The sequence below is a fragment of the Rhinatrema bivittatum genome, chromosome 3 (genome assembly GCF_901001135.1).
Source record: "Rhinatrema bivittatum chromosome 3, aRhiBiv1.1, whole genome shotgun sequence".
Lineage (NCBI taxonomy): Eukaryota > Metazoa > Chordata > Amphibia > Gymnophiona > Rhinatrematidae > Rhinatrema > Rhinatrema bivittatum.
Genome location: NC_042617.1, coordinates 269,685,566 through 269,815,020, shown reverse-complemented (window position 1 = coordinate 269,815,020; position 129,455 = coordinate 269,685,566). Strand labels below are relative to the sequence as shown.

Below are 129,455 nucleotides of genomic sequence, written 5' to 3'. Positions count from 1 at the left end.
TAAATGGGTAAGAGTATTGTATAAGTCTCTATCGATATTGGGGTATTGTACTCCTTACCCGGGTTATATATGTCACATGTATGCCTTGAATGTTTGACCATTCAATAAAACATTTTGAACATAAAACAGAGGATGTCATATTGCCTCTATATCACTCAATGGTTAGACCACACCTTGAATACTGTGTGCAATTTTAGTTCCAACATCTCAAAAAAGATATAGAGGCACTTGAGAAAGTACAGAGAAGAGCAACCAAAATGATAAAGGGGATGGAACAGCTCCCCTATGAGGAAATGCTAAAGGGGGATAGGGCTGTTCAGCTTGGAGAAGAGACGGCTGAAGGGGGGATATGATAGAGGTCTACAAAATCATTAAAGGACTTGAATGGGTAAATGTGAAATTGCGAGTTTATTTCCCGGTATTACCAGGGCTGGTTTTGGTGGAAAAGGGAGTGATGGCCAGCAAACCGGCATCAAAAGGGGACTCCTTGGCAAAGCAGAATTAATGTCACAGAGAAAGCATCAGGGTGCATAGCACCGGCCGAACTTACGCCTTAGCTCCTGCTCTGGACCCCGCTGGATCTAGCCCTAGCCTTGAGAACTGCAGAGTGAAAATGAAAGAAGTCTTACTGTAATATGAACACGTGTTCTTCCCCCCCCCAGCACCACACTGCAGTAGAGGTTTGTGAGGCATTCTTGTGTTTATTAACAGCAAGGATAGCTGGAATGCAGAGGCTGCAAGCACGCTGTCAAAGACAAAAATGGATTCTCTCCCCACCCGTCACTTTCTAAAACACTTAAAAAAAAACAACAGATAAATCTGACACATTTTCTGATCGGCTGTAGGCAGTTGGGGTGGTTAATCCACTGACATTTTAATAAGATTCATAGGGTTCACCTCTAGTCCAATCTAAAACCAACCAACCAACCCTCTTATAAAGGGGTCTCCGTTAGCTGTATACAAGCGTGAATGCTGCAGTCTTTGCGCCTGAACTCACTGCACCTGAATCATGGATATGAATGTGGGAAGAACTTGGAGATATTGCTATTTCTTTCAGATTTTCACACTTGCCGAGCTTGTGTCAGCACAAAGAGCAAAACTGCCCTCAGTGTGCGAATGTGTACGAGCGGGAAGAAAAGAAAGTAGGATTTGTACTCTAGCATCAAAAAAGGTCTTTTTTTTTTTCTAAATTCCCACTGGCTTAGATCTCTAAGTTGCCTCTCTGAGCTGGAAACATAGGATCTCTTCCTTCACAATCAGCCATGCTTATAGAGCACAAGGAATTCCTGTGACTTCCGGCACTTAAAAGTTGCTAGAGAAAAGCCATTAAATACCTATTCCTCTTCATCCAGTTAAACCGGTACAGATGAATGGGTTATGCTCACTGACCAGCAGATGGAGACAGATCAACAGATTCACCAACAACCCCTTACATGCATCCTCGCTGGCCTCAGCCTGCCCATAAATCTCACTCTCCAGCAAAGGGTAGGTAAAGATCCTATGCTGTGGTCGATGGCCTAGTTAGGCTATATGAATAGGAAAATAAGACAGCAGACAGTTCTTAAGGTGAAAGACATGCTCTCCATCCCTCAGTTGAGCATAGCCCTGGAATATCCTGATTACAGATAGCTCCTGAGGAGAAAGCTTAGACTCCCTTTCTCACTTCAGCAGAGTTTCGGCCTACTGCTAGGTTGCCCCATCCCCACCCCCTTTTGTGTCCCCTTCACTGGGGGGGGGGGGGGGGGGGAGAGAGAGAGAGAGAAATAAGTTCCCCGTTTGAACTGGCACTTAGCTTTATTTATTTGTGTTTTGTAACTTTTTACCAGCAAGAGGAAAGGACAGAGCCTCAGGAACGCTGAAGGAGTAGCTGACAGGGTCGGTCTGTCAGGGCCAGAGGGAAGCCCAGTTCAGGTGAAATATTTTTACATTGTCCTGGCCCCTGTGGGGGGGTCTCTACAATGGCAAGAAAAACATGGCCACTTCGGCCAGGGCTTCCCAAACCTGTCCTGGGTAGAACTGGAATGAGAGAGACATACCATGGAAAGCCATACTCTGCTGCCAGAGAATAGGTAAACTTTGGCTTGTTTGCCCTGAACAACATCTGCTCTCAAGTCAACTGAAGTTGCCAAGGGAGCCTGCCACTTAGAAAAATATTAACATCCTGCGCTCCTGAGTTGTTAGAATGCCAGGCAGAGATCCTAGGACCACACTCATAAATTTTCTGTTTTGGGCCCTTTCTGGCCCCTATGAATATGCTAAGTAGTAGCAAAAAAACATGGAATAGACCTTGGGAATAAACCTCTGCCTCAAATTTAGTACCTGATTCACTAAGGATTTTTCCCATAGACACAAAATGGAAGAAAGCCATTAGATTGCTGTGCATGCACTATGTAAATGCTTAGATATGAAGGTCATATCAAAGAAGAGGAACAGAGGAAATCTTTAAAACAGCTTCCGAACAGCCTGACACCCCAGTATCCTCGCGTTCTCAGTTTTACAGTTATGGATGTGGTTGAGGACAGAGGTGGTAAAAGGCCTAGCGCTGCAGCAAACTCTGGCTTTTGTAGTGTTACAGACCTGGATGTCCTTGGATGAGTGTTCCCAAAACTACAATTGGGTACTTCTGCATTGTGGGGGATAGCCTCAGATTTACCAGGAGAAATCAAGCTGAGACTCCTTGAGAGGGACCTTTCATGTTCAGTGAGCATGCAGCTTAAAATTCCCAGGAAAGGGACACAGCTCATAAGCAGGGGCAGAATAGGTTTGGATCAGGCTTAGAAGCAGTCTTGGCCGGCGCTAGTATGGTACTTCAGTTAGCAGCTTGCAACACTATTGTACAAAGGCTGGTTGGGACACTTTGAAATCATTACTGTATAAACTGGTAATTCAGTTTTTCGAATTGGTATCTTGGCTGCCACCAGCTCCTAGAACCAACATTTTCTTCGAGGCGAAGGCTGGTACTGCTGTGGTTCACCTTTTCCTTAAACAGGAGCTCGCTTTCTTGATTTTAAGTCCCTGTGCATATTGAATATTGACGAAATTAAGCAAGAGAAGGCTTTGAACTTGAAAAAAAAATTTTTTTTGGAAGGCAGCTCCTGCGGTGAAAGACCCGCTCTCCCTTCCTTGCTTGAGAAGGGCCATTACATTAAAAAAAGACAAAAAGATAGTCAGGCATGGGCATATTTTGAGGTATCTCATGTTTTGTTGTTTGGGATCTATATCCAGTACCAGAGATAGGCAGAGGCTATTGCAAAGTTTTATGGCAGAGTTGAGTTCAGATTGTATCGTATCTATGGAACTTTGCGATCATATGAGACATCTGCGTCTTAGAATTCTCCCGTCTGATTTTGGGGTGATATGTTTGCTTATTGTCGCTCCACCAAGAAGCAAAAGGCTGTCAGAATAACACTCTGATATCTCCTTTGCTTGAATACAGGAGTGCCAGTACTAAGGCCCAATAGGGGTGGGGCCAATATACCATTTTATTTAGTGATTTCCAAAAAAACCCCCACAAACAGGAAGGATCCTTCTCTCTCATTCTGGCCTTGATGCATGGTAAAGAGTTCATGTGAGTCTCAATTCTGTCTGGAAGCCTTGAAGTCTTTAAGGAAGGAAGGAAGGAAGGAAGGGAAAATTTCTGACTTCCTTAGAACGTATGAAGGCTTAGCTTCACATCCCGATAAGGAGGGTTTGTCAGCACTTTTCCTTTTCCAGTGCTGATGAGATTCTGGCCCTGCCCTTTGAGGATAGCCATTAGTTCAAGGAATTCTCAAAAGTGATACTAATTGTGGTGGTAGCACTACAAACAGAAGAGCTTAGTGCATCCTTATGTGGATTTTAGGCTGATAAGGGCAACTCAGTACAGGAAAGTGCAGAGGCCATCTGGTGGGCAGGCAATCTTTTTTGCAGATTATGTTGGATAGCCAGCTTCTCCAAGTGCAGTTTTAGCTTTTCAGATCCTGGAGCTTCTGGGATCCCTATTTGACACACATGCAGGCCATGGTTAGATGTCGGCACACAAGGTTCAGCCCTTTTGTTGTTGTTGGGCAGGAGTACTTCTGTGTGCAGTTATCTGCAGCTTGTTATGTTCATGGCAGCATTTAATCTGGACCTAGCACAGGGGTGCACTTGTGTCCCTCAAAAAGTTAGCTACCACATTTCAAAATTAGAGGGAACATTGATATGGGGTTAGTTCTTGAACTCCCTGTATGCATGTCATTGTTGGCAGCTGCCAGCCTGTTGGTCTGAAGAGCATATTGTCTGGAGTCAAGTAACTCAGGGTCGGTATTCAAGGTGGTCCAGCATTCATTTGGAGACCTGATCAATTCTGTTGGATCTTCTGTAATTTGCGCCTTGGCAAGAGTTCAGGCAGTCAGAACAACCACCTTCAATGCCTTAACAGGGGAGTGGGTGAGCTTGGGGAGGGGGGAGAACCAAAATACTCAGATGTTTCAAGGGGTAGTGTTGTTGCTCCACAGAGCAGGAAAGAATCTGAGACTAATCGCAGCCTTGTATCTAATGTGAGGCAATGTTTAAATGGACTTCTCAGCAAAAGGTTATTGAAGGTGGGGAAGGGGGGGGGGGGGGTCCTGCTCCTAGACAGCATTCAAATAATAGCTCCCCTAATGATGAGGGTAAGCATCAGGAATGCAAATGTTTAAAGCTTTTCAGCCAGAGAGGTGAAAAACATTCATCCAGTGATAGTACTCTGGTTCAGAGTTGGCTGTCAAGACAATTCTGTATGGTTTTTGTCCATAGTCCTGGCTAAGGTAAGTAACTCAGGGTTTGGGGAGATCCTGGCCTGGTGATTCTATTGGTTTGTCTACTTAACAAGGCCTTGGTATGTGGATCAAGTGCAGTTTAGCACAAAAACCTGTTAAGGATTCCTCATCATAAAGAGCTCTTCTCTCAGGTCCAGTTCTGCAGAAAGATTTGGCTCATTTTGTCTTGGGTCTGGCAAATAAAAATGGGAGGAGGTTATTTTTAAACAGTGTGATTCTCTTCTTGAAGACTAAGCAATCGTTTTCTTCCTCATTCTCATATGTGAGTTGCTTTTGTATTTTGTAGGAGAGTGATTTGCTGTTCCTGACATTTTCTTTTGAAGTGTTTTTCACTTCAATTTGAGCAGCAGAGGGAGGCCTCATTCATCTCCAAGATGTTAAAAGAGTTTGGCAGAGTCCCATCCTGTTCAGGAATAGCTTTGGTACATCCCATTAATCTGCACTGGTCGAACTAGATGAAGAGGAAGGAGAAATTAGTTCTTACCTGATATTTCCTTTCCTGAAGACCAGTTAGACCACTCCAGGACCCTCCTTATACTGCTAATCTGCATAAACTTGCATAACCTTGCCATTGAGTTGTGGGCCTAAGGATGGAATCTGTGATATTTCTCCTAAGCAAGCGAGTGCCTTACAGAGTATTAAATAGTAATCCTGCTTACTGGTTGTTGTAGTTTTCTTTTTAGAAGCCCTTAGGTTTAAAATAGAAAAGGAAAAAGAGAGGGAATTTGTGTTTCATGAAGTATGAAGGATTACAGTTTCAAAATTAAGAGTGGTAATAAAGGAGAAGATCAGACACCAAAATGTGGTAAGGACAGGCCAGACCCACCAAATATGGGAGAAGGAGCCTATCAATCCACAACCCCTCCAGCATGTATTATCTAAACATGGATACACTTTTCCAGTTGATAGCAGGCTGAATTAGCAATGCTTTCTGAGAGCGTCGATGTGACCGGAGTAGGCGGAGTTTCTCTCTAGTAGTGACAGAGTTTTTAACTCTGTGCATCTGCGTGGTCGTCTTCCCGCACGATTCCATTTTTTCTCCTCAGTCTCTTTTTTTCCGCGAGCCGATAGCACATAGCTCAATAAGAGAGAACGTTCACAAAAAATTGGCTGATATTCCTTGCATGGGAGACAACCAATCCCTGCATCTGACAGCATGGAGGTTGAACGGCAGGTATTAAGCCACTTGGGCCTCTCTTCAAATTTAGAAGACATACTGCTCGCGTCTAGGAAACCCTTGACTAGACATAACTATGCGGGGATATGGCATCGTTATACACAATGGTGCCAACCAAGGCACCTAGATCCTCTCTCATCTACTTCGACCCAGCTATTGGAATATTTTCATACGCTCTACCTCTCAGGTCTAGCATACTCTTCAGGTCATGTACATATTAGCACCATTGCAGCGTTTCACCACTATCACCAAGGTCTTCCAATTTCTAATCACCCACTAATCTTTAGATTCATGTGAGGCATACTTCACTTAAGGCCACCAATTACGAAGCCTCCTGTACCATAGAATCTAAACATTGTACTCTAACAACTCATGGCTTCTCCCTTTGAACTCAAGCCATGTAAAATACCTAACCTGGAAAACGGTTTTTCTGGTAGCTATTACATCAGCACAAAGGGTAAGTGAGCTACAAGCCTTAGTTCACTATTCTCCTTACTTGGAATTTTATCATGACAAAGTCATCCTCTGCACTCATCCTTCTTTCCTTCCGAAGGTGGTTACAGCGTTCCATCTCAATCAAACGATTACTCTACCAATCTTCAAACCCAAACCTCATCATACTGATCGTGATAAACTCCTACATTCCTTGGACTGTAAGAGAGCTTTAGCCTATTACAAACAGAGAATGTTTTCCCCGTCAAGACCATCTCAATTATTTTCCTTCAATCCAAACAATCCAGGGCAACCTGTTACAAAAAGAACCATTGCAAGCTGGTTAAGCCAATGCATAAAATTCTGTTACAACAAACACTCTTATCACGCTTAATAGCAAACCTAAGGCCCACCAAGTACGGGCCACCGCTACTTCAATTGCCCATCTACAGAAAGTTCCGCTACAAGACATCTGCAAAGTGGCAACTTGGTCTTCTCTGCATACCTTCACATCACACTACTGCATTGACAAGCAAGCTTCTTCCGATGCTACACTGGGCACAGCAGTCTTGTCCAATTTGCCTGACTCTTAGGACAGTCTACTCTACTTATGGGTTGTCATCCTGAACTTAAACAGCACACCTGTGCAGAGACAACCTGGGAGCTTGGGACTCCCAGAAAGCATGGCTAATTCAGCCTGCTATCAATGAGAAAAAGCAAGTTTGCTTACCGTAAACGGTGTTTCTGTAGATAGCAGGATGAATTAGACATGCGATCCCTCCCACCTCACTACAGTCCACTACTACTACTACTTCCTGACTTGTTTTGCTACGCATCTGCTTGGTTACAAAGAGACTGAGGAGAAAAAATAGAATCGCGGGGGAAGACGACCGCATTGATGCTCCCAGAAAGCATGGCTAATTCATCCTATCTACAGAAACACAGTTTACGGTAAGCAAACTTGCTTTTATGTAATCGTTCCGGTATCAAATACCACTGCAGCAAAACTTTATATCCATTTTTCAGAATTGCTGCCGAAATGGAACGCTTACCCACACCTAGAAAGGAAAGATCCCATTCCACTTCCAGCAAAACCTCACCTAAATCTTTTTCCCAACCTTTTCTATGCGATAGAGAAGTGTACAACTCTTTGTTCAATACATATACTTTCAAAATAGCCCCCTTTAATTTATCAGCAGAGGAACAATACAATTCAAAAAGCATCTTACCTTTCAATGAGTTTTTCTTTAGTCCTGTGATCTAAAAAAAATGACTGATACATAATAAAAGTGATCCCTACTATCCAAATGAAATTTCCTCATCAGAGCTTCAAAACCTCCCTTCCCATCCTGGAGATGCTCTGGGCAATTTACACTTTGAACGGACCATCTCTGATAATACCTCAAATCCAACCCAGATTTAAATGTAATGTTATAACAGAGCAATGAACTATACCACAACTCCTGCTGCCCCACTAAAAGAGTATGCTACTGTGTCCAAAATTCTCAAAGTATTCGACTTGGAGGGAGGAACACCGTAAGTGCTTTCCAGGGCTTCTTAGGCTGCCAGATCATAGCCAACAACGGCACAGATCCCACTAAAGACTGTTCCAGCGCTACTGAGGAGTGGGCCTGAACAGAAAACCAACATGGAGAAAGGAAAACGTGTCCCAGAATCCCCTGGTTTTCTTAGCCTGCCTTGGCTGTATGAACTCTAAGTGACTCATTGAGAAAGACTTGCAGAATTTCCAGAACAGGCAGTCAAGCTAAGGTGAGGCTTAATCATAGGGTCAAACAAAGCAGATACCAACGGCGGGAACTTAAAGGAGAAACCAATGGCGGGACATTCAGGCTATACGGACACTACAGAGGCACTCTCTCAATTTATAGAAACACAGCCACAGATGTGGTAATTACCCTGACCAGCAAGATTTTAACAGAACAAAGGACTACCTAAAGAGTAATGGTAAATGGGCCCCACCTCCTGGGAAAACTAATCAGGGCAGTTCAGTTCATGTCATGCTGTTGACATGACAACCTATGTAAATGATTCATTGAGCAGTCACGCAAATCTCTAGAATCTTCTACCCTTGTTCAATATTGAATGTTATCTATAAAAGAAGGATCACTTCCTGTATACAATGAGATGCTGGTGGACATTTTGTCAGAGGCATGGCATCAGCATCTCCCAAGAATACTTATATTGAATAATAAAAAATTAAGCTTTCAATAAAAATCTAAGTGTTCTTGTCTCCCTGGCCATAAGCGTCATAAAAAATGGCATGGCGCTTAACATTATGGCACCCCAGATGGGACTCCATAGCCAAGGCTATCCACTGGACAGTCTTACGTCTGACTCTGCTGTACTGGGTCAGATCTATTGCTGCTACTTGGACTTTAATTGGCTTTTGTCCGAAGTTTTGTTTATTGCATAGTAATTCCTAGGAACAGAAGATTTCTGATTTCTGGGTGACTGGTTATTGACAAAGTAGTACCCGGAAGACAGCAGTGAGTGCCCCCAACACGGGAAGACAGATCTGTGAGTATCTTATATAATTAATTTGTAAGTTTAATTTTCTAGTTACATAAGTAAAAGATTTTTTTTGGCCAATTGTAAATAACAGTGCACTATTTCTTTTGATCTACTTTGGGGATGACCATTTGTAGACTAACTTATTAAGAGTGATTTTGCTTTGTCTGTATATTTGTTAATAAATTTGTACTGAGAAAACAAAAACAATAGGAGGTTTAAAAAAAACAAACCCAGCACCAGTTAGGTTGTAAACCCTTGCCCTGCTTGCGAGGCTGAGAGATTATCAGAGGAACATAATAAAGGGAACGTTTTTGGGAAAGTATAGCTTGCAATCTGGTTTTTTATTTATGTCTGATATCTGCCATAGTGTAACGCATTGCAGTGAATGGGGTCTGCATTACAATTGTTATGGAAGTTTCAGAATTTGAAAGGGAACTGGGAGCTGGAGAGTTAACTGTGTTGGCAGGTAAAGCTCCATTATGTGCAGGAACACAGTGGGGGAGAACTGGTTTACCTGACTTGCTTTTGTTTGAAAGGTATAAGCAGACTGATGAGGAATTAAAGTTGTGGAGAAATGTTATAGTAAGTGAATTTAATTTAGTAGATTCTTTCAGAAAGTTTGGTTTCATCAGCTTTCTCGGGCTGGCTAACATTGAATTTGGGTAGAAGCAAATAAGATATTGGGTTTGCAAATAAAATAAAATCCAAATTATGTTGCTCCAGGTTATAAACCATTATAGTTAGACCCTCCGTCTTTAACTCCAATATCTGTTATTGCAGCTTCAGGGGAGGGAACTCCCAAACTACCTGAGTTAGTCAGAACTCAGGTGACTTCATTGCCAGCAGTATCTCCAGCAGTGGCACTTCCCCAAACTTTAAAACAGCTAAGAGGATTATTGGGTTTGCTAAATTTTTGCAGACTGTGGATACCAGCGTTTAGTACAAAAAGCAAATTACTTAGACGGCATCTTAAAGGCAGTCCTGTTAGTGAAGATAAATTGACATTAACTGCAGAAGACTCATAGTGCACATCCCATATACCACAATTTATCTCAAATTTGGGTTCCAAATTTACAGACACTTTGTTCACACTTTGTGATCAGGGCTGGAACATAAGCTGTGGCTAGAAATGTTTCATTATAGTGATTTGTGTACTAGCGAAAAGAGTAAAGGAGCTGAAGATTTAACTAAACTCCCAACTAAGTTATATTCTAGGCAGATGGAGGAATTAAATAAGCGAAAAGAGGGAAAAGTGTTTCCAGATAGAATAGCTCCTGAGAAAGTATCTGGGGTAAATGGGTTTCCGATGATGTGGAATATGGAATAAGTGGGGGTGATGCTTGATATTCCCAGATTCAATTAATAGGTGCAGTAATTATACCTAGAAGGAGGGTAAGCATTAGCAGGGGAATAAACGGCATAGGTGTTTGCTATCCCTTCCCAAGGAGCTGATTTTGATCCTGACAGGAGCACAGGTATTGAATGCTGGTATTGTGGGGAAATTTGGACCTTTTGCAAATGAATGTAGAGCAAATCCTGAAAGAAATCCCCCATATAATAGAATTAGTGGGAAAGGCAGTCCAGGAAGATTTCCCGAGATTCAGCGATATAGAGCAGGGAATGGTTATACACAATGATTGCTAGGAGTGGTGCAAATTACGGCAGGAGCAGAAGAACCCATGCTAAAACTAGTATACAGTTACAATGAAAAGAAGTAACAAGTCAGTTTTTGTATGCACCAGATTGTCCAGTAAATTTGTTAGGAAGGGATTTGTTACAAGCCCTGTAAATAGAGATTTCTTTTGCACCAATCTCCGTAGTGCATTCAGCCAGACAGGAACAGCTTCCATAGGTGCCTGTTTCAGTATGGGCAACTGAACAAGACTCTTATGGCAAAGTGCAGAATATAGATTCAGTGGAAATTCAATTAAAGCCAGGATGAATTATGACGTCAATATCCCTTAGCTAGAGAAGGACAAGAAGTTATTAAACCAGAAATTGCATCATTTCTTAAACATGATATAATAGAATCCAGTGGAACACCTTATAACACTCCCTTGTTCCCAGTTTTAAAACCTTCAGGGAAGTGGAGATTAGTGCAAGACTTACGTGCACTAAATGAACTGGTACTAGCAGAATACCCTAATGTTATACCCATTGTTTTATCTCTCCCCTCTTATTCCAATCAATAAACAGCACGCAAGTAAGAGGCCGCCTAGTACAAACAAAATTTGGCACTCACGGCCCGCCCCTCACCCAAATATGCTTTATTAGGGATAGTATTACCTCCAGTAAATCAAACAATGCAGCAATTATTGCAACAGATATTTATAGCAGCCAAGTGTGAAATAGCAGCTCATTGGAAGAAGCTAACAACTCCTATCCAATGTTTATGGGCAGCTGGATAGTGTTCGTAGGATTACTGCTAACCAGATGCATTCAATTTCTAAAATTGATCGTATCTGGGCTCCTTATCTGTTATGGAAGTCAACCCAGTGAGAGATTTTCAATTGACTAAGGCTGGTTGGATTTTGATTTGGTCTTGTTTATATTATTAGTATTTATGGTAAGATGATCTGCCTGGATATCCCAGGATAATCTTAATATACAAATTACATTGTAACAGTGTGAGCAAAGTCAATAAGTGATCTCTGTCAAGCTTGCTGTAAGAGGATGGGTTGGGGGGGACTGGAGTATGGGAGAATAAAGAAATCAAAAATGCTGGAATGTTTTATAAAAGTTATGTGGTTTTTCATGTTTGATAAATTGAAAAAAAAAAGTTTAAAAATTAGCTCATTACAGATAATAGTGGTAAGCTGAGGTACGGATGTATATAAGATGTGACATCAGCGAACTTGTTGCTCTCTGTCTCCAGCTGCTGGTCAGTGAGCATAACCCATTCAACTAGACTGACTGGAGGAAAGGAAATTATCAGATAAGAAATAATTTCTCCTTAATGGAATAGTAAAAAGTGCATTCAACATACACAGTCAGCATTATCTATACAATCAGGATCTGCTAGCTCCCCTGTAAGATTTTTGAGCTGCAATGTCCTGACAATTTAATACACAAAGAACATCTAGACCACAGGCAGAAGCAGTCCAACAGTTGGAGTCACAGCCACTAATGTATTGGATATTTCCCCAAGATTTACATTTCCAAAAAAAATAAAACAACATTTTAAATACAATTCATTTGGTCTCTCCCTAGCTCCTGGAGTTAAAACATGCCAGGAATCTGAGCCTACTGGCACAGGATAAATATGATTGCGTTGAGAGAGAGGGTCTGATTCATAGGTGTAAACATCTCTTATAAAAACCACCTTTTCAGGTCATCCTTAATTACCATTAAAGTGTTTCTTCATAAATTAAATTATTGCATGGTGGTTGGGTGGGTGGGAGAGGGGGGAGAAACTGCATCCCCCTCCCCTATGACAGAAACCAACCCTCCTTTTAGCCCCCAGACTCCTGCATGCTAAATTAACCCATGACTAATTATATACACTAGCACTTACTCTTCAAACTCTAATAGGGAAGTTGTATCTTCCTTTACAATTTTATTATAATATTTTTATTTACGGGAACAAAAATGAACAGAACTCCCAACATGGCTGGAAAACTGTGATGTCAGCCATGCCGCTCATTTAAAGATGTTTAAGATCGCCATTCTTTCGTTTGGTGTTTGCAAGTGCCAGGAAATAGTGGTTTCTCTAGTGCAGTGTTTCTTGATGTGGAAACACTATCCCTCGCTCCCGCCGCTTCATTTAGGCAGTTTTTTAATCCTGGAGTCAATGCTGACAAAGTTATCTTCTACAGCAGCCAAGTTCTCTTTCATGGTTTTCTGAACCTGGTGGAGTAAAATAGAGGTGGATGAGAAGGCTGCACCTCCCTGTGATCTTAGGGCCCAGTCTCTTTACCTCCCAGTGCTCCAATTCTAATCCCAGCTCTGCCACGGACCTTTGATAAAAATCACGTCATCATCCCGTGCTTCAGTCTACTCATTTCTAACTGGGAAAACAGTTCCTTCTCCCCCTTTGACATTTTTTACACTGCCTGGAAGGCGGAAAGAGCAGAGATGCTTACCTGTAACAGGTGTTCTCCTAGGACAGCAGGATGTAAGTCCTCACACATAGGTGACACCATCAGATGGAGCCCGGCACGAAAAACTTATGTCAAAGTTTCTGGACCTTTGACTAGGCACACTGAGCATGCCCAGCATGTTCTAATCCACGCATTCACGTGGGGACCCTTTTCAGTCTTGTAACAGGATTATGATAAAAATAAAATAATAAACCATAGGAAAAAGCCAACACTGCGGGGTGGCGGCCAGGTTTCGTGAGAACTTTTACAGGTAAACAACTCTGCTTTCTCCTAGGACAAGCAAGATGATAGTCCTCACACTAGCTACTGGCTGCTCCCCAACACAAAAAGGGGACCAACAAGCACCAGCCAGGTGCCAACAGGCACAACAACCACTGTGCTGTTGGTAATAGAGGGGGAGACAGCCTGAACCCAAACAGGCCCTAGCTAGGGAGAGTTGGGTTCTACACTTCAAATAGGTTCCAGAGGACAGATTGGCTGAACTTGCCGTCACGTTGGCCATCGCTATCCAGACAGTGTGATACAAATGTGTGGAGAGAACTCCATGTCGCAGCCTTGCAGATCTCCTCCACAGGAACTGCTCATAAGTGGGCCACCAATATTGTCATGGCTCTGACAGAATGAGCTTTGACATAATGCTCAAGATGCAGTCCCGCCTGGGCATAACACAAGGAGATGCTATCTGCTAGCCAACTGGATAGTGTCTGTTTGGCAACTGCAACTCCCATCCTATTCATATCAAAAGAAATAAAAAATTGGGTGGATTGTCTATGGGCTTCTATCTGCTCCAGGTAGAAGGCTAAGGCTCTCTTGCAATCCACACTGTGCAGTGCTCGTTCGTCTTGGTGCAAATGAGGCCTGGGAAAGAATGTTGGCTGGATGATTGACTTAGGCAGAAATTTAGGACGCGCATGTAAGACCATTCTGTCATGATAAAACTTGGTATAAGGTGGATAAGTCACTAAGGCCTGGAGCTCGCTGACCCTGAGCGCTAAAGTGACCGCTACCAAAAATATGACCTTCCAGGTCATGTACTTCAGGTTACAGGTGCGCAGCAGATTAAAAGGAGCTTTCATCAGCTGAGCTAATATGTTAAGGTCCCAAGATCAGTGGGAGGCTTCAACTGAAGCAGGCCCCGCATGAAGTGTACAACTATGGGTTGTACAGAGATGGGCATACCATCTACACCTTGGTGGTATGCTCCAACAGCACTCAGGTGAACCCTGACTGAGTTGGTTTTTAAGCCAGCCTCCAATAGGTGCAGAAAGTAATCAGTTTGTGTGTGGAGCAGGAGAAAGGATCTAGGGCCTTTCACTCACACCACATGGAAAACCTCTTCCACTTCAGTCCATAGGACTTCCTAATGGAAGGCTTTTGGGAAGCTACCAGGACCCGAGACATCTTTAGAAAGATCAAGTGGCTGCAGCATCAGCCTCTCAACATCCAAGCTGTGAGCGACAGGGCCTGGAGGTTGGGATACCGCAGCCTGCCCTGATCCTGAGTGAGGAGATCTGGGAAAGTCCTCAAGCTGATCGGTTCCCAGAAGGACAACTCCCAAAGGAGTGGAAACCAGACCTGTTTTGGCCAATTGGGGGGGGGGGCTATGAGGATCCTGGCCCCCGATCCTGTCAGAGCTTCAGGAGAGTCTTTGCGACCAGAAGGAGTGGAGGATATGCATACAGAAGATCCTTACCCCAAGGGTGGGCAAAGGTGTCCGAGGCTGGTTTGCCGACTGACCTGTACAGGGAGCAGAACTGAGTCATCTTCCTGTTGCAGGGGGCCGCGAACAAGTCCACATCTGAGTTTCCCCAAATGCGGAAGATCTGGTTTGCTATCGCCGGTTGAGTGACCACTCGTCAGGTCTGAAGGTGCGACTCAGTTTGTCCATTTTGCTGTTCTCCATTCCGGCCAGGTACATGGCCCGGAGCACCATCCCGTGGGACAGAGCCCAGGACCACATCTGTACCGCTTCCTGACACAGGAAGTATGACCCCGTGCCTCCCTGCTTGTTGATATACCACATGGCCACTTGGTTGTCTGTTTGGATCAGGACAATTTTGCTAGACAGACGATCCCTGAAAGCCCATAGAGTATACCTGATTGCCTGGCGCTCCAGGAAGTTGATCTGACACTATTTCTTGAGCGGACCACAGACCCTGGGTGCAGAGCCCCTCTACATGGGCACCCCACCTCAAAGTGGACGCATCCGTGGTAAGGACAATTTGAGTAGGGGGGGTTCTGGAAAGATATTCCCTGTTCCAAATTGAAAAGGATGCACCACCAGGACAAGGAGTCCCGGAGGGGCAGTGCAATGTAAATGCGGTCCTGAAGGTCCTGGGTGGCCTGGCACCATTGCGACCTTATGGTCCATTGGGCTCTGTGCATATGCAAACATGCCAAAGGAGTGACATGGATGGTTGTGGCCATATGGCCTACCAGCTTCAAACGTGCCAGACTGATTCAACAGAGGTGTTGAATCACCTCTGCTATGGACGCCAAGGTGACTGCCCTGGCGTGCGGCAGGAAGACCTTCACCTGAGCCATATCTAGCAGGACTCCTATAAACTCCAACTGAGGTGACGGCTGAGGTGAGACTTCAGGTAATTGATGACAAACCCTAGTGACTCCAGCACCCGGATGGCCAAGCGCAAGCATCGATCTGCCCCTGCCTGAGAGGCGCTCTTGACCAGCCAATCATCCAGATATGGAAAACATGCACTCCCAGTCTGCAGAGGTGTGCCCCACCACAGCCAGGCATTTGGTAAAGACACATGGGGCAGATGCTAGCCCAAACGGCAACACTCTGTACTGGAAATACCGTTTTTCCATCACAATTCTGAGATATTTCCTGTGACCCGGGAAGATCTCTATGTGAGTGTACGCGTCCTTTAAATCAAGAGAGCATAACCATTCCTCTTTTTGCAGAAGGGGAAATCAGGGTGCCCAGGGAAACCATCTTGAATTTTTCTTTTCTTAGAAACTTGTCCAAGGCCCTCAGGTCTAGGATGGGTCGGAGTCCCCCTGTTCTCTTTAGAACATAAGAAATGCCATCAAGCCCAGTATCCTGTTTCCAACAGTGGCCAATCCAAGTCACATGTACCTGGGCAAGTACCCAAACATTAGATAGATCACAATCTACTATTGCTTCTTAATTACCGTTATAGCAGTTTATGGATTTAAACCTCTAGGAACTTATCCAAACCTTTTTTTTAACCCAGTAACACTAACTGCTGAAACCACATCCCCTGGCAATGAATTCAAGAGTTTAACTATGTGCTGAGTGAAAAAGAATTTTCTTCGATTTGTTTTAAATGAGCTACTTGCTACCTTCATGGCGTGCACCCTGGTCCTTCTATTATCAGAGAGTAAATAACCGATTTTGCCCTGGTGGGACAGACTCAACCGCCCTGGCTATTAAGAGGGCAGAGAGCTCCCGAAGAAGTACCTCATGATGCACTACCGTCCCCAAAACGGGCAAGGCGGAAAATTTGGCAGGACACCCAATAGGTTCAATCGGTACCCTTGGTGGACGATGGTCAGAACCACTGGTCTGAGATTATTACTGGGCCACCGATTTGCAAAGATGCCCAGCATCTCGGGTATGGGGGATGGCTGATGCCCCTACGATCCAGTCAAAACCCCATCTTGGGATTTGACTGGGGCGCCAGCTAGGGCTTGGGAGCCTGCTGCTGCCTGGGACGGCCATGAGAACCCACCTTCTGGGAATGGGGAGAGGGGGCCTGAAGGATAGTAATTTCTCTGTCTGTAGAAAGACTTCCTCGAGCCATACCTTGCCCATCTCCTGGCTGAGGAGGGCAGGCCTGAAGTGCTAGCGAAGAATTGTTGGAAGGTCTCATGGTGATTCCGCAACTGGGCCACTGCATCCCTCACCTTAATTCTGAAGAGATTCGCCCTTGTGCATGTCAGATCAGCGAGTCTTTCGTGTACCTCCAGACGGAAAGTCGAGAATCGCAGCCATGCCATTTTGCAGGCGCCGAGTCCCGCTGTAGAGACTCTCGCTGCAGTCTTGAAAACATTGTGGGTACAGTGCACCAGCGCTCCAGGCCCTGACGCACCAGCAACAGGAAGGTGTTTTGCTATTGCTGAGGTAGCCGCTCGCCCGCCTCCTGCACATTTCCAGACTTGAGAGTATTGGCTCATTGTAGAGCTGGTAGGAGGCAATGTGGGCAATGTGCATAGCCCCCTGAAAAACTTTCCTCCCAAGGGCATCCAGCGCTCTGTGCTCTCTCCCAGAGTAATACAATTCCAGTAGAGAGTGCTCGATGCCCCACAGTGCCCTGTTGACCGCCAGCTGGACTCTGCACTCCAACTCCTCCTCAAAAGTTGCTGATGCCAAAACGGACTGGGAGGCAGGAGGTGTGGCCAGATCTTCCTCTGAATCTCAAGGTGGATCCACGATGGACACCTGGACCGGTGGAGATAGCCTTGGACCCCGGCATCAATGGAGGACAGGCATTCCTCACAGAGGGGTTGCGCTTCAGTGGTATCGCGGAAAGAGCCGGTGCCAACCCGCACATCAAGGACAATTGGTGCGGATGCTTCCTTGGCTTCCCTCGGTGCTCAGCCCGGTCTTTCCCCAGTGCCAAGGTCAAAGACGATGAACCAGATATCCTTGACCTGGAGAAGACCGACAGGGGCCGGGTCCCTGGTGCCCCTAGCTGCCGGTGGCATTGACGGAGTGGATGGCCCCACCAATGTCAATGGCTCAGTGTCCATCGGTGCACCTTCAGCATCAATGCCCCAGATGCTGACGTCAATGACTTGGACTTCTTCACCCCAAAGAGCTTCTCCATCTTGTCAAGGTGAGCACGACGTCCTTTAGAGGTTATCTGGTCGCACACGTGGCACCCCTGAATGTCATGTGATGCCCCTAGGCAGAGGATGCACACCTTGTGCAGGTTCATGATGGACATGGTCCTCGGGCAGAGGGCATTGATGAAACCCCGAAAAGGCCATGAGACGAACTGAAGAAGTAAAAACAGTGAAAGCGGCGGGCAATAGACACCTGTGGGCACCAAAGCATTGCCGCCATGAAAGGAATGGATCGAAAGAAAAAACTTACTGAACAGACAAAAACCTTGACTAGAAGTGAAGGGAAACAGAGAGGGATCCACAATTGGAAAAAAAAACACGATAGGCACCAAAAAAAAAAAATATCAGTGAAAATTTCCAAAACGTTAGTGTTAAGAGGTTTTATATGAGCTCAGAAACCATGATGCAATAGCTCCGCAGAAAAAAGAGAGAATGAAGAGGGACTCCGAGTGGATGCGTGGATTAGGGCATGCTGGGCATGCTCAGGGTGCCTAGTCAAAGTTCCAAAAATGTTGACATAAGTTTTCCTTGCCGGGCTCCATCCACTGATGCCACCCACGTGTGAGGGCTAACATCCTGCTGTCCTAGGAAAATATGTGCACACAATTTTAAATGGATGTATGTATGTGCGCGCAAATCCCACTTCTATCCTGTAAATGGGGGATTTTAAAAGTCACTTGCGTCGATGCCATAGCTAGCTTCCCCCTTTCCAAATGCCCCTACTTTAATAGCTTCCCTTCCCCCATTAGCCCAGACTCTTAAAACCCTGCTGACTAGCATAGACTTTATTTTATGAATTATACACCATCCATAGCAGTAGCAAAGTTATATGGCAGGGGATCCTGGCGCACAGCTGTACACAGAAGTATTTACATGCACATCTTGTGGCCAGGCCCCGACATACCCTGCCTACATCCCACCCCTTTTTCGAGACCTTTTGCTTGTGCATGCAGCGGAAGATACGCGCGGTCCTCAGGCTGCTTTTAAAATCCACTTGGCACATGCTGGCTTGACTTGTGCGTGTATCTCCCGGTTTTAGTGCTTGCTGGGCTTTTATAATTCACCTTTAAGCCTTTTCTCTGCACACACATTCTCTGGTTGTGCAGATTTAGCACCCAATGCATTAGCATATCATTAGCTTACTGGATCGAGAGTTAAAAAAAAAAAAAAAAATTTTAGCCTGTGCATTAAGAACAGTGGATTCACAGAGCCTCCTGTTGCAACAAATATTACATACCAGTGTTAATGCTGTCAAGTTGTCCTTCAGGGAGTTTGCTATCATCTGCTGTGTAGTGTCAAGGTGAGTCAGAAGCTGACCAAACTGCATTGCTGGAAGAAATAAGGAAAGTGTAAACCATGCTGGGATTATTCAGGCAATGAACAGAAAATTCAGTACGAGCCCAGAAAGACGTTAAGGTCAGCTTTGAACAACTTGCTTGGTAATGAATGCAAAATATTTTTATTTTACAAAATATTTGTAAGGTGTTTCTAACAGAAATTCTGAAACAAAGGGCCAGGGTACGAGGCTGGAAGGGGGATAGACTCAGGTGTGCCAAAAGGAAGTATTTCTTCATAAAAAGGGAAATGGATGCATGGAAAGTCTGCTTACCTGTGAACAGGGTTCTCCGTAAACTGCAGGATAAATCGGTCATAATATGTGGGCTATGTTATCCGATGGCACCAACAAGGACCCAGCTCAAAGAGTTCAGTATGTGAAGCCTCATAAGCCCCTCAATCTCTTCCAGAGCTTAAGTGTTAGCGAGTTAGTTGACTGTCTGGGGAAGAGGGCAGGTATCAAGCATGGCCGATTCATCCCATTGTCTATACAGAACCCTGTTTACAGATAAGAAAACTTCCTTTCTCCATTGCAAGCAGCCATGAATCAACCATAACACGAGTCCCCAAAGCAGCTAAGGGCTGTATTTGTGGAGCAATTACTTAAAAGATTAATGTGGAAAGTGGATGCCACTTTCAGAAGAAAAATGTTGAGTATGCAGAACAACCCTGTTGTGAAAACTGCAGATATGGAGAATATGAAAGCAGAGCCTGATTTTTGTAATTTGCCTACTCTTCGTGCCAAAGTAATAACAACAAGAAACATGTTCCGGGTGAGAAATTTCAAGTTAATTAAGAGGTTCAAAGAGAGATTTCAAGGCACATAGAATGTCACAGACCTTTCATGAACTTTGATACAGAGAGAAAGCTATCAGAGAACCTTTCATCTACTGGTGATAAGCTGCAGTGATAAGCTGCAGTGGCGCAGAGACGAACATTAATTGAAGAGTTATTAAAGCCTGAGAATGAAAGGAAGTACAGATATTGAAGCAAGTCCCTCAGACCACAGGAGAAGGTATCCAGCTGGCTGGGCCTGCACCAACTTAAAAACCTCTTGCACTTCGAACTGTAGGATATTCTGGTTGAAGGCTTTCTAGCTAAAATCAACAAGTCCTTCACCTCCTTAAAGAATAATGAAGAGACTACTACATATACAACATCCAGGCTGTGAAGAAGTCAGCGATGGTAGAGCCTTCTCTCTTCCTGTGTGATGAGAGATGGAGATATCCCCAATACGACTGAACTGACATGTTGAGGGATTGCAGGTGGCATGCTAACACAAGTAGTGGACATGGATACACCACTTGCCATGGCCAGGCTGATACTATGAGGATTACTCTCATCCTCTCCTGAAGGGTATTCTAGACAGTCTCAACAATGGGAGGACTGGCAGAAAACACAGAGAATACTGGCGCTCCATTCTAGCACAAAAACATCAGGAGCTAATCTGTGTTGTTCAGATGAATGGAACAGAATTTCTCAACCTTCCTGTTGTCTTCTGAGATGAAGAGATCACTCACCGGTATTCCCCCATGACTCAACTAGTCATCCATGACCTGTCGATTCAAGGACTACCCTTGCAGTTGGAGCACACTGCTGAGATTTTTGCCAATGCATTCTGGATTCCCTGCAAGTCAGTCATCTGGAGCTCTGTGTTGTGATCGGCCCATGATCAGATTTGGAGGACCTCTCCTCACAAAGGGCTTATGAGCCATGCCTCCTTGCTTGCACAGAACAATACCACCGGGTTGTCTGTCTAAATCAAGATTTTCTCAGCTGAGAGCAGATGAAAGAAAGCCCTTGGAGCATAAATGACTAGTAGCACCAGAAGGTTGATTTCCAGGTGACTTTCTGCTAGGGACCACATACCTTGGATTCAGGCAGCACCAGTGTGAGCTCTCCACCCCCTTGTGAAGGTGGCAGTAGATAGGGGCATTTAATATGCTGGGATACATAGTGAAAAACCCACCATTAGAACCTCTGGGTTCATCCACCATTGAAAGGACATTCGCATCTCAGGAATTATAGATGTATGGTAGGATAATGGCAGATAGAGCTGATCCCACTGGCTTTGGAAGACCCATTATCCATATAAGTCAGAGGAACCAGAAGTACTGCCATGGTCATGTGACCCAGAAAAACAAGGATCGACCTCACTGATGTCTGGTTCTTCTATAGAAGGTTCCCCACCAGGCACCTCAAAACTGACTTTTTCAACTGGAAGAAATTTTCTTGCATCTATCCAGTCTTCTATGAACTGAATCTTTTGGGACAAAACCAAGTTGAACTTTGAAGAAGTGACCAGGAATCCCAGGGTCTGGAGCAGCCAGATGTTTGTGCTAAAGGACTCTTCCACCAGACAAAGGCCCATTGCCAACAAATCATCCATGTGTAGTATCACGAGGACTCCCTGCCATGGAAGTTTTGCAGTTTCAACTACAAGAAATTTCATGCACATTCTTGGGGATTCCAAAATGTCAAATGGAAGAGCCTTTTACTGGATAGTGCATGTTCTTCAACATGAACTTGAACTTTTGATGAGCAGATTGGATCTGAAGACACTTATGTACACATTCCTGTTCAGAGTTCACATCCAATCCCTAAGCTGAATGACAGAATCTTCTGGATGGAGTTAATCTTTAACCTCTCTCAGACCAAAAATCCTTTCAGCGTTTGTAAATCCAGGATAGGTCTCAATTCCCTTTGTTCCACCTCAGGAACATGGGACAAATTTGATTACCTTCTGTTGAAGAAGAAAGCATAGGTGTTGGAACAGGGTCATTCCTGCCCACAGGCAGAAAGATTACTCCAGCTGCTGCGATAGCAGCACCGTCAAACGATGGCATGCCCCTGCTGTGTGCTCCCCACCCCCCATGGCGGAAAAAAGACCCTGTAGGGATAGTGACCCTCCCATGGGGTTCCCACTGTAAGGATACTTTGAGAGGGTTTTCTATGTAGTGGTGGGAAAGAAATTAAAAGATAATTGCAGCACAATAAGATTGCACTGATCAGACTTGTAAAAATAGCCAAGGCTGTTGAAATACTAAAATGTAAGCTAAAGGTTAACCAGTATGTTAAAGGTCAGCATTAAGTTTCATTTTTGCCAACTGGGCTCAATTTACAAGAAATTGTATGACTTGCAAAAATTCAATCTTATTAGCATATATGTGCTAAAATTATATTGCCAACCAGTTGGAAAATGTTATGCAAACAAACTAACCCATTGGCGTGTAAGTTTAGGGGCAGCAAAGTATTTAACTGAGTGCTAATGGCTCAGAAAATCTAAGCTGGTGGTTTGGTAAGCTGCACTGCTCCTATTATGCGATATATGAAACTTGGTTCCTGGACATACCCAGATCAGTCCAGACCAGTGGGCTATGCACTCCCATCAGCAGATGGAGGTAGAGAACAAAGCTTCGAGGCACTACTACATATCAAGTGTGCCACCTGCAGCTCCTCAGTATTTCTCTGTCTCCAGCAGATGGTGGTGGTGCATACCTGCAGCTTTGAGCTGAGTTCTGTGCTCCCCGAGGTGCCAGGTTCTGTTTTTGGGCCATCCCTCTGGTAGAGCCGGGCAAACGGGGGGATTGGATACCCCTGGCACTGTTAGCCAGAGGACCCCGAGACCACCAAAAGCCAGGGGACTGGCTCCCTCAGCGGTCTCGAAGCCTCCCTTGGAGTGTCTGCTGACCCAGGGAAGTAGCCCCTTTGGGGAAATTTTTTTTTTTTTTTTTAAAGTTGGGCAAGTTTTATTTAAAAAAAAAAAAAGGGATTGGTTTTTTCTCCTTGCTTTTTGTCAGCAGTTCTGCCTGGTGCCTCAATCTGCTTGGCAGAGCTGAGCCTGGCAGCCCCTCGAGCTTCAGAGGGCTCTGGGGGAGAGATCAGGCAGCGGGTTCAGGGTCGTGGGGTCTTGCCCTATCCCGGCGGGGAGTCAGGGCTGTGCTACTAGAAATCACTCAGCGGTGCCAAGCTAATTTTAGCCACGGCGGCCATCTTGTTTTTTTCTTTCAGGCTTCCTTTTCTGCCAGCTGCCTTCCTGTGCGTCTGCTCAGAGTGCATGGCTATTTTTGGCACGTGCGCCATTTTTGGGGGATCATGCTTCAGGCCCGACCCAGGGGGGCCCTTGGGGATCTGCGGCAAGCAAGAAATAGCTGAAAAACGTCTGATGGAGGCTGGTCGGCCTACCTGGATTCCCTCTCCCTATGCACTTCTTGTGCTGGGGGGGGGGGGAAGGGTCCTCCTCGAAGGGTCCAAGGACAAAAAAACCCCACTTCCTCAGTCAGGAAGGAGTCCCAGGAGGACCCCCCCTGCTGTCCCCCACGGTGCGTGAGCAGAGTTAGGAAGATTCCAGGGTCACAGATTCGGACTCCAGTGATGAGACGGGCCTCTCATGCACGAGGCTTTTTTAGCCAGGAAGTCGGCTAAGCACAAGTCACAGGACGGGGTGGGGGGGGGTCCTCGAAATGCCCCAAGTCACACCCCCAACTCTCAGGGTTCTCGAGACGCCAAGGTCCGAGGGGATTTTGACGGCTCGGATGACCCGCAGAGGGAGGACCCCCCCTCCCCCCAGGAGAACACCTCTGCGGTATCCAGATCTCTCTCCCAATCTGGATACGGGCGGGGATGACCAGACTCCGGGGGATCCCAGGACAGAAGGGGAGGATCCATGGGTGCTTCACCTCTTTAAGAAGGAAGAGTTGCGCCCCCTTATTCCTCTGGTGCTAGAGGAGTTAGGTCTGAAGTTGTCGCAGGAAGAGTCCGATAATGAAGGTGTTAACCCGGTCCTGGACGGGCTCCGGGGTCCACCCAGTGCCTTTCTGATACCGAAAAAGATCCAGAAGCTTATCATTCGGGAATGGATCTCTCTGGATGCAGGCCTCAAGGTCGGCCGGGCTATGACTAAATTGTACCCGGTTCTTGAAGACTCCAAAGGTGGATGCGGGGGTGTTGGAGGTCACTAGGAAGACTACCATTCTGGTGGTGGGTGCCGCGGCTCTGAAGAATGTTCAGGACTGCAAGCTGTAACTTCACCTTAAGTGCCTCTTTGAGGTCTCCTCCTTGAGCCTTCGAGCAGAGTTTGCGCTAGCATGATGCAGCTCGCTTGTCTCTGTTGAATCCAGAAACCGCAGGATCCAGCTTCCTCCGGAGTTTTGTCCCCATCCCAGGCGGCCCAGCTGGAGGTGGGCGTTGCTTATGTGGCAGATGCCTTGTATGATCTGGTGCGTACCTCGGCCCGGAGCATGGTCTCTTCAGTGGCGGCCAGACTTTTGCTGTGGCTCCGAAATTGGGCGGCAGACTCATCCTCCAATTCGCAGTTGTGTAACCTTCCTTTTCAGGGACAACTTCTTTTTGGGGAGGATCTGGACCAGCTTATGAAGTCCCTGGGTGACACCAAGGGGAACAAGCTACCTGAGGATAGGAAGCCGTTCAAGAAGTCCTTCGTTCCACGGGTCTGTTATCGAGACATGCGGCGATTCAGGTCGGGGAGGGGCGGCCCCTCCTCCTCCAGCTCTAGGCAGTTAATGGCTCGACAGCAGTCCTTTCGTGGATCCTACAGGCCGACACGAGGTGGCTCCAGCCAGGGAGCAGGAGCCGGAAAGCCTGACCAATGAAGTCAGGCCTGCTCACCCCTCATGTGTGGCAGTTGGGGGCAGACTGTCACAGTTTTTCAAGGAGTGGGCCTAAATCACCTCAGACCAGTAGGTTCTGGAGGTCATAAGAGTAGGCTACGCCTTAGAATTTTCTCGCTCACTCAAGGAGACCTTTCTGGAGTTGCGCTGCTTTTCCCGCAACAAGCGAGTGGTAGTAGAGGAGACGATTCAAAGATTGTTCAGTCTGGAAGCGATTGTTCCCGTTCTTCTGGACGAGCAAGGAAGAAGGCGGTACTCCATTTATTTTGTGGTCCCGAAGAAGGAGGGTACTTTCCATCCTATCCTGTATTTTCAGCAAGTGAACGTCAGCTTGAGGGTCCCTCACTTCCGGATGGAGACCTTCAGAACAGTCATCGCAGCAGTCCGCAAAGGGGAATTCCTTGCCTCCTTGGATCTCACAGAAGCCTACCTCCACATCCCGATTTGAAGCGATCATCATCAGTTGCTGCGTTTCAAGATTCTGGGACAACATTTTCAGTTCCGGGTGCTCCCTTTCGGCTTGGCGATGGCTCCACGAACCTTAACCAAAATGATGGTAGACGTAGCGGCGGCCCTCCGGATGGAGAGAATGTTAGTCCACCCTTACCTTGACGACTGGTAGATTTGCGCAAAGTCGGAGGAGGATTGCTTGCGAGTGATACGCCAGGTAACTCAGTTGCTTCAGTCGCTAGGCTAGGTGATCAATGGAACAAAAAGTCATCTGATCCCATTGCAGTCCCTAGAATATCTGGGAGCTTGCTTCGACACTCAGGATGGCAGGGTATTCCTCACAACGGACAGGATGTGCAAGTTGCAGCACAAGTTCTTCATATTCTGCATCTTCCGTTACCCAGAGTGTGGGACTATCTGCAGCTTCTGGGCTCCTTGGCATCGACGTTGGAGTTGGTGCTGTGAGCCTTTGCTTACATGAGGCCGTTGCAGAGGGCGCTACTGTCCCGGTGGAACCCGGTGTTGGAACAGCACCAACTGCCATTACTGTTGTCACAGCAGACAAGGACCAGCCTAGAGTGATGGTTAGAGACCAACTTGCAGAAGGGCATGCCCCTCGAAGTCCCGGATTGGATGGTTGTGTTGACTGACGCAAATCTCCAAGGTTGGGGAACGGTGTGCCTGGGTCATGCAGACCAGGGCTCGTGGTCCTGGTCCATCAATCGCCTCAAGACGAGGGCGGTTCGAAGGGCATTTGTGTCATTTCTACCTCAGTTACAAGGTTCCAGTCTTCTCGGACAATGCCACCATGGCTCGGGAGACTCATCTTCCTTTTGCTTGGGCCGAGATTATTCTGGAAGGAATCGCGGCTTCTCATGTAGCAGAGGTGGACAACGTGCAGGCAGACTTCCTCAGCTGTCATCAGCTGGATCCCGGGGAATAGGAACTTTCCCGGGAGGCCTGGAACCACATTTGTGCCAGATGGGGGGCTCCCCAGCTGGATCTCATGGCGATGCGATCCAACTCGAAGACAGTATAGTTCTTCAGTCAAAAGAAGGAAATTGGGTCAGTCGGTCTGGACACTCTGGTCGACCAGGATTCTGCACTATGCATTTCCCCCTTGGCCCCTCGTAGGGCACGTTCAACGTATAGAGCAACACCCAGGTTCAGTGGTCCTGGTGGCTCCGGAGTGGCCATGACATCCTTGGTTTGCAGACTTTGTTCAGCTAGCAGCGGGCGGTCCATTGCGTCTGGCCCACCTCCTGGATCTCCTCCGTCAAGGACCCATTTTTTCGGGTCAGGAGGATCGCTTCTCTCTCGCGGCCTGGTGTTTCAAAGGCAGCAGCTCTGCATGAAGGGCTATTCGGAACCGTGATTTCCACCCTCCTCCAGGCTGGATGTCTTTCCACTTCTATGGCATACATTCGGGTGTGGAAAGGGTTTGAGGGATGGTGTGATCAGCACGGCGTGATACCTCTTTCGGTGACCATTCCCCCCATTTTAGCTTTTCTGCAACAGGGCTTGTCTAAGGGCCTGGCCTACAGTTCCCTCTGGGTCCAGGTTTCAGCTCTAGGGTGCCTCAGGAGCCGGGTAGGGGGCAAGCCCCTGGTCATCCATCCTGATGTTGACTGTTTCTTAAAAGGGATAAAGCATCTTCGCCCTCCAGTTCATAAATTGTGTCCGGACTGGAACCTTAACCTGGTTTTATGGATGCTTTGTGCTTCGCCCTTTGAACCGTTGCATCGGGTCTCCCTCAAGGACCTTACTTTGAAAACGGTTTTCTTGGTGGCCATTTGCTCTGCTAGACGTATTTCTGAACTGCAGGCTCATTCCTGTTGGGATCCTTTCCTGCGCATTTCGGCAGATAAGGTGTCTTTGCATACGGTACCTTCCTTCCTACCCAAAGTGTTATCTGCCTTCCATGTGAATCAATCCGTGGAGTTGCCCTGGTTTCCAAATTGGGCTCGGGACTCGTCATCTGGTAGAGAACTTCTCCTGTTGGATGTGACGAGTACTGTGCCGGTATTTAGCGCTCAGAACTGATAATGGTGACCCAGTATCACAAAGCTCAGGAAGCCCTGGTGATCCTGATGGACTGGGATGTGAAGGTAGGCTTCGGAAAGGTCCAAGGAGGTTAGAAACTCTCCTGGTTGTACTGCCATTATTACAGAGCGAAGAGTTTCCATGCAGAAGTATAGAACCCACAGATGACGGTTGACGTTCTTGAGTTCCAAGAACTATTCCACCTATTTTATCGTTCCTCTTGGGAACGATAAAATAGATGGAATAGCGCCCTGTATTTTGTTGGGGTGTGGGAACCGGAGTTATTGCCTTCAGACTGAGTAGCCTTGCTAGAGTGGTTTCTTCTGCCAGTCTCTTGGAGTGGGAGTGGCAGGGTGACATCATAAATGTGTCTCGAGGGATGCTGTGGAACTCCAGAGAGTAACCTTCTCAAATGATGTTTAGAACCCATTTGTCTGACGTTATCTCGACCCATCTTTGGAAGAAGAGGGCAAGTCGACCCCCTATATCTTCTTCCTGTGGATGGGTCGGTCCATTCTCATTGTGGAGCACGGCTGGAGGCTGCCCCTGGGCCTGCTTCCCTCTTGGTCTGTGTTCCGAAAGGGCTGGGACCTTCCAGTGAGATGAGGTGCTGGAACTGCGAGTTCCTGTAGGGTCTAAAGCGCTCGATCCTTTGCCCTTGGTTCTTCTGGGGAACGGACGCTGAGATCTTTTACTCCTATCTTCCAGTAGCCAAAGCACTGGGGATTCGCCCCATTTGCTGGCTAACTTCTCCAATTCGCTTCCGAACAAGAGAGATCCTTTAAAAGGCATTCTTGTGAGATTCGCTTTAGATGTCGCATGCGCAGACCAATTCCGTAGCCATAGTTGTCTTCTGGCTGTCACTACCGAGGCAACGCCCCTGGCTGAGGTGCGCACCAGGTCTGAGCTTGCGACTGTGAGGAAGGCTGCTGCAGGTTCCATCGTCTCACCAGAATACATTCCGGAGTTATTTACCTCTCTCGAGAGGAGCACGCAGGAACATGCCACCAGTGCGCAGCAGGAAGCAATCCGCAGTGTCATTGCTGTTGTGTCGAAGGCCTGCTTAAGGATGGATTCCAATCATCTGTCCTGAGTGTCCTTCAAAGCAGCCCCTCCCTCAACAGGAATAGTTGTTCACTTTGAGACGGAACAGACCATAGCGTCCACTTAAGGAAAACGCAGGCGTTCCTTGGTTGCTGGTTCTAGAGGGTATAAGGCTTCCAAGGTCCGACCCCCTTTGAAGCTGGCCTCCAGGGCATCCCATTCCAGGTCAATCAGTTCCTGGATGGCTTCCATCATTGGAAAGTAACATGAGGCCTTACAAAGGGACACCAAGATGGGGTTCATCTTTGGATCCGCCATAGGGTCCATGCCAGGAATACCCACCGTCTTCAGAGTCTGGGAAACAAGGGCTGGTAATTAGTCCTTGTGGAAGAAGTGAAACATTGTTTGGTATGGCTCCATTCCTGGAGGGATTTCTCCTTCTTCCAGGGAGTCACTCATCATCTGAGGTGTCTGGGTCCCTGCTCGGGAAGTTCTTGGTTAGACGAGGCATATCTTGAGACATCAGAGCCAGGCCGGGAGGATCTTGTGCTTCCAGCAGGAGTTGAGCCTGGGGCTGATTGTGCCTGAACGAAGACTTACAGCCCTTGGAAAAATTCCAACCAGGAGAAGGTCCCTGGGTCCAATTTAACCCCAGAGGGAGTTGGAGTAGGGGCCCCAGAGGTGCCCCCCTGTGGGGAAGCCATCTCGAAGATGCATAGGTCTGGGGAGCTATCGTCAGTAGAACCATCTCCCGACAGTAAGGGGCCAGGCTTTGGTTCCCCCTGGGCTTCTTCGCAATGTTGACAGAGGCAGGACTCCAATTCAGCTGCGTGGCTCTTATGTGGCAGGCCTTCTTGGGTGCCACTGTCTCTATGTGTTTGCGCGCGTGCAGCTGTAAACGCTGCTGTGCCTGTAGATATGCGCCCGGGTGCGCTCAGTTGTGCGCGCGTTATCTATTGGACGGTCACAAGTTAGGCATATCTGCCATCCGGCCTACCCCACGCGTACTGCCGGATCAGAAGGGAAGATTGCGCCGACGCCCCCCGCGCGTAAGATGGCACCCCCGAGGGTCTCCACGTATGTGGACCCTTGCACCGGATCGGGGCCTAGCCCAACCAAAGCTGCTCAACCCGATCGGTGCTCCCTTCTAACCTCACCGGGGACGGATTCGGAATGGCAATCCGAGCTCTGGAGACCAGAGACCTGAATTTAAAGATTTTTTCTTACCTGGTCTTGGCACTTACCGATTGTGTGGCGGACGGTCTCCAGCTGCAGGGGGAGAGGGAATTTCCTTCACCGCCGCACTCATTTGTGCACCCGCTGCCTTTCAGCCACACTGGGGGCTAAGTCCACGCCAAGAACCGGCTACCGGACCAAGGCACACCTCTGAGGGATATCTGAGATCAACCTCAGGAATTCTCGACTGGGGGAGGGACCCTTAGGTATCACTGCAGGAGAGCAGGGCTCGATCTTCCTTAAGGTAAACTTTGTTTCTTCTTTGCTGTAATTCGTAACACTATTCTAGTGGGATAGTGTCTGTATCTGCTAGGAGACTGAGAGATACTGAAGAGCTGAGGTTACTGCAAGAGTATATCTAGAGTGATGTCCACTTTGAAATCTTGACTCCGTCTCCCATCTGCTAGCAGAAGAGCACAATACCCATTGGTTCTGAGTCCATCTGGCTACACACTAGGAAAACAGCATTTAAAGTGTGCTATTGCTTTATCACAGCTTTGTAAATCTAGGCCTGAGATTGTAAACTCTCTGGGAATAGAGAAATACCTCCACTACCTGAATGTAATGTGCTTTTAAGTATCACAAAAGACAAAACATTAAAAAAAAAATTATTCTGCTCTTTAAATCCAAATTACTGAATTTGTAATTACCAGGTACCAGTCTACCAATTATAAAAACTGGTACTGCTAAAATACCCTGTATGAAAGAAAGTATTTGCAAATAACCTGGAACAAGACAAGGAAGATGGGAAAGTTGAGATACCAGAGGAAAAACAGGTATAAAATGCTCACCAGCTGAACTCCAAACACCCAGCAAATCATAATGCAGCTCCCTGCACAAGCCTGCTAACTCAGCTGTGGCTGCTCCCCTCACCTTGTTCATGAAGCTGCTTCACAGACACCAGCCGCTGCACCAGCTGTGGTAGGGTTGTTGCCATGGAATCCCACTTCTGCACCACATCATAGAGCTGATGCACCTGTATGAGAGGAAAGGCTGTGAAGCACTGCAGGCTCAAATAGGGAAGCAAGGGAAGTAATACCAGGGCACCATCACCATACACGGACCAAACAGCTGAAAATAATACTTTGTGCAATGAGACTCCGCCCCTCCCAGAAGCTTGAATACTGACTCCTCAGCATTCCTAGTCCCATCTGACATGTGGAGCACAAGACCTGAGCTGGGAATCAAACCTAGGTCCCTACACATGGCAGTGCACAGCCCTGATCATCAGCCTTTATTCCAAAAACGAAATGTCCACACAAACTGCGATTATTTTGTAAGGGCAGTAACACTCCAGGGCATGTGCAAGGGATTTCAATTCATCTGAAACCCTAACAGTAAGGCTATACTTATCTGACTACAGCCCCCATTTGTTTTCAATAGTGCATCTAAAAGTGCTTTATCTCTGCTATGTGCATTCCTCTTTTCAGAAAGAAGCAGCTATACTGACCTTACTCTGCGTTTCTGCATCTTCGATAGTTGCCTTGTGCTTCGCAATTTCATTCACCTTCCCCAGGACACTCTAGAAATCAAAAAGTGAGAATCAAACACACACTCCAGTCTCTCCCTTAGCGGACCACCTCCCCTCTCCCCTGCTCTCTTTATCCACACATTAAGAAAAGCTCCTCACCGTATACAAAAAGCAATATCTAAAGGAAATATCTAAAGGAAAGCATGCCAGCCATCATGGTCTTGACATCCAGTGGGATGCCACAGTAACTTCTGTCAGTTTAACATCGAAAGGTGGATTAGACATGGTGCTGCTCGCCTTTAGAGAGTCATAAGCTTTCTCGGAAAAACCTTACCTGCAATCTTGCTTCCACCAGGTCCAGCGAAGCCATGTCCAGGGCACTCACTTTCGCCTGCAGGATCTCAACAGTCTCCTACCAAGCACAAAGATTCCCAAGTTTAATTGGGGCTGGCCCTGTAAGCTCAGTGGTACTGCCACACAGAGGAGCTGGATTTGAATCATGGGTCGGAGCTTGTGTTTCCCAGGTTGGCTAGGGATACTGCAGGGGCACTGTTCACAGACCCTGGAGGGTGGAAGTTTCCACCGTTACACAACAGTGACAATCAGTGGCCAGATTCAGGCTGCACAAGTACAGAGGTTCCAGAGGAAGCCATGGTGGTCTGTGGCCTCTGGCCAAGGACCATTAATGTGAGGGGATGGTTAAAAAAACAAAACAAAACACACACATTTGGGAAAAAAAAACCCAGGTTGTTGCATATGAAGGCTTATGGTGCAATAGAGACTGGTCCTGATTTAACTGGAAGCCCAAAGGAGGTGGAGTAAACTGTCCAGCTAAAAAGCAGAGTTGCTTACATGTAAAAGTGCTCTCTAAGGACAGCAGTCCTCACATACATCATCTGATTTAGCCCAGTCTGGAACTTTTACAAAGTTTCTAGAACTGAGTGGGCCTCACTGAGCATGCCCAGTATGCCTCTACTCCATGCGTCCATGCAGAGGCACCTTCAGCATTGTTCCTTTGCATTATAAGGAGAAGCAGTCAAATTTTATGAAAACTGAAATTCTGATGTCCTTGGAGTGTATCTGGTACAGACGAGCAACTCTGCTTTCTCAGAGGACAAGCAGGATGGCAGTCCTCACACATGGGGGATCCCTAGCTGCAGACTCACCTGAACGAAAAAAAGGGGAAAAAAATACAACTAAGTGCCAACTGTCACAAAAACTATTTTTGTTTGCAACAAGCCTTTTTTCCATTTTATATCTTAGCTACAAGGGGCAGCCTGGGACAAAAACAATGGGCCCTAGGAGGGAATTGAATTAGGTTCCACATCTCAAAACAGATTCTTCCAGACACTCTGGCCAAACTTACATTTGCATTGGGAGTTCCTATCCAAACAACAGTGAGATATGAATATTTGGAGAAAACTCCACCTCTCAGCCTTGCAGATCTCCTTCACAGAGACTGATCTCAGGAGAGGCCACCAATGTTGCCATGACTTTAACAGAGGTGAGCCTTACACCTATCAGAATCAGTCCCACATGGACAAAACATATGAACAGACAATCTGCTAGCCACTTGTTTGGCAATCGCAATCCCCAATTTGTTGATCTTTGAAGGATACTAGTACAGTAGACCCCAGCACCAATTGAGGGTGAAGGCATCTGAGGCTACTTTGCTCCCCATGCCAGTTTCCTAGAACCTTCCTGTTCTGAGGGGAAGCAAACAGATTCACCACAGGCATGCCCCACTCATGGAATATCTGGCTTGCTACCCCCAGGGACTATTTGTGGTGTTCCAGAGACCGACAATCTGTCTGCCAGAATATTTTCCACTCCTGCCAGATATGTGGCTTTGAAAACCATCCCTTGAGAGATGGCCCAGTCCCACAACTGGACAGTCTCCTGACAAAGAAGATATCATTAAGTGCCTCATTGCTTGTTGATTTAGAACATTGCTGCTTGGTTGTCTGTTTGGACTAGAGATGTTAATTCATTTGAAACATTTCCTATTTTGCTTGATTTAATTTGTTAAACTAAACAATAGAACCCCCCCCCCCCCAAAATTTAGTGGTTTTCCTATCTTTTTTGTGTGCACTGCTTGCAAATAGTGCACACTACACTCTGAGAAAAAAACAAAGCTGGTTTCTGGCATACCAGGCCGCGAGCAATTGCTGAACTTTTTAAATTGTTTTTTTTTTCCTGAGGGCTGAAGAATCCGTCAGCCTTAGATAGAAACTTGCAAGTTGATTCAATTGTGGGTGCTTCCCCATAATCTATTTATTTCGGATTTTTATATACCGGCATTCGAGACCGCAGTCACATCATGCTGGTTCACATAAAACAGGGGAGCAAATAAATATAAACTAGAACAATGGTGCGGAAAAGGCAGTTACATGTAACAGGGTGACTAGAACTTGGCGAAGAAGGAAGATAAAGGATAGGTTATTAATTAAAAAAGGCTAACGATAATGGAGATGGTTAACAATGGTGTAAATGGAGATGAGGGATGACATTGAGGTGTTATATTCATGAAAAGTTTCCAATCTGAGCTCACACATTCTGAGGACCAACGTATTCCTGTTGAGGAAGTCAGAGTGCTACCCTTGCAATGTGAACTTCTAAAATCCACAATACGTTCCTTCTATGCCCACCAGAACCACCTGCTTGTTTTCTGACCTATCAATCCCCGAGCATCCCCTTGCCCAGTCACGTAAACAACCATTAAGGACAGGAACTGCAATCAGGCCAGCCCAATAGTCTTGGTTTCCAACCAGTTTATAGACCACGTGCTGCTGCTTCTTGAGACCAAATCCCTTGGGCTATGCAGGGGCGGGGGAGGGGAGTTCACAGAGCACATCCCAATGCACTAGCCTTACATTTGACAGGCTCGAACAAAATCTGGGAGGATCCCGATTGATTCCTTTTGATAGCTCGAGGTAATTGCCATACAACTCAGGCAACCCCTGATGGAGTGGAAAAGGGGGATGCACTCAACAATGCTTTGACTGTAGGAACTAGCATGACAACAGGGACTTCTGAAGCCACAGGTGAGTCCTGGCACCAGGGAATAAGATCCAAGGAAGCCATCACAGAACCTTAAATATCACAAATCACTCCAGACAATTGGGGCTTTGCATCCCACCAGCAGATGGAGGCAGAGAAAAAATGTTCAGACACTGCTACATAACAGAGTGCCATCTGCAGTCTTTCGGTATTAACCTGTACCCAAGCTGAGATGGATCCTGCCAACTTGGAGTGGAAGAGTAGCCTAGTGTTTAGAGCAGTCGTCGTTGTCCTGCTGTCACTCCTTGTGACCTTGGGCAAGTCACTTTACCCTCCATTGCCTCAGGTACAAACTTAGATTGTAAGCCCTCTGGGGATAGGAAAATACCTACAGTACCTGAATGTAATCCACTTTGAAGTGCTGAAAAAAGTGCAAAAAGCGGAATACAAATCAAAAAATAAATAAACTTTAACTGTAAACTAACTCCCCTTCCAAGGCGAGCAGGGCAAACAAAGATTGGAACTCCTGAACTGAGCCCTCACCTCCAACAATGGAACCTGAAACCCTTCTTAAACCCTTCTGCCCTATTTACAACCATAGCAATCTAGGTCTTTCAAAATTAAAAACCGGGATGGGCCTCTGGACAGATCTGTGGTATTTCAGGAATGAAAATTAGCAGGTAAGAACCAATTTTCCTTTCCTGCATATACCCTAGATCAGTCCAGACAAATGGGATTTACCCAAGCCCTCCTACTCTGGACGGGATCCCAAAAGACCGGCTCGCAACACACCTTCACCAAATGAAGCCTCTTCTGGTGCCCGAACATCCAGACGCCAATGCTAGATAAAAGTATGAAGCAATGGCTACATCGTCACGTGACAAATTTCCTGCAGAGACAGTAACTTGTCACTCCGCCCAGGAAGCAGTTTGCGCCCTGAGAGAACGTGCATGTAGTCAACTTGCAATTGCCCTACCTTTACAGATTCAGGCCAAGCAGATAGCCTCTTTGAGCCAGCATGCTACCAAAGCCTTAGAAGTCTTTGAACCCTTCTTTCCCCACTAAACAAGACAAAGATGATCAGAGCACAAAAAAGTGTTAGTGACCTTAAGATAACATAACAGAATCCGAACATCTAATAAGTGCAACTCCCTTGCATGTGGCGTTTCTGCTGACAAGTCAAAAGGCAGGAAGCTCTACCACATGATTGAGGTGAAAGGAAGAGACTACCTTCAGCAAAAAAGGAAGGCACTGTATGGAACAAAACTCAATCATCTGTAATCCGCAGAAACAGATCTCTACATGACAAAGCCTGAAACTCTGAAATCCATCTAGCCAAACAAATAGCCACCAAGAAGACTGTTTAATGTAAGATCCTTCAAAGAATCCTGATGTAAGGGCTCAAAGGGAGGACCACACAGTCCCTGCTGACCGGAGGCCTCAAATGTTTCATCTCCTTCAAGAAACGAATGACGTCTGGGTGCAAGGCCAACATTCTTCCCCAAAGTTTTCCTCAAAGACACCCCAAGGCTACCACCTGAACACAAAGTGAAGTCTAAGCCAATCCTTTGGTCAAACCATTCTGCCTAAAAGCCATGATACGAGGAAATTCCACCTATTGAGGGTCGACATCTTCCTCCTCACACTAAGCTTCAAACACCCTCCATACTCGGACATAACCAGAGAGGTGGAAGGTCTTTTAGCTTGAAGCAAGTTAGCATTCACAGCTTCCAAATAGCCCTTCAGATGCATTCGCCTCCTCTCAAAGGCCAAGCGCTGAGACAAACATGATTTGCCCGATCCAAAAATATGGGCCCTTGACATAGATGTTCTTGCAGATGGCCGATATAGGATGGGCCCATCTACTGCTAGATAAATCAGATCGGCAAACCATGGGCGGCGAGGCCACTCCAGAAAGACAAGAACCATTCTTCACGAGTGCTGCTCTATTCAACACAAAACTTGAACCACCAGAGGCCATGGAGAAAACATACAGCAGAATATTTTAAGTCCAGACTGCAGGTTTTCACCTCTAACATCTGCTGGAGACAGTGAAGTACTGAAGGACTGCAGGTGGCACTCTCAGTTATGTAGTAGTGTCTGAAATGTTTTTCTCTGCCTTCATCTGCTGGTAGGGATGGAAAACCCCACTTGTCTGGACTGATCTGGGATATGTACAGTACTTCTACATCCTGGGGACCTCCATGGGATGTCTCACACCTGAGCTAACCATTTATTGATTGACCTGAGTCAGGAAGCCTCTACCTATCCTGATATCAAGGCATGGCTCCCAGCAAACTCAGACTGGGAAGGCATCAAGACTTACTGTGCAGCTCACCACTCAGCCCCCAAAGACTATGAATCCTAGGACCTGAATCTCCTGGTCAAGGTTGACAGGCATTCCTTAGCCTTCAAAGCCAAGGTATAGACTGAAATAAGGATGAAGCATATCCTAAATATGAAGTGAATGACTTTGCCCCAGAGCAAAGTCTGAATAATTGAAAGCAGAAATGCTTCCCTTGAATACAAACACAAAAGGGACAAAGAGAACATCTAGAGATCTTCCCAAATGGGAATTTAACAGAAACTTCTAAAAAGGTCCAAGAAAGAAAACTGTTTGTGCACCACTGATAGACTGATGGAGCAAGAGTTTCCACCAGAGCCCACTGACCTTTTTCTTTCGGAACCCCAAACAGGAGTAAAACATAGAAAACAGAGACAGCAGAAAAGGACCTAAAGGCCCCTCCAATCTGCCCAGCAAGCTCCCATAGTTATTAGTTTCCCATACTAGTCACTCAGACCGCCAAGGTCAGGGCTCTTGTTGGATACTGTTTGAGTCCAAGTTCCTTTCACTCCATGCCATTGAAGCAGAGTGTAATGTTGGAGTTGCATCAGAAGTGTAGTATAAGGCTTTTTGGTTAAGGGTAGTAACCGCCGCATCAAGCAAGTTATCCCATGCTTATTTGTTTTCCCAGACTGTACAGTTCAATGTCCTTGTTGGTTGTTGTCTGAATCCAATTCCTCTGTTCCCCCTGCTGTTGAAGCAGCGAGCAATGATGAAGCTGCATCAATAGTATGTAGGCTTATTGGTTAAGGGTAGTGTCCGCCACACCAGCAAATTACCCCCATGCCTCTTACTACATTCCCCTCCCCCTTGCCTTTAAGGATTCACAGTGTTTATCCCATGCCCCTTTGAAATCTTTCTCCATTTTTTATCTTCACCACCTCCTCTGGAAGGGCATTCCAGGCGTCCACCACCCTTTCCATGAAGAAATATTTCCTGTCATTGATTCTGAGTCGTCCTTCACGGAATCTCATTTCATGAGCCCTAGTTCTATTGGTTTCTTTCAAGTGGAAAAGATTTGTTGTGGATTGTGCAGCACTAAAACCTTTCAAGTATCTGAAGGTATGTATCATAACTCCTCTGCTCCTCCTCTTCTCCAGGGTATACAAATTTAGGTCCTTCAACCTCTCTTCATAAGTCATTTGATGGAGATCCCCACCATTATTGTCACCCTTCTCTGGACCACCTAAATCAAGTCACTGTCCCTTTTGAGATACGGTCTCCAGAACTGAACACCATACTCCAAGTGAGGCCTCACCAAGGACCTGTATAAGGGGATTATCACTTCCTTTTTCATTTCTAGATATTCCTCTCTATGCAGCCCCGCATTCTTCTAGCTCATGTTCTGTGCACAGTAGCGCTTCATCCCCCATCGCATTCAGTTCTTTCGGATTAATGCATCCCAGATGCATGATTCTACACTTTTTGGCATTAAATCCCATTTGCCATATCTTTGACCACTCTTCAAGCTTCCTTAAACCACATCTCATTCTCTTCACTCCTTCTGGCGTGTCCACTCTGTTGCAGATCTTAGTATCGCCTGCAAATAGACAAACTTTACCTTCTATCCCTTCCTCAATGTCGCTCATAAAGATGTTAAACAGAACCAGTCCCAACACTGATCCCTGCAGCACGCCACTTAATACCATTCTCTCTTCAAAGTAGGTTCCATTTACCATCACCTGCTATCTTCTATCCGTCAACCAGTTTGTAATCCACGTCACCACCTTGGTGTTCATTCCCAAGCTTCTCATTTTGTTCATGAGTCTTCTATGTGGGACCATATCAAAGGCTTTACTAAAATCCAAGTAAATCACATCGAGCTCTATTCCCTGATCCAATTCTCTAGTCACCCAATCAAAGAAATCAGATTAGTTTGACAGGACCTTCCCCTGGTGAATCTGTGCTCTCTTGGATCGAGTAACCCACCAGATTGTAGGTAGTTCACTATCCTTTCTTTCAGCAGAGTCTCCATTAATTTTCCCACCACTGAGGAGAGGCTAACCAGTCTGTAATTTCCAGCTCCTCTCTACTCCCACTCTTGTGAAGTGGGACCACCACCGCTCTTCTCCAGTCACTCGACACCACTCCCGTTTCCAGGGATCTATTGAACAGGTCATGCAGCGGACCCGCCAGCACATCTCTGAGCTCCCTCAGTATTCTAGGATGAAATCTCATCAGGCCCCATGGCTTTGTCCACTTTCAGTTTTCCCAGCTCTTCCCTTACATTCTCTTCCGTAAATGGGGTTTCATCAAATCCACCCCCCATCCACAGCCTTGTTAACCAGTGACTGTCCCTCTCCAGGGTCTTCCTTAGTGAACACCGAACTGAAGTATTTGTTTAATATTTCCGCCTTTTCGCCGTCTCTTTCCACACATTGATCCTTTTCACCTTTCAGTTTCACTATACCAATTTGGACCTTTCTCTGATGTACCTGAAAAAGGTTTTGTCACCTCTCTTTACCTTTTTGGCAATCTTTTCTTCTGCCAGATGTTTTTCTTTCCTGATTACTTTCTTTGTCTCTCTCAGTTTAACCAGATATTCTTCCCTGTGTTCCTCTTTTTGGGATCCTTTGTATTTCTTGAACGCTGTTCTTTTTATTTTATCAGCCACCTCCTTTGAGAACCAGATAGGTTTCTTATTTCTCTTGCTTTTGTTAACTTTTCTAATATAAAGATTAGTTGCCTTTGTAATGGCAACTTTTAGTTTGGCCCACAGTAGTTCCACCTCTCCCAGTCTTCAAGTTCCATATCCAGGAATTTTCCCATTTCAGCAAAGTCATATTTTTGAAGTTCAAAACTCAGGTCTTTGTGTGACTTCTCTGTACCCTATTTGCAATATCAAACCATACCGTTTGATGATCACGTATGCTAAGGTGGGACCCCACCCAGACATTTGAGATGCTATCCCCGTTTGAGAGTACTAAGTCAAGAATAACTCCCTCACTCATGGGTTCCATTACCATTTGTTTAAATAGAGCCCCTTGCAGGGCATCCACGCTCTCTTCTTCTGTTAGATTCTGCAGAAAGAATTCTCCAGTCTTCGTCCAGCAGATTAAAATCTCCAACAATCAATATTTCCCCCTTCTTTCCCACCTTTTGGATGTCTTCAATCAGCTCTCTGTCTAGTTCTTCTGTTTAAGTCGGAGGCCTGTAAACCACTCCAGTAAAAATGGATGCACCAGATCTAAACCATGAGCCTTGAATGGTACTGGAACACAACTATCAAACTCTGAAGCCTCTCCAGAGAAGCCTTTACTACTACTCATTCTTGAAAGCTGACACTCCATGAAACATCATGAAGGATTTGGAACCAAGCAATAACTTCTAGGGACCACCTGACCCATACCATGACCAGAAGCCATTGGCCTGATAAGAAGAGGAATCATAACCAGCTGCCTACAAGAATTGCTTTGGGAAGGAGCACTGCCAACCCTCCATGGGCTGGATGAATATCTGAAGAAATCCCTGTATCGATAATTCTTGTCTTCATCACCCTATGAATGGGCTGCTCACTATCTGGGCAGAGTTATCACCTCGCCAGGCTGATTCTGACATCACCAAGCCACCGGGACTCCAAACAGTCCCAAGACTGCTGGCACTATCCTCTGGGAGTCTGTAAATCACTAAAAGGGAATACTTGCTAAAACATGCCTCAAACTTTGACCTACTGCCCTGGTCTTGCGATCCACGACCAACACCATAGCATCAACCCAAAGGATAAGTGAGAACAAGCTTCTTTTTCTACAATAATCTGAAGATGGAGAAGCCCCCTTCAAAGGCAAACTCTCCATATTCCAGGTTTTCCAAGGAACTATCCTCCCTTCTGGCCATAAGAGAATCTGGTGGAGGAGGCCTCCTAGAAGACAAATGTTCACTAGCCAGTCTAAGGTAGAAGGGTGTTATACCCCTGTGTATTAGCGCTTGTTTTGTTTTTTTTTTTTTTGCCCACACAAAATGTTTTAAGACCCAACTGAGAAGTACCCCAACTTAAGGAGTCTGAGGGAGGAGCAAGCAGCAATTTTAACTTGCGATCCGGGAACTTTCCCACAAGCATACAAAGAATGCAAGAGTAAAACAGTCACTCCATGCATGACAAACTGCAGGCTTTCATAATGCCTTTAACATGATGCTCCCTGAAAATGAGCTCAATGCTGTCGCATGGGATTTCCCAAACTGGTGGCTGGTAATGCCAGTGCAGTCTGGCGACGTAGCAGGGCAGTCTGCTTTCCTCTGCCTTATGGCTTTTCCCATGCACAGGATAAACAAAGGAAAATTGCTAATTTTCATTCCTGTAATTGCATCCCTACCAGATGGCGGCAGACAACAAAACCTTTGAGGCTCTGCTACATATCCAAGAGTGCCACCTGCAGTCCCTCAGTATTGACCTGCACCCAAGCCAAACAGTAGATAGCATTCCCCCCTTCCAGGGCAACCAGAAACACAGGGTTGGAACCCCCTGAGCTGGAAGCTCACATACATCCAAAAAAGAAATACCCTGATAACCGCTTAACTCAAAAAACTCAACTTCTGAACAGATTGTAAAATTTCTGATATAAGGTGTACAAAATCAGCTGGAAATTTAGTCTTTTGGCAGCAAACTGGACGGGTCTCTGGACTGATCTATGGTATTACAGGAACGAAAATTAGTAGGTAAGAACCAATTTTCCTTTCCTGTTCATACCCAGATCAGTCCAGACAAGTGGGATGTACCCAAGCACCCCTACACTGGGCGGGAACCAGAAAGACCAGTTCTTTACACACTTTCAGTAAAGGTCACATCCTCCTGTGCCCAAAACAACCAACCGGTAATGTCTGCTACATTGATCACCCAACCGTCAACTCTGCCCAAGAGGCTGCATGTGCTCTAGTCAAATGTGCTTTGAGGCCAGTTGGAATTTCGTAACCCTTACAAATATAGGCCAAGCAAATTATCTCCTTCAGCCATCTAGAAATCGTAGCCTTAGAAGCTTTTTCTCCTTTTTCCGCTCCACCGAATACCACAAAGAGATGATCCAACCATCGAAAGCCATTAGTAACCTTCAAATAACACAACAGAGTGCGACGCATATCCAGAAGATGAAGATCTCTATCCTGCAGAGACTCTCTAGACCTCTCCGGAAATGCCAGAAGCTCAACTATCTGATTTACATGGAAAGACGACAACTTTTGGCAAAAAGGAAGGAACCATATGCAATGTCACCCTATCATCCGCAATATGAAAAAAGATCCTGACAAGGCAGCGTCTAAAGCTCGGAAATCTGCCTGGCTGAACATATGGCAACCAGAAAAACTGTCTTCAACATCAAGCCCTTCAAAGAAGCTAGTCTTAAAGGCTCAAAAGGTTGCTGGTGAAGCAGAGATCCAAATTCACATTGATCACTTTGGAACATAAGCTTATGGTTTCAGATCATGAATGTATTTTAAAAGATAAATTGGAATGGATAAACAGAATCGTAATTTGTGGTCGGCAAGAAGAGCATTGTAAAGGTGCCAGCAAATAATTTGGCTCGATTACAGAGAACAAGAGCTAGGGCCTTATTTTTTGTGGCTACTGTATTATGGAATTCTCTTCCTGTTCAACTGAGATCCTTAATGAATGTAAAGGACTTTCGAAGGCAGCTAAAATCAATTTTGTTCAGTGAAGCTTTTGAATGATAGCAGAACAGAAGCTTTTGCATAAATAAATGAATAAAAAATAAATAGTGTCAGTAAAAGCTTTTCTTCTTTGTCTCCATCTGTTGGTAGGGAAGCAAAACCCATGCATCTGGACTGATCTGGGATATGAACAGGATTATACATTGAAGCTGAAAATGTTATTTTACATCAGAATTCAATCTGAATAATTAAGCACTGAATCTTATGCTTTCGATCATGGACACCACTGAAATACAGGCCACCAAGATCACCACAGAACACGATTCAAAACTGGCAGCCTTCAAGAATATATTGATTAGTCAAGAGTTTAACATGTTAACATTTTGCGGATGATACTAAGATCTGCAACAGAGTGGACACGCCAGAAGGAGTGGAGAGAATGAGACAGGATTTAAGGAAGCTGGAAGAGTGATCGAAGATATGGCAGCTGAGATTCAATGCCAAGAAGTGCAGAGTCATGCACATGGGGTGTGGAAATCCAAAAGAACTGTATTTGATGGGGGGTGAAGGGCTGATGTGTATGGAGCAGGAGAAAGAGACCTTGGGATGATAGTGTCTAATGATCTAAAGTCGGCGAAACAAAGTGACAAGGCAATAGCTAAAGCCAGACGACCGCTGGGTTGCATAGAGAGAGGAATATTGAGTAAGAGAAAGGAAGTGATGATCCCCTTATACAGGGCCTTGGTGAGGTCTCACCTGGAGTACTATGTTCAGTTCTGGAGACCGGATCTCCAAAGGGACAGGATGGAGGCGGTCCAGAGAAGGGCACCAAAAAGGTGGATGGGCTTCATAAAATGACTTATGAGGAGAGATTGAAGAACCTAAATATGTATACCCCAGAAGAGAGGAGGAGCAAGGGTGATATGATATAAACTTTCAGATACTTGAAAGGTTTTAATGATCCATGGTCAACAACAAACCTTTTCCGTTGGAAAAAAATCAGTAGAACTAGGAGCCACGACTTGAAGCTCCAGGGAGGAAGACTCAGAACCAATGTCAGGAAGTATTTCTTCACGGAGAGGGTGGTGGATGCCTGGAATGCCCTTCCGGAGGAAGTGGTGAAGACTAAAACTGTGAAGGATTTCAAAGGGGCATGGGATAAACACTGTGGATCCATAAAGGCTAGAGGATGGGAATGTAGTGAAGAGCCATGGGGGTGGATTACTGGAGTGGAGGCTACTACATGGTGATTACTACTCTTACTCAATAAGCCTTCGCAAGGTTAATGCAACTCCAACATTGCTCTCTGCTTCAATGGCCGGGGGAAAGGGGGGGGGAAATGTGGAAACAGGATTTACATTCAGACAACATCCAACAGTCTGGGTAAACAAGCATCGGGGTAACTTGCTTGATGCGGCGGTTACTACCCTTAACCATTAAGCCTTATGCTCACCTTTGATGCAACTCCAACATTACACTCTCTACATCAATGGCAGAAAACAGTTACCAACAAGGGCCCTGAAATTGGTGGTTGGTGAAACAGATAAGTATGGGAAAATAAGTGTGGGAACTTGCTGGGCAGACGGGATGGGCCAATTGGTCTTGTTCTGCTGTCATTTCTATGTTTCTATATATGTTTTCTACAATACATAAGGACTTTGCTACTTCTGACTGCTAATGCACGCTTGCTTCAGTCAAAAGCAGTTTCAACCTCAATCTCTGCCAAGACAACTGAGCAATTATAACTGGATAATCATCCCCTTTAATGCACCACAATCCCTCTATAGCCCAGGCACTGCATAACCTAATTCCCTGTTTCAGACAAACAAATATTGCTATTCTTGCCTTTAGTGCTCCTGGTCGGCACAAATGTAGAAATGCAATTTGGAACCAATCAGCACTGAACAAACTCGTATGACACTTTTCTGACTCTCTGCCCTTTTTTCCCCAGCTTAAATCTTAAAGTCTGCCTGGAACTGAAACTCACCATTAAACTGGATCCTTGCAGTCCAACAATCAGAGGATTCTACAGAGGAAAAACATATAAAAAGTCATTAGCACAATATCAGCTTCTCCAGTCATGGACACAAACTCAAACAACTATGCAACTGCACCCAGACAGGGCCTTTAAGCTGCTGTTTCTGAATGTTTTGCAGTAACCACTTCTCAAAAACCACACATGCAACAAGATTCCTGACTGGAAAGCAAAGTGGCAGTAGCTGTATTTCAGGGCTGATACTCCCTGTCCTAAGTGTGCAGTCACTCAGTACATTAGCTTGTTGCCAGCAAGCCTTCAGCTTTGGGGCTGGAACACACACCAAACATACAAAGAGGAGCAGGGAAATACCAGTTAGCCTAGGTGTGGGGGGATGGGGGGTTCCACTCACCTGACTGTCCTGGTCACAGCACACAGCTCCTTCCAGTTCATTCACCCGTTTCTCCAGTTCCATCACCTAAGACGAGACAGAGAGAGATGATTACACAGCCCTTCACAAACTCCAAGATGAGCAAGGGCTCGACACCCGTTACCACCACAAATTTTAATTCTCAGATTTCTGAGTGCCAGAAGGTCAGCTCTCCCTGCTCAGCATGGATCGTTCTTCCTGCTAAACAGAACACCATGGCTCTGACACTGCCCAAATCCCAATGAATTTATAAACTATGTAGCCTTATTCAAAGAAATAAGCAAATACTAAACCATCCATTAAGGACTACACAGATAAAAAGGAAGCATGACCTGATGACACTGCAAACTATGGGCTAGTTGGGTGGTAACCAGCAGTTTACAACTCCCCAGAAGCTAATGGGGTTGAAGCTGGCAAGTTGGTGGTAGCAAGGTACAAACTAAATTGTAAGCCTTCTAGGAATAGAGAAATACCTACAGTACTCGAATGAAATCTACTTTGAAGTAACAAAAAGCAGAATATAAATAAATAGCTAAAAATAGTTAACTATCCAGTAAAGCCATAGTGACGTAGGCAGTCAAATGTTGGGGCAACAACCTTGCTAGTTTTAGTAACAGTTTAGATTATTACAACACTTGGTGGTAACAGATGAAGGGTCAGAGGAAAGCGCGTGGGAACTGGATAAGTATGAGAACTTGTATGTTTATCTATCCAAAATGGTAGAGAATCAGAGGGAAAACAACAAAAACTGATTTTAATAAAGGTGTGATCTCCTATAAGCATTCAAGCTTCTGCAGCTGGGATCTTTCCATAGCACCAAGGACTGGAATAATTGGGTAGACTAAGTGGGTCAACTGGTCTTTAATCAGCCATGATCTACCAATTACTACATATAATGTAACTATTATTGCATTTATATGGCACCACAACACTCGCTCTACAAGCTAAAGGACATGAGTGCAAGGATCCTGGGAGATCTATAACGTCAAATGGTGAAAGCTTGAACCTTAAAGCATTCATTAGACTAAAAGTGTCACCTCTACCCAACTTCTTATGTCAGTTTTTCTTTTAGTCAGATGGCAAACAGAGAAAAACAAGTACTGCTCTTTGGAAGAGTACTGGCTGGGTAAGAGCAAGGTCACCGTTTGGGCCACACAGAGCTGACGGGAGAAGGAAAAATTCCCCACCACTGCACCTCCAGAATGATCCAATGTCTGACAACCTCTGCCAAAGTAGCAGAGAAAAACTCAAAGAACTGCCAAATGAATAAGAAAGGGAGACATTGGTTGCCTAAGAACAAAGTTACCTAAAACCTGCTCACAAGTCAGCCACTTCGGAAAGCCCACCTCCCATCTCACCTTTGCAGCTTGAGAGAATTTGTTCTGCTCAGGTCGGCAGTGCAGCTCATAGGTCACCAGGTTACCAATTACAGCCTCCTTGGCAGGGCTTTTCTCACTTGCAACCTTCGAAGCCTTGGCAGCATCCAGCTGAGCAAGCAAACGCCTTCAAAAGAAACAAAATGGAAAAGAAAAAAAAAAAGCACGTTACAAGGCAAGAACGAACTCTTAACGGAGAATTTGGACAAAAGGTAAGGACTCATGAGCACTGATATATACCCTGCAAGTCCAGAAGCCACAGCTGAAGTTTGGAATCATGAATTCTACTTCTGCCACAAGCTACAATCCTCCTTGTCCCTCACCTCCTGCCACACTGCCCAATCTCAGTGCTGTGCATTACATAAGACTATAAGGAATGCCATATTAGGTCAAACCAAGGTCCACTGAACCCAGCATCTTGTCTCTGACAGTGGCCAATCCAGGTCACGAAGCACCTGGCAGATCCCACAGAGCAGACCTATTTCCTGTTACTCACTCCCAGGGATAGCAATAGCTTTCCTTAATCTATCTTGCTAATAACATGTTATGGACTTTGTCCAAGCCTATTTTGAACCTTGCTATGCTAGTCGCCTTGATCATGTCCTCTGGCAATAGCTTGTGTGCTGGGTGCACAAGAATGAAGAACTCCCATCTTATAGCAGCCACCTACCTTGGCTTACTCGGATATTGATGACACTATTGAACCTATAAATTAAATCAACTAAAAAAAAAAAACCCCTGAACTCTGGAAAAACATAGCAACAATATCACGACTAGTAAACTTGAACTACTGAAGGATTTCAATGGAAAGAATCAACAAACTTGTTTCATTTGATCTTTAATCTAGATATGGCTGACTTGCAGTGGAGAAGTGAAGACACCCAAAAATGCATTACAAGAGACATCTCATGGGTGCTTCTTAAATATAGTTTGAAGCCACATTCTTTGAAAAGTAATTAAAAGCATAAGCTATAACAAAACTAAGGAGACTGTGTACACACAAAGAGTGCAAAGCTATGTAAGTCATCTGCTTTGCAGAGGTTCAGCGCCCTTCCAATAGCATGACAGCTTAGCCCAGAGCTTCCAAACCTTTATCCAAATGTGACCCCATTTTAGTACTTGAAAATTCACATGACCCCAGACAATGACCAAAATAAATTAGCAGAGGTCTGTTCTCTCCAACAATCACTCCCTCTCACTCTCCCTGCACTCCAGCCATTTCCCTCTCTCAATCTCCAGCCCCTCCAAAGGAACCTCCTCTCTTTTCCTCTATTCCCTCCAGCAATCCCCCTTCTCTCAACCTCCAACTGATCCCCTTTCACATCATCCAGCTCATCCCCTCTTACACTCTCCAGTCCTTTTCGCATCCTCCCAGCTGTTTCTCTCTCTTCTTATAACCCCCCCCCAACTGATCCTTTGTTATTCCTTCCGCAATTTAATCCCCATCCCTTTTCTCACCTCTTCCAGCCCTCGTCACCCCCCCAGCTCATGTCTTATAATCCCCCCAGTCAACCCTGTGTCATTTCCCCCCCTCTCTCACCCTCCATAGCCAATCCCTTTCCACCTAACCCCACCCTCAAATTCCTCCTGCATCTTGTGCCTCCCTTCAAACATCTTCCTAGACCGGGTCAGTGGTAACATTTCCTTTGGGCCTTGGGCCAAAGGCATATGATGACGGTTAGGAAGAGAGGGAAAGGCTGACAACAGGGCAACATTTTTCTCTTGGGAAGGTTTAGTGGTGGGGCGAGAAGCGAGCAGCAGTAGCGATCTCCACCAGTTATCGCCCACACAGCCCTTCCCCCTCTGCTAATGGCTGGTCCCAAACCAGACTGTGATCCTCAGCAGCAACAACAGCCTTAGTAATGAAAGTCTGCATGGGGGCCCTACTTATTTAAATTCATTTCAAGCCCACGCCCTCCGTACATTCGGGGTAGGTAACACAGAATAAAAACTTTACAAAACAAAAGTAAAATAAAATTTGATACATTCTCATTACATGTTGCTGCAATATGCCTAGCGGTAATCAGGACAGTAGTCTGGTCGTTGATGGTTGTACTGTTGGGGAGTCTGACTGTTGGTTACAGTTGAGGCAAATGCTGATGAAAGTAAGTAAGTATGTTTAGAACTTTCCTAAATTTCTTCGTGTCGGTAAGTATCCTCAGTTGTGGGAGGCAGTTCCAGAGAGTAGGACCTGCTAACGAAAAAGCCCTTCCCCCCCCCCCCGAGTGCATGATAGCCTTGCTGCTTGGAGCAAAGGAATTTCTAAAAATGACTGGGAAGCAGAGCAAAGTAACTGTATAGAGAGATAAAATTTAAGGATACTACTGATCCATAAGAGATTTGATCTGGTGTAATAGGTTATGAGCTAAAAAGATGCCCGTTTTGGATGATTGGGGAGGGGGAGAGGAGGGGATATCTGTGATGTAGGTTTTATTGTTGATACATTGGAAAATCTAATAAGATAAAAAAAAAAAAAAAAAGATGCCAGTTTATTTTGAATGCGGAATTGAATGGGAAGACAGCCGTAGAGCTTGCAAGACTGGAGTGATATGTTCATGCTTTTTTGTACCTGTGAACGAGCTACTGCAAGCTCACAGGCCTTACCGTGGCCCTGATCCCTCCTCATCTTGTAGGGCTTCATGTTACCATAGAAATTTATGCGAGGGTGGGGCTAATGCCAGGCCTGTGAATGTGTGCTGGCTCAGCTGCCCCTTACTACTAAGGCTGCTGCTGCCTAAAGAGTGCTGTCATTTGAGACACTTGTGATTCCAGCTGAAGGTTTTGTGATCCTATTCGGAATCCAGACCCACAAGTCCGGGTAGCCCCTGGCTTAGCCACAGAGTCTGCAGAACGTACTTGGCAAGAGCTCCATCAGGGTCTGTCAGGTTGATGGTTGCATCTGGCCCCAGCAGCTTCTCCAAGTGGGTGGACACCAGCTGCTGCTTCAGGCCAGCCACTTGCCTGGCCAGGTCAACGGGGGTTAACTTCTCTTCTGCCACAGATTCCTTGACAGTGCTCTGGCAAAACGGACAAATGCAGTATTTAGACCTCCCACCATCTTCAATATCATCCCTCCCCCCCTTCATGTAAGTCCTGCAATCTGAAAAAAAAAGGGATGTTTGAGTCCTTTGTGTGGTCAGACATCACATGAGAAATGTCATTATTTTAACATGGACTATTTGGCAATGCATGTGTGCAGATTCTCTGTGGCTTCTGGCTCTTCTCTTTACTGATGACCATTTTTGAGTACTCTGCTACCACAGAGTGAAAATGGATTGTGATGTGCAGACTGTGCTCTTTCATGAGCCAATGTCACCTGATAGGAGGACAAGTTCATGACCCATCAAGTCTGCCCAGGAAACACCACCTCTTCAAATGTGTGTCCAATTTTACCATGTAGGAACAGTGTCAAAAAATATATAACAATAAAGTGATCTTAAGCAAGTGAAGTCAGCAGACAAACTAAGTCTCAGAGCAACTATAGGTATTACCTGAATGTGCCAGGTTTTACCCAGTGATTTCTTACTGGAGGGCAAATTTAACAGGCTTGCAAATGCCCAACCACCACCTCTTGATATGCCTTCCCTCTTAAGGCTTAACATAATCGGTTTGGGAAATATGTTGAAATTAGCAAACGATGCTTCATGTTGCCAACAGATTAACAATAATTACTAAATCACATTTTCAAATGTGGTGCGATTCAAGGAGCAGTAGGCAGGGCTGGAAATGAAACAAACAGTCTTCCTGCCAAAGATGTGCACAGCCGCAGCAGTGTAAAATGTAACCCAACGCTGGAGCCTGACCTGTATCTTCTCCACTTCCTCGCTGAGCTCCTGAACCTCGTGCAGCAGGCGCTGGTACTTCTGCTGAGGAGTCTCCTTCAGGCCAAGTCCCTCCCCCAACTTCAAACACAAAAAATAAGAGACACGCAATACGGGAATAGATTACAGAAGTACACTGCAAATCAGGAGTCCGTGCATCACTCCTCACCCAACATTTAATAAATCGTCAAGGTACCTGCCCCTTTGCAGGGCTCCAGGGGGTGTGGTGCTTTCCCCACCCTCTCACTTTTGTGACAAATCAGATGCAGCCTTGAGGCTCACCACCCATATTGCAAACTGCCTTTCAGTCATTTCTATTTTCTTAAAATATGATTCATGCTGAATCTCCTCCTGTCCTCCACACCCCTCACCACCACTTCCTTCACCGCCTCAACCCCATATAGGCTTTATTTTCCAAATCCTTTAATAATGTATAAAGCGCTTAAATAAATAACAGACGAGCTGCTAATTAAACACTCACAATTTCAAATTCCCCAGATTCATAGCCAGTCCTTTTAGTTTTACTGATTCGATCAGAAAAATCTGTGGAAAAAAATTGATAACTATTTCAAATTATGAAACCAATTTTAACTTTAAAAAAAAAAAAATCTAGCACAAAGCAGAAGTGTATGAAGTAGTTCAAACCGGCAACTATTGCTAAGGTTTACAGAATTAGGTGTCAGACAAAATACGAACCCTTTCCAGCAAATTATCAGAATATATCTTTGATATTAAATGTTTTTAATAAGGATGATAAATGCAAAAGAAACTGTCAGGGTTAACAATCACATCTCACTATGAATACATTCTATATACACTATACAGGGGCTAGCCTAGTGGCTCAATGGCTATGCTGTGCATTGCTACGAGCAGGACTTTGATTCCATTTTTAGTTCAGATCTTCTGTTCCCTGGGCTAGTGATGTTGTGGAGGCAACATACACAGCCCCTCTGGTGGAGGGAGTCCAGTCATCATGCAACAGTAAATCTAGCCAGTAGATGTTAGAGCCTTTGACTGCAGGGTTCCAGAGGACTCTGACTTGGTGCATGGCCCCAGGCTGAGGACTCTCACTGCAATGACTGGGCTGAGGTGAAAGCAGGATATAAATACCTGGGGAAAACCCTAGGTAGCTGTGAATAAAGGGTCATGGCACTAGGATCCCAGCTCTGATTTTGCCTGAGCTGAAAGCCCAAGTGAAACAAAAAATGTTATAGATGTGTAAGACTGATAGATCCCATACATACAGTATATGGATAGGCAAGCAGAACTAATTAAAAGGTTAATATGTGAAGACCGCTTGGTTAGCTTTGGGGTCCACTTCAAACTGTATGCAGATGATATACAATTCTTTTTCCCCTTAAAATCACCCTGGGATTTAACTACCTAGTTTGCATTTCTTTCTCTACTAAACGGAGTTGGCTGCATCACAATAGAGTATCACTCAATATAGTCAAAACAGAAATCATTATTCTCTCATTTTCCTGTTGACAACCTTTCCTCTGTATTGATATTTGACTATCATTCCATCCAGATATACAATAAAGATTGTAATCTTGGTATAACCATTGATCCTGCTCGCTCAGTATAATCCCCCATCAAATCAGTTGTCCAATCAACATGAGTAGTTTAGCGAATGACATGACACTTAAGACTATTTCTTAATTCAAATGAATTTCATACTGTCCTCCAGTCACTCATTTTCAAGTCGTGATTACTGTAATTCCCTGTACATTGGTCTTCCAGCTAATATCTTCAATTCTTTACAAATTATATGCAGCTGCACGAGTTCTCACAGGCACCAGATTATATCTCACATCACTCCTATAAGTTGGCAGTCATGATTCATATTTTGCTGCATAATGTTACCTCCCCTTGGATTTCTGCTACACTAAAAATCTACATGCCAACGGTCCCTCCGTTCGTCTAGTCAGAATTTTTACATGCCATCCACCAGTCGTCTACCTGTCAGAGACCTGAGAAAGGGCCTTTCAACAGCAGACCCTATATTGTGGAATTCTCTCTCTCTAGAGATAAACACGAAAGACTCTAGAACCTTCAAAAAAGCACTCAAGGCTTTCTTTTTCAAGGCGGCTTTTGACCCTCATGCCTAGGGCTGTTCCTCCTATCCTGCACTGCATTCAGTAGTTTTGGGCAAGCAAATTGTTTTGATGTTTTGCTTTTGTCTCGCAGAATGTAGTTCCCGATTGTTGGTTTTATGCTTGTATGACTGTACCGTACCCAGAACTATTGGAGGGCACAAGCAACAAATATGCAAAATAAATAAATAACTAATTTTCCCACGACAGTGTTCAGACTATTACATTTTCTACCTAGTTACACTAGATAACACAATTCCTTAAATATATTGAAAGAGAAAATATAATAAAATTTGTGGATATTTATATGGTAAATTGTTACAGCATAGTGGCTGAATTTACCCTAGACTGGCAAAAATTCTCTGAAGTCAATGGTTGCTCGCCTTTCTTCAACCTTACATAAAAGAGCATAAGAATTGCATTGCTAGGTCAGACCAAGGTCCATTGAGCCCAGCATCCCATTTCCAACAGTGGCCAGTCCGAGTTACAAGTACCCAGAAGATCTGGTTCTTGTTACTCACTTCAACCTGATACTCACCAAGGCCCTTAGTGCCGACTCTCTTGTCCTTGAACTTATCATAGGCTGCATTGGGATTCACAATAATGTGTTCCACACTGGTGCTGGTCAGTTCCTCCTACACAAATGACAGCAGTACAAATTCACATCACCTCTGGAGAATCAACTCCTTCTGCAAGCTCATCCGGGTGAAAAACCCTCAGATTTTCAGAGACATGACATTGCTGATGTGCAGCAGGAATCATCACTGCCTTAGGGACGGAATCTTTATGGTCATGATGCCATGAAAGAGGAGAAATGCTTAAGAGTTTGGCCAAATTAAAATAACATGATGCACAAGATTTCCTTCTGTGTGATTAACCATTGCATCATAACGTGATCACTAAAGCAACAAATGCTGTGTATTATTTCCATCTGGATCAGATTCTTCATGTATAAGAGAGTGATTTCTGATGACTTAGGTGATCAGAAAGAATGGCACACTCAAGTGCAATTGTACTCTGTTACCCTGACCAAAATATGGCTTCTGAAATAATCATCCTCTATTCTATAAGGCAGTTTTTATGTGACAGAGGGCATCACCTTACTATTTCTGAAACCATCAGGCTTCAGACAGCATACACTGAAGAGGATGAGCTAACAGAAGGAGTGCCCTGCATGTGTACATGACAAATCACATATATAACAGAATGATTGCTCTTTGCATAAATCCACATTCACACAACTGATTTATTCTAACATGATACAAGGCGTTTCAGAGACCTCAAGCAATCAAATATAAATTTGCACAAAAATTTACAGAAATCAGTAATTGCATCATGGGAGAGGGAGACTGATATCACTGGAGCTAAGGTGTTCGTTCATAAGATGCAAAAAAAAAAAAAAAAAAAAAAAAAGAAGTTTCACATTGCATCCTGTTATTTCATAATAGTATGTCTTAAAATGTATATAAAGTGTATTTCCAACTGCTTTTCCAATGCAGAAATTTCTAAAGCTTCAATCTTAAGGCAACACCTAGGGATACTGCCGTAGTGCTGTTGACTGGCTTAAAACAAACAAGGGGATGTCGAGTCTTTGGCAAAAAATGACCACCCAAACGTAACCAATGAGGTGTTCTCTCTCTTGCACACCATCTACTGATCTCCACTTAAGTAGCAGTCATAAGCCACACAAATAAGCCATTCACTAAGTAATGCAGTGAGAAGGATGGGCAAATAAAAATGAGAATACAATTCTAACAGAGCCATCCCCTTCTCTAACCCCTGCCATGGGAAGAAAAAAAAGAAAGGGGTAGTTTTCATACTCAGGGTAAACCAAAAAATGACAGAGGCAGGAATGAGCTTTCAAGGACCAGCATCCACTTCATCAAAAGCATGAAAGTGGCTAAAAATTATAGGAGGTAGGTGAAATATACATGTAGATGGGTGGAGGAATGGGGGAATTAATTCATGTATCCGACGAAGTGGACTCTGTCCTCAAAAGCTCATGCTTCAATAAACTGGTTAGTCTATAAGTTGCCATCGGCCTCTGTCATTTTTGCTACTCTAGACGAACATGGCTACACCCCTCTGAAGGCTCGCCACACAGTAAACCAAAAGAAATCTTCAATGACTTTCCTGCTAGTCACCATCACCTGCAAGCAGTGATTCAGCTAGCTCTACTGACCTCACTTTAGCCTGGACGTTACAGGATCCCAATGCAGAACAATAAGTCCTTACCCTGGAATTGTATAGCACTGAAATTGTTCGACCAACAGCCCTCTGCCTATCCAAAGAATGCTGGTGGAAATTGGGGAGAGAGTGTGCAGAGCTGCCTTGTGCTAGCATGGCATTCACCATGGAATATTACTTCCGACTGGTCAACAGTGCTGGAAGATATTTTTCTATCCTTTGGGTGTGAGATGCACACGGGTCTTATATGAAAAACAAATCTCTCTGGAAGCTATACAAATACAAAGCACGGACAGCACAGGATGATCCCAAGTCCCTGACCTCCAGACTGCAGAAGATTCATTTTAAAAGTTAAACAGTGCACACCATGTTGCACAAAAGGAATTTCTAATTGTGCAAAGAGTTTGGCACAAGCGATGATGTGGGATCCCTCTCACACAAGAAAAGAACCATTTGAGGACTACAGCATGTTTTGTTGAAGGTTGGCCTTTGCTAGAGCTCTGATTTTAGCGGCAGGTTCTTCAAAGTGAACTATCTTCCAAGGAAGCTAATCTGAAATGCTAAAGCTGAAGTGTTTCCCCTTATCTCACCTTCAAGTAAATGCATGTCTGCCTTCAAAGGGATGGCGACACATACTCTTTGAAGCCTGCAAGTTTTAAGGATTACAGAGGTCCAATGTTTCTTACCAAACTTTTGGAAGAGCATTTTCTAACAGCATTCAGAGATGTGCATGTTTCCTTAGGCACAAAGACATTTTCTGTTATAGATCTCTATACATTGCAGGTGCAACTATCGCAGAGTAACTAACTTTGCAACAGACTGAGATCCTAAAGAAAAGACTTAATGCTTACACAAAGAGACGTGCATCTTGCTCGCTAACTTGCACCATGAACAACTGCATGGGTTTGATTTCTGAGGCCAGCTTCTGCTCCCCGAGTAGGTTGGGGGATGCTGTGGAGACAGTGAACACATCTCTCCCCCATTCTTGGGGAGGGGGGGGGGGAATAAAAAAGAAACCCTTGCCATCACACAACAGCCACACTTGCGCATGGGATTCAAGAGGCATTTGTACTGGGTTTCCTGAGGTCTGTGGTCCCCTATAAGAGGACTGTCACTTCGTACAGCCCCGAGGAAGCCCCGACCATTATACACAGAAGTATCTAATGTGATATCCTTAATAAGTATTGCTGACCGTAAAGATACAGTGATATAGGAGTCTACCGTCCGAAACATAAATATCCTTCAATCATCCTCACATACAGCCTTTCCAGCATTCACTCGTACCTCATCACCGTCCGTCTAGTCTTTTCCTCATCCACCCAAACTGGAGACAGAGCCGCGCATCCGGTTCTGTGATCCATCGGGGTAAGGCTTTCAGTCTTGCCATACCTCCAACAGCCCTCCGCTAGTCACGAGGCCTTATAAGCAATTCACCTACTGGTGCCGGTCTAGGTCTACCCATATGCATCAGCACCACCGATGACTTCGGAATTGCCGCGCCTAAAAGGGCAATTTAAATCACAGCTCGTACATAATCATCACGTGCCTGGCGTCGCATGCAATAGGAACCTACCCATTCGTGCTCCCATTCTCTTCACACTCCCAATGTCTCCCACCCAAAACGTCTCCTCTTCCACCTTCTATCTCTCCAGACCCCTCCATGACGCCTCTTACCAACGCTATCTAGCTACCCCATCATACATTCATCAATCCTATGAAGACAATAACCTCGTCTCTCATTCAAGAACTCAATTTAAACACCCACAAACTACGACAACAAGCATTCAAAACAGGAAGCCTATCACACCACCAAGCAACTCAAACATGAACCATATGCAACGAAAATCCAACCATCTCATCAACATCCCCCTAAAGAACAACCTCAGAAACCTAACCTATTTGACCTTCTTCTTAATAAACGCTCAATCCCTAACCAAAAAATATATCCTAATAAATGACCTAATTCAAGACAATAATCCAGACTTCATAGCTATTACAGAAACCTGGTTCAAATCCACCGACCAAGTTCTCGTAAACCAACTACTTAACAACAACTACGACCTGTTCTCCATTCCTCGTAAAGCCCGAAGAGGAGGTGGCCTCTTACTAATAATAAAAAAAGAGCTCGCAATCAAACAAATCTCCAACAACCTACCAAAGAAATACGAAATCGCCCTCTTTGACTCAGAACACCTTCAAATATGCCTAGTCTATTGCCCTCCAAACCTTTTAGAAGATGACCCATCCCCCCTTCTGGAATACCTATCTTCAAACATCAGCACAAAAAAACCTACCATTATACTGGGCGACTTCAACCTCCACACAGACCTCAACAAAAAAACTCATAGCTGCCAAACCCTTCTGGACATGCTATCTAGTTTCAACATGACTCAACAAGTGAACACCCATACTCATAAAGCGGGTCATACTCTTGACCTAATTTTCACTAGCCACCACTTCTTAAATACTTACACCTCAGTCAACCCAGTCCCCTGGTCTGATCACTTCCTCATCCACTGTAAATCTCAACTACAACCCAGTATCTCAACTAATGAAAACATCTCCTCTTCCTTCAAATTCAGACCACAGTTTCATCCAGACAAACTACAAAAAGAACTAGGAAAACAAATCTCTAACCTCGACCTCTCCAGCTCCAAGAGAGCAACTCAGTCTTGGCACCATCTAACCAAAATAACAGCCAACAATATAAACCCAGTGAAAACTAGACAGCGAAAACTAAAAAACGACAAAAATAACCCGTGGTTTGACTCCAACCTAAGATCAATGAAATCTAACCTCAGAAAATTGGAAAAAGAATGGAGAAAATCGATGTCCCCAACTAACCAACAAAGATACCGCACTCACCTTGCCATCTATAAAAGCACGATTTCAAACACGAAAAGATACTACTACAGCCAAAAGATTAAAAACTCTTCTAACAACTCAAATGCCTTATTCAACATCGTAAAAAACCTCACAGAGGACAAAAACTCTACTACCCACTCAAACATTGATACCAACTTATCTCAAAACCTCGCCACGTTCTTCAATGACAAAATCAACAGATTAATAAGCTCTCTCAACAATTCTACTACCACAGAAGACTGGTTAGAATCTAAGAATATACCCCAGTGGTCACATTTCAACCCTGTCTCCATCACTGAAGCCGAAAAAATGCTAAATAAAATAAATCCTGCGCGTCATGAACTGGACTCAATCCCGACGCGGAACCTCAAAGATTTGGCACATATCATCGCCCCCACCTTAGCCGCCATCTTAAACAAATCACTAGAAGAAGGCGAACTCCCAACCGAACTAAAATCTGCAACCATCACTCCCATTCTAAAAAAGAAGAACCTAGATCCGTCAGACCCAAATAACTACCGCCCCATATCCAATCTACCCCTACTAGCCAAATTGACAGAAAAAGCTGTTTTATCCCAACTAAACGAACATCTTGATTCATACAACATACTTCACCCGAATCAACACGGATTTAGAAAAAATCACAGCACGGAAACACTTCTCGCCAACCTATCTAATGAAATTCTAAGAAGTGCCGACATCAAGATTAACCACCTCCTAATACTCCTAGACCTCTCCGCGGCATTCGATACTGTAGATCACAAAATCCTTCTATCTAGCCTTTCAAACATCGGCCTCTCCGGCTTCACCCTCAAATGGTTCACCTCCTTCCTAAATAACAGATCCTTCAAGGTCACTATGAATAACATCTCATCAAAACCCCTCCCTCTAGACACCGGTGTACCACAAGGTTCTGCCCTTTCGGCCACCCTCTTTAACATCTATCTAATTCCTCTCTGCCACCTCATCTCCAGTCTTGGAATAACTTTCTTTCTGTACGCCGACGACATTCAGTTCATCATACCTGTCACCAACTCAATAGAAGACGCTCTTCGCACAGCTGCCAAACACCTAACCACAATTAGAAACATGCTCAACAAGTTAAAATTATGCCTAAACATGAATAAAACTGAATGTATCCTCATTGGAAGAAACGTCTCAGACCAAACCATTGCCCACAACTCTCTTCTAATCAACAACATATCCATACCTCTAAAAAGCTCAACAAAGGACCTCGGCGTATGGATCGATAAAGATCTCAACCTAAAAACACACATAGCAGCCAAAACCAAGGAAGGTTTCTATAAACTTCATGTACTAAAACACCTAAAGCCGCTCCTCCACCATCAGGAATTCCGAACAGTTCTACAATCCCTGATCTTCAGCAGCTTAGACTACTGCAACTCAATGTTATTAGGTCTCCCCAAATCCACCTTAAAACCGCTGCAGTTACTGCAGAATGCCGCTGCAAGAGTACTGACCGGAAATAAAAAATCGGATCACATCACCCCAATACTAAAAAGCCTACACTGGCTACCAATCATTCAAAGAATTGAATACAAAACCCTGACGATCATCCATGACGCTTTACACAATTCAGTTAACTCCGCAGTCAGTAAAATGTTCCACCCCCACAAACCTCAACGGAACACCAGAACTTCTGAAAAACGTCTACTCGAAATACCCACATATCCCATGGCTAAGCTTACTAACACCAGAAATAGAGCTCTCTCCATAGCGGGGCCTAAACTCTGGAACGCCCTACCATGCTACCTCACCACTATCATCGAAAATAAATCATTCAAAAAAGAACTGAAAACCTGGATCTTCAGCCAGACTTTCAATGATGATTTAAGCAATCCACAATTGTGATGCCTCATGCTTCCCATCCTTCTCCCCTCTTCTCTTCTCCGCTTACCTACCCCTTCCTCCTTCCATTACCTACCCCATCCCCCCCTCATTTCCTACTTTTCCCATTCAGACTTTCTTGTATTCAGAGCACGAGTTTGTACATACCTTCCTCGTTTTTCGTTTCTATTTTCTTTTTCGTTATTTGAATTAAATTATTTTTTAGTTATTCCTGTTACTTCCTTCTCCATATGCTAGTTGCATATACTTTTGTTTCTCAAATTGTTCTATGTATCATTGTTTCGTTCCAATGTAAACCGGGGTGAAGGCATGTGCTAAACCTCGGTATATAAAAGCTTCAAATAAATAAATAAAATAAATAATGACCAAGTTACAGAGCGAGGGACTAAAAATAGAGAAAGAGGCCAGCAGTCTCCATCTTTCCTGACTCTGGGACTTCCGGGGAGGTAAAGCCACTAATAGGCACCATCGCAGCCGCCCGATGCTAAAGTCGGAGGGTCAGGGGCCTTTAAGAAGCGGCAACCCATGGGTGGAATTTGGGCCAGCTGTCTCAATCCTGCCCAACTCGGGGCCCTGTGGGGAGGTGAAGCCGCTGACAGGTATCATGGCCATCCAACATTGAAGTAATTGGATCCTCAAGAGGCCTTTAAGAAGTGGCTCGAGGATGGAAAGAAAGAGAAAAGCGAAAATTGAAGTCCCTCTCCAGATTTCAACTCCGATATGATTTGCATGTGCACCGCGCTCCAGTTCGCAGTTAAATTTCAACATGGAATTGGGAGGAACATCCCTAAGCTTTGAGGTTCGTCCTCCTCCTTCCAATCCTCAAAACCTTCAAGAAGGAGGTCAGCCTAATGTCTTGGTTTTCACCATCTCCATTACGGATAGGACTTCTGATGCTATATAACAAGATCTGAATAGGAATGCATCTGTATTGGGTTTACATTGTCATCTCTGGCTCCTTTGGTTTCTGACAGGACCCCAATTTGCTTCCAGTACCTGTCTATCCTCCTCAAGTATCTGAGAGGGCAGAGTCAGGCTCTTCAACTGACCTCGTTGCCATCTCCCTTAGGGACATTTGGAAGGTTGTCTCGTAAAGAAACCACCATCTCCAATACTGTTAGTTATGTGCATACTCTCTGTGAGACCACCAAGTAAATTAACTGATTTGATTTGGACTGTAGACTGGACTCAATAGGGACCAATATAACTGCCCAGACTGGTGCAAATCACTAACATACATATAGTTTTGACTGTAGGTATTAAACTACAATTTGAGTATATATTATAAAATGTGAAATGCTGGAGGGCAGGCTAAGGGCTAAAAACCTTCACCTACTAAATTTTCCTAGCAGCCTTTTACTTTCAGGTCCAGAAATATAACACCAAAATTTTCACTTCTCTTCTAATAAAGCATTGTTATCTAATAGTTATTACCTTCTGAATTCTGGGCTTTGAAGAGGAAGCTACTGATGTGTTAGTTCCCATTTCTAGCCCTGACTGGTCTCTTTCTTCAATCATCATATGGTAAAATACACATACATTAGATCTACCTTTGTTGTGTTTTTTGTCTTGAATAGTTGAGAAAGACTTTGTGTGAATATTTTAAATAGAAAAAAAAAATCTTTATTCTGTGGCCAGTGAGTTCAGGATTTTCCTGATGTCTCTAGAGAGACTCAGCCTAAGAGGAAATTATTTTTTCCCAGTTAAAACCACGGGTCTTGTCATTAGGTGTCTCATTCTTTTACAAATTTCCCTGTAAGTGCATAGTTGGGTGTCAAGATAATACGTTCATTTTTGTAGACCCTATGCATATTGAAACCTTCATAATGGATAAGTCATCTTTATTGGCTTTGAGGATTTGTCTGTTAAGAGGGGAAGATTAATTTGGGAGGATGTGTTTTTTTCTTCTTTTTCCATGCATCTCTCTCTGATATTTTGGTTGTAATAAGGACTTATTCACAACTGATGTCTATTGAGTTTTGAAATGGAGATTTCTTTCTTGATTTTCCTGTGTTTTTTTTAATTTTTTTGTCAAATATGATTTAAAACTTAATTATAAGAAAAATACAAATGGAAAAAAAAAACTGACCAGCTATGAGAATGAAAGCTCAGAGCTGTAGTCCTAGCTTGAGAAGGATCCGATTAAGCTGGAAGCTTTCAAGCCAAAAATTAATTGCACTGGTAGAAAAATCCAGAGCACCTGCACTGTGTTGAGAGGACATGCTGCTGCAGTCCAACCGCCTCGAGGACATGCTGGCACAGCCCGCACCAGACTGTATTAATAAGTACTACATGCTGATGCAGGGGGGAACCTGCTAGGCGACCTACCATGGCTCCTGCTGGGATTTCCAGAGGTAGAAATGTGATTAGTGGAGATTGGAGGTGGCCTTGGGAAGACAGAGACTCAGGAGGGAAGAAGAGAAGCCACCATGGGCAGGAAAGAAAGACAAAAATAAAGAGGAGACTGGGAGAAGTAGGAATGGGAAGGTTAAAAAAAAAATAATTCCCATCTCTCCTCCCCCCCCCCCCCCCCCCAAAAATAAGCACATAAAAAGTAAATTATGAAGAAAAATAAAGCATATTTTCCCTCCATCTCCTAAAAAATTTTGACTGGCACCTAACATTTCAAATTATTTTTCCACCTTTGTGCATTAATTCTAATGGAGAAGAGAGGGAGACATTTTTATTTTATTAAAGGTGTAAGTTTTCTGGGTTTGGCTCAGGGACAATGGGGTATATTTTAAAAGGTGGTGCACGCGATACCCGGTGCACGCACATGGACGCCCGATTTTATAACATGCGCACGTTATAAAAAAAAAACCGGGGATCAGCGCAAGCAAGGGGGTGCACAATTGTGCAACTTGCGTGCGCCAATGCCCGCAGCCTTCCCCCGTTCCCTCCCAGGCTGCTCCGATTTTGGAGTGGGCTTGGAGAGAACTTCCCAACTCCCTAACCTAACCTCTATTCCCCTTCCCCTCCTGCTCCCTAGCCCTCACCTAGACCTCCCTGACCTTTGTTTTACCTGTTGCGCCTGCCGGCATACAATCCCCCACCACAGCAGCAAAATGGCCACTGTGCCGGGAGCCTCTGACCCCGCCCTGCCCCTTTTTCGAAGCCCCAGGACATACGCGCATCCCGGGGCTGTAGGCCCGGCGCACGTAACCCCATTTACGCGCGTGGGCTTTTTAAAAATCTACCCCAATGTGTAATACAAAAGAAGCCACAAAGCTAATGAGATCACAATGAGGAAGAAAGAAAAACACCAAACCTAAAGCATGAAACCACCCTATCACTATCCCATGGTTTGAGAAATGCACACAACAGTTACACTACAAGGACAAGAAAGTCTCTTCCGATTCATCCAGAGGCTTTCCCATTTATAAATTAAAAAAAAGTCTGTGACCGATGCACATGTCAAATCCATTTAACAACCCAACAAAATGGCTTAGATAAAACACTCTTGCTAGTTAAGTTATCATGCAATTAGGATACAGATTAGTGGAAAATAAAAAAAATTTTAATAGCAGCATTTACAACTATTTACAGCAGAAAATACAGTTTGTTAGCTGCAACAGAGAACCTTTTGTCTTTACCCCTCTCTCTCGCTTTGTGATGGCTCGAACATAACCTATGAACACCAGACCCATTCAATAGCCATTGTCGCCAGTCCCCTTCTTAGTGTCTCACTGGACTCTTCTTGGCAATAGAAAGGAAACATACATTTTTCCTTCCCATCCTTTTATTATTACTGATTTAGAGGAATTGGCCATATTTGATGAATGTTCCCCATACTCAAATGATCCCAATGGGCATCTAAAAGTGCTACTGGTTGGCACTGGCCGTTTTGTTCTAATCACTAAGATATGGTGCCTAGGCAGGGTGTCTTATAAAACATACACTTTAAAAAAAAAACAAACAAAAAACTAATAATTTTTCAAAATATATTTCTGCAAGAAAAGGGTGGCTGAAAGAAGAATTTTGACAGTTTTTGTCTGGATTTAGAATATTTCTGAATTTCAACTTTATGTTCGTGGTGAGGGAATTCCATATTGGATACGGACATGAAATGGCCATTTGTGAAGTGCTAGATATATTTTTAAGCAAAATGCATAGTGATTTATTGTATGCAATTTTCAGGTTTATTCTGGTGTTATACAAAATTAATCCAAGTATTTTTTGTAAAATAAATAGCACACAAGTGTGGTAAAGACAAAAGTTTAGACATCACCCATTGCTACAAAGACAAGCGGACAGAATAGTGCCAGAATGCTTACCAGCTCCTTGCGTTCCCGCAGAGGTGAGAAAGTTAAAAGAGAGAAACACAGAAACCGTATTAGCAGACTGTCCCATGCACTAAACAATTACTTTATAAATACTTACGCAAAAAACAGGAACACCCAACTGCCACTTTCACAAACCTGAAAATCCCCAGGGCTGCAACAAGTGTTACAGATATTCTTAAGTGTCACGTTCAGTTTGTTAAGGAGAAGCACAAGGGCAGATCAGTTAGCCGCTGTAAAGACTGTGTTGGCTTTAAAGGCAAAGGCTACAAATCTGAAATGTTTACTTCTGCAAGAAAATAATTAGAGGACTAACAGGAAGAAGCAATATGTTACTGGCACATGGGGCCAACACAACAGAAGAGGGAATGGCATATACAGGCAATAAGCAAACACAAAGATGCAACATGCAACTGTTAGTACTCACAACAGGCACACACGTCATGGCTGCAAATATACCACGCAACTGAAGAGCTAACACCGGCCCCATGGGGTGTGGGCTTTTGGGATACCTGAGATGCTAACTGCATATATTCTGGGTTGAATCAAGCTAATTTGTGTATTCTGGTTCTCCTGAAAACCAAGCCAATTGGTGGCTCACAAGAACCACAGCACTAAGATGTTATTCCCCTTTTAGATGCGAGGCTGCGTGATCCATGGTCTCCCTGCATCACCGCTTTCCTGCTTCAGTAAGGAATCTGGAAACATTTAAACCTAATCCAGAGTCTTGCTTGAAATAAAGTGGGTGTGTGTTTGGAGTAAAGAACACCAGTCACTCATGCAGCACACCCCACTATCACAGATTCTGCAAGCAGAAACGGATAAGGTTACCGAGCATTACTAGAAACATTTTTACAAAAGCTTTCCTACAAGATAAAAAGGCTACTAGGATCCTGCCTCCTCCCTTTTAACCATACAATGTGCTACAGCATGGCCCTCTAAAAGATGGCACACGAACCACTATTTGAATGGGTGTTTATCTCCATTCACCAGAGAGACAGGAGCAGGAAAAAAAAAAAAAAAAAAGATTCAGCATGATTTTTGTTCCACCTCTTTTTACTTTGCAATTGGAATTTTTCTATTCAACTACATTTCACAGCACTATACACACACATTTGTAGTTTCAACTATAAGATGTCCAACTAATCACAATCAATGGACTGAGAGGACAGCAGATAGAAGAGTGAACCAGCAGGCCCACAGAATCAAAATGGCCACCTCAGCAGCCTTAAAACTGGGTCGGGTAACGCCTGCTATTGAATGGCTGTTTTAAAAGATTTTAGGAACATGGTACTCTAACCCACGTAGAATTTTAAAGATAAGATGGATGATATTTGAAAGAAAATAAACTCCTATGCTAAATACCGGTAGGTCTTTTTTGGCTAGCGGTTGATTCTCGTATTTAATATTACGAGAAAGTTGAGAATCAGAGCACCTCTACTGGTATCAAGTGCGGCAGCTGTGGAGATATTAAAATTATAATTTCAAAGCTCATGGCCCTGCTTAGAGGATGATGGGTTAGTGGGAAACACAGAATACCCCTACACTATGAAACATTTGAGTAACCATACCTTTAACTGAGATTTTGTTACCCGAAAAGCTGTAATTAAGGGCTTTTTCCTGTTCAGGTGTAATCATAAACTGCAGCAGCTTTACCTGCTATGCAGTGGGAATCTCTTTTTTTTTTTTTTTTTACACCCTAGTGGTAAGTGTGTGGCACACCTTAGAAAGACAAATATCTAAAGGAGTTAAAACATGAAAATGCAATCAAGGATTGCACAAAGCCCAAGAAATCACTGAACTGTTGTTACATCAATCCTCCCTGGGAACAAATTATTGTGTTACTAATTAAAAAGAAAAAAAAAAATCATAAGCAGGGCCCCCAAGTCTCCCATGATCCAGGTCCATCGAAAGAATCAAGGGGAACCAGGAGTTATAACTGAGGGTGTGTGGGCGCACTTCTCTTCCCGTCAAACATTTGGCTTGCATTTGGGTAATCCTCTACCTTCCCCCATTCCCCTTGTCAAGCTCTCTCACTGCTGCTGATTGGACCAGCACAAGGAGAAGAAAAGTGACGGTGCCGCAGGCCTCATCCTCTTCCTGTGCTGTCCAGGGCCAGCAACAACACTGCTTTGAACAGCACTGAATTCAGCCTATTTTGGGCTCCAGAATTTTGATTCTCTTATCAAATTCTCAAGAAACTTGAGGGAAGAAATCAGAATGGGAACGTACTCTAAGGTAGCTAGATTGTGGCAAAGTGGCACCGAAAGTGGCATGAATAGCCTAAGGCTCTGTAAATGGGAAAAGGGGTACCAATAGTAGCATGAGTTCTCCAAGGCATCATCAGAGGAGCAAAGAAGCAGCAAGAGAGAGAGCGAAGAACATCCAAAGGCTCCAAAAGAGGAAACCAGCATGAACCCCTGAAGGCAGCATGAGAGGCAAAGTGGCACCAAGAGCGGTATCAGCATGCTAAGGCACCATGAAGGGAGAACAAAGCAGAAGAGGTGGCAGGAAAAAATCCAAGGTACTGAAAGAGGCAAAGCAGCAAAAGAGTGGAATCAACACACCAAAGCAACATGAGAGGTGCAAAGCAGCCTCCCAGAGTGGCAGGAACACCTCAAGGTGGAGGGTCTGGTGTATGGCAGCATGACGAGAGTAGAAGAAAGAACCCCAAGGTGTAAAATCTGGGTATAGTAGCAAGGCTGAGTGGCATAAACTCCTAAGATTTTTTTTGTTTGATTTATATTCTTCTTCTCAGGCACTTCAAAGTTGGCTGACTGGTTATTTTTCAGGCCACTGGAGATCATAAAAGAGTTTACTTCTTGGAACAAGCAGACACGTCCAAATACCACCAACCAAAGCTGACATTACAAAAAAAAAACCAGATTAAAAAGAGATAAAAAGAAAATAAGTGATGGAGATAAAATACACAGATACCCCCTGAGGAAGAAAGAACAATTTTGAAACATGGCCCATGGAGGATTTTCTACAGATGATGATACCAGAAAAGGGGCATATAATGCATTCAAGATCAAAATCACAGATACGTTTCTCATGACACATTTTGGCAATGTTAGAAATTTTTTTAAATATTAAATAATTGCAAAAATATGCATGAAATAAGGTGTGATGATATAACCATTAAAAGTTCAAAACATACTGTATGAGCAGTATCCCTTTCATGCAATATTTAACCATTGCATTGCCATGGTTTAAAGTTCAGATATATTCAATGTGGTAGTATAACTTTTGTACAATTACTCAAAAAAATCTCCACTTACAACTGACTAGCGAATGCTTGTATAAATAAGATAAACCAGCCTACAAAAAAAAAAAGTACAAAAGACACTGTTGGATAAAAAATGTTTGTTTATTAAAAAGCAGGCTGGATAGAGGTTTATTTTTAAGACTAGTGATTACATCAGGCATATGCTTCTACTGTTTACAATTTCAGAGAAGCAAAGCACTTCTGAGGTCTTTTTCTTTCCAAACTAAATTTTATCTTATGTATACAAGCAATCGCTAGTCAACTGTAAGTGGAGATTTTTTTGAGTAATAGTTCAGAGGTTCTTCACTTGCCTGTTGTATTTTGATTTAAATATTTTTGTGACATGAGCTTTTATTTCATACTTGAGCTTGATCTTGTTACTGGATGGAATTATGAGTTTCTTGTGAAATAAGCTTGCAGAATGAAATCATTACCACATTCAGAACATGTAAATAGTTTCACTTTCTAATCAGTGTGATTTTCTTGGTAGGTTCTGATGTTTGCTTTAAAAAAAGTTCTTATATTTATTGGCTGAAATCAAGCTGTTCCATTTCTTGATTTTCTGGTTTTGCATGATTTCTCGCTACCTACTGAAGCATTTACCACATTCTGAACATCAAAATTGTTTCTCCTCAGCATTTTCCTTCTGCCTATATTTCTTCCTTCTAATTGATGGTTTTGGTGGGTTTTGCCATATTCTGTAACTAATCTCAGGCTCTACCTTTTCTTGATTTTCTGAGGTATGGCAAGTAGGCATGTGGCAGCAAGTCCCCCTATGGTGGAATAAGGGGTATGGCAGGTAACAGCATCCTCCCAAGCCCATGTTTACAGAGGAAATACACAGTATCTCTCATACTCAGTCTTTAAGACCCGCAACACTGGATCCAGAGAGCAATAGGCTGGATCACTGTAATATGTTGTCTTTGTACTGTGGTCGTCTTGACAACAGCTCAAGCCTCACACATGACTTACTGGGAAGGGCTGGCAGTTAACTTGCTATATGGTTACAATTAGCCACAGAGGCATTCACGGAGCGGGATGCCAGTGGCCAGTGGTTGGTGTTCCACCTTCACGGAGCGGAAGGATGGAGGGCTGCCATCTCCAAATTAAAAAAAGAAAAAAAAAAACCAACAAAAAAAAAACAGGGATGGGTTCATGGGCTATAGGTATTACCAATTATTAGGCTTATTCAATTACCAATTATTAGGCATTTCAATATTAGATGATAGTTAATGTGTCTTTCAAGGCATACTTCACTTTCAATGCATATCCAGCATAGCTCTCTGCTACAACGGCAGGGGAGAAGAAAAACTAATACTTCACGCATATCCAGCATTGCTCTCTGCTTTAACGGCAGAGAGCTATGCTGCCGCTTAACCAACTAATCAAACTTAATATTTCACTTGGAAGCAGCTCCATCACTGCTCTCTACATTAATGGTGGGGGTGAAAGGGAAATAGAACCTAAGGTTAATAACAGCCAAGAGAAACAGATAAGTATGAGAAAAAAGAAGTGTGAAGCTTGCTGGGCAGACTGGATGGACCGATTGGTCTTCTTCTGCCGTCATTTTCTATGTTTCTAATTACTTACTGACACCTAATCCCTATTGATTTCTAGTCCCCATTCATTTCAGGAACCCCATGAATGAAACAAAACCTTCACTATTATCAGCTCCTTAAGACTCTGTGCCACCTGCAGTTCCTCAGTATTTCTATATTAACTAAACAACTAAATTCTTCAGTGAACCCAAAATTGTGCTCTATTCCCTTTAACTGAGAGAAGCTGAAACATTTTCCTTTCTAGATTGTATATACAGCTATATGAGAGCAGTTTACAGTCCAACCGAGCAAGACTCTGGACTGGTCTGGTAGGACTCAAGGAAAAATTAATAATCAATTTCTCCTTCTTTATCGTCCACCAAACCAGTCCAGATGCATGGGATGTACCTAAGCTATTCTTATACTGGGAATAATACTGAAAGAACTAGAGATGTGAATCGGAACCAGAATCGGTTCGGATTTCAGTTCCGATTCACATCTCTATAGATGTGAATCGGAACCAGAATCGGTTCGGATTTCAGTTCCGATTCACATCTCTAGAAAGAACTGCTCTCATAAGAACATAAGATTGCCATACTAGGTCAGACTAAAGGTCCATCAAGTCCAGTACCCTGTTTTCAACAGTGGCCAATCCAGGTCACAAATACCTGGCAAGATCCCAAACAGTAAATAGGTCCCATGCTGCTATCATGCTGTATAAGTTATAGCTATACCCCAAGTCTACTTGACTAATAATAGTTTATGGACTTCTCCTCCAGGAGTTTGTCCAAACCTTTTTTAAACCCAGCTATGCTAACTGCCTTAACCACATCTTCGGGCAATAATTTCCAGAGTTTAACTGTATGTTTGATGAAAAAGAATTTCCTCTAATTTGTTTTGAACATGCTACTTACTAACTTCATGGAGTGTCTTTGTAAAGAGTAAATCATCGATTTACATTTATCAGTTCTATTCCGCTCATCATTTTATAAATCTCAATCATATCTCCCCCTCAGCTATCTCTTCTCCAAATTGAACAGCCCTCTTTTTAGGCTTTCCTTAAGGAGAGTGGAACAGCTATCCTATATCATTTTGGTCATCCTTCTCTGTACCTTTTCCAATGCAATTATATCTTTTTTGAAATGTAGCGACCAAAACTGCACATAGTACTCTAGGTGTAGCCTCACCCTAGAGTGATACAGAGGCATTATAACATTCTCCACTTATTCACCATTCATTTCCTAATAACTCCTAACACTGTACCTGATTCACTAAAGGTGTTTCCCATTCCATAGACACAAAATGGGAGAAAAGTCTTAATCAATCTGGCCCATTGCTTGCTTTTTTGATTGCCGCTGCATACTGAGCCAAGGATTTCAAAAGTATTGTCCACTTCAATGCCCATATCCTTTTTCTGGGTGGTAACTTCTAATATAGAATCTAACATCATTCAACTACAGTGTGGGTTACTTTTCCCATATGCATCACTTTGCATTTGTCCACATCAAATTTCATCTGCCATTTAAATGCTGACTTCCAATATTTTAAGGTCCTCCTGCAATTTTCACAATCCACTTGTGATTTAACAACTCAATTTTATGTCTGGAAATTTGATCACCTCGCTCACTGTTCCCCTTTCCAGATCATTTACAAATATATTAAAAAGCACCAGTCCCAGTACAAATCCTTGGAGGCTCTGTTTACCTTTCTCCATTGAGAAAACTTGACAGTTTTAGTCCTACTCTCAGTTTCCTGTCTTTTAAACAGTTTGCAGTCCACAATAGGACATTGCCTCTTATCCCATGAGCTTTTACATTTTCTCAGGAATCTCTCAAGGTGCACTTTGTCAGTCTTCTGAAAATCCAAATACACTATATACACCGGTTCACTATTATCCACGTTTATTAAACCCTTCAAAAAAATGTGGCAGACTGTAAATCCATGCTGGCTGTGTCCCATTAAATCTTGTCTTTGTAAATGTTCTGTGATTTTGTTCTTTAGAATACTTTCCACAGTTTTTCCCAGTCAGATTCACAGGTCTATAGTTTCCCGGATCACTGCTGGAGCCCTTTTTAAAGATCGGGGTTAATTTGGCCAACCTCCAATCTTCAGGTACAATGGACGATTTTAATGATAGATTACAAATTACTAGATCTGAAATTTCATTTTTGAGTTCTTTCAGAAGTCTGGGGCGTATACCAATTGATCCGGGTAATTTCACTGTGATTTGTTTCATTTCTTCTGAATCATCACCATTTAATACAGTTTCATGCATGGTTATCTCCCCAACATCCTCTTCAGTAAACACCGAAGCGAAGAATTTAGTCTTTCAGAAATAGCCTTATCCCTCGATGATCTTAGTTTAAACAATCCCCTCACAAGCTTCCTGATTCGAATATATTAAAAGTTGTTTTTATTATGAGATTTTTGTCTCTATGGACAGCTTCTTTTCAAATTCTCTTTTAGCCTGCTTTATCAATGTTTTACATCTAATTTGCCAATGCTTGTGCTGTTTCCTGGTTTCTTCAGTTGGATCCTTTTTCCAATTTTTGAAAGAAGTTCTTTTGGATAAAATAGCCTTATACAATTCACCTTTTAACCATGCCAGCAGTCGTTTGGCCTTCCTCCCACTTTTTTTTTTTTTTTAATGCGTGGAACATATCTAGACAGGGCTTCCATGATGGTATTTTTAAAACAATAACCATGCCTGATGTAAATTCTAATCTCTGTAGCTGCACTTTTCAGTGTTTTCTAATTATTTATCTCATTTTATCAGTTTCCCTTTTGAAACTGTAGATTTACTTAATGTCCTCCATCCAGTCATTAAGTCAAATATGATAGCACTATGATCACTTTTTCCATGTAGCCCTACCATTACCTCTCACACCAAATCCCACATTTCACTAAGAATTAAGTTAAAATGTCTCCCCTTCTCATTGGTTTCCAGACTAACTGCTCCATGAAGCAGTCATTTATTTCACCTAGAAATCTCCTTAGCATATCCTGATGTTACTTTTACCCAGTCAATACTGGGGTAACTGAAATCTCCCAATTACCCAAATGTGTTAGCTTCCCTAATCTCTGTTAGTATTTCTGAGAGCTCCAGGGATACCAGAAACTTCCCCTTTCTTACTGCCACAATCACTGAACAAAGGGTCTCCATGCATGAAGTGAGCACTCTTGACAACACATTCACTTTCTTTAAATCCAAAATGGGCTGGAAGGTGCTCTCTTTCTTTGGTATCACAAAATAAATGGAAAACTCTAGATCCCATTTTCTCTTTGGCATCGGTACCACTGCTGACAGTTGGAAGAGATGATCCACAGTGGTCTTTACAGCTTCCCTTTTTTTGGTATGAATATGGGGATACCATGAATGCTCAGAAACTGAACAACTAGGCATAATCCGTCCCTTACCATGGTTAAGACCCCATTGGTTCATTTTAATTTGGGTCCTCTCTCCATAAAATTGGGACAAATGACCTCCAATCCAGACAATGGAAGGGTGGACCCTTTGGCACTCATTGCGAACCCTTAACTCCTCCTGAGCCAGCAACACCACCATCCCTAGCAGCTCTTAATCTGCTCGAAAAAAAGACTGAGATCCACCACCACTGTTTCTGGGATCCACCACCACTGTTTCTGGGACACTGAACTCTGTCCTGGCCGATAACATCCAATTTCCCCCAAATTTTGGTCTGTTGGTAAAAAATATTATGAGCTCCCTTGGACTCGCCTAGATGCTTGACTAGCTTCTCAAGGTCTTTTCCAAATAGCAGCTTCCCAGAAAGGTAGGTAACTAAGCTGCGATTTGAATATCTGCTGCCCAACTGCACAGGCACAATAAATGTCTAGCGGAAACTGACAAAACCATACTTCTGGCTGAGGTCTGAATTAAATCATATAAAGCATCCAAGATGAAGGAAAGACCAGCCTCCAGCCTCTCTGCCTCTCGTTCTGACATCTTCCTCAGAAGTTGTCACTGAAATTTGCTGTACCCAGCGCAAATACATACAGTTACATACAACCACACAAAGAGGTAAGTCTGAAATGTCAAAGGCCCTTGAGGTGTAAATCAATTTTCCCGTCCTGGGCATCCTTTAGTGCCATACTACCTTCAAATGGAATTGTCTTTTTGGTGACTGCAGACACTACAGCATCTACCTTAGGCAGCCACAACTGCTCCAAAGCCTCCTCAAGAAGAGGTTGGAGCTTTGCCATGGCCCTGCCCACTTTCAGACCAGAGTGTCCCATTCCTTGGAGACTATGGCGCCAACTGTCCTATGAAAGGGAAAAGCCTTAGCAGGGCCCCCAAGATCCTCCAAAATTGGGTCTTCTCCCTCCTGTTCTGGTTCTGCTTTCTTCTTAACTTCCAACTGAGCTAGCGCCTGAGTAATCATCATTTCTTCTTTTTTAAATAAGTGGACTACCCTTGGATCATCCTCCTCTGCCATGGAGACCTTCCCCCTCCTCAAAACAATCACTGCCTGATCACAGCCCACCAAGACGTCCTCTCCCAGAGAATCCTCCTTAGAGTTTAAGGCTAAATCCTTGTCCTTTTGCAGTCTTGGATGCTTAGGAAGAGACTCCAAAGAAGCTCCCTCCGAGGTACTAGAAAGGGAATCTTTCTTAATTAAAAATGCCTTATGCATTAAAAACAACAAATTCAAGAGAAAAGGGCTCCTCAGAAGACAGCCCCAGCCAATCCTGAACAGCAGGGCTCTCTCTTGCCTTATTCCGCGGCACTAGCTCCCTTTAGATGGGAGAAATGATTGGAGGGTCTATAAATAGCTCACAGAGCCTCTTTCCGTATGACCAGGAAAAGGACTTAAAATGGCCACCCCACCAGATCCCCTTCTAGCAGAGCTAGATGCTGAAATTGGCATTTGTTTGCTCCTAGTGGCTCACTTGCCTTTGGATCTACGAAGAGGTTCCCCCACTAGCCCTTTCTACCTCCTGTAAAAGACTGACACAATCCAGAAGCTAGGATTGCTCCTCGCCTGCCTTTGCACATGGGGCATTTCTTCCCATGTTCAGATGGAGCAGCTATGCATGGCCAAAAAGAAAAAAAAAAAAAAATAGTGCTGCTTCAAGCAAAAACTAAATAGCACTGCCACTTACCTCCCCCTCTCTCCACACTAAACTTCAAGCCTAGAAAGGACCTCCACTGTGGGAGTGGCAGCTGCTGAGTTCAATTCAGTCCCCCTGCTCCAGCAGACAACCCCTTCAGTAACACTGTCTTTTTTTTTTTAATTTTAAAGTTTACTGAGGCAATCCACCCAGCTGAAATAAACACTTCCCCATTGATGTAATCCACTTTGAAGTACCTGAAAAAGTGGAATTAAATAAAAAAAATGTCTTCAGGAGCCAGAGCAGGAGAAATACTAGAGAGGAGAGGGGGAACGAGGGAACTGTCAGTATTGTACTTAACCACAATATAATTCAGGCTCTTGGGCTTACATGTACTGTGTGTCATATACAATGCAGGCTTAAATAGACAATTCTGTAAATTATCTCATAAGCGGGAAGTCCTCAGACTCACTGGCTGCTCTCTTGGGAGAGGGTAATGCTTTGTTTGATAAGACACTGAGCAAACAGTAAATGAACTACCTATATGCTAACAGACTTACAGCGGAGACAAAGACAAAGACTAACAAAGGTTAAAACCATCAAGAACAATCAGAAAACATGAAGGCAGATATTAACTTGAAGGAAACCTGCTTTTAACTTTCAGGTAAAGAGATCATCTCTCTAATCTCATCCCTTTTTGTTTCGATTACATCACAGGACCATCTCAAACTGATAAAAGGGACATTCATATACATACAGACCACCTGTTCAAACTTTTTCTTACCTCTCAGACTTTCAGTATAAAAATGCACAATTCTATACAACTTTGTAGCAAGCTTATTTAAAATATTATTACACAAATACCTGTGTCTTTGTGTCTATCTTTTACTATATCCACTGCTTTGGGAAAGTGAACACGGGACCTTGCATATATATTACCAATAATAAGATTATAGGAGGCAGTACCACTGGCTTTCAGACCCCTGCCTCATTTAAAGGGCATAAGCACATTAAGGGCCACCAATCCCCTGGTTATCCTTTGTAGCCCTGCCTACCCCGGGAGAAATTTGTTGCACAGATCATCCGACTGCAGGTTTGGCACCTCTACTATCAGCTGGAGACCGAAAAATACTGAGGAACTGCAGGTGGCACAGTGTCTTAAGGGGCTAATGCAGTAAGGTTTTTATTTTCCGTCTCTACCTGCTGGTAGGGGAGAAAAAGACATGGGTCTGGACTGGTAGACAATAAGAAAGCTACTTTTTTTTTTTTTTTAAACTCTCGATGCAGTAAACTAACAGCATGCTAATGCATTGGTAATTATATAATGCACACCAATCCAAAAGTGTGCAAAAAAAAAAAAGTTTATGACACAGAAAATCAAGATTTTAAGTGCATAAATCACATTGTATGCACAGATGACATGCTTTTTGTGCACATAACTTTTTTCTATGCATAAAATACACTACAGGTCACAGTGCCAAAACTTTAGCTTCTGCCCATAGACTTGACACTAGTGCTGGAAACTTTACCCCACCTCAGACCAGGAGTAAAATTTCCAGCATTAAGAAAATCTAAATTAAACCAGCACATTTCTCTGTATTAGGAGGGAGGGGTATTAATAGCTAATACCTTCATTTACATGGGACTTCCAGGCAAGGATGATAAGCAAGGTGTACTAGTTCTATGCGCACTAAAAACTCCTTGCAACATAGGGCATAATGTGCGCGCTCAAAAAATGTGCAAGAGTGTACCTTATTACACTGGGCCTATGAACTGAAGCAGAATTTTATTTGTTTCAATAACCTGGCTTTTTAAAACACTACTTTCATCCTGCTCAACTGGAACCTGATGTAACTGGCTAAAATGCTAAGATAATGCCTTTGCAGTTAATAGGGGCTGCTTTCCCCCATCATCCTCTTTTTGTCCCCACTCATGTTTATCCTAATCATCACAACAACAATCCTTAGGATGACAAGTATGGACCACGGCCCTCTCCAGAACCCCATCCATGTCCAATTTTGGGCCAAACAGTAGGTGTTGCTGTTGAGCTAGTGCTGGGACTCCCAGCCAGGCACCATTAACACTGTTTCTCCAGCTCCAGCAGGCCTCAGGGGAAGTGGTAGAATTAAAGAATCAAACCTGTCTCTGAGGTACTGCCACTGGGCCAGTCAACCTGCCTGCCCTGAGTCCCCATGCAACTTAACTATGCCTTCAAATTGAACATGCTGTTGGTAGTCAAATACAACAGACTGCCCTACTCATTCTCTTGACTAGGCCAAAGGCATGTCCCTGCCTTTGGCCTAGTTATTGAACCTGTAGAGAAAAATCCAGCATTTTGAAATAAAATCACTGCTTATTGAAATGATTGGAATCACATTTTACAATGCTTGCCCAAACCATTTTCCATGGAGGATTAAAATGTGAAAATATATAAAGATGCCTCACAGATGCATGAGAAATTTCAAATCCCAAACCAAAGTAATCATTGGGAAAAAAACCAAAACAACAACAAAAAAAACAAAACCAAAACCACACACCACACACAAAGCTTGATTCCATGACAAATTTTGCAAAACTAATTATTGGAATTAAAACAACCAGTTAATAGTTATTAGCCAAGCTATGTAGATTCATCTGCATGCAAAAAATAAGGGGAAAATCATGCAAAACGAGAATTTAAATGGTCTTACTTGTGCAAACTAGTGTCCAGCCAAGGTGGTGAGGGGGGGGGGGGGGGGGGGGGGGAGCAAAGCATTAGGAAAACTCAAGTAAGTTCAAACACACAACAGTTAATAAAACACACATAAGCTGCATTAGATAAGTGCCTCAATTTGTACAAGTGTATGGAAGAAAGGAGAATTGGTTCTTACCTGCTAATTTTCGTTCCTGTAGTACCACAAATCAGTCCAGACTCCTGGGTTTTGCCTCCCCAACAGCAGATGAAGCAGAGAAAGTTTCACTGGCACTGTTACATAACCCAGTGTGCCACCTGCAGTCCCTCAGTATTGACCTGTACCCAAGCCAAGATGACAGCAACAACCTTAAATTTCTAAGCAAACTCACTCCCTTCCAATGAGCCAGAAGAAGGTGAAGCTGCCCAAAAAGACAATGGGAAAACTCATTTCCCAACTAACATAAGTGATCAGCACTGAAAAACCTCCACAAACTTGTACTATATACAAAGCAAGAGTACAAGCAGTGGACTCTTCTCCCCCATCCCCCAGTAAATGGGGTGGGTCTCTGGACTGATTGAGGTACTACAGGAACAAAAATTAGCAGGTATGAACCAATTTTCCTTTCCCTATACGTACCCGGATCAGTCCAGACTCCTAGAATGTTCCTAAGCTCCCCTGAACTCGGGAGCTCGTAGAACCCTCCCCTTAACTCGGGGGCTCGTAGAACCCTCCCCTTAACTCGGGGGCTCGTAGAACCCTCTAAAGCACATGGAAGCAGGATCCCCCACATTCAAGCGAGAATGCCTAGCAAAAGTGTACAGTGACTTCCCAGTAGCTGCCCAGCAAATTTCATGCGAAGACGCCTGTTATGACTCAGCCCAGGAAGTCAACTGAGAACGCATCAAGTGCGCCACTAAACCCTCGGCAGTGGGTGCCCTTTAGAAAGGTAAGTCAATTCGATCGCTTCCTTCAGCCACTGCACAATTTCCCTTCTTTGGACCACTCCACAGTGCAAAGAGGTGTTATGATCTATGGAAATCATACCTTTAGATACCTCAATAATGTATGCCTCCAATCTAAGAACCTAAACTCCCACACATGAGGCCTAGAGGAATCCAAATCCATAAAAGCTGGAAGATGGAACACCAAGACCACCTCAGGCACAAAAAAAGGCACTATACATAAAGATAGCCCAGAATCAGACATCTGTAGGAAGGGATCTCGACACAAAAGCGCCTGGAGCTCTGAAATTCCCTGGCTGAACAAATAGCCACCAAGAAAACCACTAAGAGTCAAGTCCTTAACTGCAGCTCTCTTTAGTGGTTCAAACAGAGCCTCACACTATCCTCTAAGGACTAGATTCAGATTCCAAGATGGACAAATGTTCTGCACCTGAGGAAGCAAGTTCTTAGCTCCTTGAAGGAACCGTATAACATCCAGATGTGCAGACAGAGAATACCCAGACACAACCTAGTGTCGCTATCTGGGCTCTCAGAGAGTAAAGGCCAATCCCTTGACCAGAACCTTTCTGTAGAAAAGTCAAAATACGCAACACCATAGCCTGAACAGACTGAGGCTGCACTCTTAACAGTAGACCAGGACTCTAAGATCCTCCAAAATTCGAACATACATCAAGGATGTAGAAGATCGCCCAGCCTGCAATAAGGTGGAAATAACTGCTTTGGAATATCCCCTCCATCTCAGATGTGTCCTCTCAGAAGCAAAGCCATGAGACAGAAGTGAGCCATCTAACCCAAAAATATATGTCCGAACCTCAGGGGCCTGACTATGGCCATGTTGATCGGATCTGGGAAGCATGGTTGATGTGGCCATTCTGGAGCTACCAGGATCACATTGCCCGGATGTTTCTCTATCTGCCGTAATCCCTTGTCCACCAGAGGCCACGGGAGGGAAGACAAAGAAGAATCCCGAGTCCATGGCAGCACCAGAGCTCCGATTCTTTTCTACCATGTTCTGTTCAGCGGCTGTAAAACCGTGACACCTTGATGTGCTCTTTGGTTAGGATACCCCCATATTCTGTGAATGAGACATCACTGCCAATGACAGCTCCCATTCCCTGCAGTCTAACTTTATCGGACTGATAAAATCCACAAGAATGTTGTTCACGCCAGTGATGTGAGATGCAACCAGCCGCTCCAAGTGCTGCTCTTCCCAGAGTATCAACTCCAGGGCCTCTGAGCCACTGCCTGATTCTTAATTAAACCTTCATGGTTGATGTAGTCCATCGTCGCCGCATTGTCCAATAGGATCTGTACTGGATGGCCACATAACCTTGGCAGACAGGCAAGCAATGCGAAATGCACCACTCTCGTCTCAAACCGATTGATAGGCCTCCTTTTCAACCACTGGCTTTGCGCAGACTGATCTTGCCATGATGCCCTCCATTGGTGGTGACTATTATCCAATTCAAAATCTCCAATTCCACACCACACAAGACTGGTGGAATAAGCTACCACGAAAGACTGTTCCTGGCTTCCCTCTCTAACAGAAGAGGAAGATGAAACTCTGCCAATAACGGATTCCAGCAGGAGAAGACAGCCCCCTGCAGAAGCTGCATATGTGCAAACGCCCAATGCATTAATTCCAGTGTCGATGCCATAGAACCTAGGACCTGTAAATAGTCCAAGACCCTGAGCACCAAGCCCTCTAGCAGAAGCCTAATCTGGCTCTGCAATTTCAGCAATCTCTTAGTGAGAAACACTCTCTCTGCCAGTGTGTCGAACTGAGCTCCCAGATACTCCAGAGTTTGTAAGAGAACTAAATGGCTCGTTGCTAGGTTCACAAACCATCCTAGAAACTTTAAAAGTACATCGGTACCTTTTGTACTAATTGTCAACAGAGGTTATCTGATTTTGCATGAATGAGCCAGTCATCCAGTTATAGATACACCAACAAACTCTCCTTTTGCAATGCAGCCACCCTCACCACCATCAACTTAATGGAGATACATGGGTCCATTGTCAGCCGAAGGGAAGGGCTCAAAAATGAAAATGTTCCCTTAGGACCATGAACCTCTGAAATCTCTGGTGGCTTTGTGAAGATATTAGTGATGTGCAAAGCCTGAACCTTTCAGTTCGGGCTTCGTTTTCGGCCCGCCATGGGAAATATTGTATTTCCTGCGGTTCGGGCCTTTGAAATTCATAGGGACCCGAATTTCGGGTTAGTGCGCGCTAACTCCCGTTAGCGTGCACTAACCCGAAAATGAAATTTTCCCAACATTTATTGACCTGAAGAGCTTCTCAACAGCTTATGCCTCTTGACTGGCCAAGAATCCATGGAGACTGGGGCCAAGAGCCAGCATCCTGCTAAACACGCTTTGCGCATAAGCAAATTAAAACCAGCAGGAGACATCTACCAGAACCAGAGACTCCTCCTCAGTGCAAATGCCTCTTTGTACCTCTCTGGGACAGGGAACCACCAGCGACATTAGAGGAGGGGATTCCTCTGCCTCTCTCACCAACACTGCTAGGGAATCGAAAATGGCTGCCGTTTCCACGCTGATGCGGAAAGCCTCAGCGATAGACCCCGTTACAAACAAGACTTGTTCTACAGGTGTGGTTATGCTTGACGCAGAATCCCCTGAATGCCATGCCACTTGACGCATGCACTCGCTGCAGGGGAACAGTCCCTCAGTGTCATGGAGCCATCACCTGGTCTCCTCAGCAGGCAGAAAAGCTGCTGAAAAACTTCATCGCTGAGCTCCCTGAGCTACTAAGGTAGCTTCTCCCGCTGGAACCCTGCTGTTGCACAGATTCTTTGTTCTCTCTCTCTCTTTTTTTTTGTACTCTGAGGACAAATAAAGATACTTAGAAACCATTACTTTCCTTTGGTGCAGAGGTTCAGCTTCCAGGAGCACAGGCCACATGGCAGATCAGAGAAGGATCACTGGCTATATCTGTCTCCTTTTGACAAACAGTGACACAGTGCAGGACAAACCATATAAAAGGGATATTTCCCTGCTCCACTGGGCTCGTAGTGCAGAAGGGATCTGGACCACCAGATGCCCAACCTCCTACTCGTCCACCTCAAACCGGTGGGGGGGGGGGGGGGGGGGGGGGGGGGGAGAATCCAGAAATTTTATCTTTTAATCTTTTTTTTCTGTCTCTCGACAGGTTTACCCCTACCATATGCTGAAGACAGAGGAATACTGAGGGACTGCAGGTGGCAGGCTGGGTTATGTACAGTGTCTGTGAAACTTTCTCCGTCTCCATCTGCTGGCAGGGAGACAAAACCCAGGAGTCTGGACTGATCCGAGTATGTACAGGGAAACCTATTACCACCATATCACTCAAATGAAATCCCAATTTCTTCAAGTCTGGAATCTGCAGCACTTACATAATTATACGCTTTTGCTACAAATGAGCTAAGTAGCCATCAGAATATAATACATGTCTGGCAGTACCAGCAATAGAGTTCATTTTTCTGCACCAGTTTTTGATATTGGAGAAATTACTTACCTGATAATTTTGTTTTCCTTAGTGTAGACAGATGGATTCCGGACCAATGGGTATAGTGTACTCCTGACAGCAGTTGGAGACGGATGTCAGCACCAGTACATATACCCCTGCAGGAAGCTCTGCTCTTCAGTATTCTCCTCGCAAAGCAATTGTGGATATATGTATGTCTGGATAATTTGATTAACTTGAATAACTTGAGAAACGTGATTAACTTGAATTGGTTGACGTGGACTATAGCTGGAGACCGTCAGTGCCCTCAACCGAGAAAACACCGACACCCAGTAACTATAGGCGTCCTAGCTGAAGGAAAGCATGGCTTACCAGTGTGTCTTGCTCTCGGGAATTGACTCCCGAGGTTTTCGTGCACAGCGGCAGCCGTGGGCGGGATACTGAATCCACCTGTCTACACTAAGGAAAACGAAATTATCAGGTAAGTAATTTCTCCATTTCCTAGCATGTAGCAGATGGATTCAGGACCAATGGGATGTACAAAAGCTACTCCCGAAACGGGTGGGAGGCTGCCCGTGGCCCACTTACTACTGCCCTTGCGAATGCTGTGTCCTCCTAAGCTTGAACATCCAGGCGGTAGAAACCTGGCGAAGGTGTGAATGGAGGATCATGTCGCTGCCCGACAGATCTCGGCGGGTGTCAGCATCTTTGTTTCTGCCCAGGACACTGCCTGGGCTCTAGTGGAATGGGCCTTGACTTGAGTGGTGGAGGCTTGCCTGCCTCTATGTAGGCCGCCTTGATTACTTCTTTGATCCAGCGGGCTATGGGTGCCCGCGAGGCTGCTTCTCCTTGTTTCTTCTCGCTGTGAAGGACGAATAATAGGTGGTCCGTCTTTCGTACGGGTTCCGACCTTTCCAGGTATCGGACTAGGAGTCTACAGACATTAAGGTGGCGAAGACGGTGAGATTCCTCCGAGCTTTTGTGCTTGTCTGGAGATGGTAGCGAGATGGTTTGGTTTAGATGGAAGTGAGAAACCACCTTTGGAAGGAAGGAGGGGACAGTGCGTAGCTGTATGGATCCCGGTGTGAACCTGAGAAAGGGTTCCCGCGACAGGATAGTGCTTGAAGTTCGGAGATGCGACGGGCTGAACATATTGCCATTAGGAATGTGGTCTTCAAGGTTAGTAGTCGTAGAGACAGACCGCGGATAGGTGGGAAGGAGGCTCCCGCTACGAAGTCTAGTACTAGATTGAGGTTCCATAGGGGTACAGGCCACCTTAAGGGTGGACGGATCTGCTTGACCCCTCTCAGGAAGCGGGAGACGTCCGGATGAGATGTTAGGCTAATACCTTCCACTCTGGTTCCGAAGCATGCCAATGTGGCCATCTGAACCTTGATGGAGTTGAGAGACAACCCCTTCTGTAAGCCGTCCTGCAGGAATTCCAGGATCGTGGGAATTTTGGCTGTCCGTGGAAGGATGTCGTGGTCTTCGCACCAGGCTTCGAATATTCTCCATATTCGTATGTAAGTTAGCAATGTGGAGAACTTGTGTGCTTGGAGCAAGGTGTCAATCACCGCCCTAGAGTATCTGCTCTTCTTCAGGCGTGTCCTCTCAATGGCCAGACCATAAGAGAGAATAGAGTTGGGTCTTCGTGGAGGATCGGGCCTTGCTGGAGCAGATCCCTGTGTGGAGGTATAGGGAGAGGAGAGGGCTCCCCGACACGCGTCTTCGCATGCCTGCGTACCATGGCTTTCTTGGCCAGTCCGGGGCCACTAGAAGTACTAGTCCCCTGTGGTGCGCTATCTTGTGGATGTTCCCGCCCAATAGTGGCCATGGGGGGGAAGGCGTATAGCAGGTCTTCCTGTGGCCAGGTCTGGATGAGGGCATCGATCCCTTGGGATTGTGGTTCTCGTCTGCGACTGAAGTTGGGAACTTGGGCGTTGGACCGGGTTGCCAGGAGATCCATGGCTGGGGTTCTCCAGCCGTTTACTATCAACTGGAAGGCTGTAGTCGACAGCTTCCATTCCCCTGGGTTTAGAATTTCTCTGGTGAGGTAGTCTGCAGTGACGTTGTCTTTTCCCGCGATGTGGACGGCTGAGATCCCTTGTAGGTTTGCTTCTACCCATGCCATTAGGGAATCTATTTCCAGGGACACCTGTTGGCTTCTGGTTCCCCCCTGGTGGTTGATGTAGGCAACTGTTGTGGTGTTGTCCGACACGACTGACAGATTTGCCCTGGAGTCTGTGATGGAACCGTAGGCAGGCTAGTCTGACTGCCCGCGCTTCCAGTCAGTTGATGTTCCACCCCGACTCTTCCTTGTTCCATTGCCCCTGGGCCGTCAGTTCCTGGCAGTGGGCTCCTCACCCTCATAGGCTCGCATCCGTGGTGAGCAAGACCCAGGTTGATAGAGATAGCCTTACTCCCTTGCTTAGATGGTCTTCTTGTAGCAACCATTGGAGCTGGTTCTGCAGTTCCTCCGGGAGCTGGAGACTAATGGAGTAGTCCTGGGACATCGGGTTCCACGTGACAGTAGAGCGCGCTGCAGCAGTCGCATGTGGGCTCTTGCCCATGGCACCACTTCCAGGGTTGTTGTCATGAAGCCGAGGACTTGGAGGTAGTCCCATACTTTGGGGCGGAGACCTCCTAGCAGGTTTCGCAATTGGTTCATCAGTTTTCTTCTCCTTGTAGGGGGAAAGAACGACCTTGTCTTGTTTGGTGTCGAACCAGACTCCCAGGTATTCTAGAGATTGGGAGGGCTGCAGACAGCTCTTGTTTGTGTTGTCGACCCACCTGAGGCTCTCCAGTAGAGTCTTGACTCTGGTGACTTTCGTCTGGAGATTTTGCCCTGATCAGCCAATCGTCCAGATATGGGTGTACGAGGATTCCTTCTTTCCTCAGTGTCGCTGCCACTACCACCATGATTTTGGTGAACGTGCTGGGGGCTGAGGCTAGCCCGAAGGTTAGCGTCCGGAACTGGTAGTGGTGGTCCAGGATTGTGAAGCATAGGAATCGCTGATGCTCGTGATGGACTGGAATGTGCAGGTAGGCTTCTGACAGATCCAGGGATGTAAGGAATTCTCCCGGCTGTATTGCCCTTATGACCGAGCACAGGGTTTACATGCGGAAATGTGGCACCCTCAGGTAGCGGTTGACCGACTTGAGGCCAAGGATGGGCCGGAATGTTCCCTCTTTCTTGGGGACGATAAAATAGATGGAATAGTGCCCAGTATTTTGTTGTTGCGTGGGCACCGGTGATATGGCCTTTAGGGCGATCAATTTGGCCAGTGTGGTTTCCACTGCTGTCCTCTTGGAGGGTGCGTGGCAAGGAGATTTCACAAACTTGTCTGGAGGGATGTTGTGGAAGTCCAGGTAGTATCCCTCTCGAATGATGGTTAGGATCCACTTGTCCGCTGTTATCTCGACCCATCTTTGGTTGAATAGGGCAAGCCTGCCCCCTATGGCTTCTTCCTGTGGATGGGTCGGCTGAGTCTCATTGTGGGGTGCGGCTGGGGCCTGTGCCGGCTCCCTTCTTGTTGTGTTTGTTCCGAAAGGACTAGCCCCTGCCTGCGGGGAGAGGGGCTTGGTATGTACTCTTATAAGGTCTGAAGTGCTGTGATCCTCTGCCCTAAGGTAATCGGGGAGAGGGGCGTTGGCTTCTTTTGTTCTTGTCCTCCAGTAGCCAAGGTACTGGAGATTTGACCCATTTGTTGGCTAACTTCTCAGTTTGCTTCTGAACAGGAGGGCACATTTAAAGGGCATTCTTGTGAGTTTCGTCTTGGAAGTTGCGTCGGCTGACCAACTTCGGAGCCAGAGTTGCCTTCTGGCTGCCACTACGGATGAGACGCCCCTGGCTAAGGTGCGTACCAAATCAGAGGTCGCATCCGTGAGGAAGGATACCGCTGGTTCCAGTGCTTCACCAGGCGTGGCAGCGTTCCTGGTCATGGATAAGCAGGCACGTGTTACCATGGCATAGCAGGCAGCAATCTGAAGTGACATAGCTGATACGTCAAATGACTGTTTAAAGATGAATTCCAGACGTCTGTCCTGGGCATCCTTGAGTGCCGCTTCTCCCTCAACTGGAATGGTAATGCGCTTTGTGACCGCACAGACCATGGCGTCCACTTTGAGGAACACTAGTAGATCTTTGGCTGAGGGTTCCAGTGGAAATAGGGCTTCCAGGGCCCGCCCCCCTTTGAAACTGGCCTCCCATTCCAAGTTGATCAGCTGTTGTACGGCTTGCAGCAAGGGGAAGTGGCGGGAGGCCTGACGGAGCCCTTCTAGGAGAGGGTTCGTCTTTGGTTCCTCTGTGGCACTTGTGCCTGGAATGGCGAGCTTCTTCAAGCTGAGAGCCACAAGATATGGTATCTCGTCTTTGGAGAAGAAGCGCCTCATGGTTCGGTAAGGTTCCGTTCCTGGAGGAATTTCCCCTTCCTCCGGGGGGGTCTTGATTTTCGTCTGAGGTTTGACTGGGGGGGGGGGGGGGGGGGGGGGAGGACACGTCACTGGAAGGCCTGGAGGGCCCTCTGGTGGCGGATGCATGCTGGACAAAGGTGTGTAGACCCTTAAAGAATTCTACCCAGGAGAAGGATCCTGGGTCTAGATTCAAGGCCGCTGCATTCCCCAGGGACCCCGTTTGGGGGAGGGTCGTGCTGGGGATAGTGAGGTCCGGGGTACTATCAGTGGATCCGGATTCCTGTACTGGCTGGGGAGGGCCTTGTCCAGGTTCTCCCAGGACCTCCTCGCACTGTAGACACAGAGCCGTGGCCTCCTCATGCTGCGCCGCTCTTATGTGGCAGGCTGGGCAGAGGGCTTGTGTCTTGGTTTTCTTGGCCGGTGGTGCCATGGTTTTGTACACATAGGTTGTTGAAACCTCGGTATGTGCATTTAATGTGCGTGCCCGGAGTCTTAGCTATGTGCTCCAGGTGTGCCCAAGATGTGCGTGTAGGCCGGGATGCACACGCCGCTGTACGCACGGCCTTAACTTGTGCGCCCGGCTCATCCCTATGCGCACGGTTCAGTTAGGTGGACAGAGCGGCGAATGGCGTTGGCGACCATCTCAGAGGGTCTCTACGTGGAAGGACCTTCATATCCGATCAGGATTTGGCCCGGCCTGGGCTGATCAACCCGATGGTACAGATGCCGGCAGGTGATCTGTGCGGCTATCCGAGCCTCAGAGACCGGAGACTTAGAAAAAATGTTTTCTACCTTACATTGTCTTGGCGTTTCCCAGTTTCGTTCCGGGCGGTCTCCGGCTGCGGGGGGAGAGGGAAGTACCTTCACCGCCGCGCTCTCTTTGCACCCACTGCCTCTCAGCTGCTCCCGTTGCCAGGGGCTAAGTCCACACCGGGAACCGGCTGCCGGACAGAGGCCTACCTCTGAGGGATCTCAGAAATCACCTCAGGAAATCTCAACCGGGGGAGGGACCCTTAGGTATCACCGCAGGAGAGCGGGGCTCGTCTGGAGAGGTAAGATTTCTTCGTTTGGAATTTTCTCTCTTCTTTGGTTTGAATACTCTAACGCTGAGCAAGCATGTATAGAGTCCCGAACTGCTATGGAGACGGAAAATACTGAAGAGCAGAGCTTCCTGCAGGGGTATATGTACTGGTGCTGACGTCAGATTGAAATCTGACTCCATCTCCAACTGCTATCAGGAGCACACTATACCCATTGGTCCTGAATCCATCTGCTACATGCTAGGAAACTTTAGATAATTATCATTAGCATAAGCCAGTCTGCCCCTTTATGGGGTGTGCTCAAGGCCAGTGCCAAAAGGCTAACAAGCTCTGAATCATCATACAGAGATTTTACAGTGTATAGGATGGGGAATATGGGAGAAGGTGATAGGATGGCCAGAAATATTTGGAGCAAAAAAAAAAATAAACACAAGAAATCACTTTCAACACAAATATTAGCCCCTAATTCTCAGGTTATAAGATGACTGATGAACAGTTCAACGCAAGCTTCATCATCATTACACATTCTCCCTAGAAAAGTGGCTCTCAACCCTGTCCTGGAGGCACACCTAACCAGTCCATTTTTCAGGACAGACAGTAAATATCTACGATCTTGAGACCCAGTGTATGGGAATCTTAACATATGCAAATCTTTTACTTCCACTACAGAATCTTTATCCTGAGATGCAAGGTCTCCCATTTACGTGCACAAAAGATTAGGGTTTCCTTTCATTTCAGTCTGAAGTTAGCTTTATTAAATACACGAAGAAGCACTGCTAACAAGCAAACCAAACAAATCTCTCTCATGGGGGCCTTGCGACTTGCAAGTTTCCAAACTATAAAGGAAATGATGGCCAGTCAAATTCCCTTATCCTTCAATATCCAGACTCCTTCCTCAGGTTCTGGTTTTCAAAGTGTCTAAGAGCAGCAGACTCTCTCTATGCAGAATCAATCATCAATATATTGGAAAGTTTATGCAGGTCTCTTGCACTGTTTGCACTATTCAAGATAGCTTTCGGAGACCTTGATAGTTTGAACACCTAACCTCAATAAGGTATATACCATCTGCTCATATTGATAGTTTAACTACCTATCTCCTAGGGTTCTGGTCTCTATGAGACACAGGCTGTAAGATTTTCTATTTTTATTTTTTTTTCCAGCTTTTTACTTGTTTTTGTAAAAAATAGTATAGTTATGCTTAAAGGAGCAGGGTTTATAAAGATACATTGTATTTTTTTTCCTTCTATTATCTTATTTTACTTGTTATTTTGGTTTTATTTTATTTTATGGTCTTTAGTTAAAAGTAATTTTTAGTTATTTTGTTTTACAATTTATAATCTTGTAAACCGTTTTGGTCAAATTTGTTTGAAAAGACTGTATAGAAATATTTTTAAATAAATAAAGAAATAAATAAAGAAATAAATAAATTAATTAACCAAAGTCCAGGTTCTGTCACCTGGCTGGAGTTTTGTTGCTTTTCCCAATCAGACTTAATGTCCTTCTCTCATAGGGACTCCAGGCAAGTTTTTAGGCCAAACATTCTTCAACATGATTAAGCTGTACAGTCTGCTATTTCTTGGAGTTTCTCCTTATCTGTAAGCCTCTTACCAGATGAGTTTCTAAACACCAGTTCCTTATCTTTAGAGGTCAGTCCATAACCTGTTTGCCCATCTCTGTATATCTGGGCCATTTGTCCTGACTCTGTAATTCCAATATCTATGCCTCCTGTCTTCTGTGGGTCCTGTGTGCATAGAGTTTTTTTTGGTTTGTTTTTTTTTAATCACAAGGATGTAGTTATTCAGCGTATTTTATTCAGATGTGTATATACAGCTACACTGTCTCAGGCATATTCTTGTGGTTATCCTGAAAACCTGACCAGCTGTATGCACCTTCAGCGTTAGAACACAGGGACCTGAATTAAAGAGGCAATTCCTCTTGGAGAACAGATGGAGAAACATAAAAGCATAAGATGCTTATATTTTTCCCCTTTTACATCCTACAAAACGCCCAAAGTAGGGATAGGCAGTATCGCCACTTTTTTTGTGGCAATCGCAATCCAGTAAAAATGTCATGAAACTAGTGGCCCGGTGATCATAATCAAGGGATCACCAACTTGAATCCACACCAATGGGAACAAATGCAAATAATGCATCACAATCCTATCCAGAAGGTGCAAGAGACCCCAAATTCATATTAATTCCCTCCTTTGCACTTGAGGGGCATGGGGAAGAGAATTGAAGTGTGCACTATTTCTAATAAATTTGAGCAAGGAAAAAAAATGTTTTTTTTAGGAAAAAAAAAATCCTTTCCTATCCCTGTAAATTAATGATCACCAAGATGCAGGAAGTCAGATTACAAATATCTGAGACTGGATTACTTTGGGGTTGGCATGACTATAACTACCTTTGAATAATATTTAGGTCCCTCCCCCCATCCCCTTTACAACCTTACCGCATCAAACTCAGCCTGATCATCCTCAGGGAGATCGCTGGTCTCATAGACATCTGGCTCATTCCTGGCCTGAAAAAGAAACCAAGATCAATATACTTATTACTGTAGACAAGAATTTATCTTACAGCCTCTCCGGTTTATACAGTAATGCAGAGATGACTGGATTCCATTAGAGTCCCTGCTTTCTCAGTTTTACTTATTTTTTTAGCTTCTTAGATGAGCAATCCTTTTATTACTAAGTACTGTTCACTCTACTTATAATATCACTAACCTACTGTTAGTGAATGTCAAAGGAGAAATATATAGTCATACCTGTTCACTTCCTTTCCTTGAAACCTGCTATACCAGGCTAGAATTGTAGGTTTACCTACTAGCAAATGGAAACAGAATGACACACCTTTTCTTATCAAACACCAAAAAAGGCAAAATCAAACAATAGCAAATTAGATCCTAATGTATCAGATGGTTAGTGCCTACTATAATACAAGCATCAGCAAGCCTGACACCTTTTCTTATGACATTATCACCAATATATAGGATGGTACAGTGCAGACAAAGCCAGTATCCCTGTGTGAAAGCAATGGAAGGGGAAAAAAAAAAAAAAAAAAAAAAAAAAGAGTTGCCCCTCCAGCTAATAAAAATTTTCAACAATTATAAAACATAGGAGGAAATCCTCAAGAAAAAGAAAAATCTCCCTCTCTTAGTCCCAATGAGAATAAAGGAAGATATACATTAACAGATGGAAGAGAGAGGTACAGACCGGAAACTCAGGAGCTCCTCATAAGGAACAAGTAAACATCTTCTTCAAGACCAGAGACCTACAATCAAAAGAACAGTGCTGGTCCTGACTTCCTGAGAGTGTTTTGGACTGGTATACCAAGATACAAGGAAAAGAAATTAACAGGTATGTATATGCTATGTGGAATTACCACCAATGCATGGTAGAGCTGTACTTTCACCACCTTTAAACTACCGGTGTATAGTTTATTTGGTAATGCCTGTATAATTGAATACACCTTAACACTGTTGATATATTTTGTTAGGACAGTTGTTCCAGTATTTCTTGTTATATACTGTTCTGGGTTGGGCTTAGTCTTTGACAGAGAGTGAATGGGAGGGAGAGGAGTGGGAATTTGGGAGGATACTGGGGAGCTAGATTTGGATATTCTAATATATTTCCTATGTACAAAATCTCTGTATTGTGATCTACTACAGTTATGTTTAAAGGCAAGTGGTTCTTTGCCCATTCATTTTGTGCTGTCGTAATATGATACAATAAAAATTGATAAAAAAAAAAAAAAAAAAAAGAGGCAACCACTCTGATCTTGGAGACCTTGCCCTAATATAGTCCCCACCACCAGACACACCCTGAATGTCTTGTCCTCCTGGAAGCATAAGCTGGTAGGCTCTGCCTCTTACTTTTACTCAACTTCTCTTTTTCACATTGTAATGTTTCTTCCGTGTATACCCACCCATTCTTTCTCCGAGTGGAAATCTAGAGGTATCTCTCATATATAAATGGTAAAATAATACCTTTTGCCACTCTTCATACTAAATATGGACTTCCTTATACTGAATAAGTTTCATACTTTCAGATTATAGTAGCTAAAAAGTGCTCAAAGGAAGAAATCTCTTATATCTCCTGAGAGGTCTCTCTTCGAGGGGTACTGCTCCCAACCCCACATCGTGAAGGGCTTGATTTCAAAAATCTATAAGCTGCTAAATACTCACGTAAAGAATAAACCCTCACACATAATCGCCTGGGAACATGATCTGGGTACACACCTCTCCGACAAGGAGTGGTCCTTGATATTCTTGAAGATCAAGTCTGGTTCAATCTCTTCCTCAATAATTGAGAATAGTTATAAATTATTATAAAGATGGCATTTTACACCCCTTCAGTTAAACAAGTTTTATCCCATGTCCAGCAAGCTTTGCTGGCGCAATTGCTCTTCACCAGGACCCTACATCCACATGTGGTGGGCCTGGATTCATATTCAGGTCACTTGGCAGCAACTATCCGCTTTGCTTTCCAAAACATTAAAGAACTCCGTTCATCTCACTAAAGAACTGGCACTTCTCAATATCCAAGATGACTCGCGACCGCCTAATGCTCAAACTTTAATTCAACAATTTTGCATAGCCACGAGGATGGAGATTGCCTTTTCATGGAAAAAACTTCGCCCTCCAACCATACATGAAGTTCTGCGACACATAGATAGAACATTTACTATGTATAAAATCACTGCGGCTAAGCATCATAGGTTGGGCAAGTTCAACCTTATTTGGACACCATACCTGACTTGGAGACAAGCCCCTCTTGCCCACATTGAGTATTTAATTCAGCTTTCTAACGATTGTTTTTCTCAGACATGTTAATAATAATACACCTGAGTTTACTATCGGTGATCACCCTGTATACTGATGTTTAATTTGTATTTTTGTATCATGATGCTGGATTCTACAGCATAAAGGGGGGAGGGAGGGAAGGGGGTTTACTTACAACATTGTAATGCTGTCCTTGAAATTTGCTGGTTTATAATGTCTAGTGAATTGTTGCACCTGTATTTTTCTGGTTTGGACTGCAATAAAATTTACTAAGAAAAAAAAAAAAAAAAAAGAATGGAGGTGATCTTTTATTAGTATTGGCCTTATGTTAAAATAATTTTAAGTAGTTATTTTGATAGTGGATCAAAACAATAATCAATAATTGATAAATGTGGATCAATGTGTACATTGCACATAGCTTAAGCATAAGGAAGGCCTGAGACTGTAGCATTATGTCTTTTGTTTTTCTTTCTAGACTGCGTGTTTACTAATGAGCTGAAGATAAACAGAAAACTCTTCAGTTCTAACCTTTGTTTTTCTAAGAGATAAAGAGATAAGGCTAGTGAAGGCCAGTGTTCAGAGTCTAGCACAGGATACCTCCCTAACAGTCATAGCTGGGCAATAAATCTTATTGTAACTGTGAGTTAATGAGCTATGGCTGGCTATTGTCAGAATTATGAGTGCAAGTCAGAGCACTTAACACTTGCAGACACTGGATGAAAGCAGGAAAATGAGAATATAAGGACATTTGACAATGTTCTTTGGATGGCCCATGAACAAAGAGCGAGCAAGCTGGTTTCTGGAATCTCCAAGCTCATACAGCCTTTCGTTTTCAAAAATATACTGTCTCATAGAAAGGAAAGCATATGGTGGAAGTATTTCCTGTATAGATTCTTTTCTTTATTTCTATCTTTGTTATTGCAATAACTATTTGTCTTGATTAATGTAATGCTTATTGTGATGAGGTTTGTTAATTACTGATATTCACTTTGATTATACAGTTTTATACCTATTTTTATCATATTTAGTAAACTAAGTTTTGCTTTTATAAAAGGTGTGTGTGTTCTATATATGCCACCACTTTAGACCTCCTTTCACAGGCCTTTAGCTTAACAAGTCTCAAGACCCAAGGAACAAAGATAAGAACTGACCTGTAACCTTACCAGATCCACATACCATAGCCTCTTCGGCCAATCTAGAGCAACCAGTTTGATTAATAATCCTCTATCCTTCAAGATCCTATTTCTTTCTATTTGATTTATATTCTGCTTTTTCAGGAACTACAAAGTGCATTACATGCAGGTTCTGTAGGTATTTCCTTGTCCCCAGAGGGCCTACAAACTTAAGTTTTGTACCTGAAGCAATAGAGGATGAAGTGACTTGTCCAAGGTCACAAAGAGCAGCAGCAAGATTTGAATCCCGGCTGCCCTGGTTTGCTGCTCACTGCTCTCACCACTAGACTACTCCTCCATTCTTACTTACAATCGGCCAGGGAGGAAACACAAAGCAATTTGTTCTTCATGGCTAAATCAATACCTCAATCCTACTGGAGCTCCACTCTTTTCAGCACCTGAAGAATTTTACAGCCTTGGAAGTGTTGCAAGATGTCATCAGATCCATGTAAGGAATACCCCACCAATCCACTATCTTCTAAAAAGCTTCTTAGCCAGGTTCCCACTCCCTGAGATCCAATGTATTTCTATTAAAGAAATCAACCTGGACATTCTCCACTCTTACAGTGTGTACTCTGAAATCTGCAGATTTAATTCTGCCTACTGGAACAGCAGACTCACTTCTCTGGCTACCACTGGACTTTGGGTGCTCCCTTGCCTGTTCATATAAGTCACTGCTGTGGGGTTGTCTGATAATATTTGAACTGCCATCTCCCTCACTAAGGGAAGAAAATGCAGCAGAGCAACCTATCATCCTTGGTTTCCAGCGTGCTGATGGACCGCAAGGCCACCTCCTCTGACCATATACCCTGAGCAACTTGATCTCTGCAACTGGCTCTCCAGCCCATGTGATGCAAGATTCTAGAGACATTTCTTTGGATAGATTCAGAAGAACCACTTACAAAGACAAGCTCTTTCCGATGGTCACTGGAAGGGGCAGATGAACTTCATAGTTCTGCGATTGCAGAAACCAGCAAGAGAGAAGCGAGATATATAGAGACCATATATAAGCCCTGTCCCATGAAATCAAATCCAAGGGAGCCACCATCAAATCTAGAATCTGAAAATAATCCCGGGCTCCTTGGGAGAGAAAAACTTGTACCTGACTCATTATTGTGAATATCCTCTCCAGAGTCAAAAATATTTAGCCAGTTTTAGTATTGAAGTAGGCTCCTAGATATTCCAAAGATGGAGGATAAAGTAGGCTGCTGTTCACCAAGTTTACTACTCAGCCCAACTCTTTAGGACCTGCACCATTCTGGTGGAGACTACCTGATACTCCTGAAAAGATTTGGCAAAATACATATTAACCATAATCCCCTCCTTTCACAAGAAGGCTGTGATTGCCGCCATCACCTTAGTGAAGTTCTTGGAAGCTGTGTTAGGGCCAAAGGGAAGAGCTATGAATTGAAAGCACTGAGCTAGAACACAAAGCAAAGAAATCTGTGATGTACCCTTCTAATAAGAATATGGAAATAAGCCTCCAAAGGATCCAGAGATGAGAAGTATTTGCCTTGTCTCACCACCACAATTACAGACCAAAAGATTTCCATATGGAAATGGAGAACACGAAGGCAACTGTTGACCATCTTCAAATCAAGAACAAACCTGTAGGAAACATCCTTCTTCGGAATCACAAAGTAAATGGTGTAACAACATTGATCCTGAGCTTCCCACAGCACTGGAATCATGGCCTGCTACCACTAAAGCCTCTCTAGTGTGGTCTTCACCGCATGCCTTTTGGTCAGAGACATGCAAGTGGACACCCTAAAGGTGCTGAAAACAGCAATGCAAATCCACAAGTCTGAAATAATGTGGGTTCACTCCTCGTAATACTTTTGAAGGCAGCCGCCTACTGGAAATACCATATAGAGTGGACCAGCTGCTCCTTAATTGGGCTGAGTGGGAAGACCCTGAAGGTCTGGCATTGTCAAGTCTCAGCTTTTTATCTCCACGAAAGGATGCTAGGAATGTGCATTTGTTTCAGCAGTATGCACGCCAAAACAAATGGTGTGTGCGTATATAGTCATAAGAACATAAGATATGCCATACTGAGTCAAACCAAGGGTGCATCAAGCCCAGCATCCTGTTTCCAACAGTGGCCAATTGAAGTCACCTGGCAAGTTACCCAAACATTAAATAGATCTCAAGCTACTATCGCTTATTAATAGTTTATGGATTTTTCCTCTAGAAACTTATCTAAACCTTTTTTAAACCCAGTTAGACGAACTGCCATAACCACATCCTCTGGCAATGAATTCCAGAGATTAACTATGCGCTGAGTGAAAAAGAATTTTCTTTAACTTGTTTTAAATTAGCTATTTGCTAACTTCATGGAGTGCCCCAGAGTCCTATTATCTGAGAGAGTAAATAATTTATGTACATTAGCTTGTTCAAGAACTTTCATGATTTTGTAGATCTCTATCATTTTCCCGCCTCAGTCGTCTCTTCTCCAAACTGAACAGCCCTAACTTCTTTAGTCTTTCCTCATAGGGGAGCAGTTCCATGTCCCTTATTATGTTGCCCTTCTCTGCACTCTCTCTAGTGCAACTATATCTTTTTTGAGATGCGGTGACCAGAACTGCACACAGTATTCAAGGTGCGATATCACTATGGAGTGCTACAGAGGCATTATAACATCCACCGTTTTATTTACCATTCCCTTCTTAATAATTCCTAAAATTCTGTTTGCTTTTTTGACCACCACAACACACTGAAATGATGATTTCAATGTATTATCCGCTATGACGCCTAGATTTCTTTCCTGGGTGGTAACTCCTAAGATAGAACCTAACATTGTGTAACTACAGCAAGAGTTATTTTTCCCTATATGCATCACCTTGCACTTGTCCACATTAAATTTCATCTGTGATCTGGAAGCCCAATCTTACAATCTCACAAGGTCCTCCTGCAATTTATCACAATCCACTTGAGATTTAACTATTCTGCCTAATTTTGTGTCATCCGCAAATCTGATTACCTCAATTGTCGTACCCCTTTCTAGATCATTTATAAATATATTAAAAAGCACATACATGCATGCACATCATTCTTTTCTGGTGCACCTACTATCTATTCGTCAGATATGGACATACACCTCCGAAACAAAAGGTGCAACAAATGAACGTGCCTACACAATTACTTCCTCTAAATCTGATTGGCTGAGAAGAGAACTGCTTCCCCAAAAGATTGCTTGACCTCTATATCTTCAGGTACCTTGAGGTTTAAACTCCTAAATCCTGGACCAATTTTTCCCCATTCATTTCTGAACAATAATGTTCCTTTAAAAGTGACAACCATAAAGCATCTTGGCTGCAACAATAGAGGCCACTAACCTTAAAGAGACTTTAATAAGGTTATACAGAACATTTCCCAAAAAGGAAGCTCTAGATTCTAACCTGGCTACTTCTTGACTTTCTGGGGGCTGTTACATCCAGTGCAAAACTGCATGAACCACAATCTCCAGAAATGAGGTCTGGACCACCAAGGGAGTGGACGAGAAGGCGTGTTTCAAGAGAGATTCAATCTTCCTAGCCTGTGGATCCTTCAAGAACCATACCCCCTTCTCCCAGGATAGTTTTTTTTTTGCAGGTTACAGACAAAATACGTGTCAACCTGTGACATGCAAAAAAAAAAAAAAAAAAAAAGAGAGAAAGTTCCCTGACCTCTGCTGGCAGTGAACAAGAACTTGCTCATGGTCTTCCCACGTTTGATGACCACATCTCCCTAAAAGGGACTCCTATTCTGCCAGAAGCATGATTTCTGGGGAAAAGCTTTAGATGGCTTTCGAACTCACAAAAGAATGGGATCTCCCACAGAGACCTCCTCAGCTTTGGAATCAGATATCCGAATGGATGAAACTACCTAAGAGATGACTGGTCAATCCCATCCTTTTGAAATAAACAAATGTCCTCAGAGGAAAAGGATTTATCTGTCATGACCCCCTTCTGCCAAAGAACCTAGAAAACCAAATGCCTCTTGTTCTTCTTCTACCCTAGAATCCAAGGAAGGACCCAACACCAAATCCAACATCTCCTTGCCAAATCTGCATGGCACAGGCAGTCTGGTGTAAAAACACAACCCCCCCCCCCCCCCCCAAAAAAAAACCAAAACTCCAATAAGAAACCACCATGAGGGACTTAGGGCACCTAGAATCACTAACAGCTGGCCCTGTGGGTGGGGACAGCCAGCAAAGACAATTCAAAATGGTGGCCGTTCCCACTACCTCTTGTATTTCTACAGCCAGAGAAGAAAAGGAAGCAGCTGTACCAGAGCCCACTGGCCTGATGATAGCAGGAAGACTGAGGCTGCCTCAGCTGTTTCTTCTCTGGAGGCCTCAGATCCCCTATCATGTGTGTCAAAAGGATTCAGCCACGCTGCTCCCACACTGGTGGCCCCGCAGGCCTGCTGGTTCTCAAAAGAAAATGCTGCATATCTGAAGAGGAACTCCTGGGCTGGAAGGCCAAAAACCACCCAAGCAAAGCTTCCCTGCTAGAAGGGGGAAGGAGGAGGGGGAAAGGAGTACCACCACCCTAATGCCCCAAATGGCAGTCTCAAACCCAGAAGCAATCTCAGTTCAAACCCCTCTTTTTCTGTGACTCCTTCCTGCCACTTTGAACTGCTTTCCTCCGAGACCAATTCTTTTTTTTAGATCAAGAGAAAAAGGAGGACCTACTATAAGAGAGAAAAGAAGGGAATGAGGGGGGGGGGGTTGGGAAGGAGGGTCTCAAGAAGCCAACCCCCAAGGAGAAAACCCACGCTCCAAGGGAAAACTCCCAAGCTTGACCACTACCCCCAAAACTCAACTAGGCCTTGCAAACCACCTGGGAGTCATAACTGGCTCGCTCAGCCTGATACAAGGAAGCCTGTAAAAAAAAAAAAAAAAAAAAAAAAAAACCCCTCCAGAAAAATAGAGGGGCTTCTACCAGATGAGGCCATTGACTGAAACCTGAGAGTTAGGGATCCTACTGCATCAGTCTAGAACTTGCTACCATCTACTGGAGACAGAAAATACTGGTTTTGCCTGCACTAACCCATCCTATATTCTGGTGATGTCACAGGAAAAGATGTGTCTTCTGTTTCCATCTGCTAGTAGGTATCATTAAACCCATGACTCTGGACTGGCGTAGCAGAATGATAAGGAATACGGATTACATAGTTCATAAAACCATAATCACTGACCACTGACCAAGAGGGTAAAAGCCAGAGTCTACCGGTTATTACAAAAGCTTATTATTTATTTCCTGGTGATCCTAATCAAGGTAATCTGGAAGAAATGTCATTGCCAGATTTAACAACTCTTCTGGATTCATTGCAAGAGATGGTGGTCTCCCAAAGGAGGCCACTATTAGTTTCTTTCGCATTTTTAATGGACAAAAATAATGTTTTTAAGCAGTTTTTTCGTAACAATCAAACGCTATTTTTTGGACAAAAGATTTGGTGCTACCCGGATTTAGTTAGCAGACATAATTGCGGAGAAAACTATTTCTAAATATGAGAGTGGAAGTCCTCCAGAAGGGGGGAACTTTCAAGCTACAATTTCCTTGCAAGTGTCATGTAAAGAGTGGGGAACAGAGATACATATTTTTAGAACCATCTCAGTTAAGATCTTTTCTCGATACTCATACCAACCCCATGTAAACTTACAGCTTAGGTGTATGTGAATGTATTAGTGGAGGATATTCAGGGCGACCAATTGTTTACTTTTTTATTTCATAGTGTATCGCTCCTTGTTTCCTGCTCTCCATTTCTTTTATTAATATTGAGTACAGTGAAGACTTTTGGTTAATGAATAATGGAATTTTTATTTTGTATTTCTTAAATTGTACTCGAATTATTTCCTTGACAAGTGGATACTTGTATATCTTTAAAATGCAATAAATAAAAAAAAAAAAACCAAAAAACAAAACACCAGAGTCTAACCAAAACTGAGTAGAAACTACCTGAAAGTAAAACAGCATGGCTATAAGAGGAACCCAGGAAGCTCATTTTGCCCAATGCGCAGAGATTTAGAAGTTGTACTTCTGAAGAAAATAAACATTGTTTTGCTGGTCCAATAAAGATATCACAAATTTCTTTTTTTTCTCTGACTCCCCCTTAATTTCCTTTGTCATAGTGATTATTATTTTCATGTTACTTCTTGTCACTATATACATATTTGTGCTCAATTTATTTCTTTTTTTATATTATGTTATTTCTTTATTTTATTTAACATTTTTCTATACCGACCTTCATGGTAATAGCCATATCAAATCGGTTTACATAAAACAGGGAGGAACTTAACAGTAAATAAATAATCAATAATCATTTAACAGAAGGAGCAAAGTTACAATCAACAAGGAGGCTAAAACTTGGAAGCATAGGTAGCTGGAAAAATGGAGTAGAGGAGACAGATAACTGAGCACATAATAACAGTACATAATAGTAACAATGGAGAAGCATACAACAAATAGATCAGAACATAACAACAATACAGATTAGAATTGTATATATTTTAGCTGCTTAGGAGTTTCTAATTCCAGAGATCGTGAATTGTGGCTAAGGGCATTTAGTGTTATAAAGTAATGTATACGTGCTCTGTATAAATGAAGCATTCTTAAAAAAAGTTATCACAACATGCAAAGACTGCAGAGATGTTGCTGCATATGAGCTTTTAAGATCATATGGGTCACTTTTTCTGAGTCACAAAGAGTTCACCTCAACCAATTTGAGGTCTGAAAGGAGACCATGTTAAACAGGTATATGGGAAGAGCAGCAAATAAAACACTATTCAAGGTTTGAGCAGAGGCTGCACAGTAGTAAACTGGGCAATAATAAGCATATAATCATAAAACATTTGCAGTCCACCTAGTTGTGAATTGTGGAACACATTATCGGCCTTATTATAACAGTCTCATTATGCCTTTTCTTACATGGAAAGTACCCTATACAAAAAAGGTATGGAAACCACATCAAGACTGCACTGGCCACGATGTCAGCACAAAAGGTCTCCATATGACTTCATTTATTTATCTGTGTTTTTGAAAGGACTCAAAAAGGAATACAACGAACAAAAAGCATATACAATATGCTTGCCACCACTTATTCACCCAAAGCTCCATAGGATTCACTGGGGAAAAGCAAGTTTGCTTACCGTAAACGGTGTTTCCGTAGATAGCAGGATGAATTAGCCATGCTGTATGGGAACTGTCAATCAGGGCCCAGGAGGCGGAGCTTCCTAGCAGAGTTAGATCCTTTTTTGATCCTCTGCGGCTGCGTGGGGGTTCCCGCGCAGCAGTAACGGTTCTCCTCAGTCTGTAAATAAGCTTGAGCGTAGCGGGAAAAACCCCACGACTGACAGGGAGGTGGGCGGGGCAGCATGGCTAATTCATCCTGCTATCTACGGAAACACCGTTTACGGTAAGCAAACTTGCTTTTTCCCGTCGATAGCAGGGCTGAATTAGCCATGCTGTATGGGAGTCCAAAGCTCCCGTATTCCCTGAATATCGCTTTTATTAGCGTGTTAGTCGTGGCTCTTATCCAGAAAAAGTACGCAGAACTGAATGTCCCAGGGTAGCATCTCCCGCCGATTGTTTATCTATGCAATAGTGGGAGGTGAAGGTATGCAGCGAAGCCCAAGTGGCTGCTTTACAAATATCCACTGGTTGAACGTTCTGTAGGTGAGCTAATGATGTAGCCATAGCTCTTACTTGATGTGCGTTTGGCCTTGAGGAAAGTTCTGTTCCCTTAGCAGAATAGCAATATTTGATGCATTGTGCTATCCAGCTAGAGATGGTACGCTTCGCTACTGGTACTCCAGGAGCGTTTGGGTTGAAGGATAGAAACAGTTGAGAAGATCTATTGAGGGAATGTGTTCTTCTCTTATAATATGCCAACGCCCTTTTGCAATCTAGGGTATGTAGTAAGCGTTCTCTATCATTTGAATGAGGTTTGGGAAAGAAAATTGGTAAGTCAATGGTTTGGTTGAGATGGAATGAAGACACTACCTTCGGGAGGAAGGAAGGATGAGTGCGTAGTACCACTTTATCATGGTGAAACTGCAGATAAGGTTCGTAGTGGACAAGGGCCTGAAGTTCAGTGACTCGTCGGGCCGAGGTTATCGCTACCAGAAACACTGTCTTCCACGTGAGGTATTTCATGTGTGCAGATTCCATGGGCTCGAATGGATAGAGCATGAGTTGTTCCAGAAGCACATTGAGATTCCACGGAATCGGTGGTTTCGACACTGGTGGGCGTAAATGCCGGAGACTTTTGAAGAATCTAGAGAGCAACGGATGTGCTGCCACTGAGTGATTATTGAGCGGCCGATGATACGCTGCAATCGCGCTAAGATGGACTCGAATCGAGGAGGTGGCCAATCCCGATTCGTAGAGAAAGTGTAGATAATCTAGCAAGGCTGTCGGAGAACAGTCTATGGGTGAAAGGTTATTTTCCCCACACCAGGTGGAATAACGTTTCCATTTGAAGGAGTAACTTTTCCTGGTGGACGGCTTTCTAGATTCGAGGAGAATGGTTTGTACCGTTTGGGACACTCCTTGTTCAGTCAACAATGCCCGTTCAATCTCCATGCAGTCAGGTGGAGTGATGGGAGAAGCGGGTGAATGAGAAGGCCGTCGTCCTGAAGGAGAAGATCCGGACGGTCCTGGAAGCGGATCGGCTCTGCTATCGATAGCCGTCGAAGATAACTGTACCATGGTTGTCGCGGCCACGCAGGCACTATGAGAATGAGTTGACTGCGGTCTGAGATACACTTTTGTAGCGTTTTCGTGATTAATGGAATCGGTGGAAACGCGTAAAGAAGAGTTGGGCGCCACGGAATCAGGAAGGCATCCTGAGACAACCTGTGTTGACTGGGTCTGATGGAACAAAATTGAGGCAGTTGAGTGTTGAGTTCCGTGGCAAACAGGTCTATTGTTGGGGTACCCCAACTGTTGAAGACTTCCTGCAGCACCTCGGGATTTATCCGCCACTCGTGCGGATGGAATACCCGACTCAGTCTGTCCGCCCTCGTGTTGGCAATCCCCGGCAAGTAAGAGGCCTGTAGGTGAATGGAGTGTCTGTGGGCGTGAGCGAAGATCTGTAGTGTCTCTCTGCAGAGGGACCATGAACCGGACCCGCCTTGTTTGTTTATATAGAACATGGCTACCTGGTTGTCCGTGTATATCATGACCCTCCGACCTCGAAGATAGTCCTGAAAGGTGAGCAGGGCATTTCGAATCGCTCTGAGCTCCAAAAGATTTATTTGTAATTGCTGCTCGTTGTGCGACCATAGGCCTTGCGTCTCTAGACGATCCAGATGAGCCCCCCAGCCCTTTCGCGAAGCGTCTGTGGTAAGGACCGCATTGTGCGGCTGCGGGCTGAATGGAGCTCCCTTGCTCATCGTGGGTAACTTGAGCCACCAAGTGATGTCCTGCCTCATTTGGTTGGTTATACACACTCTTTTGTGCAATGGCTGGGTGTGTTGTGTCCACTGACGTTTCAGACCCCACTGAAGTCGTCTCATGTGGAGTCTGGTATTGGGAACCGTGAAGTTCGCCGCTGCTAGGTGTCCGAGAAGGCGTAGCACTGTCTTGGCCGTAGCAGATTGCATGCCCTGTAGTGCTACCAGTAGTGAACAGATTACCAGTCTCCTGTCCTCCGGAAGGAAAGCTCTGGTTTGACACGTGTCCAGACGTGCCCCTATGAATTGTAGAATTTGTGAGGGCTGTAATTTGGACTTTGGGTAATTGACTATTAATCCCAAGCGTAGTAGACAGGTTAGCGCTATGTTGAGATGCGATTCCAACAGCACCGGATCCGACGCTACTACCAACCAGTCGTCCAGGTAAGGGAATATCGTCAGTCCCCGTAAGCGAAGATGAGCCACCAATACGACCATGCACTTGGTGAATACCCTGGGTGCTGCTGACAGACCGAAGGGTAGGACCCTGTATTGGTAATGCTGGTTGTGATACTGGAAACAGAGGTATTGCCAACAAGATCGGTGGATTGGGATATGGGTATACGCATCCTTGAGATCTATTGAGCACATCTAATCCTTGTGTTGTAGTAAGGGAAGGATGGATTTTAAAGAAACCATTTTGAACTTCTCCCGGACTAGGTGTTTGTTGAGGTCTCGGAGGTCCAGAATGGGTCGAATGCCCCCCGATTTCTTTGGGATGAGGAAATATGGGGAGTAGAACCCCCGGCCCCTTTCTGCCTGGGGAATCGGGTGAATTGCCCCTTGGTGGATTAGTGTGGTCAATTCTTGGGCCAGTTGGGGTTGACAAGGCTTCCCCCCCTTCAGGGGAAAGTGAGGAACTATTGGTTTGGATAGGAAGTGTAGGTGATATCCCTCTTGAATGATGTCTAGAACCCACTGATCTGTTGTGATGGCTTTCCAAGCATCGTAACACGCGGTTATCCTGCCCGGAGGGTGTTGCGGTAGAGATGGTGGTAGCGGTGGCAATGGAGTCAAAAAGACTGAGCAGTCTTAGCTGGAACTGCTGTCTGCTGTTGTTGCTGTGGTTGTCGTTGGGTTCTTGGCTTTCCTCTCCTCTGCTGTTGTTGAGGAGGATTGATAGCAGTTTGCCTCTGGTAAGGAGCAAAGGACTGTTGTCTATAGTTCTGGTAAGACCTATACGGTCGTCTGGTGTATGGTTGTCTATGTGATGGAAAAAATCGTTTCGTAGACGATGGAGCTGCTAGCGATTGGACTGCCAGCGCCTGATCCTTAAGTTTGCTCACGGTCTCGTGCAAACGGTCCCCGAAAAGATTATCGCCTGAGCAAGGTAAGTTTGCCAATTTTTCATGTAGATCTTCCCTGATGGCACTAGCTTTTAGCCACGCCAGTCGTCTGGCCGAAATTGCCATAGCCGAAGCTCTTGAGGAATTCTCAAATCCCTCATACACCGCTCTCAGCATATGACGCGTGCATTCCTCCATATCTGAAATCGGGGATGGAATGCTGTTCCCTCCTGCCGTAAACATGCCCTTGGTGGCTTGTAGACACTCGTATAAATATTGAACCATATAGAAATGGTGATGATTAATTCTAGATGTGAGCATTGCATTCTGATAAATTCTCTTCGCAAAATCGTCCAGACATTTGTTGTCTTTGCCTGGTGGAGCCGAAGTATGCGTTTTTGTCTTCTTATACTTTTGCAGCGCTGACTCTACCACTATAGACTCATGTGGTAATTGTGGAATGGAATACATGGAAGGTTTCTGTAGCTTAAACTTTAAATCCGTCTTCCTCGATACTGCTGATAGCATGTAGGGGGTATCCCACGATTTCTGAAGGACACTATGCAACACTGAGTGTGGTGGTAAAGCTGACGGCTCCCCAGGGGTATCGAAAATTTTTAATAATCCAAATGTTTCCGCCCTTGGTTCTGGCAATTTTTGAATATCTAATTTCAAGATATTACCCATCTTGTCCACAAATTTAGGATACGTAAGATCCTCTGGTGGGGAGTATGGTTCCGCTGGTTGTTCCGGTGGGTCAGAGGGGTAACCCGTGGACGAATCAGGTGAGGAATGCTGAGATATAGAGTCCACGTATTGGGTTGGAGAGTTGTGATATACCAGTGGAGAGTGCGCTTCTGAGGTCGGCATATCCCGTGGAGTTTGCGGCGGGGATCTTGTTGGTTCCCCTGGACCCGTCGATTCCGGAGGAAGGGTATATGTCGATTGCAGGGAGTCGAAGAAGCCTGCTAGAGACTGTGTAAGGTCCCAGAACGCCTTGGAAGTGTGTTGTGGCATTGACGGCCGTGGTACCCCCTTAGGTGACCTTGTTGGCAGAGGAGTGGTATCCTTAACCCGATCCGAATGGTCACTCCAATTAGATTCACTGTGACTTCTGGAAAAACCCGAGTGCACAGAGTTGGGGGATTGAGATGATGAAATAGGAATCACCTTTTGAGAGGAGTAGGCCGAACGAGAAGAAATACTCCTGTACTGAGAGGATGAGGAGGAGGAAGATCTCCTCTGTAGCCGTGCCCCGTGTTGTTTCCTATCCTCACCATGGTGTCTCTTTGAGGGGGGCGATGATGTTGAACGATGATGGCGTCTCTTCCTTGAAGATGAGGATATGCTGTCCCTCGACCCCTGGTCTGATGGTGGTCTGTGGTGCTTCCCCCTTTCCCGAGAGTCTCGTGTTTTCAAGTTGTCCGATCCTAACTCCTGAAGAGGGTTCGAAATTGCACTAGGTTGAGGGTCTGGAGTGGCCTTCTGGCTCACAGCCGGTGCCTCTCTGTCTCTAGAACTGTCTAGTCTACGTTTCTTAGTGTCCGCAGATTTAACTGATTGCGGAACGTGAGTCAATTTAACTCTACTCGAGCCCGAGTCTTCTTGAAGTTTATGTTTGGGCGCCGGTGTCGGCTCCGTGATCTTCGGCGCCGGTTTCAAATTCCGGTATTTCACAGTGGACCCCCGCTCCGGGTTTTTCGGCGCTGATCTTCGCTCCCGGGGCTTCGGCGCCGATCCCTGCTCCGGACGCTCCCGCGCCTGTGCCGGCTCCGGATGCTTCGGTGACTGTGCCGGCTCCGCGTGCTTCGGCGCAGAGCGCTTCGGCTCCGGTCTGCGCTGTTTCGGCTCCGGGCGATCTGGCGCCTTGCAAGTATCCGGGTCCGGATAGTTCCTTGGCGCCGAGTGTGTCTTCGGCGCCGGTTGTTCTTTCGGCGCCGATTTGGAAGCACTCGGCATTGCCTTATTGCGCTCCGATAGAGTCCCCCCCCTCCTTTTGGGGTTTTTTCGGCGCCGATGATAACCTCGGACCCGCGGCCTTGGATAGTAACAAGGCTCTTACCGGATTTTCTCCTCGAGGTCTTTGGGAAGAGGGTGCAGTTAACTTGAATGGCTCCTGCTTCCCGACGTCCCTTGGTTTCGAAGGGCCAGGTCCCTGGTCCTCGATTTCCCTGGGCCTTCGTTTTGCGTCCCTCACCTTCGGGGTGAGGGACGCGAGGAGGACGCTCTTTTCACCGGAGAAGAAGATTTTGACTTTGGTGCCGGCAACGACTGTGTTGTTGAAGTCTTTCCTTCTAACTCCAACCAACGGTAGTTTCGATGACGCCGAGCCCTAGGTGACATGCGTTCGCAATGTTCGCAGTCGGCTTGCGGATGCTCGCGCCCGAGGCATCTATAACAACGATCATGCCCGTCTGTGACGGACATGATCTTGCCGCAGGGGCAAGGCTTAAACCCAGACTGCTTTTTTGACATTTTTTTTTTTTTTTTCGCTCTTCTGAGGAGAAGAAGGGCTCCGCGTGCGCTCCCGCGCGCGGAAAAAAACAGACTGAGGAGAACCGTTACTGCTGCGCGGGAACCCCCACGCAGCCGCAGAGGATCAAAAAAGGATCTAACTCTGCTAGGAAGCTCCGCCTCCTGGGCCCTGATTGACAGTTCCCATACAGCATGGCTAATTCAGCCCTGCTATCGACGGGAAAACCCCCAGCATCACAAGACCAATAAAATAGAGCAGTACCACAGTCTTGCAGCATGTCACCTCAAATTTAAAAGCAGAAATGTTAAAGTAAAAGAAATACTTCAATGGTAGGCGGGGGGGCGGGGGAGAAGGAAAATTGAGCACCATGGGGAGCAAGGGGGCCTCTAGTATCTAAGAAGAGTTTGGTCTACACCTCTATAGAAAACAAAAACTGCAACCTGGAATGCGATCTGAAAGGGAAAAAGGAAAAAAAAAAAGGCAGATTGGTAGAACTCATGGTTAAAACAAAACGGGCGTGAAACTGTGGTATACTGACCTGTGAGCATAGGGCCCCATATGAGGTCCATATTCAAAGGCATTTAGCCTTCTCCTCCCAATCCTGAGATCTCTTCCTTGTACTGATATTTCAGATCAGATTTCCTCATGCAACGCAAATTCCACAGATATAAGCAAGTTTGGAAAAAATGTTTAAATGTAAAGGATGGAAATGTTTGCCAATATGCTTCATAATTTTTGTAATTCCTGCTGCAGGACACGGAGTCTGAACCTTAGATTATCTCTGCTCCGTGTTATCTGACTTTTTGGGGGAGGGAAGAGGGCAACAGCACCAAACGTACCTAGGGGCAGCAAAAACAAAACACTCACATGGGAGGGAAGAGAGTCCATTGCACCAGGTCAGATTTTGATTTTATGTGTTGGCTCTTATGTGGCTATATTATTTGAATATAAGTGCATAAGCTTAGAGTTATCCCACAACCTTTAGCTGAATAACTTTACACTTAACCACTGCTTTTCAAAGATAGCTGGTTAGGTTACCTTTTCCAAATAAAGGCAGCCAAGATAATCCTTTCCAGGGACATTGATGCTGCTGAATATCCTAGATAACTTATCTGGCTACTTTAACTGTTTTGGTTTTTTTTTTTAATATTGAGGCCTCCATGTTTTTGGATCGCCCAGAATGCCTTGGCATTGGGTAAGAAATACAAATACATAAAAAAAGGAAAATGTAGAAATATAGTGTGCAGTAGACTGTCATCTCGCAGGCCACAACTAAAATTAAGAGTTTTGAGGATTCCTGAGCAATCTGGAAAAATATGCAGCAATTAAAAAAAACACGGTGTATAGGTTGGCATCACACCACTCACATCTCATGTGACAATTATCACATTTTAGCACACATCTGCCTTCAGGATTCTTTAGGCTGGTATGGGACCTGGCATTCTCACCTCTCTCAACCCTACCTCCTCTTAGCCGCCCCCTTTTGCTCTCACACCTTTCACACTTGCTACCCCCCCCCCCCCCCCCTTTGCTCACATTTCTCTCTTGATATTACCTAAAAGCCACTAACTGCTGCTTCTCCTGCAGCTTATCGGTTCATTCTGCTCACAAGAACCAGTCAGGGCAGGCAGAAGCAGCAGGTAGAGGGAGAAAACTGTTGCCCTACAGCGAGCATGAGGATAAGACAGTGAAGACGGTGAAGCAATGTGACAGGGCGATAGCTAAAGCCAGAAGAATGCTGGGCTGCATAGAGAGAGGAATAACCAGTATGAAAAAAGTGATAATCCCCTTGTACAGTTCAATGGTGAGGCCTGACCTGAGTATTGTGTTCAGTTCTGGAGACCGTATCTCAGAAGGGACAGAGACAGGGTGGGGGCGATCCAGAGAAGGGCGACCAAAAAGGTGGAGGGTCTTCATCAAATGACTTATGAGGAGAGAATGAAGGACCTAAATATATATACCCTGGAGGACAGGAGGTACAGGGGTGATATGATATAGATCTTCAGATACCTGAAAGGTTTTAATGATGCACAATTGATAAATCTTTTCCATTGGAAAGAAATCAATAGAACTAGGGGGTCAAGTAATGAAACTCCAGGAAGGACAACTCAGAACCAATGTCAGGAAATATTTCTTCATGGAGAGGGTGTTGGATGCCTGGAATGCCCTTCCGAAAGAGGTAGTGAATACAAAAACAGGGAAAGATTTCAAAAGGGCAAGGGATAAACACTGTGGATCCATAAAGACTAGAGGATGGAAATGAAGAAAAGAGTGCATGGGGTAACTTGCTGGAATGGCAGTTACTACCCTTAACCAATAAGCCTTCATCCTGCTGATACAACTCCATTATTGCGCTCTGCTTTTACAGTAGGTGGAAAGGAATTAGATTCTGACAGCATCCAACAAGGACACTGGATTTTACAGTCTGGGAAAACAAGCATTGGGGGGTGGGGGGTGGGGGACGACAAATAAACATGGAGGTAACTACCTGGTGTGGTTTTTACTAACCTTAACCAACATGCCTGCAACTTTTGCTGTTGAAGCAGAGAGCAATGTTGGAGTTGCAGCCAGAGGTAACAAGGGCTTGAACTCAACCAACAAGGGCCCTGACTTTGACAGTTTGGGAAACTAACAGCCCGATACAGTAAAGTCCGTGGGAGAGCGGACGAACACCCGCTCTCCCGGCGCACGCACCGGCCAAGAGCCGATGCGAGCGATTCAGTATTCAAATGAGCTGACGCGGTGCAAACGAGGAAAAGGAGGCGCTAGGGACACTAGCGCGTCCCTAGCGCCTCCTTTTGGCCTGGAGCGGCGGCTGTCAGCGGGTTTGACAGCCGACGCTCAATTTTGCCGGCGTCGGTTCTCGAGCCCGCTGACAGCCATGGGCTCGGAAACCGGACGCCGGCAAAATTGAGCGTCTGGTTTTCGGCCCGACAGCCGCGGGCCGAATTCAAAATTTTTTATTTTTTTTACTTTTTTTTACTTTTGGGGACCTCCGACTTAATATCGCTATGATATTAAGTCGGAGGGTGCACAGAAAAGCAGTTTTTACTGCTTTTCTGTGCACTTCCCTGGCGCCGGAAGAAATTAGCGCCGACCTTTGGGCGGCGCTAATTTCTTAGAGTAAAATGTGCGGCTTGGCTGCACATTTTACTTACTGGATCGCTCGGGCATACCTAATAGGGCCATCAACATGCATTTGCATGTTGAGGGCGCTATTAGGTGCCGCGGGTGGGCCGCGTGTTTTCCTCCCCTTACTGAATAAGGGGTAAGGGAAAACACGCGTCCAGAGCAGGGTGACAGTGCGCTCCGACGGAGCACACTTTACTGTTATCGACCTGTAAGTAAGGGAGTGATTTGTATGGCACAGCAGATGCTACCAGAAGATTGCTGGGCAGACTGGATGGACTATTTGGTCCTTTTCTGCCATCATTTTCTATGTTTCTATAACTTTTGCACTGTTTCATAATGCACTAACAACCCCTATTTGGGAAAATGTGATTATTCGTCAAGTGGAGGCCCAAATTTGTGAGGGTGAATCAAACACAAAGCGATGTACTGTCATGTCTTTACTTTATCTTACATTTTTTAGCACATGTACTAAAGTAATTTAGTGCATATTAAATTGTGTTTACATGAAATAAAACCATTTAGCGTGCACTAAAACAAAATGAAAAAAATAAATAAATAGAAAGACAACCAGACAGCAAAATGATGTAAATGAAAATTTTTCAGCTGCACACCCCTAACCCAACGTGACTGAGTTAATCAGATGCACAGGCTTCTGAAACAGGCGCACTATCCGGCATCTATATATTCTTACATATGCACGAAACCTCTTATGGAATCAAATGTTCTGAATACAAAATTTGATCTAATGTTTACATTACTCAAACGGAATCTGCATACTGAACAACAATACAAAACTCGCCCTTTGTTTTGTAGGAATAGAAAGGCTTTATCAGATTTTACAGCGCTTCCCTTCGGGGGTAACAACACTTCAGTTTAGGGGCAAGACAAGGAGGGACCCCGGTATAAGGCGGCTGGAGAGACGCATCCTGTACACGCCCATACCCTCCTCGCCTGCAGCCAACAGCAGTAATGCCGATAGCAGCAAGCGCTGGGCGGCCAATCCATAATCCCAACAAAAAAAATAAAAACAAAGCAGGGCAGATCCAGCGCTCTCTCCCTATCTCCACTCTGTGTGACTACAGAGAGATCCTTCTCCAGTCACCATCCTAAGTAAGAGAGCGAGCTTGAGGCAGATTAGAGAGACACCTGGACAGGAGCTGAGCAGCTTTTCCAGGAAACCTCCTGCAGGCGGGCGTCGGGCAGAGAGAGGCCTCTTCCTCACAGCCTGCCTGGGGGGGGGGGGGGGGGGGGGTCAGAGAGAGAGAGAGCCCCTGCACTTTCTGGACATGCACAGAATACCATCCGGGAAGGGGGGAGAGAAGCAAGGCCCCAGGGGAGGGGCCTGGGCTGGGATGAAGAGAGACGTCGGGGAGCCGAGGCGGCGGCTCTGCTACTCACAATGCCGGGCAGGTCGGCGTACTTAGGATCGGCCATGGCAGAGGAGAGAGGTCGGAGCCCACGGGCCGCGCACCGAGACCGGCTCTGAGCGAGGAAGGGAGCGGCAGCTGCAAACCTCGCGAGAAACCGGCGCCAACGTCAGCCTGGCTCACCCGGTGGCATGCTGGGAGTCGTGGTTTTTCAGCGCTCTCCCCGGTTTACAGCGGCAGAAATTCAAACCTGAAAATGCGGAGACTTAACGAGTCCGCTGTAACTACAACGCTGCCAAGTGCCCTAGTATTTGCAGGGAAACTTCCGGGGGAGTGCCTGACTCCTAGAGAATCCCTCCTCTTCGTATTTTAACCGAGATGAAATGTACTGAATGAGATTGAGAATCTGACCAATATCGGTGGAACGGGGTTGCGATCCTATTACCCGACCCCACTAGGGACTCAAAACCATTTGGACCCTGGCCAAACTGAGAGGATTAAACCTTCAGTTTAAAAAAAAAAACCATACACAATATAAGCTTTACCCCTGCATATGTATATACAGTAAGTAGAATTCATCTATATGGCTTTCGGTGGGTGTTTTAGAAATTGTCAGACTGGGATTTAGTTTTGGCTTCACGCCTATTAAGAAGGCGTGATGAATATAGGATTTTTTGGTAATTATATTATATAAGATCTGTGTAATCATGAATTGTTTAATATGCATGAGGTTGACATTGTTGCTTTAAAGATGTTAGTGTTCTGGATCATTTGGAAAAGGGTGGAATATAAATAAAATAAAAATGAAGTCTATGTCTGTATGTAGATTTACTTGTAACTAGAGCTTTACACCAATAAAACACTCCTAATGAAAAAAAAATAAAATAGGTGTTCATTGGATAAACAGTTGCAAAACATCACTGTCCCTTAGCCCTTCGCTCGTCTGCCTTGAATCCTCAACTCTGCTTTTGTGCCGTTTGGTGACAAAGGATATCAAATCGCTCTGTACCAGGGGTGGCCAACTCCAGTCCTCAACAGCCTCAAACAGGCCAGGATTTCAGGATATCCACAATGAATATGCATGAGATCGATTTGCATGCACTGCCTCCATTGTTTGCACATCTATCTCATGCATATTCATTGTGGATATCCTGAAATCCTGGCCTGTTTGTGGCTGTTGAGGACTGGAGTTGGCCACCCCTGCTAACATCCCTCAAAAAGAAGCAGTACAGATAGTGAGAGATACAAACATAAGACTTGCCATACTGGGTCAGACTGGGGGGTCCCTCAAGCCCAGTATTCTGTTTCCAACAATGGCCAATCCAAATTACAAATACCTGGCATGATCTCAAACAATAGATAGATCCCATGCTGCTAATGCCCAGGGATAAGTAGTTTGTTTTAAACTGCTACTTATTAACTTCATGGAGGGTCCCCTAGTTTTTTTTAGTTTTTTGAAAGCGTAAATAATCTTTTTGCATTTACTCATTCTACTCCAGTCTATCAAATCCCCACTCAGCCATCTCTTTTCCAAGCTGAACTTTGTCCAGAAAATTAATGAAAACAGGTGTACTGACTGAATTTTTTATGCAGTTTGGTGAGAATGGAATTAACAAGTCATTGCAGTTTTTGCAAAATGTTGCTGCTCACCTGATTTTGGGTTTGTCAGTCCGACAACATATCATGCCAGTACTATTTGGACTCCACTGGTTACCGATCCAGTGGAGAATCAGATTTAAATCTGCTTTGCTGTTATACAAATTGCTTGCCCAACCATCGCTTTCATGGACTAATATTATTTATTTATTTATTTAATTAATTAATTAACATGTTTTGTATACTGTCTTTCAGTTTTGCCATCAGAACGGTTTACAGAGTCATGTAACAGGTTGTATACACATCATCACAGTAACTTATCATGTAGTGTATGTTGGTTACATATACTAGATATTACTTGTAAGGCTCATTACATACAGTAAGGTATTACTTGCAGCAAAGATATTACATATATATTGTTGTTACATATAGGCTTGGTAATATGTTGCTTAAGCCATATAATCCAAAAAGAGCTTTATGGTTTCACAAATGGCCCTACTAGAAATTCCACCTATCCATGAAGCTCACTTGTCTGAGACTCGTCGGCATGTATTTTAAGTAGCAGCCCCCACGAAATATGGAACATTTTGCTGTCTGTTTGAAGATGCCTATGGCGGAACTACCTAATTGATTGAATGGACTGATTAGATCCATTGATTTTATTAAGTTCTTGTATTTTAGTTATTTCTGTTTTAGTGATAAGTTTATATATTTCTGACAGTTCTTTTTTGTTTTACCCTGTGGCTTTGTTTTGCAATGATTCTCTGTGTGTTTCGTTGTGAGTTGCTTAGGATCTAGCATAGGCAGATTATAAATAAATCTAACCATAATCATAGTTTATGTTTAATAATATTTCTCCAACAAGCTAAGGTCATGGCCCTGGTGCCACCATGTTACTGTATATTTGTGTCTGTTTGTGAAGAAAAGTGAATTTACCAATCTGATTTTTGGGTACATATATCTTTATGAAAAATATATAAGCTTTCTATAAATAGTCATATGGATAACCTTTCTGCAAAAAGGAGGCAGGCTGCACTCCAATGGGGCCAAAAAACTTATTTGTAGTTCTTTGGGGCAGGGACACCTGACTAGCTCTTCTAACTGATTCCTTCCCCAGGGTGTGGATCCTTTTTAGGGGGGGAAGAGTCTTTAAAATCATGAGAGATCTAGAATGGGTAGCTGTGAATTGGTTATTTACTCTTTCAGATAATAGAAGGATTAGGGGGCATTCCATGAAGTTAGCAAGTAGCAAATCTAAAACTAATCGGAGACAATTCTTTTTCACAATAAAGCTCTGGAATTTGTTGCCATAGGATGTGGTTAGTGCAGTTAGTGTAGCTGGGTTTAAAAAAGGTTTGGATACATTCTTGGAGAAGTCCATTAACTGCTATTAATCAAGTTGACTTAGAAAATAGCCGCTGCTATTACTGGAATCAGTAGCACGGGATCTATTTAGTGTTTGGGTACTTGCCAGGTTCTTGTGGCCTGGATTGGCCACTGTTGGAAACAGAATGCTGGCCTTGATGGACCCTTGGTCTGACCCAGTATGGCAATTTCTTATTTTCTTATGTTCCGTGAAAAATGGTGGAAGCAGCAATCATCATTCCCTTCTCAACAAACAGTCTCAACACTGGAAAATGCATCAACACTTTGTGTGTCAAGAAATACTCTAATGCTTCCCTCTCCACCAGCAAGGCCCCACATTGGGTGCCATTTTTATGTAAGCCACGCTCTCTGTTAGGCATTAGAAGAGCTATCAGGTCCTTCCATCTAAGAGGAAGCTTCTACTTGTATTGGTGGAAGCTAGTAAAAGACACTTCTGACTCTCTTCAAATAATTCACAGTAACACAGGTTAATTTTTCCCCAAACTGTTTGTTGCTAATGATGACCAGAAGAAAAATATTTGTACCCTGAACAATGTACTATCAGATGGATAAGCTAGTTCATCACTACTGTTGTTCAAAACTTCCAGGATGACCATGGGGTTTCCTTGTCTCAGACCCTTATTCCTCTTCAAACTCCATAAGGTTATACAGAAGTTGTTTTCTAGCACTGAGAAATTTTCATGTCACTCCAGTCTGCTCAGTTAAGTCAAGGCAATAACTATTATCTAGCCATTCACAGATCACTCTGAGATTTTCATCTCTCTCCAAATACACAATATTTTTTATATATTCATTTAAAATACTTATATAGCACTTATCAAAGTTTAGAAGTGGTTTACAATAAAAAAAAAATCATAATAAAAGGTACACAATATAAACAAAAAAATAATTTAAACATAAAATGACAGTCATCAGAACAGTAATCTAAAAAATGAAAAATGGCTGTTTATCATCTCAATTACTCATAATAAAATTATTACGGTAGCCACTAGTAACATTTGCTTTGAGATTAATTAATCATCATTAATTGTATTACTTCCAATGAAATAAATTCACTGCAATTGCTTTATTACATACACCTGTGCTGCTTAATCTATGAAGTTTCATAGGCTTGATTAAATAAGAAAGCATTAATTGATTTCCTAATCTTAAGCAGAGATGTTTCTTTTTTTACTTCTACCAGTATTATGGTTTGTGGGTTTCGTGGACCCTTGGCCTGAGGTGAGAGTTGTTACCACCTGTGGGGAGGAGCCCCACAGGTCCACACCGTCGGGAGGCAAGGTCTGGTGCAGCAGGAGCTCAAGGAGCGAGTCAGTGAAGGGGTCCCGAGGAGTGGGGTGAGAGACACAGCACTGAGGAACCCCACAGTATTCAAGTTGGGCTGGAGAGCAGTACCTGGGCAGAGGCCTCTGAGAGAGTGGCACTAGGCAGGCCCAAGGAGCAGAAAGTGCAGGAGGTATACTGTGGAGTCAACCCTGAGGGGCGGAGCTACATAGCGAGGAAGGTACTGATGCTATGACATAGGCTAACCCGCGGAGCGGGGAAGCCCGAGTCGGGTCTCCAAGTAATGACGTAAGCAACCCCGAGAAGCGGGGAAGGTGCGAGGACAGTCACTGATGAAAATGAAGGCACAGCCCTGAGGAAACGGGGAAGTACAGGCAATCACTGGTGTGGAATGTAGGCACTTGTCCCGAGGAGCGAGGAAGCACAGACAGTCTCTGGTGTAGAACGTAGGCACTGCCCCGAGGAGTGGGGAAACACGGACAGTCGTTGACGTAGAACGGAGGCACTGCCCTGGGGAGTGGGGAAGCATGGAGATAAGTCTCCCAAGTGGTGAGAGTGTTCCCAGAGGTAACCCCGAGGAGCAGGGGAGCCGGCGGATAGGACTCCTGGAAGGCGCAGGGCTAGCCCGAGGAGCGGGGGAAGCCAGGAGACGAAGTCTCCAGAGAGATCGCAAGCAGGCCCCCGAGGAGTGGGTACCTGAGCCAGGGTCCAGAGTCCGAGGAAGGTCCGAAACAATCATCACAGGTCCAAGGAGACAGGAACAAGTAGAGTAGTGATGGAACTCGTTGCCAAATCAGCTAGCAAGGGGCAAAGGCAGTGCTTAAGAACCCTGACCAAGTGATGTCATCAGTCGTGGATGCCCCTGAGGTTCCCACCATAGCATCTTCAAAAGAGGGGCCCGGTGGCGCACGCATGCCCTAGGAAGGCCAGATTCGGCATGGGTGGGGGCATCCTGACCGCCACGAGGAACCTTGAGGTATGTGGCATTAGAGGCTAGCCCCCGCTGCGAGCAGGCCTGGAGAGGGGAGCAGAGTGACACAAGATGTGAGTAGATGCAGTCACAGCCATCTGCAACCAAACGTCATAGCAACCAATAGTGAATTCCATATAACAGGGCCTTGAATCATAAAGAGTCGTTTGCGAAATTCTTCCAACCGCACAAATTTACAAGATGGAATCTCTAATAGCAATTATGCTCCTGATCTTAATGGCCTTGAAGGTTGATAAAGCTTCAAGTCTGACTTAAAGGCCAATGATACCAAGCCATTTATGCCCTTGAATACGAATAGTAAAACCCTGATCTTGATGCACCACATAATTGGAAGTCAATGATAACGTCTTAAAACTGGAGAAATATGTTGGCGCATTGAAGTTCTGGAGATAACTCGTAAAAGCCGAATTCTGAACATGCTGGAGCGCCTGTACTGAGGACATTACAGTAATCAAGGGAGTCATGATTAAAGAATGAATTATCGTCTTAATATCATTCTCATTAAGGTGAGAGCGTACTCTATGAATTAGTTGTAACTTGTAGTAAGCATTGCTTACTAGACTGCTAATATGTGGACGCAAAGACAAAGAATTGTTCATAATTACTCCCAGATTCTTCAATTGGTTTAGTATTGGAATGGAGCTTCTATTATTATATTGGATATTCCTGGATCTCTGCTCCCAGAGAAAAGCATGCCAGTGATCCCATCAGCCAAATTATCTTTTGTTGCTCCTATTCTCTTAGGTTCCCAAGAAAGGTAAAGCTGTGAAATATTGTCTCTAACAGCATTAGGGGGATGTTGAAGTGCCTTCTAACACTTGCTTTCTGGAGAAAACAGGTCTCACATCCTTAGGCCATCTCCTCCTCATTGCTCCCTCTTGCACGTTCACTGTCTGCTAGCACATCTGATGTGCATACCCACCCCCTGGAGGCCACAGGATTGTACCATCCTATCACTTTGCTAGGGATATCCTTAACTATTCCTTCTTTAATATTTGGATTTATTACCTGCCTATCTGAGTAAGAGATTCACTTAAAGCAAGGTACAACATATTAGAATGGCAGCACACAATCAGGGAGCAATAGCAACGTAACAATTCTAATCTGAAGAAGGTGCGTGGTAACGACTAAACTCGAAACAAATCAACATCTCAGCAAAACAATAGGTTGTAGGAGCACGTGCCCTCAGAATGGTGCCAGGCAGTTTATCATAATCAGGTATGCATGTGTGGGGACAAGTTTCAGCTGCCTTCTAGGGCAGAGGATTTGGCATTAAAGGCCTGGCAGAAGAGCCAGGCTTTTACCTGCTTCCTGAAGTGGAAATTGTCATGTGTTTGGCGGAGCACTTCTGGGAAGAGAGTTCCATAGGGTAGGTGCTGCTCCCAAGAAAGATCATCAGAGGATGTCTGCTCTTTTGATTTCCTTCATCAAGTGAGGATCTTAGTGATCTGGAAGGTGTGTGGGAAGACAGCCTTTTTCTCAAGTAAATAGGTCCATTTCCTCTGGGCATTGACAGTCATTGTCAGGGTTTTGAATATGATTTCAGTATAGGACTGGTAGCCAGTAGGGTTTATGTAGGACAGGTGTAATATGGTTGTGCGGCTTGCATCTTTCTGTCAATCATGCAACAGGTGTTTGTATTAGCTGGAGTTTACGGAGGGGCTTCTCTTTTAGAACCTTCATTAATTAGGGGATGTGTGAAGAAATTGGGCTTGTGTGCGATGAGCAGAATTTAAAAGCCTCCCACCTACGCATGTATCTCCCAAAGGGGCATGGTCTGGGCAGGGCATGGGCATTTCAGGACATGAACCAGAGATGTGTGCATAATTTTGCTTCTGCTGTGGATGACTTGTAAATTAAAAAAAAAATAAAGAAAACTAGGCAGGTCTGTGGGGTTTTAAGGATCAGGGCTAACTGGGGGGAGTGAAGGCTATTAAACTAGTGGGGTTTGGAGGACCTCTCGCTTAACTGGGCACATTGGGGATAAACTGGGAATGTTGTCAGCGCATGCTCCTTTTAAAATCTCCTAATTTACTTGGTAGAAGCGGGATTTACATACACTTGCATGTGCCTACTTAAAATTTGGCACATATGTGCGCGCGACCAGACTATTTTATAACATGCATGCGTATGTTATAAAATAGCTGCGTCCCTGGGCACAGGTTGATGTATGTGTGCAAATGTGTGCCTGCACGCCAGTTTGAATGTTACCATCTCTGCTAATAATGCAATTGACTTTACACACAGGAAAAAATTATGGCTTATATAATTTATATCAAGGAATGATGAAAATTTAAAGGACCATCATAAAATCACTAGGGTCTGAATCATTTTATCAGACCCAAACTGTTTAATTACATAGCTGAAGGGTTAGAAGGAAAGGATTGTCTTTTTGTGGATGACACTAAGATCTGCAACAGCGTGGACACGCCGGAAGGAGTGGAGAGGATGAAAAGTGATTTAAGAAAGCTTGAGGAGTTGTCAAAGGTTTGACAACTGGAATTCAATGCCAAGTTGTGCAAAGTCATGCATGTGAGGTGCAGAAATCCAAAGGAGCTACATACGATGGAGTGGGGTGGGGGGAGGGAGACAGATGTGCACAGAACAGGAAAGAGACCTTGGAGTGATAGTGTCGGATGATCTGAAAGCAGCAAAGCCATGTGACAAGATGATGGCTAAGGCCAGAAGAATGCTGGGCTGCATCGAAAGAGGAATGATCAGCAGGAAGAAGGAGGTGATAAGGGTCCCGTACGGGTCCCTGCTGAGGCCTCACCTAGAGTTCTGTGTTCAGTTCTGGGACCGTATCTCAAAAAGGATAGAGATAGGAATGGAAGCAGTCCAGAGAAAGGCAATCAAAATCATGTGGGGTCTGTACCGAAAGAGTTATGAGATGAGACTGAAGGACCTGAATATGCATACCCTGGAGGAGAGGAGGGACACAGGAGAAATGATTCAGACATTCAGATACTTGAAGGGTATAAATGATGCATGGGAATCAAGCCTTTTCCAATGGAAGGAAAGCTGTAGAACTAGGGGGTCATAGAATGAAGCTCCAAGGGGGTAGACTCAGAATCAACATCAGGAAATATTTCTCCCTGAAAAGGCTGGTGGATGCCTTCCCGGAAGAGGTAGTTAAGATGAGAACAGTAATGGAATTCAAAAGAGCTTGCGATAAACACAGAGGATCCCTAGTGGCTAAAAGCTGGAAATGAAGATAAGGGGTAATCTGCATGGAGCAGAATAAAAATTGTTATGGTTGAGCGGTGTTTGGGTGGATCCTTGGATAATGTGGCAGATGACCACGCCCACGGGGAGGAGACCCATGAGGAGCCACAGTACTAGGCTAGACTCAGAACGCACAAACACAGTTAGTTCTTTATTATACAGCTTGAAGAGTACCACCAGAGGTGGCAGTAGTGAGGCAGTCTGGTAGTTGCAGTCTCAGGGACCTCGGCAGAGAGAGCCCTTCTCACCCCATTGGTATTGGAAGGTTCCGAAGCAGGTTTCCCAGCGAGGAGATATTGTGGATGAGATATACTGAGAGTTAGAGTACTCACTAGGTGTTTGCTGTTGATATGCGATTCCACCAGGTTGTAGAAGAAGGTACAGGCACCGAGGCAGGGAGAGCAGGCCCTCGAGGAGCGAGTACCTGTTCCCTGTACGGCACCTGAAATAAAGCAGAGGGCACCCGATGAGCGGGTACCCAGGTTATCAGTTACCCTGTAGGGCAGAGAGAGAGAGCTTCCAGCGGCAGCACGGAAGCGGCAGAGTAGCGTAGACAGGAACGGATACGAGTCCCGATTCAAGTCCTTGCTAACTCAACGAGCTAGCAAATTAAAATAGATTATATACCCGGATGGGGTGACGTCAGCAAGGGGGAACGCCCCCAAGATTCGCGCCAAGGTTGGAATAAAGACGTGGGTGACGCGCGCGGACCCTAGTAGGTACCTGGGAGAAGCAATGGCGGGAGGCTGCACCATAGCCGTTCCAGGGACGCCGGAGAGATCGGTTTGACGATGCGGCGGTAGCAATCTTCCCCAGGTAAGCGGGAGGAGCCGTGAATAATGTGAGGCAAACGGGGCAAAGCCGTCTAGCACCGACGGACGCAACAAAAATAAATTAATTAAAAGAATAAATAAATAAAGCTTGCTGGGCAGACATTTACTATGATAATACATGTTACTATGTTACAGACCCAAAGTCCCAAACAAATCTTTTTTTTTTTCTTTTTTCAGAAAACGTTTTTAAATACAAAAGTGCAAAATTTGAAATGATTCAAAGTGTCACCGTGTAAAATATCACACCAGCAATAAGCTTCCCGAAAGGACAATTCGAAGGTGTGAACAGCTTGAAGATCTTACCAGATCCGGTGGCGTTTAATGTTTATTTTGATTCCGTTTGTTTACCAAACCAAAAGAAATATTATATTTTTTTAAAAAAGGCAAAAAGAAATGCCTCATTTACCCTTGCCTTCTTACCCCTTCTGTAGCTGTAGTCCATTTGTAAAAAAAAAAAAAAAAAAAAGGGCAGGAACAATCCCCAACCACTCTGTCTCCAGCAGTTCCCCTTTAAAAATGGCACCAGACTCAGGGCTGGCCAGCATCATGCTTTCAGCCAGAAAGTAGTATATAATATTCCTTTATGGCTAGGTCGGCCAGCGCCAGTTGTAAGAGGGAACGAGCAGGGCAGGAGCCACTGGGGATTGCTCCTGATCATTTTCTGCCTGGACCGCAGCTACGGAAGGGGAAAGAGAAGTGTATTTTCTTTTTCTTTTAAATCATCAGCAAATAGTTACATGAGTTTTTAAGGCCTAGGGATTTGTTTTCTTTGAATGGGGGTCATTTCAAATGAATGCACATCCCTAATTTCTGTGCAGATTTGCTATGCCATTTGCATTTAGTATGGAAACTGTCCCTTATTTTTCAGATACAGTATTTTTAACCTTACTCCCTACCCCTATTGCTTTTTAAACTTCAAAGCTGCCAAGTAACCATCTCCTGGAGGGGGGACTTTTAGCCAGTCCTAATATTATTTTATTTTATTTTTTAAACTTGCATCCTCGTGTATTGTGGGATTTATAGTCCTTGCTGCATTCATTTTGAAACCAGACCCTACCAGTAACAAATTTGCTCCAGCAGCAGAATATTCAACACCTTCAGAAACCAAGTCTCTGGACAGCGCAGAATTTTGGCCCTCCAGTTTTTCTGAGAAGCTTATATAACAGTACTGGTAGAAAAGCCTGACCAAAATTACAGGGTACAATACCATGGTTTGACATAACCTCCACCTGCCTTGACATAACCGCTGTGCTTGAGTCACCCTCCCCCAATAAAAAATGGTGAAACCCCACCTCTCGCCCAACTTTCAAAAACCTTATGACCCCCAGCCACCCCGCTGAGTACAGTGCATGCCAAGGAGCTCCTGTCCTGACCCACCAGCTCTAACATTACAGATGGTGCCATCGCAACTGTGGCTCCCCTGTATCCTGGCATCTGCTTTGCACATCTGCTGGAAGGGGACAGTGCACATTAATTAGCAATAGTGCACACCAATTGTCGATAGTGCATGCTAATCGTAAATTAGTGCACATTGGGGTAGATTTTAAAACGTCTGCGTGCACGTCCATGTGTGCGCACGCTTCCCGGAACGCCCACATGCGCGTTCCAATTTTATAACTTGCACACGCCGGCACACGCATGTTATAAAATCCATGGGCCGTGCGCACATGCGTGCCAGATTTTATAATCAGTGCGTGCAGGGAGGCCGAAATTTGTAACAGTACGAGCAGTGACGAAATCGGTCCTTCCCTTGTTCAATTAAGGAGCGGTCTGGGAGGGAACTTCCCTACCCCCTACCTAAATCCCCTCCCTCTTCCTCTCTCCTCCCCACCCCCTTAACCAGTCCTCAAAACTTACAATTTATTCGTTTCACTACTTACTGTTCCCCTGGAGCAGAAGGAGTTTGCGCACGCCAGCCGATTGCCGGCACGCACTTCCCCAGGACAGCAGCTAATGGCTGCTGTCCCGGCCAGCTTCCTTCCCACCTCGCCCCACCCCTCCCACTCAGACCACGCCCTCCGGACTGCCCCCTTTTCAGGACCCGGCAATTATGCGCGTATTGTCACTTACGTGCGTGGCCGGGCCCTTTTGAAAATGCGCGCAGGGCCCGGCCATGCGCATAAGTGATGATATTTGCGCACATGGCCGATTAAAAATTTGGCCGATTATGTCCCTGTATCACATGCATAGAGCAGACCTGAAACACACAAAACCAAGGGGCACAAAACGGCAGGTAATTTATATAAATAAATAAATAAATATCTATAGGGATCATAGCATGACTTTAGACCTGATCAGGTGTGCCACAGAGAAGTCACCTGTCCAGCACCTGAGCTCTGCTCTCAACACTTCACAGCAATAAGAGACACCAGTTGTGGTTCTTATACATGCAGGAGCTTCTTTCTGAGAACATGAGTAATCATGCAAGCCTCCTGTTACTAGCTGCAGCATAAGCCCTAGAGTGTGGTAATTGTAATTTACCAGCTAGGACCAGCTTTCTGCGGTACACACATTCCATACAGCACCTCCTCACTTTCCTTGTTGTCCTTATGGCTAATGTCTTATCCCCAGGTTGGGTGAGATGGGGTACGCATGCACCGAGCACTGGATGAGACTCACTCTGACTTTAGGGAGCAGCAGCAACGGAGGAGCTCTGGCAGCCACATGAAACAGCCAAGGTAACTAACTGGGCTGGCTGCTTGCACCACACCAATCTCTCCTTTCTCCTGCATGTGTACAGAAGGAGCTGATCCATCATTTATTTATTGAAATTATTTAGAAATCACTTTACAGATTTCAATAAATCACCCAAAGTAATGTACAGCATAAAAGAAAATACAATACATAAAACAAACAATACACCATTCATCTTCTGAGCCATGTGTGTCTTCATCCTCTCTCTCTCTTTGTTTCACGATTTGGAAGAGAGATGGATGGGACTTTCAGTGCTTTCCTAGCTCTTCTATTGGCCCTATGAGTCCTCTCCTTGTCCACTCTGCCTGCTCCATGGAGGTTGGCATGCCGTACAACTTTTTTGTTAATGTAGGTGTGCCTTGGACTTGAAAAGATTGGGAAATACTGGAATAAGAATATATATATATATGTGTTTGTGTGTGTATGAGATCTTTAAACACATCCTTTATTTATTTATTTATTTATAATTTTTATATACCGATGTTCCTGTATAGAATACATATTGCACCGGTTTACAGAGAACTGAACTGTCGCCTCAGGGGCGGATACATTGAAACAATGGTTGAAACTGAAACTTACAGAGAACCCAGTGGAATGCAATTCAAAATATGATTAGCAACAAGAAGTACAATTCAAAGCATATACAGTTCAAAACATATTTACAGTGGGATTGGTGGACCAGCGTCTGTAACGCTCTATTCATCGGCTCTTAGCTATCAGGGAACGCTTGGCTAAATAGCCAAGTCTTTAGCTTCTTTTTGAATACCAAAAGGCAGGGTTCTTGGCGGAGGTCTGGAGGGAGCGAGTTCTAAAGTGAGTGACCAGCTGTGGAAAGGGTGCGTTTCCTAAGTGAGGTTTTGGCAGGCTGGGTTTGTAGCATGTCCTTGTACGCTCTTCTGATGGGTCTCAAGGTGGTGTGCTGCTGAAGTTGGAAGGTTAGGTTGAGGGGGGAGATGTTGTGTAAGGCCTTATGGATCATCATGAGGGCTTTAAAGAGTATCCTGAATTTAATTGGCAGCCAGTGAAGGTTCTGGAGGATAGGGGTGATGTGTTCCCTTTTATTGGTGTTTGTGAGGATTCTGGCCGACGCGTTCTGGACCATCTGAAGAGGTTTGATTGTGCTGGCGGGTAGGCCAAGAAGGAGTGAGTTGCAGTAATCCAGTTTCGGGAGGATGATAGATTGTAGTACCAGGCGGAAATCTGGGAAGTGCAGAAGTGGTTTTAGTTTTTTTAATACTTGCAATTTAAAGAAGCATTCCTTACTGGTGTTGTTTACGAATTTGCTTAGGTTGAGTTGGTTGTCTAGTAGCACACCCAGGTCTCTTACATGCGTTGTGTGGTCTATAAATGTGATAGGGAGTTGGGAAGAAATAGGGGGGTTAAGCGGAATGCAGTTGTCTGGGGCTATTAGGAGGATTTCGGTTTTGTTGGTGTTAAGGACGAGGTTGAGGCTGGTGAGTAGGTTGTTGATTGCAGAAAGGCAACTATTCCAGTAAGACCATGTTTTGTGGAGTGATTCATCTATGGGGATGAGAATCTGTATGTAGTCCGCGTATAAGAAATGTGTTAGCTTGAGGTTGGTTAGTAGGTGGCAGAGTGGGAGGAGGTAAATATTGAATAGCGTAGGTGACAGTGATGATCCTTGGGGTACCCCCAGTTTTGATCTGATGGGGTGAGACTCTTGTTGTTTATCCTGACCTTGTAGAACCTGTTTTCAAGGAATGATTTGAACCAGTTGAACGCCGATCCTGTGATGCCGATGTCTGCTAGACGCTGTAGAAAGGACGTGTGGTTCACGGTGTTGAACGCTGCGGAGAGATCCAGAAGTGCGAGTAGGAATGGTTGACCTTTTTCCAGGTTAAGGAGGATGGTGTCCGAGAGCATGGCCAGAAGTGATTCGGTGTTCAGGGCCTTTCGGAATCCGAATTGATTTGGGGTGAGGATGTCATTTTCTTCTAAGTATTCTGATAGTTGTCTGTTTACTATCTTTTCCATGAGTTTGGCGATCATTGGGAGGTTAGCTATGGGGCAAAAGTTAGCTGGGTCTGAGGGTGGCAGGTTGGGTTTTTTTAGGAGGGGTTTGAGCATTGCAAGCTTGAGTTGTTCTGGGACGTGTCCTTGAGATAGTGAGCAATTTATGATGTCTGCTACTGGTTTGGCGATGATGTTTGGAATGGAGAAAAGCAGGTTGGACGGTATGTGATCTAAAGGATGAGACGAAGGTTTCGACTTTACCATCTCTGTGCTCAGATTCATTGGAAAATCTTCAGGCCAGGGACAACATAACCACATAAATTATCCTGTAAAGTGCTGTATAAACTGATGCTGCTCTATAAATAATAAATAGTATTACTGAAGCTGCTTTTTGTACATACACACACACACACACACACGCACTAGGAAAGACAACAAGTAGGAATTTTAACAAAGACATTTTTCTCATCAGGAATAAAGCAGAAACAATCCAACAGCCCAGTCCCCAGACTTGTGTGCACTTCTGAATCCAGCTCTTCTGGCTAGGAAGATCCTTTTGAATGTGAGCCACATGGAACTGTCTAGATAATTCAGTGGATAAACAGTAAAACGTTACTAATATCTGAACAAGCCCTTGGATGACGAATATAACATGTTTCTCCTTCCTGTCAACACTGATACGTGCATTCCTGTTTTAGCACTTGGCCCTGCAGGGAATACTGATAATGGACTTTATAATTCAGTAGAATCAATCAGGATTTATACAGGAGGTAGGAGAAGGTTGTTAAATAGGAGATGTTCATTTACCTAAATGGGTGTGGTTGAACAACTGTAAGTGCTTGCAGGGCCGCCATCAGGGCAGTATTCTTGGGCCTGCAGTATGGGGCCCCAGGATCTACTGCCACATATGGGGGCCCGCCGCAGCCGCCAGGCGGCAGGTGCGCTTGGGGGATGTATTAGTTCATGGCAAAGAGGCCCACTGAGGCTCTCTCCGACAGTCTGTCGCCCAGGGGCCTACTGAAACCTGGAGCCGGCCCTGGGTGCGGGCCCCAGAGAAGGGAGAGAATCAATGCTATGCGTGTCTTTTAGACACGCATAGCATTGATTTACAGAGCACCGCAGACAGAGACTCGTCCGCGCGCTCTGTCCTGCCAGCGTTCACTGTCTGACGCGGCTGTGACGTCACCGCCGCGTCAGACAGTATGCGCCGGCAAAGTGCGCGGGCCGTCGCTGTCTGCTTGCTGTATGGGGCCTCAAAATTCCTGATGGCGGCCCTGAGTGCTTGTATTGTGTTGGGAAATGGGTTCTCCAGGGATGTCGGCATGTGCTAGTTTCAGGAAATTTGGTGTGGAGGCTGCTGATCCAGATACTTGAGAGGACTTGGATTCAAAGTGCCAAAGATTCCGCTAAAATGCAGAACACGGGAGAGTGGTAGACAAATGGGGGAGCAGAGTATTATTAAAAAAAAAAAAAAAAAAAGTCATAGACTGCAGCAAAATAGAGAGGATTAAAAAAACAATGTGGGACTTCAAAATGAAGCTTGTCAACCACATGTTATACCTGTCTGAATTTATCCAACCCTGCTTTCCCTGAGCCCTCTAGTCCTGCTTTTGACACAGATATAATTTGGAGAGGTGGGGGGTAGGGGTGGGGGAGGTGAGATAGAGCAGAGAAAAACTCAGTCCTGGCTACCTTACCCAGGATGAGCCATCCAGTAACCTTATCTCCCTAGACATCATTCATTCATTATTATTCTGGTATTTACAGAGTACCCTAAACCAGAGCACTTTGTAACTAATTACAATACAGAGTTCCCATGCCAGACAGTTTACAATCCAAATGGGTGAGGCAGTGAGGAGATAGGGTTTTACACTGTGAGTGCCTCTGCGGCCCAGCTCTCCTCATTCCCAAGCCATCACTCTACAGGCTGCTGCTCTATTGATCTCTCCCAGCACGTTCATCTGCTGAAATCATTTCACTCCTGAGGGAATCCTGTGCACAGTATTTTAACAGTCTGCATACCTTGTCACAATAAAGCAGTATAATGATTCTCTTTGAGTAATAATTAATTTAAAGTGCAGTATAGAAAATATATGATTCAGAGACACAGATTTTTAATTTTTATGCAGAAGTCTCCCAAGTGTACAGTATTAAGACATCAGAAAGCCAAGTCTTCCTCTGCCAGGCTTCACCGCCCAGCTCACTCCCTCCCCAGCTTGGACCCCATTCTCAGGCTTCTATCTCTCCCTCATCCCCAGGCTCAAACCCCCCCCCCCCCATGCACATTCCCTATCTCCCACCCAAACTTGGACTTAGAGGCATTTCTGAACAATGTTATTTGGGAGGGTCAATGGGGGGCACACTAAGTATAGAGGGGGCAAGCTAAAATGCCCATCCCCACAACATGCTCCCCTGCCTTTAAACTGGCCATAAAAGACAGCAATAAAAAGCCTCAAGGGCCTTCTGCCCAGTTTTACAAAACCCGGCCTATTTCATCTTCCCAGCAAAAATAGGATTAAAGTTATTTGATATCATCATTTGATCAGTTGAATATAGATATGATAGTGAAGTCTGGAGTCTATGCATGAAGGGACAGAATCTCAATATCTGCACTTTCAGTTCTGTAACACACTTCGCATCCATAAACATTTTTCCTATAACCAACTTTGGATGTTTCCCCTTACAACTCACCATACAAAATAAAATTTTCAAATTCTGGTGTCGGAAACACCTTCCATTGCCAGATATTTTGTGAAGTAACATAAAATTCTGCAAAAAAGACACTCAGAATCCTGCCATACTATCATAGTACTAACTCCCAAATTTCAAACAGCAACAACCCCACCTAAGAAAAGAGTAAAGACAGCATTGTGCTATTGCATATCCTAGGTGGAACAACACAGCATATTCAGTGCATATCTTATGTGGAAAACACAAGTTGTACTGCAACAGATCCTTGCAGAAGCCACACACTAGTAAAATCCCTCACTTCAGTCACACTTGCAGAACACAGACAGACCCTCACCAAATACAGAATAAAGTGTCCATAAAATATAAATAGAAAGGTGAAGACACACTGAACTGAAAACTGCAACAAGCCAGACTTTGTATGCAGTACAACAATGGAAAAATAGAAATATCACCATTCCTCATAAAACATCAAACAATAAAATCAAGAAATATAAAACATCAATTATAATAGTAAAACTATACTCAAAAGAAGAGTAAAATTATGCTCAAAAGAATAAATACTTCAAAACAATTGACAAATAGAATATAAAAAAATGTTCCCAACACCAATACAATATTTAAAAACAGCAGGCACATCAAATACCAAGCAATAATTAAAACAAATAAGGATTTTAAAAAATCCCTCTCTCCATATTTGGGAAATTTTGATTTCCAGATTCCCTGAGATTGTCATGAATTAGTGAGGGAGAGGAGGGGAAGGCACACACAGCCTCTTTCTCTTACATAAGAATATAAGAACTGGGTCAGACCAAGGGTCCATCAAGCCCAGCATCCTGTTTCCAACAGCAGCCAATCCAGGTTACAACATTAAATAGATCCCATGCTATTGATGCCGACAATAAGCAGTAGCTACTCCCTAAGTCAATATGATTAATAGCAGTTTATGCACTTCTCCAAGAACTTATCCAATCCTTTTTTAAACCCAGCTACACCGAATTCTGTAACCAAATCTTATGGCAATGAATTCCAGAGCTTAATTGTGGGTTGTATGAAAAATAATTTTCTCTGATTAGTCTTAAATGTTAGCTTCGTGGACCCTTGGGCCGATCGGAACCAGGAGATGGAATGCTGTGACGGATCGCAGCAGAGGTCCCGACCGGAAGGCGGCTGAAACGGGCACGTGGACGGCAGGAGAAGGAACCACGGGAAGCCCTCTGCGACCAAGGGCTCTGGAGAGGAGTGAAGAGAGGATGGCGTTGGCCCGGTAGTTTGGAGATCTTCGCCCTGGAAGCCGGTACCCCCCCGAGAGGAGCTCGTAGGAGTCCGGCCGCTGGGACTTAGGAGATTCGCCCTGGAAACCGGAGCCCCCCCAGGAGGAGCCCGTAGGAGCCCGGTCGCTGGGACTTAGGAGAATCTTCGGGGCCAGCCAAGCAGGGATGAAGAAGGATGGAGGTCCAACGCAGAGTCCCGAGGTCCAGGCGAGTCGTAACCAAGGAAGAAGTAAGGCGGAGTTGAAGCGGACCGAGTCACAACCAGGAGTCGATGGGCAACCAGAACCGAGGAGTAGGCAAAGGCAGAGTCGGGGACGGAAACAGGTCAAACCAGGAGTCAGAGGACGTCGTCAAATCCAGAGGGTGAAGCAGAAGAGGAGTCAGGAACCAGACTGGATCAGCAGGCAGAAGATAAAGCAGGAACGCAGCAACTGGATACAGGAAACCCTGGGAACCTCGTTGCAAGGCAGAGAAGAGCAGCAACTGCAGGGCTTAAGTAGCTCTGCAGCGTCTAACGTCATCAGAGGTGGCTCAGGCTTTCCCGCGCTGGCCCCTTTAAGAGCAGGGCTCAGTCGCGCGCGTGCGCGCGTCTAAGGGGGCGGGGCCACCGCGGAAGAACGCCGTCTGCTCCTCCGGAGCAGGAGCGCGGCGTCTGAGGCCCGTGCAGGGCTGAGCGAGGCGGGTCCGGGTCCAGGCCGCGTCGCGGGTGAATGCCGACCCCAGGGCCGACCCGGGGTCGCAACATTAAATGTGCTACTTGCTAACTTCATGGAATGCCCCCTAGTCTTTCTGTTATCTGAAAGAGTAAATAATCAATTCACATTTACCTGTTAAAGTCCTTTCATGAATTTGTTCCAGCAAGCCTGAGGCACCAGGATCATATCATCACCACCACATTGATAGATCTTCACTGGCTGCTGTTGTGTTTGAGACATTGTGGACCCTTGGTCGCAATGGAGATGACTCCGCCCACAGGGAGGGGCCCCGTGGGGAACCATTGTGATAGACTGAACTCAGATAGCAGACACAATATGGATAGAGGCTTTATTGTACTGCTATAGATAGATGATGGTAGCAGGAAGGTAAGGCACTGATCCAGAAGTGCCAGTACATTCAACAGGCTCAGAAGTGAAGTGTCACCCAAATGTTAATGATAGACGGAAACCCACAGTGCGGGTAACGTCGCTGCTGGTGGATGGAGCTGGAGCACCGGATCGTAGAGGTATTCACAGGAATGATGGCATATTCCTGAAGGTGGAAAGTTGGGACCGAAGGTCGGTGGCCCTCGAGGAGCCAGTACCCAATGGTCTGATATCCTGAAATGTAGAAGAGAGAGAAAGACCCCCGAGGAGCGATTGTCTTAGAGAGCACCCCGAAGGGTAGTTGGAAGCAAAAGACCCCCGAGGAGCGGGTTTCTAAAGCTTCTACAGGAGCGAGGCCCTTGGAGTCAAAGCAGCATCTAAGTGAGCAGCTTAGAGTGGTCAGAGTAGCTAAAACCGAAGTCCTTGCTAACTCAAGGTGGTAGCGGAAGTGGAGGCTAGATATACCTGGAGGTACTGACATCATGCGGTGGGGTCACCCCCAAGGTTCCCGCCATGACATGTATTTGAGCGTAGGAGATGTGCGCGCTTGCGCCCTAGGAGGCCATGGGAGTGAGCATGGCGGATAGGGACGCCCATGCTGGTTTGGAAATGCCGAGACCCACAGCACTCGGCATTGGAGGCAGACATCTTGCCCAAGGAGAGCGAAAGAGGAGAAAAAAGAGGTAAGGCAGAGCGGTCACAGCCATCTGCGATCGACGGACGCAACAGTACCCCCCTTCAAAGGGCCCCCTCCAAGACCTCTTCCAGGTGGCCTGGGCTTGCGTGGATGTGCCAGGTGGAATTGACGTACCATCTCCTCGTCTTTAATATTGGCCAGTGATTCCCAGGAGTTTTCCTCTGGGCCGTAGTTCTCCCATGATATGAGATACTCCCATGTCTTGCCTCTTTTACGTACATCAAGGATGTCATCTACGGCATATTCAATGTCATCTTCTGTATCCAGGCTGGTAGGCTCTGGGTCCTTCCTGGAGAACTCGGAGAGTATTACTGGCTTTAGTAGAGATACTTGAAATGCATTGTGTATCCTCATTGATGGAGGCAGTTTTAGGCTGTATGTTAGATTTCCTAATCGCCCAAGATTGGCGAAAGGTCCCACAAAGCGAGGTGCAAATCTTGCAGAAGGAAGCTTAAGTCAAAGGTACTTCGTGCTTAACCAAACCTTGTCTCCAAACTTAAACTGGGGTGCCTTTTGATGATGAGCATCATAGGTTCTCTTTGCCTTTTGTCCTGCTTTGAGGAGAAGCTCCTTCATCTGTTTCCAAAGTTGGGATAATTCTGCTGTGGTAGCCTGGGCAGCAGGAGAGGCTACTGACAATGGAATTGGCAGCGGAGATAATGGTTGTCTCCCGTAGACAAGTTGGAAAGGGGAAGACCCCGTTGAAGAAGCATGATGTGAATTGATGGCAAATTCTGCCCAAGG

The 129,455-nt window shown here is 44.7% G+C and overlaps 1 protein-coding gene across 4 annotated transcripts; it reads right to left on the bottom strand.

Moving 5' to 3' along the window:
• Positions 1–11,174: 11,174 nt before the first annotated feature.
• Positions 11,175–109,216, bottom strand: DCTN2 (dynactin subunit 2). 4 transcript variants are annotated; one of them, XM_029594583.1, is made up of 16 exons: positions 109,019–109,216; positions 87,788–87,856; positions 75,472–75,480; positions 62,900–62,905; positions 52,243–52,339; positions 50,090–50,151; positions 49,591–49,689; positions 48,644–48,804; positions 45,770–45,914; positions 44,394–44,459; positions 43,994–44,032; positions 31,399–31,476; positions 31,044–31,115; positions 30,467–30,569; positions 19,093–19,184; positions 11,175–12,768 (listed from the first exon to the last, which is right to left on the bottom strand). In XM_029594583.1, the coding sequence occupies exons 1-16, from the start codon at positions 109,052–109,054 to the stop codon at positions 12,682–12,684; spliced, it is 1,221 nt and encodes a 406-aa protein (XP_029450443.1). In that variant the 5' UTR covers positions 109,055–109,216; the 3' UTR covers positions 11,175–12,681. The 4 variants fall into 4 exon arrangements, with proteins under 4 accessions (XP_029450443.1, XP_029450444.1, XP_029450445.1 ...); XM_029594584.1 differs by lacking the exon at positions 62,900–62,905; XM_029594585.1 differs by lacking the exon at positions 75,472–75,480 and having other exon boundaries at positions 109,019–109,215.
• Positions 109,217–129,455: the final 20,239 nt, after the last annotated feature.

Coding starts and splice junctions, on each gene's coding strand:
- DCTN2 (XM_029594583.1), bottom strand. CDS start 109,054: ATGGCCGATCCTAAGTACGCCGACCTGCCCGGCATT. Junction 87,857..109,018: donor ACGCCGACCTGCCCGGCATT/GTGAGTAGCAGA, acceptor TTTCTTTTTCAG/GCCAGGAATGAGCCAGATGT. Junction 30,570..31,043: donor ATGCAGAAACGCAGAGTAAG/GTCAGTATAGCT, acceptor CCTCTCATACAG/GTGCATCAGCTCTATGATGT.